General features: G+C 37.5%; 2 protein-coding genes and 1 pseudogene across 2 annotated transcripts; 2 read left to right on the plus strand and 1 right to left on the minus strand.

The window, feature by feature from the left end:
• Window positions 1-9,332: 9,332 nt before the first annotated feature.
• LOC130849158 (solute carrier family 22 member 10-like) lies at window positions 9,333-56,908 on the plus strand. Its single transcript, XM_057727821.1, has 10 exons — window positions 9,333-9,752; window positions 10,551-10,654; window positions 41,721-41,875; window positions 41,978-42,146; window positions 43,406-43,529; window positions 44,007-44,122; window positions 52,958-53,172; window positions 54,732-54,840; window positions 55,327-55,530; window positions 56,834-56,908. Exons 1-10 carry the CDS (start codon window positions 9,333-9,335, stop codon window positions 56,892-56,894), a joined length of 1,677 nt encoding a protein of 558 aa, XP_057583804.1. The 3' UTR covers window positions 56,895-56,908.
• A 12,711-nt stretch (window positions 56,909-69,619) lies between these two features.
• Window positions 69,620-70,393, minus strand: LOC130849322 (ras-related protein Rab-18-like). Its single transcript, XM_057728125.1, has one exon. It carries the CDS (start codon window positions 70,391-70,393, stop codon window positions 69,773-69,775), a length of 621 nt encoding a protein of 206 aa, XP_057584108.1. The 3' UTR covers window positions 69,620-69,772.
• Window positions 70,394-75,836: 5,443 nt separating this feature from the next.
• On the plus strand, window positions 75,837-97,023 carry LOC130848780 (solute carrier family 22 member 10-like; annotated as a pseudogene).
• Window positions 97,024-113,900: the final 16,877 nt, after the last annotated feature.

The raw sequence follows: 113,900 nt of genomic DNA on the forward strand, positions 1-113,900 counted from the left end.
CCCTTGGTATGGTAATTTCGGATTTTTTGTGGTTCCTTATATATTTTAGATTTATTTATTCTATTTATGTGAAAAATATCCTGGGCATTTTGATAGAAATTGCATTAAATCTGTAGATTGCTTTAGGTAGTGATGGCCATTTTAATAATAATGATTCTTCCAAACCAAAAGCATGGGGTATCTGTCCATTTCTTTGAATCATCTTAATTTCCTTTATCAAGGCTTTCTAATTTTCAGCATACAGGTTTTTCAATACCTTGGTTTAGTTTATACTGGGTATTTTATTAGTTTCTTGATGCAATTCTAAACATGTGTTTCATTTACATTTTCTTTCTGATATTTCATTAAAAATGTATAGAAATGCAACAGATTTCTGCATATTAATCTTGTGTCCTACAACCTTGCCTAATTAATTTATTACTTCTAATAGTTTTTTGGTGGAGACTAAGAGTTCTCTATATAGAGTACCATGTCATCTGCAAATAGTGATAGTTTTAACTCTTCCCCTCCTATTTGTATACATTTTATTACTTTTTTCCTCTGATTGCTGTGGATAGGAATTTCAGTGCTATGTCAAATATAATTGGTGAGAGTGGTCATCCTTGTCTTCTTCCAGAATTTAACAGGAAGTCTTCCAATATTTCACCATTGAGTATTATGTTGGCTGTAAGTGAGTTTGTCTTAAGTGGCCTTTATTATGTTGAGATATGTTCCCTGTATAGTGACTTTGATGAAAGTTTTTATAATGAATGGCTATTGGATTTTGTCAAATGCTTTATCTCTGTCTGTTGAGGTAATTTTGTGTGTTTTGTCTTTCTTTTGTCTATGTAGTGTATCACATTAATTGATTTGTGTATGTTGAACAATCCTTGTGATCTTGGAATAAATCCAACTAGATCATGGTGAATGATCCTTTCAATGTACTGTTGGATTTTGTTTGGTAATATTTTGTCAAGGATTCTTTTTTTTTTTTGTAATTTTTTTTTGGGGGTACACTAGGTTCAATCATCTGTTTTTATACACATATCCCCATATTCCCTCCCTCCCTCAACTCCCCCCCACCCTCCCTTGAGTCCCCCCCACCCTGCCCATCCCTGTCCTCTAAGGCATCTTCCATCCTCGAGTTGGACTCCCTTTGTTATAAAACAACTTCCCACTGGCTATCTATTTAACAGTTGGTAGTATATATATGTCTGTGCTACTCTCTCGCTTCATCTCAGCTTCCCTTTCACCCCCCACCCCCCAAATCTTGAGTTCTCCAGTCCATTCTCTGTATCTGCGTCCTTGTTCTTGTCTTGTCACTGAGTTCATCAGTACCATTTTCAGAATCCTTATATGTGAGTTAGCATACAATATTTGTCTTTCTCTTTCTGACTTACTTCACTCTGTATGACAGACTCTAGGTCTATCCACTTCATTACATATAGCTCCATCTCATCCCTTTTTATAGCTGAGTAATATTCCATTGTATATATATGCCACATCTTCTTTATTAGGATTCTTGAATCTGTATTCATCAAAGATATTGGCATATAATTTTCTTCTTCTGATTTTTGTGTGAGGGTAATGACAGCCTTGCCAAATGAAGTTGAGAGTGTTCCCTCCTCTTCATTTTTGGCAAAACTTTGGGAAGAATAGGTTTAATTTCTTCTTTATAAATTTGTATGTTCCCCAGTGAAGTTGACCCATCCTGGAGTTTTGTTTGCAGGGAGTTTCTTAAATTACAGGTTCTGTTTCACTTTTAGTGATTGGTCTGTTCAAATTGTCTGTTTCTTCTTGACTCAGTCTTGGAAGGTAGTGTATTTCTAGGAATTTGTTCATTTCTTCTAGGTTATCCAATGGCATATAATTGTTCATAGTATTCACTTCTGTTTTTTGTATTTCTGTGGTAACAGTTGTTATTTCACCTCTTTTTCTTTTCTTATTTTACTTGAGTCCTCTCTCTTTTATTCCTGCTGAGCTTCAATAGAGATTTGTCAATTTTCCTTATCTATTCAAGAAAGCAGCTCTTGGTTCTGTTGATCTTTACCTTTTAAAAATCTCTGTTGTATTTATTTCCTCACTTATCTTTATCATTTCCTTCCTTGTGCTGACATTGGCCTTTATTGTTCTTTTTCTGATTATTTTAGGCAGTAGGTTAAGTTCTTTGCTTGAGATTTTTCTTGTTCCTTGATGAAGGCCTGTATCACTATAAACTTCCATTTTAGATCTAATTTTTCTGCATCCCATAGATTTTGTGAAGTTGTGTTTTCATTTCATTTTTCTCAAGGTATTTTGTGATTTCCTTTTTGATTTGATCATCAACTCATTGGGGTTTTGGTAGCATATTGTTTTACCTTCACATGTTTATTCTTTTTCATTTTTCTTTCTGTAATTTATTTCTAGTTTCATAGAATTGTGGTCAGAAAATGTGCTTGATATAATTTCTATTCTTTTAAATTTGTTGAGGCTAGTTTGTTGACCTAGTACGCAGTCTGTTCTAGTGAATGTTGCATCCACACTAGAAAAGATGTGGGTTTTTGTGTGTGTTTTTTATATATAGTGCCCTTTAGATATCAAGTAGTCCAACTGGTGTATTGTGTCATTTAGGACCTCTGTTGCTTTATTGATTTTCTGTATGGAAATTGTGTCCATTGATGTCAGTGTGATTTAAAATATCTGACAATTAATATTATTGTCAGTTTCACCCTTTATGTCTGTAAGTATTTGCTTTATACATTAGGTGCTCCTATACTGGTTGTGTGTATGCTAATGAGTGCAATATCCTCTTTTGTATTAATCTCTTTATAATTATTTATGCCATTCTTTGTCTTTATTTATGGCCATGGTTTTTTGTTTTTGTTTTTTTTTCCTCAGATCTTTATTGGAGTAAATAACTTTACACTCTTGTGCCAGTTTCTGCTGTACAACAAACTGAATCAGCTGTATTTATACGTATATCCCCATATCCTTTCCCTCTTGAGCCTGCATCCCACCCTCCTTATCCCACCCCTCTAGGTCATCACCAAGCATCGAGTTGATCTCCATGTGTTATGCAGCAGCGTCCCACTAGCCACCTATTTTACATTTGGTAGTGTATATATGTCAATGCTATTTTCTCACTTCATCCCAGCTTCCCCTTCCCCCACCTCCATGTCCTCAAGTCTATTCTTTACATCTGGGTCTTTATTCTTGCCCTGTATGGCCACGCTTTTCAGTTTATTTTGTCTGATGCAAATATTGTTACCACTGATCTCTTGTCATTCCATTTGCATAAAATATATTTTTCCATCCCCCTCACTTTCAGTCTGTTTGCTTCTTTTATCCTGGCTATGAGTGTCTTGTAGGCAACATCTTTAGAGTTCTTATTTTTAATCCAACCAACCACAATATGTCTTTCAATCTGAGCGTTTAGTTTGTTGACATTTAAAGTAGTTCTTGGTAGTTCTTATGTATTTTTTGCCATCTTAACCCTTGTTTTCCAGCTGTTTTTGTAGTTCCTTGTTTATTTCTTCTTTTTGTTTTTCCTTTTGGAGTTTGATGATTTACTTTCGTAGTATGTTTGGATTTCTTTTTAGTTTTTGTGAATCCTTTGCATATTTTTGGTTTGTGGTTACCATGAAGTTTATATACGTTGACCCATAATTATATTTTCTTTCCTTAAACTGAGAATCATTTAAGTTCAAAAACATTCAAAAAGGCCTACATTTTTATACTCCCCTCCCCCACTTTTTGTGGCTGTAATGTCTTATTTATATCTTCATACTTATCCTTTTACTGTTTATTGTATTTATAATTGTCTTTACAATTCCTTTGATATGTTTTAATCTACATACTGGCTTATTTTACTGATCTTCAATCCTTCCTATATATTTGCCTTTCCCATTGTGATTTTCTCTCTCCTATAGATTTTTATTTCTTTTCTCTTTAGAGAAGACCCCTCAATATTTCATTTAGGGTAGGCTTATTATTGTTGAATTCTTTTTGTTTGCCTGAGAAATTCTTTACCTCTCTTTATGTTTAAATGATAATCTTGCTTGATAGAGTATCCTAGGTTGCAGGTTTTTTCCTTTTAGCACTTTGTATATAGCATGCCACTCCCTTCTGACCTACAAAGTTTATGCAGGGAAATCAGCTCATAGCCTTATGTGGGTTCCTTATAATTGAGTCTTTGTTTTCCTCTGGCTGTTTTTAGGATCCTATGTTTATCTTTTGTTTTTGCCATTATAATTCTGTCTTGCCATGCATCTGATTGAGTTCATCTTGCTTGGGACTCTTTGTGCTTCCTCTACCTGGTTAACTGTTTCTTTCTTTAGGATTGGAGTGTTTTTAATACCTTCATCTTCAAATACATTTTCAATACCCTTATCTCTTTCTTCTTCTGGAACCCCTATTAAGCGTAGGTTGGCATGTTTTACATTTTCCCATAGATCTAAGTTGTTGCTGTCATTTCTGTTTGCTTTTCTGATTGAGTTCCATTTGTCTGCTTTCCAGATTACTTATTCATTCTTCTCTGTCATATAGTCATCTAGTCACTGCTTCCAGATTGCTTTTGATATCATAGTTAAATTATCTGGGGGTGTTTTTGTTGTTGTTGTTCATCGTTATAGTTTCTAGTTCCTTGTTACATTGATCTGTATTTCTAGCAATAATGCTTCTGAATTCCTTCAGCATTCTTATTACCTCCTGTTTGAACTCAGCTTCCAGTAGACTGGTGGGGTCTGTTTCATTACTTACTCTTCCAGGTGATTTCTCTTGTTCTTTTAGTCAAGAGTAATTCCTCTGCTTTTTCATTTTACTTAACTTTCTCTACCCTATGAAGTTAAGAGAAACAGTGATCTATTGGGGTTTGAAGAGGTGTTTATAAGTTGGAGCATCCCCATGGAGACTTAGTGTGTCCAGTGTCTTTGGTGTGAGGGCTGGTTTTGATAGGGGTGCCAACCATGTCTTTCCTCAGGTGGACTCATCCTTATCACCTTAACATGTTGTGTGATTGGGTTTGCTGTATCTAAAGCCTGTTCAGGGTGTGATGTGGGAATTTCTTTCTGCTCCATGTCTGTGGTCACTTTTGGAGTAGAAGTTCTGAGGGTCAGGTTCCATCAAGTTTCATTACCCTTAAGTGCATGCCCTGCCTAAGTTGAGGGGAGTGTGGAAGCAGTTGAGGCCCATGTCTCACAGATAATGAAAGCATTGCCTGCGTAAGTGTTTGCAGCTCTGCTCAGATGCAACCGAACTTTGCATGCTTTTCCCTGATGTGTTTACACTAGGTCTACTGCAAGGCTGTGGTGTGGAGTGTTCAGGCAGGCCTGGCATTTACTAGGTTGTGGCTTGGGATCAGGGTATTGTGGCTGCAGGAATTGAAGTGGCTGCACTGCCATCTTATGTATGGGCTGCCCAGGGCCTCCTTGGTGGCCCAGTGGTTAAGATTCTGCAATTCCATTGCAGGAGGCACCAGCTTGATCCCTGATTGGGAACTAAGATTCTGCCTGCTGTGTGGTGAACCCCCTGCCCCCCGCCCCAAAAGATATATAGGCTGTCTCCTCGGCATTTTTTCCCAGGACTTTTGTCCCCCAAACCCATATCTAAGCCTTGGTGTGGAATTAGTGGGGACGGAGTTCACCTCATTTGGATTGGGGAATACAACAAGGCAGTTGCTGCCAGTGCGTCTTACTCTTTCCAGATTGTTGGCAAGCCAGCAGGTGTGCTTTCCTAGCAAGTAGTGTCAAGGCTTATCAAGCCAATCTATCTGTCCTGATGGTTCTCCCAGCAAACAAGTGGGCTTGGATCTTCCACACAGGACCCAGGATGGGGATTCCCAGTCTGTGGCTCAGCCTGCTAGCTCCCAGGGTGGGAGTCCTCACTTGAAGTACTACTCTTACCTTCAGATCCCTCTCAAGGGTGAGGTTTCTAAACTTTTGACTTTTTTTCATCCTATCTGGTAACAGGGAAATCTTTCTTGCAGCTTTGGTTGTATAAGAGTTCTTCTGACAGTTTCCACTTAGTATTCTGTGAAAATTGTTCCACATGTGGATGTATTTTTGATGTGTTTATGGGGGTATGTGCGCTGCATGTCCTCTTCCCTGCCATCTTGATCCCTCCTCTCTATATAACAATTTTTAAATGACAGAAGTTAAAAAATGGAAAACAGATTAGTAGTTGCCAAAGATAGGAAAGGGAGTGATAGGAGCAAGGGGGGAGGTTGTATATTTATGACAGTACAACAAAATGGATACCTGTGGAGAGGGAACTCTTTGATATCTTTTTTTATATAACGATTGCAATTTATTTAATTTTGAATATATTCCAGGTGCCTTACATATATTATCTTTTATCATTCCAACAACACTGTAAGGTGGTTATTTTTATCTCTGTTTTATAGATAAGAAAACTTTAGTGAGAAAAGTTAATTAACTTATTTAAATATACAGAGCCAGCAAGACACAGGGTTAGGAAAAATCCAGTGCTATTGGACTCCATAGTCCATGTCCTTTTTCTTTCTTTGTGTATCTAAAATGACTTTTTTAATGATTCAATGTAATGTTCTCAGTTGGTACAATTAACACAATGCAAAGCATACATAATAAATGTAGAAATCCCTTTCACATCACTTCCCACATGCAAATATCCAATCCTAATAGCTTTCCTGGTGGGGACCAGTTTCCAGATTTGTGAATACATTTCCAAATACATCTGACTATGCATTGTTGTATATGATGTTTTTAAATGTAATATTATATTTTTTAAAAAATCATTCAATATCAGTGTACTCATATTTTTTAAAGCTCTTTATTAGAGTAGAATAGCTTTAACTGTTGTGCCAGTTTCTGCTGTACAACAAAGTGAATCAGCTGTATTTATACATATATCCCCACATCCCCTCCCTCCTGTGGCTCCTTCCCAACCCCCCTGTCCCACCCCTCTAAGTCATCACCCAGCACCGAATTGGTCTCCATGCATTATGCAGCAGCTTGCCACTAGCTCTCTATTTTACATTTGGTGGTGTATATATGTCAATGCTACTCTCTCACTTCACCCCAGTTTCCCCTTTGCCCCCCACCCCATGTCCTCAAGTCTGTTCTCTACATCTGCATCTTTATTTTTGCCCTGTTACTTGGTACATCAGTACCATTTTTTAAGATTCCATATATATGAGTTAGCATATGGTATTTGTTTTTCTCTTTCTGGCTTATTTCGCTCTGTATGACAGACTCTAGGTTCATCCACCTCACTGCAAATAACTCAATTGTATTCCTTTTTATGGCTGAATAATATTCCATTGTATATATGCACCACATCTTCTTTATCCATTCATCTGTTGGTGGGCATTTATGTTGCTTCCATGTCCTGGCTATCATAAATAGTGCTGCAATGAACATTGAGGTGCATATTTCTTTTTGGATTACGGTTGTCTCAGGGTATATGCCCAGTAGTGTGATTGTTGGGTCACATGGTAGCTCTAGTTTTATTTTTTAAGGAAGTTACATACTGTTTTCCATAGTGGTTGTACCAATTTACATTCTCACCAACAGTGCAAGAGGTTTCCCTTTTCTCTGTACCCTCTCCAGCATTTATTGTTTCTAGATTTTTTGATGATGGCCATTCTGACTGGTGTGAGGTGATACCTTATTGTGGCTTTGACTTGCTTTTCTCTAATGATTAGTGATGTTGAGCATCTTTTCATATATTTGTTGGCCATCTGTGTGTCTTCTTCGGAGAAATGTCTGTTTAAGTCTTCCACCCATTTTTGGATTGGGTTATATGCTTTTTTGATATAAACTGCATGAGCTGCTTGTACATTTTGGAGATAAATCCTTTGTCAGCTGCTTCATTGGCAAATATTTTCTCCCATTCTGAGGATTGTCTTCTTGTGTTGTTTATGGTTTCTTTTATTGTGCTAAAGCTTTTAAGTTTCATTAGGTCCCATTTGTTTATTTTTGTTTTTATTTCCATTATTCTAGGAGGTGTGTCAAAAAGGATCTTGCTTTGATTTATGTCATGGAGTGTTCTGCCTATGTTTTCCTCCAAGAGTTTTATAGTTTCTGGCCTTACATTTAGGTCTTTAATCCATTTTTTGTTTATTTTTGTGTATGGTGTTAGGAAGTGTTCTAATTTTATTCTTTGACATGTAGCTGTCCAATTTTCCTAGCAGCACTTATTGAAGAGGCTATCCTCTTTGATATCTTGACTGTGGTGGTTGGCACAGGAAGTTATACAGGTGATTAAACTGTATGGTGCAAAGTACACACACATAAACACAGGTACAAGTAAAATTGACTGGGGAAATATGAATAAGATCAGTAGTTTGTATCACTACCAATAAATTAGTAGTAATATCATACTGTAATTATGCAAATATTACTATTGGGGGAAACTGGGTGCAGTGCAGGCAGTTTCTTGTTATATATTTCTTGCTACTGCATGTAAGTCTACAGTAATATCAATAAACATTTCAATTAAAAATATCCACAACTAGAATGTTATAGCACATAAATTATAAGTATAAAAAACTGGGAATGGTTATATTAATATGAGAAAATATATTCTTGAATTCAAGGAGCATAACTAGAGATAAAGGGGCCAAGTTCCTAATCATAAAATGATCAATTCATCAGGATGCTGAACAATAGTGGGTACAAGTTTCTTAATATATTCTGTAAATGAATAAATAAACCTTAGAAAATATACCCTTATGTGAGCTTACCACTGTCCTTCTCCTGTGTCTTTATTTGAAGGAATTTAAAATTATTGTGAGGTTTTGGTGTGATTGAAACTGATGAAGCATGTCAGTTACAAAAGGCAGTTTTTGTACCACATTGCACTTTGCTTTAGAAAAACCAAAGGATTGTACTTTGTTAATTATTTTAATCTAAATTCAGCATAAATAAGTAAAACGCTTGCTTTCTTCTCTTTCCATAGGAAAATAATAAAGTAGTTCACTTCTGTGTGTCTCAAATACCATTTTCTGGAAATGAATGAAGGCCCCATAGCAGGCTTATTTTAGCTTGTTTAGAGACCATGTACATGGCAAAGTCCAATGTGGAGTTTACAGAATCATTGAGCAGAAACACATTCAGAGAGTAAACCTTTAAACACATTTAATGATCGGCAGATGCAAGTATCTTTGGTAAATAATTTTCTTTGTGAGTTGCTAAAAAAGCAATCTCTCCTGATTCCAGAAAGACTGGGGAAACTGCTTCCACTGCTCTGTGCGGTATTGAGGTGATAGGACACATTGTTGAGAAACTGGTGTGATATCACATAGATTTAATGTGAATTAATGAAAGGAAATATTTTCCCCCTTTGAAGTTATTGCTAAAGTCATTCTGAGTCTTCTTGAGGATCACCTGTTCACAATGGCCTTTGAGGAGCTCCTGGATGAAGTTGGTGGCCTGGGGAAATTTCAGATCCTTCAGATGGTTTTAATTCTTCCTTCTCTCATGATAGTAATGTGCCAGACACTGTTGGAAAACTTCACTGCAGCCATTCCTGGTCATCGCTGCTGGGTCCCCATCCTTGATAATGATACTATACCTGATAAAGACACTGTCTCTGATAATGACACTGGAACCCTCAGCCCTGATGTCCTCCTGAGAATCTCCATCCCATTGGATTCAAACTTGAAGCCAGAGCAATGTCGTCGCTTCCTCCTCCCCCAGTGGCATCTTCTCCACCTGAATGGGACCTTCCCCAACATGACTGACTTGGACACGGAGCCCTGTGTGGATGGCTGGGTGTTTGACCGAAGCTCCTTCCCCTCCACCATCGTGACTGAGGTAAAGGCCCCATTACCTCTTGTGAGTACATGGTTATGGTGTTTACAATAGCATAGAGTAAACACGTTTCAACTCTCTATTTAATGAGTAGATAGTGTAGATGATGCTCTTTAATTTTTTAGGAAAAGTGATTGCTTATCTATTTCATTTCCGAGCACTTACATTAGAATTGAATACAGTGAAATCAACAAGCTAGACATGAATTTTACTATCACAAAGCTTTAAATTTAATGTGATGATTGATGATAAGATAAGGTAATTGATACAAATTGTGGAAAATTATTCTTGGTCATTTGCTCTCAGCCTACTTGCAATTTTCAAATATTTCTTTTTATTTGTTTGTTTGTTTTTAAAGAACTTTTATTGAGATATAATTAACATACAATAAACTGCATTTATTTAAAGTGTACAATTTGATATTTTTTTCTTAATTAAAAAATATCATGTCTTGGCTACTTGTCAGAGAAACAAATCTAAGCACATTTCACTCTAGGGGTGAAATACGGAAATCAGTGTTGAAACAAATTTCAGTGTTTTCAATGTGCGACAAATATTGAGGACCACTGAGGTATTCAGTGTTATCTGAATATAAAGATTGACTCCAAAATAACCTAAGAGAATTGCTTGAGGAATTCTAAAAAAGGCATGTTTGCTCAAAATATGGATGATGTAGATCAGTAAATGTAGTAAAGAGAATCCAGAAGGCATGCAGTTCTCTGAGGGCTTTTCAAGTGCGTGAACATTGGAGGATTATAAGATGCTGTGAAGCTCCTCTGTGCTGGTTTCCTTCTCTTGCAGTGGGACCTTGTATGTGATTATCAATCACAGAAACTATTGGTTCAATTCTTGTTCATGGCTGGAATGCTGGTGGGGGGCCTCATATATGGCCATCTCTCGGACAAGTGAGTATCCCCAGATCACTGATGCCTTTCCCTTGTGGTGTTTTCACTGTTTATGATTAATTGTTTCATAAAGAAGTCTTCATTGAGTTCCAATATACAATTTATACTGTTGTGAGTTGCCTTGGTTCCCAGGGAGCTATAGATGGAAAATGTAGAATTAGACTCATTGTGATGAATGACATTTTGTTGTCACAGAGCTCTCTGTACTGGACACAGAAATGACCTCTTCTTGAGATCGGGGGACATTGCAGAACAGCATTTAGAGGCAAGTTGCCATAAACTTCATTTATAAAAGTGAGAAGTGTTTCCCAATGGGAAGTGAAAGGAAGGTGCTTTGAGACAAGAGTTTAGCTTTTTTGAGGAAAGTGCAATGCAGTCCTTTGCCATGCTTCTGTATTGAGTCCCTCATAGATTCAGTGAGCTAAATGTTTGTGGGTTCCTACATCGGTTTACCTCTCTGTGGTTTACTTCTCTGTAATTAGTATTCATTTATATAAAAGCTGGTGCCTTGCTTTTTGTACTGAATTTGAGTTAAGACATTGTGGTTATAATCAGGACATTTAATTTTGTAAGTAAAAAGGCCTCATCACAGATAATCCTTGAGATCATATAAGGCAATTAATCTATAGACCTCTGGTGGTATAATCTGTGGTGTGAGAAGTTTGGGTAATTCTGTGCCTGGTAGTGGTCATTCCAAAGTAAGAGGACAACCATGGGAGCTATACACACAAGTCTCCAGTAGAAGTGGGAGGCTTAAATTATCCCTTGTCATCTGTAAGCCTAACATCATTTAATCTTACAGTTGAAAATTGTGCACTCTGAATATATCACCTCAATATAATTCACAAAGATTTCAGGGTCAGAGTGCTCATACTGACTTGTACTCTGACTGAGTCTTTTATGATGATTCACAACTAAATGCTGATTGATCTCTTTAGATGGGCTTCGGGTGATAGATGTATGTGGCTGTGTGTAGAAGTGGGTTATGACAGGTGATGACAGTGGACACTTAGGGAAAGAAGAGGGAACCTTATATGTAAGCTAAACTAAAAATAGGGAAAATCTTCTGAACACTGTGATGAAAACAAAACAAAACAAACAAAACATGTCAAACCAAAAAACTTCACATAGCAAAGGAAATGATCAACAAAATGAACAGGAAACCTGCAGAATGAGAGGACATCTTTGTAAGCCATATAGCTGGTAAAGAGTTACTATCCAAAATATACAAGGAAGTACTACAACCAGTAGCCAAAACCCCCAAATAACCTGATTTTTAAAATAGGCAAAGGAACTCAAAAGGTATTTCTCAAAAGAAAACATAGAAATAGTGAACAGATATGAAAACATGCATAACATCACCAATAATCAGAGAAATACGAATGAAAACAGCAAAATGTATCCTTATGCCAGTTCAGATGGCTACTCTATCCAAAACACCATTGTCAAGACCGGTGTCAAGGGGCTTTGTACTTATGTTTTTTTTTTTCCAGGAGGTTTACTGCTTTGGGTAATGTGTAAGTTTAATCCATTTTGAGTGAATTTTTTGAATTTTGTGTATAGGAGTCAAATTTCATTCTTCTGCATGTGATTACCCAGGTTTCTCAACATCATTATCGAAGAGACTGTTATTGGCTTCCTTATCACATATGGTATCTGATGATTTAATTTCTGGGATCATGATTCTTTTCTATTGCTTTATGGGTCTATTTTTATGCCAGTACCATACTGTTTTTATTACTCTAACTTTGTAGCATGGTTTGAAATCGAAACTGTGATGCTTCTAGCTTGGACGTTCTTTGTTAGGATTCCTTTGGCTATTTGGGGTCATTGGTGATTTCACATAAATTTTAGGATAGCTTTTCCTATTTCTGTGAAAAATTGTCATTAGAATTTTGAAAGAGATTGCACTGAATCTATAGATGGCTTTGGGTAGTATGGACATTTTAAAAATATTAATTTTTCTGATCCGTGGACATAGATTATATTTCTGTTTATCTACGAGTTCTTCAAGCTTTTTCACCAAAGTCTTGTTGTTTTCAGTGTCCACATCTTTTATCTGCTTAATCATTTTATTGTTTTTTATACTGAAGTAAATGGGACTGTTTCTTTTTTCACCTTTTTCAGATATTTCATTTTTGGTATGTAGAAATGCATTCAACTTCTCTATGTTGTTTTTGTATCCTACAAAGTTACTGAATTTGTAGATTTGTTCAAACAAATTTTTTGGTTAGGTCTTGAGGTTTTTCTATGTAAAAGTTCGTATCATCCATAACCAAAGAGAATATAATTCCTCCATTCCAGTATGAATTAATTTTTCTTCTTTTTCTTCCTGGATAGCTCTGACTAGGAATTCCAGGATTATGTTAATTGGAGTGGTGTGAGTAGGCACCTTCCCCTCCCCCTCGATCATAGAGCAATCTTTCAAAGTGTCACTGTCACTGCTTGTTTGATGTTATCTGAAGACCTGTTGTATATCACCTTTATTATGTTGAAATATGTTCTTTCTATACCTAATTGATTGAGGATATATACTTTTATTACAAATATGAAGACACTAATAACACACTCTTGAACAAACATTGCATCAAAAAGGAAATTGAAAGAGCATTTTAAAAATATCTGAGACAAACAAAAACAAAATCACAACATACCATAATTTATTAGATGCAGCCAGGTAGTAGTAAAAGGGAAGTTTATAGTAACAGATGTCTATGTTAAAAAGAAATAAAGATCTTAAATAAACAATCTAACCTTATATGTCAAGGAAGTAGAAAAAGAGAACAAACTAAGCCCAAAGTGGCTAGAAGGAAGTGAACGATCAAGATTACAGCAGAATGTGTGTGTGTGTGTGTATGTATGTATTACTTTGCTGTACACCTGAAGCATTGTAATTCAACTGCACTGATATTTTTAAGTTCTGTATTGGAGTATAATTGCTTTTCACTGCTGTGCCAATTTCTGCTGTACAACAAACTGAATCAGCTGTATTTATACATATATTCCCATATCTCCTTCCTTCTGTGACTCCTTCCCACCTTTCCTATCCCACCTTCTAAGTCATCACCAATCATTGAGTTGATCTCCCTGTGTTATGCAGCAGCTTCCCACTAGCTATTTTACATTTGGTAGTGTATATATGTCAATGCTATTCTCACTTCAATTGTTAAGAATTGTATTTCGGAAAAGATAAGTGAAGGCCTAAGGAGAACATAAATAAAAATAACAAGATTACAGCAGAATGAAATCAAAGAGAGAATAGAAAAACAATAGAAAAATTAAGAAAACTAAAAAGTTATTTTTTAATGAAAGTAATCAAAATCAACAAACCCTTAGATAGACTTTTAAAAAAGTCATGAAACCTCAAATAAAATCAGGAATGAAAGAGGAGATTTTACAATCAACAGAAGACACTGCAATAAACAATTACCTGTTAAAGTAGTGTATACTGTAGAAGATATGCATAAATTGCTAGAAACACACAGCATACCAAACAGAGTCAAGAAAAAGTAGAGAGCTTGAGCAGACAAAACATGTAAGGTAACTGAATTGGTAATCAAAGATCTCCCAAGAAAGAAAAGCACAAGCCCAGATGGGTTCATGTAGCCATTCTACCAAAGATTAAAAGTAGAATCAATACCAATCCTTCTTAAACTCTTCCAAAATATAGAAGAGAAAATATTTTCAAAATCTTTTTTTGAGACTAGCATCATATTAATACCATAGCAATGATAACACAAGGAAAGAAAACTACAGACCAATATCACGATGAACACTGATACAAAAATCTTCATTAAAATACTAGTACACCAAGTTCAACAATACATTACAAGCACCATACACCATAAACAAGTGGTGTTTATCCCAGGGATTCAAGAATTGTTCAAAATAGGCAAATTGTTCAACATGATACACGGTATTAACAGAATGAAAGATAAAAACTATAGGATCATAACAATGGATGCTGAAAATGTTGAAAATATTTAACATTCACACATGATAAAAATTCTCAACAAAGTAGATATAGAAAAAATTAACATCAAATCAATAAAGACCACATATGGAAAGCCCACAGCTAACATATTCAAAGGTGAAATACTGAAATGTTTTCCTCTAAGATCCACTGCTGGCAGTCATAGCTAGTGTAATTAGGCAATAAACATAAATAACAGGTATGCAAATTGAAAAGGAAAAAGTAAAATTATTTCTATTTGTTGATGAATTGATCATAGATGCAGAAAACCCTAAAGATTACACACAAAAAAGAGTTAGAACTAATACATGAATTCAGCAAAGATTTAGGATACAAAGAAATGTACAAAAATCATTGGCATTTCTGTATGCAAACAATAAATTATTCAAAATGATATGAAGAAAACATCCTATTTACGATAACAACAAAGAGAAAACTTAGGAATAAAGTTAACTTAGGAGGCAAAATACTTGAACACTAATAATTTAAAATATCGTTGAAGGAAATTAAAGAGGACAGAGATAAATGAAAAGATCCTTTGTTTATGAAATGGATGAGTTAATACTGTCAAAATGTTCATACTGCCTAAATAGGTCTGCAAATTAAGTGCAATCTTTTAAATTCTTATCGGCATTCTTTACAAAACTAGAAAAATAAAATTATTTTTAGGATATAACCTAAAAGCCCAGGCTACAAAATCAAAAATAGAGAAGCGCAGTTACATCAAGTTAAAAACTTCTGCACAGCAATGAAACCAATCAACAGAGTCAAAAGGCAACCTATGAAATGGGAGAAAATATCTGCCAAATATGCATCTGAAAAGGGCTGAAAATAAAAATGTGTAAGAAGAAAACCAATATTTAATGACTCAATAGCAGAAAAATCAAATAATTCAATTTGAAAAGGGAGCAAAAAACATATACAGAAATGTCAAAAGAATACAAAAGACCAACATAGTATTAGAAGGTGCTCATTAATCATCAGGGAAATGCAAATTAAAACCACAATGAGATGTCACCTAACACCTTTTAGAAATGGTATAATCAAACAGAAAAGCGATAAGAGTTTGCAAGTCTGTGGAGAAAAGGGAGCTATTGTACAACCTTATTGTGAATGTAAATTGGTACCCCATTATGGAAAACAGTGTGAAGTTTCCACAAGAAGTTAAGAAGATTCAACAATTCCATTTCTGGGTATGTATCCAAAGGAAAAGAAATAACTATTGCAAAGACATATCTGCCACCCCACACTCTATGTATAGAAACAACCTAAATGTTGTCGATGAATAGATAAGGAAATGAATTTTTAAAAGTGTGGCAGGAACATTCAATGGAATACTATTCTCTCTTTAAGTAGAATGAAAGCCTGTCATTTGCAAGAACATGCACGAATTATTACATTACAACAATGTCAGACACAAGACAAATACTACATGACTTACTTATAGGTGGAATCTGAAATACTTAAATCAGAGTGGTATAATGTAGTGAGGTGGTTGCCAAGATTTTGGGGCAGAAAGAAAAGCGAGGAGATTTTGGTCAAAGTGTGCAAAGTTTCACTCTTGCAGAATGAATAATTCCTGGTGATGTAATGTCTATCATGATTAATATAGTTAACAATATTGTCTTGTATGCTCAAAATTTGCAAGAGGTGAGATCATAATTGTGCTCACACACAAAACAAAGATCGGAAAAATGGTGGATATTTTAATAAGTTTGGTTGTGGTGAGCATTGTACAATATACATAAATCATCAAATTGAACAGTTAGATATATACAAATTTATCTGTGAATTATACCTCAATGAAGCAGAAAAAGTTAAAATACATAAAAAATGGAAGAAAAATATGAAATTTAAAAAACTAACCTTACATGTTAAGGACATGGAAAAATAAGAGAAATGTAACTTCAAAGACAGAAAAAGTAAGGAAATGAAAAGTAGAGGGAAGATGAATAGAAAATAGATACAATAGATTCAATGCAATAAGTAATAGTTTCTTTGAAAATTTCTACAAAGCTGATTATCTTTGCCAAGAGTACCAACAGAGAGGAGAAAGATGAGGATAGAGGAGAGGAGAAGATAGGGGAGGAGGGAGGGAGGGCGATAGAGTGACACTTAGGAGTAAAAGCAAGAGACAGAGACAGAGACAGAGACAGAGAGAAGTATCTAGAATGAGAAATAAAAGTGGGGACATTAATAATACCATTAAATAATTTTTTAGAAGTGTTAGAATACTATGGCAAGTATATGTCAACTAATTGGGTACCTAGATGAAATGGAAAAATTCTTAGACGCACTTATGTTACCTTGAGTCAAGAAGAAACGGGTAATCTTAACAGAAGTAAACCAAGGAGAGGTTGAATTAATTAAAAAAAATAATTTATCTGTCAAGAAAAAAAGATCCAGGACCAATAGCTTTACTGGTGAATTCCACAAAACACTTGAAGTATTAACCCCAATATTTCTTGAACTCTTCCATAAAACAGAAGAGGAGGAAAACTTCCTAGTTCATTCTATGAGACCAGTGTTGTTATGATATCAAAGCCAGATCATCACAAGGAAGGGAAAGTATTCCCTACAAATATAGATCCAAAAATATTCAACAAAATACTAAAAGACTGAATCCAAATGCTTATTAAAAAGGATTATGCGTCATAAAATAGGGTTTATTTCAGGAATGCAAATCTAGTTCATCATAAAAAAATCATCCAATGTAATACTACTTTAATAGAAGGAAAGAAAAACCCATATAATGTCGAGAGATGGAGAGGAGGCATTTTGTAAAAGCAAACACTTTTCATGATAAAAATAATATAGGAATAACATGGAACTTACTGAACATGTTAAAGGGTACTTAAGAAAAAAAACTACAGCTAACATCACACTCAGTGCTGAAAGAATAAAATCTTTCACATTAAGATGAAGAGCAAGAAAAGATGTCTGCTTTCACTGCTGCTATTCAACATTATACTGGAGAATCTAATTAGAGCAACTAGGTCAGAAAGAGAACAAAATTTGCCTAAACTGAAAAGGAAGAAACAAGAACCTTCCTATATTTGCAGATGACATGATTCTATGCATATAGAAGATATCAAAGAATGCACAAGAAACCCATTAGTACAAGTAATGAATTCAACAATGCTATAGGTTACAAGATAAAGACTTAAAAATCAGTCATTTTTCTATATACCTGAAGCCAATAATTTGAAAAGAAAATGAAGAAAATTATTACTCTTACACCATCTTCTAAAAGAATAAAATGCTTTGAAATAAATGGAGCCTAGGTCTTGAACGAATTACCCGTTGAAAGCTGTGAAGCCTCGTTGAAAGAAATTAGAGGAGCTACACAAACGGAAGTCATACTAAGTTAACAAGGTAAGAAGAGTTAGTGTTATCAATAAACTCAACAGTGTTTAATGCAAACTACAGTTTAATTGAAATCCCTATCAAAACACCCATGTTGTTTTCTTTCTAGAAACAGAAAAGCCAAACCTGAAATTCAGTTGAATTTGGAACTGGAAACAACCAAACAATGGTGTAAAAGAAAAATAAGTTAATAGGACCCATATGTCTTAGTTTCAGTAAGAAAAATTTTTAATAATCAAATATTATGCTACTGGCATAAGATAGACATAAAAACAACGTAATAGACTGAGAGCCCAGAAATAAATCCATACATTTATAGCCAACTGATTTTTGACAATGTTGCCAAGACCATTCAATGTAGAAAGATCAGTCTCTTCAGCGAATACTGTTGAACAAATAAGTATCCACATATAATAGAATACAGTTTACATCTACCTAACACTTTACACACATTTACCTCATAACAGAATAATGACCTATATGTAAGAGTTAAAATTTTCAAACTCTTAAAAGAAAACATAGAAAGAAACTATAACCTTGTATTCAGCAATGGATTCTTAGACAACAAAAGCACACACAACAAAAGAAAAATAGGTAAGTTGTTCGTCAAAATTAAAAACTTTTTTGCATCAAGGAATATTATCAGGAAATTGAAAGGACAAATTCAAGTGGGTGAAAATATTGGCAAATCATATATCTGTTAAACGTTTAGATCCAGAATATACAAATAACTCAACAATAAAATGAAAAGCCAATTAAAAATTAGCAAAGGATTTGAATAGATATATTTACAAAAAAGATAAAGAAATAGTAATAAGCCCACGAAAAGAAGCTCAACATCATCACTTATTAGGGAAATGCAAATCAAAACCCTATGAGAAACCAGTTCACACATACTAGGATGACCATAATAAAAAAAATGAAAATGTGAAATCAGAGAGAGATCTAGGTGGTGGAGCAAGAGGATGTGGAGCTTGCCTCCTTGCCAATCAATATATATTTAAGGAAATATATTTACATGTAGAACAATTCTCAGTGAAAACTACCTGGAAATTGGAAGGACTGTTCTATAACTAAGGCTGTGAGACATGTAATTACACATTTAATCAGGTAGGATGAGAAGAAAGTGACTGAGTCAGAACATGTGCTCCTGTGAGGGGATTCAGAGAAAAAGGGAGGTTGCATGGGCACACATTTCCACTGGGAACTGGGTGAGTCTAGGTCCTGGGCATTTCAGTTCTGGGGTGCTGTATGGAGGAGACAAGCCCTCTTGGCTGTTTGGAGAGTCTCTAGGACAGATAGAGGCTGGAGAATCCTGGACTCCACTTGTGAGGAGTGCATGCTTGCCACCAGACAGGGAGGATGGAGGTCTGCTCTAGTTGCTGCTGGGTTAATCATGATACCTCACTGTGTACCACAACCAGAGCAGAAGAAATGCCTAGGCCCTGATTACTCCATGTTATCTAGGGTGACCAGTATCTGGAAAAAGGGTTGACTTTGTGAGGCAGAGGCCTACCAGTAATGGGGGCAGACACCAGGTAGAGAAGTAACAGCCATGGTTGGTAATTGCTCAAGTGGAGCCCCAGATGCAGCCCTGTCTTCTGATGGCAGCTGCTCCACAACAGCTCACACCTCCCCCAAACATGCAGAGAGACCACATGTATCTCAGCTGCCCTGCAGAGCAGTTCCACCAATGGCTAGGAGCAATGTAACCTGGGGGAAGGGATCAGCTGTAAACCCAAATGGGCCTTGCCCTGGGTACAGAGCAAAGAGAGGATTGCTCTAGTGGCTGCCAGGTTTCCTGCCACTGCCTCACTGTGCACCCCAGCCTAAGCCAAGTGAATGCTCTTGTTCTGCTCACTTCATGCCACAGTATGGCACTGGAAATGTATTGCACCATTGGGTAAAAGACACAACTGTGAGCTGCATTTGAGTGGAGCTGCAGAGGTGTACATAGGCATAGCATTGGACCTCTGTAGGCACATAAGCCCCACTTCCTTTACCAATCTCCTCCTCTGGGGCAAAGGTCCCAGTGTAGGGGGAAGGGAAAACACACAATTAAAAGGAACATAGCCAGCATGAGCCCAATCCTTTCAAGGCTTCTGATCCAGCAACTTAGGATCAGGCCAAACTCCTAACAAGGCAGTGAGGGCCACTGAGCATAGAGAAAGTCCTGCCTCACACTCTGAGTAGGCTCTAGCTCTTCTACCCACAGCCCCACCCTCACTAATGTGAATGCTGCCAGTTCACCCTTAGGAAAGATGTGACTGGCATCTACACCAAATTCAGCCCTCCTACCAAATGCACTGGACACATGCAGTCTTCATAGAGATGCTTCCACATAAGAACACCCTTTCAAGACTGCAATAAGTAACTGTTTCACTAAAATTCATAAAGGGATAGAAAGCTAAATAAAATGAAAAGGCAGAGGAACAACTCTCAATTGAAAGAGCAAGAGATAACCCCTAAGTAAAAATAATGTCAGAAATAAACAATTTACCAGATAAAGAATTTAAAATATTGGTAATAAAAATGTTAACTGAATTAGGAAAGAATTTCTCTAAAGACTGATTATTTAAACAAGGAACTAGAAAATACAAGAAAGAATTAATAAGAAATAAATAATTCAATATTTAAAATAAAAAAAACTAGAAGAAATGAATAGCAGACCAAGTGATACAGAAAAATGCATAAGTTATCTGGAAGTTAGAATAATGGAAATCACCCTTTCAGAAGAGCAGAAAGAAAGACAAAAAATGAAAACAATCTACAAGATCTCTGGAATAATATTGAGTATATTAGTATCAACATTATAGAGGTTCCAGAGAGAGAGAGAGAGAGAAATAGATCAAAAATGTATTTGAAGAAATTGTTTAAAATCTTGCCAAACCTGAAGGAAACAAATATCAAGGTACAAGAAGCACAGAGGGTACCAAATAAAATAAACTCAAAGAGACTCACACCAAGAGACATAATTTTTTTAAGCTCTTTATTGGAATATATTTGTTTTACACACTTGTACCAGCTTATGAGGTACACCAAAGTGAATCAGCTGTATTTATACACATATCCCCATATCTCCTCCCTCCTGTGACTCCCCCACACCCTCCCCATCCCGGCCCTCCAAGGCATCACCCATCATTGACTTGATCTCCCTTTGTTATACAGCATCTTCCCACTAGCTATCTATTTTACCATAGGTAGTATATATATGTCTATGCTACTCTCTCACTTTGTCCCAGCTTCCCCTTCACCCCCCGACCCCCCAACCCTGTGTCCCCCAGAGACATCATAATTAAAATGGCAAATTTAATTTTTTTTAATTTTTATTTATTTATTAATTTTTTGGCTGTGTTGGGTCTTCATTGCTGTGCAGGGGCTTTCTCTAGTTGTGGTGAGTGGAGGTGAATCTTTGCTGTAGTGCTTGGGCTTCTCAGTGCAGTGGCTTCACTCTTGAAGCACGGGCTCTAAGCATACAGGCTTCAGTAGTTGTGGCATGCAGGATCAGTAGTTGTGTTTTTAGAGCTCTAGAGCACACACTAAGTAGTTGTGGCACACAGGCTTAGTTGCTCTGTGGCATGTGGGATCCTCACAGACCAGGAATCAAACCCATGTCCCCTGCACTGGCAGGCAGATTCTTAACCACTGTTCCACCAGGGGAGTCCCAAAATGGCAAATTTAAAGAAAATGTTAAAGGCAACAAGAGAAAAACAAAGAGTCACATATAAGGGAATCTCTATAAGTCTATCAGCTGACTACTCTGCAGAAAGTTTGAAGGCCAACAGGGACTGACATGACGTATTCAAAGTGATGAAATGGAAAACCTGCAGCCCAGGATACTCTACTAAGCAAGAGTACCATTTAGGATAGAGGGAGAAATAATGGACTTCACAGACATGCAGAAACTGAATGAATTGATCAATACTAAACATACCCCACAAAAAAATGTTGAAGAGTCTTCTCCAAATGGAAAAGAAGTAGAATCTAAGGGAAACGGAGAATATGAATAAGAAAGGCAAATATATAAGAAGGATTTAAGATAATTTAAATATGCCAGTATGTAGATAAAAATACCCCCCCAAAATTGTAAAAACAACTATAACTACACTAAACAGTTAAGGGGTCACATGAAGTTATACCATATGACATCAAAAACACAAAATGTGAGAGAGGGAAAAATTTAGATCTCTTAGAATGTGTTTGAAATTAATAAGAACCACTTTAAAACAAGTAGATATAATTATGGGTCAATGTATATGAGTCCCACTGTAAACACAAATCAGAAACCTACAATAGATATACAGAAACCAAAAAGGGAGGAACCCAAGCATACTACTAAAGAAAATCTTCAAATCATAGTGGTGTAACAAAAAGATGATTAAGCGAACACAAAAGATCTACCAAAACGACCAGAAAACAAGTAATAAAACGTCAAAAGTACATAGCTGTCAAAGGTTACTTTAAATGCCACTGGACTAAATGCTCCAACCAAAAGACATAGGATGGCTGATTAGAAAAAATAAAAAGACCCTTCAGTATGTTTTCTACAAGATACAGTTCAGGATGAGTCTGAAAGTGAAGAGTTGGAAAAACGTATTTCATGTAAACAGAAATGACAAGAAAACAGGGGCAGCAGTACTCATATACAAAATAGACTTTACAACAAAGTCTATATATAACAAAAGACAAAGAAGTACTTTATATAATGATAAAGGGATACAAGAACATGATTTTATACTAGTTAACACATATGCACCCAAAGCAGGAGTATCTAAATATATAAAGCAAATCCTAACAGACATAAAGGGAGAAATTAAGAATAATACAATAGTAGTAGGAGACTTTAACATCCCACTGACATCAATGAACATCTAGATCATCCAGAGAGAAAATCAGTAAGGGAATAATGATCTTAAATGATACAATACACCAGTCAGATTTAATTGATATCTGGAGGACATTACATCCAAAATGAAGAAGAGGAAGAGGAAGAGGAAGTGGAAGAAGCAGAAGAAGCAGAAGAAGCAGAAGCAGGAGGAGGAGGAGGAGGAGGAGGAGGAGGAGGAGGAGGAGGAGGAGGAGGAGAAGGACAAGAAGAAAACACATTCTCTTCAAGTGGCACATGCAACGTTCCCCAGGAAAGATCACACACTTGGCCACAAAACAAGCCTCAACAAATTTGAGAGGACAGAAATTATATCGAGCAATTGTTCTGACCACAACAGTGTGAATATAGATATCAAATGCAGAAAGAAAAATGGAAAAGGAACAAACACATGAAGACTAAACAACATCCTACTAAAAAACCAACGTGTTGTTGATGAAACCAAAGAGAAAATTAGAATATGCCTTGAGACAAATGAAAAGGGATACACAACATTCCAAAATATGTGAGGTGCAGCAAAAGCAGCTCTAAGAAGGAAGTTTATAATGAAACAGGCCTTCACCAAGAAACAAGAAAAATCTTGAATAAACAACCTATCCTCCAGCCACATATAATTCAAGAAAGAAAAACAAATAAAATCCACATTCAGCAGAAGGAATGAAGTAATACATTTCAGAAAGAAAATAAATAAGATATAGGTTAAAAAACAATAGAAAATGTCAATGGAACCAAGAACTGTGTTTTTTTTTTTTTTTTGAAAAGATAAACAAAATTGATAAAATCTTGGCCAGGCTCACCAGGAATAAAAGAGAAAAGACCCAAATAAGCAAAGTAAAAATGAAGCAGGAGAAATAACAATAGATACCACAGAGAAACAAAAAATCATAAGAGAATTCTTTGACCAGTCATATGTCAAACAATTGGACAACCTAGAGGAAATGAATAAATTTCTAGAAACATGCAGTCTGCCCAGACTAAGTCAAGAAGAAACAGGCAAAAATTGGAACAGACAGATCACTAGAAATGAAATAGAACCTGTAATTTTAAAAAATCCCTGCAAACAAAACTTCAGGACTGAATATCTTCAGAGGAGAATTCTCCCAAACATTTAGAGAGGATTTAGCATCTATCCTTCTCAAACTATCCCTAAAAATTGCTGAGGAAGGAACCCTTCTGAACTCATTCTACAAGGCTGGCATCACCCTGATATGAAAACCAGAAAAAGATGTCACAAATGAAAAATTACAGGCCAATATCACTGATGAACCTAGTTGCAAAAATTCTTAACAAAATATTATCAAACTGAATCCAAAAATACATTAAAAGGACTACACACCACAATCAAGTGGGATTTATCCCAAGGATGCAAGGATTTTTTAATATCCATCAATCAAGCAATGTGATATACCACATTAACAAACTGAAGAATAAGAACCATATGATCATCTCAATAGATGGAAAAAAAGCTTTTGACAAAAGTCAACATCCATTAATGAGAAAAAGCTCTCCAGAAAGAGGGCATAGAGGAAACATACTTCAACAAAACAAACACCATATATGACAAACTCACAGGTAACATCATTCTCAGTGAAAACTGAAAGCATTTCCTCTAAAATCAGGAACAAAATAAGGAAGCTCACTCACTCTTGCCACTTTTGTCCAATGTAGTATTGAAAGTCTTGGCCACAGCAATCATACAATAAAAGGAAATTAAAGAATCCAAATTTGATGAAAGAATTAAAACTGTCACCATTTGCAGACGTCATACTATTCATAAAAATTCCTCAGATGCCACCAGAAAACTACTACAGCTCACCAATGAATTTGGTAATATACAGAAATCTTTTGCATTTCTATACACTAAAAACTATCAAAAAGAGAAATTAAGTAAACAATCCTATTTCCAATTTTTTCAAGAAGTATAAATACCTAGGAACAGACTTACTGAAGGAGGTAAAACACCTTTCTCAAAAAACTATAAGACACTGATGAAAGAGATTGAAGAGGACACAAACAGATGGAAGGACCCACCATATTGATGATTTGGAAGAATAAGTATTGTTAAAATGAACATACTACCCATGGCATTCTACAGAGTCTGTGCAATCCCTATTAAGTTACCAATGGCATTTTTCACGGAATGATAACAAATAATTTTAAAATTTGTATCAAAACACAAAAGACCCTCAATAGCTAAAATGAACTTGAGAAAGAAGAATAGAGTTGTAGGAATCATGGTCTCTGACTTCAGACTATATTACAAAGCTACAGTAATCAAAACAGTATGATACTGGCACATTAAACAGAAACACAGATCAATAGAACAGAATGGAGAGCTCAGAAATAAACCTACACACTTATGGTCAATTAATTAATGACAAAGCAGGAAAGAGCATACAATGAATAATACAGTCTCTTCAATAAATTTTACTGAGATTAGAAGAGTGTCTAAAAACATATATAATAAAAACCAAAAAACTAAAATGGGTTAAAGACCTAAATGTGCAACCAGAAACCATAAAACTTCCAGAAGTACAGAAAGGCAGAACAATCTTTGACATAAAGTGTAGGAATTTTTTTTTTTTGGTCTGTCTCCTAAAGCAAAGGAAATAAAAGCAAAAATAAACAATTAGGACTTAATTAAACTTAAAAGCATTTGTATAGCAAAGGAAACCATTGACCAAACAAAATGACAACCTGTTGAATGGGAGAAAATATTAGCAAGTGATATAACTGGTAAGGGGTTAATATCCAAATGTATGAACAGCTCGTACAAGTCAACATCAAACAAACAAAAAACCCAACAAAAACGGGCAGAGCTGAATGGGTGTTATTCCAAAGTAGACTTTCATTATTGCTAAAAGGCACATGAAAACTTCTCAACAGCATTAATCATTAGGGAAATGCCAATTAAAACCACAGCAAGATATCATGTCATCCATGTCAGATGGCTATCATTAGCAAGAACACAAATAACAAATGTTTGTGAGAATGTGGAGAAAAGAGAACCCATGTAAACTCTTAGTGGGAGTGTAAACTGGTGTACCCAGTGTAGAAAACAGTATGGAGTTTTCTCAAAACATTAAAAATGTAGCTACCATGTGACCCAGCAATTCCACTCCTGGGTATATATCAAGAAAAAACACAAAAACGCTTATTCAAAAAGGTCTGTGCACCCCAATATTCATAGCAGCAGTATTTCTAATAGCCTTTACATGGGAGCAAATCATGTAACCATCAACAGATGAATGGATAAAGAATATGTGTTATATATGTACACTGGAATATTACTCAGCCCTAATGAGAATGAAATTCTGCCTTTTGCATCGATATGGATGGACCTAGAGAATATTATGCTTAGTGAAATGTCAGACAGAGAAAGAAAAATACTCTACAACATCATTTGTATGTAGAATCCAAAAAGTAATACAAATGAATGAATATGCAAAACAGAAACAGACTCACAGATATATAAAACAAAATAGTATTTACCAAAAGGGAAAGGGAAGTGGGGAGGGTGAAATTATGAGTGTGGGATTAACACATAAAACTACTGTGCATAGAAGAGACAAGCAACATGGATATATTTTATAGCACAGGGAATTATACCCATTATCTTAAAGTAACTTATCATGGAGTATAAGCTACAAAAACACTGAATCACTGTGCTGTATGTCAGAAACTAATATAATATTGTAAGTCAACTGTACATCAACAAAAAACTAGAAATAGCAAGTGTTAGTGAGCATGTGGAGAAACTGAAATTTTTGTTTCAGTTTCCACCACTGTTAATGGTGGAATGTAGAGTGGTGAAGCCACTGTGGAAAACAGCTTGGCAGAGCCTTAAATACTTAAACATAGAATTGCCATATGAACCAGCAATCCCATTCCTATGTATACACTCTAAAAACAGGGACTTAGATAGTTGTACATCAGTGTTCTTTACAACATTGCTTACAATAGCTAAAGGTCACAATCTAAGTATTCATCAACAGATTAATGGATAGATAAAATATGGTATATATACACAATAGGATATTATTCATCCAGAAAAATCAATGAAGTTCTGGTATATGGTACAACATGAGAGGACCTGGAAAAAATTATGCTAAATGAAATAAGCCAGGCACAAAAGGACAATTGTTGTGCGTATCCACTTATATGAAATATCAAGATTAGGCAAATTAATGAAGAGAGAAAGTAGATTAGAGCTCTTAGAGGGATAAGAGGGCAGGGGGGATGGAAGTTATTGGTTAATTGTAATGGAATTTCTGCTGTGTTGATGAAAATGTTTTAGAAAAAGATAATTGTGATGGTTGCACAATATGATGAATGTAATTAACCACAGAATTGTATATCTAAAAAAGATTAAAATGGCAGGTACCATATTGTATCTATCTTTAAGTAGTAAAAACTTCCAAATATAATTCCAACTATTGTTATGAACTCTGTATCTAATTCTTTCAACTTTGTCTCATGTATTCAAACTTTTATTGAATAAAAAAACAGTTGACATTTTCAGCATTATTATTTCTGGAAAGGAATTTTGTTTTGAAATATGTTTTATTCAATGATAATATGAAGACTCCAGCCACCGTATTATTACTATTTGAATTGTATATCTTTTTCTGTCAACTTACTTTCAACCTATACTATTTTAGGTACTATAGTGGACGACTGCTCAAAAAGGGTGAAGTAGCTGAGCTGTGGCAGATGGGAGGGAGTAAGAAACACATGGAGGGTCGGCATCACAGCTCAGCGTTCCAGGACTGAGATGTCAATTCACAGCTGAACAGAGGGTCTGGGAGTGGGATTGTGGGAACTGGAGAGCTGGTTCAAGGTGAGAAAAACTGTTGCCAGTAAGGTGATGGACTGAGAGGACAGGAGGGAAGAGGTCCGCGGAGAGGAGTGACTGCCCCTGAGAAATGCCCAGCCATGATGGCAGCTGGATGCTGCAGGCTCATGGGCAGGGGAGGAGGAGCAATGGGCATAGCCTCTCTCTCTCTTTTGGCACCTGCAGCAGGCAGTGGAGGGACCCCTGTGGGCCACCTAAGGTGCTCAGGGATACAGGGACCCTTAGACCCTCGGGCAGGTCTAGCTTAAAACCCCTTGGAATGCTGGCAACAGGGAGGCTGCCAAGAACAAATAAGCCTGGAGAAAGGCCCAACTCTGAGACATTCTGTTTACACCTGAGCCACTGGCGCCTCTCTGCAACAGGCACCTCCAAGCCCAACTGAAATGGCAGAGCACCACTGCTCACTCACTCCCAGAGGAAGGAGCCACTATTGTACCCTCTCCCTCCCCACACACCAATGCCTACAGACGAAAAATAAAGGAAGCTCTGTGGGTCGCAGAATAATACAAAAAAACCCAAGGTGAGTAGAAGGAAACTTACAGCTGAGACTCTAAGGAAACAGAAATGTTAGTATCAATTCTATTGAACTAGTTCATTCTGGGATCAGTTCCAGTTTTTTTCTTTATTAATTATGATCTTAGTCCTAAGGGATCTATAAGTTTTATAACACATATTTTTTATTCTATTTTTTATTTTATTTTTATTTCTAGCCTTTTTATATCCTTCTATTTCTAGCTAAGTTTTTGGTAGTACAGACTATATATCTCTCCTACCTTCCTTTCATCTCTATCCTTTATACATTTTTATTCCCTTCTTTTTATTTACATATTACCAGGCTCATTACGATTTTCTGTTCCCCTGCCTTCCATCCATTTTTAGTTTATTTTATCTTAACATACTTATAAGCAACATTATCGATCTGCTCAGACTCCTTGCTCTATTCTCCAGATGACACACTGCCTTGGTATTTAATATTAGGTTTTTGTCTTTATCTTAGTTCTTAGTACAATTGTCTAATTTCATTCTGAGACTCTCCATTCTGTCTGGTGCTATTCTAGCTCCTTTTTATATTTGATCCTAGCTTTCAATATCTCCCTGGATTTGTGTTTGTAAGTATAAGGTGTTATTTGTTTGTTTGTTTGTGCTTTTGTTTCTGTTTTGTTCTGTTTTGGTTTTCAATTTCTGTTGGTTTTCTCTTTGAATATCTGATAGCATACTGGGGTTCTTCTGTCAGGTCTTTCCAGAGCCTTATGTCCTAATGGATTCAGTAATTGTGTGTCTTATACATGTATGTGTTTCCTAGACTTAGTATTTGTTTAACCTAACACTCAGACATTAGTCTGGGGCTTGGACAGTCTTCTATAAACCCCTATATCACCAGGACAAGCAACCTCAGAAGTTTGGACTACCATGAGGAAACAAAGAAACACCACACAGGCAAAGGTGTAGGGAAAAAAACCTGTGAGACAAATTAATGAAGAGGAAATAGGAAAAATGCCTGAAAAAGAATTCAGAGTAATGATAGTAAAAATGATACAAAATCTCGATAACAAAATAGAGAAAGTACAAGAAACAGTTCATAAGAACTCAGAAAAACAAACAGCAATGGATAACAAAATAACTGAAATTAAAAATACTCTAGATAGTATAACCAGCAGAATGTCTGAGGCAGAAGAACGAATAAGTGAGTTGGAAGAGAGAATGGGGGAAATAACTGTCACAGAGCAGGAAAAAGAAAAAAGAATAAAAAGAATGGAAGACAGTCTCAGAGACTTCAGTGATAACATTAAGCGTACCAACATTCGAATTATAGGCATCCCAGAAAAAGAAGAAAACAAGAAAGGGTCTGAGAAAATATTTGAAGAGGTTATAGTGGAAAACTTCCCCAACATGGGAAAGGAAATAATTCACCAAGTCCAAGAAGCACAGAGAGTCCCATACAGAATAAACCCAAGGAGAAATACATCAAGACACATATTAATCAAACTAATGACAATTAAACACAAAGAAAAAATATGAAAAGCAGCAAGAGAAAAGCAACAAACAACATATAAGGGAAAATCCATAAGGATAACAGCTGACCTCTCTACAGAAAGTCTGCAGGCCAGAAGGGAATGGCAGGATATACTGAAAGTCCTGAAAGAGAGAAACCTACAGCCAAGAATACTCTACCCAGCAAAAATCTCATTCAGATTTGATGGAGAAATGAAAAGCTTCACAGACAACCAAAAGTTAAGAGAGTTCAGCACCACCAAACCAGCCTTACAACAATTGCTAAAGGAACTTCTCTAAGTAGGAAACACAAGAAAAGGAAAACACCTACAAAAAAAACCCCAAAACAATTAAGAAAATGCGAATTGGAACACACATGACAATAACTGCCTTAAATGTAAATGGTTTAAATGCTCCAAGCAGGAGATATAGACTGGCTGAATGGATACAAAAACAAAACACTTCTATATGCTGCCTACAAGAAACCCACTTCAGACCAAGGGATACATATAGGCGGAAAGTAAGGGGATGGAAAATGATATTCCATGCAAATGGAAGTCAAAAGAATGCTGGAGTAGCAATACTCATATCAGACAAATTAGACTTGAAAGTAAAGACTATTAAAAGAGACAAGGAAGGACACTACATAATGATCAAGGGATCCATCTAAGAAGAACATATCACAAGGGTAAATATCTATGCCCCCACCATAGGAGCACGTCAATACATAAGGAAAATGCTAACAGCCATAAAAGGGGAAATTGACAGTAACACAGTAATAGTAGGAGATTTGAACACACCACTTACATCAATGGACAGATCATCCAAACAGAAAATAAATAAAGACTCACAAGCTTTAAATGACACATTAGACTTTCTTGACTTAATTGATATTTATAGGACATTCCATCCAAAAATGAGAGAATACACTTTCTTCTCAAGTGCACATGGAATATTTTCCAGGATAGATCACATCTTGGGTCACAAATCAAACCTCAGCAATTTCAAGAAAATTGAAATCATATCAAGCATCTTCTCAGATCACAACTCATGAGATTAGATATCACTTACAGGAAAAAACTGCAAAAAATACAAACACATGGAGGCCAAACAATTCACTATTAAACAACCAAGAAATCATTAAAGAAATTGAAGAGGAAATCAAAAAATATCTAGAAACAAATGACAATGAAGACACAACAACCCAAAAGCTATGGGATGCAGCAAAAGCAGTTCTAAGAGGGAAGTTTATAGCAATACAGTCCTACCTTAAGAAACAAGAAAAATACTAAATAAATAACCTAACCTTACACCTTAAACAATTAGAAAAGGAACAAAGAAACCCCAAAATGAGCAGAAGGAAAGACATCATAAAGATCAGAGCAGAAATAAATGGAAAAAAAAAAGAGGAAAGAAGCAGTAGCAAAAATTATTGAAACTAAAAGCTGGTTCTTTGAGAAGATAAACAAAATTGATAAACCATTAGCCAGACTCATCAAGAAAAAAAGGGAGAAGATGCAAATCAACAGAATTAGAAATGAAAAAGGAGAAGTAACAACAGACACCTCAGAAATACAAAACATCATGAGAGACTACTACAAGCAACTATATGCCAATCAATTGGATAACCTGGAAGAAATGGATACATTCTTAGAAAAATACAATCTTCCAAGACTGAACCAGGAAGAAATAGAAACTAGGAACAGACCAATCACAAGTATGGAAATTGAGGCAGTGATTAAACATCTCCCAACACACAAAAGCCCAGGGCCAGATGGATTCACAGGCAAATTCTATCAAACATTTAGAGAAGGGCTAACACCTATCTTCTCAAACTCTTCCAAAATATAGCAGAAGGAGGAACACTCCCAAACTCATTCTATGAGGCCACCATCAACCTGATACCAGGACCAGGCAAAGATGTCACAAAGAAAGAAAATTACAGACCAATATCACTGATGAATATACGTGCAAAAATCCTCCATTAAATACTAGCTAATGGAATCCAACAGCACATTAAAAAAATCATCCACCATGATCAAGTGGGGTTTATCCCTGGGATGCAAGGATTCATCAATATACACAAATCAATGTGATACATCATATCAACAAATTGAAGGATAAAAACCATTTGATGATCTCAATAGATGCAGAAAAAGCTTTTGACAAAATTCAAAAACCATTTATGATAAAAGCTCTCTAGAATATGGGCATAGAAGGAAATTACCTCAATATAATCAAAGCCATATATGAGAAACTGACAACCAACATCCTTCTAAATGGGGAAAACTGAAAGAATTCCCTCTTAGAACAGGAAAAAGACAAGGGTGTCCACTCTCACCATTCTTTTTTTTTTTTTTTTTTTGGGGGGGTACATCATGTTCAATCATCTGTTTTTATACACATATCCCCGTATTCCCTCCCTTCCGTGACTCCCCCCCCAAGTACCCCCACCCTCCCTGCCCCAGTCCTCTAAGGCATCTTCCATCCTCGAGTTGGACTCCCTTTGTTATACAACAACTTCCCACTGACTATTTTACAGTTGGTAGTATATATATGTCTGTGCTACTCTCTCGCTTCGTCTGAGCTTCCCCTTCACCCCCCGCCCCCTCCCATACCTCGAGTTCTCCAGTCCATTCTCGGTATCTGCATCCTTATTCTTGTCACTGAGTTCATCTACCATTTTTAGATTCCGTATATGTGAGTTAGCATACAATATTTGTCCTTCTCTTTCTGACTTACTTCACTCTGTATGACAGATTGTAGTTCTATCCACCTCATTACATATAGCTCCATCTCATCCCTTTTTATAGCTGAGTAATATTCCATTGTATATATATGCCACATCTTCTGTATCCATTCATTTGTTGATGGGCATTTAGGTTGCTTCCATGTCCTGGCTATTGTAAATAGTGCTGGAATAAACATTATGGTACAAGTTTCTTTTGGGATTATGGTTTTCTTTGGGTATATGCCCAGAAGTGGGATGACTGGATCATATGGTAGTTCTATTTGTAGTTTTTTAAGGAACCTCCAAATAGTTTTTTCATAGTGGCTGTACCAACTTACAGTCCCACCAACAGTGCAGGAGAGTTCCCTTTTCTCCACACCCTCTCCAACATTTGTGGTTTTCAGACTTTCTGATGATGGCCATTCCGATTGGTGTGAGGTGATACCTCATTGTGGCTTTGATTTGCATTTCTCTGATGATGAGTGATGTTGAGCATCTTTTCATGTGTCTGTTGGCCATCTGTATGTCTTCTTTGGAGAAATGTCTATTTAGGTCTTCTGCCCATTTGTGGATTGGGTTATTTGCTTTTTTGGTGCTAAGCTTCATGAGCTGTTTGTATATTTTGGAGGTTAATCCTTTGAATGTTGTTTCATAGACAATTATTTTTTCCCATTCTGAGGGTTGCCTTTTAGTCTTGTTTATGGTTTCTTTTGCTGTGCAAAAGCTTTTAAGTTTCATGAGGTCCCATTCGTTTATTCTTGATTTGATATCCATGATTCTAGGAGGTGGGTCCAAAAGGATGTTGCTTTGAAGGATGTCCTAGAGTGTTCTGCCTATGTTTTCCTCTAGGAGTTTTATAGTGTCTGGCCTTACATGTAGGTCTTTAATCCATTTGGAGTTTATTTTTGTGTATGGTGTTAGGAGGTGTTCTAATTTCATTCTTTTACATGTTGCTGTCCAATTTTCCCAGCACCACTTATTGAAGAGGCTGTCTTTTTTCCATTGTATACTCGTGCCTCCTTTGTCAAAGATAAGGTGCCCATATGTGTTTGGGCTTACTTCTGAGTTCTCTATTCTATTCCATTGATTGTTCTTTCTATTTTTGTGCCAGTACCATACTGTCTTGATCACTATGGCCTTGTAGTATAGTTTGAAGTCAGGAAGCCTGATTCCACCAACTCCATTTTTCCTTCTCAAGATTGCTTTGGCTATTCGGGGTCTTTTGCGTTTCCATACAAATCGTAAGATTGCTTGCTCTAGTTCTGTGAAAAATGCCATTGGTAATTTGATCGGGATTGCATTGAATCTGTAAATTGCTTTGGGTAGTACAGACATTTTCACGATGTTGATTCTTCCAATCCAGGAACATGGTATGTCCCTCCATCTGTTTGTGTCGTCTTTGATTTCTTTCATCAATGTCTTAAAGTTTTCTGCATACAGATCTTTTGCCTCCTTAGGCAGGTTTATTCCTAGGTATTTTATTCTTTTGGTTGCAATGGTGAATGGGAGAGTTTCCTTAATTTCTCTTTCTGCTCTTCCGTTGTTAGTGTATAGGAATGCAAGAGATTTCTGTGCATTAATTTTGTATCCTGATACTTTACTAAACTCATCAATTAGTGCTAGCAGTTTTCTGGTAGAGTCTTTCAGGTTTTCTATATATAATATCATGTCATCTGCAAAGAGTGACAATTTTACTTCTTTTCAAATTTGGATTCCTTTGATTTCTTTTTCTTCTCTGATTGCTGTGGCTAAAACTTCCAAAACTATGTTGAATAATAGTGGTGAGAGTGGACACCCTTGTCTTGTTCCTGTTCTTAGAGGGAATTCTTCCAGTTTTTTCCCATTAAGAACGATGTTGGCTTTTGGTTTTTCATATATGGCTTTTATTATGTTGAGGTAATTTCCTTCTATGCCCATTTTCTGGAGAGCTTTTATCATAAATGGGTGTTGAACTTTGTCAAAAGCTTTTTCTGCATCTATTGAAATGATCATATGGTTTTTATCCTTCAATTTGTTGATATGATGTATCACGTTGATTGATTTGTGTATATTGAAGAATCCTTGCATCCCAGGGATAAACCCCACTTGATCATGGTGTATGATTTTTTTAATGTGCTGTTGGAGTCTGTTCGCTAGTATTTTGTTGAGGATTTTTGCATCTATATTCATCAGTGATATTGGTCTGTAGTTTTCTTTTTTTGTGACATCTTTGCCTGGTTTTGGTATCAGGGTGATGGTGGCCTCATAGAATGAGTTTGGGAGTGTTCCACCTTCTGCAATATTTTGGAAGAGTTTGAGAAGGATAGGTGTTAACTCTTCTCGAAATGTTTGATAGAATTCGCCCGTGAACCCATCTGGTCCTGGGCTTTTGTGTGTTGGGTGATTTTTAATCACTGCCTCAATTTCCGTACTTGTGATTGGTCTGTTCATGGTTTCTATTTCTTCCTGGTTCAGTCTTGGAAGATTGTATTTTTCTAAGAATGTATCCATTTCTTCCAGGTTATCCAATTGATTGGCATATAGTTGCTTGTAGTAGTCTCTCATGATTTTTTGTATTTCTGAGGTGTCCGTTGTTACTTCTCCTTTTTCATTTCTAATTCTGTTGATTTGCATCTTCACCCTTTTTTTCTTGATGAGTCTGGCTAATGGTTTATCAATTTTGTTAATCTTCTCAAAGAACCAGCTTTTAGTTTTATTTATTTTTCTTATGGTTTCTGTCCTTTCTTTTTCATTTATTTCTGCTCTGATCTTTATGATTTCTTTCCTTCTGCTCACATTGAGGTTTCTTTGTTCTTCTTTCTCTAGTTGTTTGAGGTGTAAGGTTAGGTTGTTTATTCGATCATTTTCTTGTTTCTTAAGGTAGGACTGTATTGCTATAAACTTCCCTCTTAGAACTGCTTTTGCCGCATCCCATAGGTTTTGGGTTGTTGTGTTTTCGTTGTCATTTGTTTCTAGATATTTTTTGATTTCCTCTTTGATTTCTTTAGTGATTCCTTGGTTGTTTAAGAGTGAATTGTTTGGCCTCCATGTGTTTGTATTTTTTGCAGTTTTTTTCCTGTAATTGATATCTAGTCTCATGGCGTGGTCTGAGAAGATGCTTGATATGATTTCAATTTTCTTGAAATTGCTGAGGTTTGATTTGTGACCCAAGATGCGATCTATCCTGGAAAATGTTCCGTGTGCATTTGAGAAGAAAGTGTAGTCTGTCGTTTTTGGATGGAATGTCCTATAAATATCAATGAAGTCGAGATGGTCTAATGTGTCATTTAAAGCTTGTGTGTCTTTGTTTATTTTTTGTTTGGATGATCTGTCCATTGATGTAAGTGGGGTGTTCAAGTCTCCCACTATTATTGTGTTACTTTTGATGTCCCCTTTTATAGCTGTTAGCATTTGCCTTATGTATTGAGGTGCTCCTATATTGGGGGCATAGATATTTACCATTGTGATATGTTCTTCTTGGATGGATCCCTTGATCATTATGTAGTGTCCTTCCTTGTCTCTTTTAATATTCTTTACTTTCAAGTCTAATTTGTCTGATATGAGTATTGCTACTCCAGCTTTCTTTTGACTTCCATGTGCATGGAATCTCTTTTTCCATCCCTTTCCTTTCAGTCTATATGTATCCCTTGGTCTGAAGTGGGTTTCTTGTAGGCAGCATATAGAAGAGTCTTGTTTTTGGATCCATTCAGCCACTCTGTGTCTTTTGGTTGGAGCATTTAATCCATTGACATTTAAAGTGATTATTGACATGTGTGTTCCAATTCCCATTTTCTTAATTGTTTTGTGTTTGTATTTGTAGGTGTTTTCCTTTTCTTGTGTTTCCTACTTAGAGAAGTTCCTTTAGCACTTGTTGTAAGGCTGGTTTGGTGGTGCTGAATTCTCTTAACTTTTGCTTGTCTGGAAAGCTTTTGATTTCTCCCTGAAATCTGAATGAGATTCTTGCTGGGTAGAGGATTCTTGGCTGTAGGTTTCTCTCTTTCAGGACTTTCAGTATATCCTGCCATTCCCTTCTGGCCTGCAGAGTTTCTGTAGAAAGGTCAGCTGTTATCCTGATGGGTTTTCCCTTACATGTTGTTTGTTGCTTTTCTCTTGATGCTTTTCATATTTTTTCTTTGTGTTTAATTGTCATTAGTTTGATTAATATGTGTCTTGATGTATTTCTCCTTGGGTTTATTCTGTATGGGACTCTCTGTGCTTCTTGGACTTGGTTAATTATTTCCTTTCCCATGTTGGGGAAGTTTTCCACTATAACCTTTTCAAATATTTTCTCAGACCCTTTCTTGTTTTCTTCTTCTTCTGGGATGCCTATAATTCGAATGTTGGTACGTTTAAGGTTATCACTGAGGTCTCGGAAACTGTCTTCTAATCTTTTTATTCTTTTTTCTTTTTCCTGCTCTGTGGCAGTTATTTCCCCCATTCTATCTTCCAACTCACTTATTCGTTCTTCTGCCTCAGTCATTCTGCTGGTTATAGCATCTAGAGTATTTTTAATTTCAGTTATTTTGTTATCCATTGCTGTTTGTTTTTCTGAGTTCTTATGAACTGTTTCTTGTACTTTCTCTATTTTGTTATCGAGATTTTGTATCATTTTTACTATCATTACTCTAAATCTTTTTCGGCATTTTTCCTATTTCCTCTTCATTTATTTGGTCTTGTGGGTTTTTTTCCTGCTCCTTTGCCTGCATGGTGTTTCTTTGTTTCCTCATGGTTGTCCAAACTTTTGGGGTTACTTGTCCTGGTGATAGAGGTGTTTATAGAAGACTGTCCAAGCCTCAGACTAATGTGCAAGTATTGGATTAAACGAATATTAAATCTAGGAAACACATACATATATAAGACACACAATTACTGAATCCGTTAGGACATAAGGCTCTAGAAAGACCTGACAGAACCCCAGTGTGCTATCAGATATTCAAAGAGAAACCCAGCAGAAATTGACAACTGAAACAGAACAAATCAGAGACAAAAGCAAAAGCAAACAAACAACAAATAACACCCTACACCTACAAACATCAATCCAGGGAGATTTTGTAAGCTAGGATCAAATATAGAAAAGAGCTGGAGTACCACCAGAGAGAATGGAGATTCTCAGAATGTAATTAGACAACTGTACTAAGAACTAAGATAAAGACAAAAGCCTAATATTAAATACCAAGGCAGTGCGTCATCTGGAGAATAGAGCAAGGAGTCTGAGCAGACCGATAGTGTTGCTTATAAGTATGTTAAGATAAAATAAGTTTAAAAAGGCTGGAAGAAATGGGAACAGAAGAGCGTAATGTGGTTGGAAATATGCAAATAAAAAGAAAGGAATAGAAATGTATTAAAGATAGGGATGAAAGGAAAGTATGAGAGATATTTTGTCCGTACTACCAAAAACTTAGCTAGATATAAAAGTATATATAAAGGTAAAAAAAAAAAAAAAAGAATAAAAAATATCATTAAAAAATTATGTTATAAAACTTATAGATCCCTTAGGGCTCAGATCATATTTAATAAATCAAAAAATAAAAAAAAAATAAAAAAAATAAAAGAATAAAAATATCATTAAAAAATTATGTTATAAAACTTGTAGATCGCTTAGGGCTCAGATCGTATTTAATAAATCAAAAAATAAAAAAAAAATAAAAAAATAAAAGAATAAAAAATATCATTAAAAAATTATGTTATAAAACTTGTAGATCCCTTAGGGCTAAGATCGTATTTAATAAATCCAAAAAAAAAAAAAAAAATCCAGAACTGATCCCAGAATGGACCAGTTCAATAGGTATTGATACTACTCTTTCTGTTTCCTTAGCGTCTCAGCTGTAAGTGTCCTTCTCCTTGCCTTGGGTTTTTTTTGCATTATTCTGTGACCAGCAGAGGTTCCTTTATTGTTCGTTTGTAAGCCTCGGTGTGTGGGGAGGGAGAGGGTACAATAGTGGCTCCTTCTCCTGGGAGTGAGTGAGCAGTGGCGCACTGTTGTTTCAGTCGGGCTTGGAGGTGCCTGTTGCAGAGGGCGCTGGTGGCTCAGGCGTAAACAGAAAGTCTTAGAGTTGGGCCTCTCTCGGGGTTTTATTCTTATTGATGCTGTTGTTTTTTGTTTTTTTTTTTTCCTCTCGGCAGCCTCCCTGCTGCTGGCATTGCAAGGGGTTTTAATCTAGCCCCGCCCGAGTGCCTGAGGCTGCTTGTTATCCCTGAGCACCTTAGGTGGCCCGCAGGGCGTCTCTCCACTGCCTGTTGCAGAGGTGCCGAAAGAGAGGGAGAGGCTATGCGCGCGGCTCCTCCCCCCTGCCCGTGAGCCCGCAGTCTCCAGCCGCCATCATGGCCGGGCAGCTCTCAGGGACGGGCACCCCTCTCCGCGGACCTCCTCCCTCCTGTGCTCTCGGTCCGTCACCCTACCAGCAACAATGTTTCTCACCCTGAACCAGCTCTCCGGTTCCCACGCTCCCGCTCCTGGACCCTCCGTTCAGCCGCGGATCAATGTCTCGGTCCGGGAACGTTGAGCTGCGCTGTGGACCCTCCGTATGTTTCTCACTCCCTCCCGTCTGCCACAGCTCCGCCGCTTCACCCTCTTTGAGCCGTCGTAGATGCCTCCCTAACGGCTATGTCGGGCTCCCCGCAGCCCTTTCTGGTGTCCGAGGCCGTCTGCTGGTGTTCAGCTGGTTCTCTGTGGGAATGACTGCATCCTTCCATGCATTCCCAATGCATCTGTGGAGAGGGATGCACTCCATGTCTCTCTACTTCGCCGCCATCTTTATTAACCCTCTCTCACCATTCTTATTCAACATAGTTTTGGAAAATTTAGCCACAACAATCAGAGAAGAAAAAGAAATAAAATGAATCCAAATTGGAAAAGAAGAAATAAAATTTTCACTCTTTGCAGATGACATGATATTATATATAGAAAACCCTAAAGATTCTACCAGAAAACTGCTAGCACTAATTGATGAATTTAGTAAAGCAGCAGGATACAAAATTAATGCACAGAAATCTCTTGCATTCCTATACACTAACAATGGAAGAGCAGAAAGAGAAATTAAGGAAACTCTTCCATTTACCATAGCAAAAAAAGAATAAAATACCTAGGAATAAACCTGCCTAAAGAGTCAAAAGATCTGTATGCAGAAAACTTTAAGACACTGATGAAAGAAATCAAAGACGACACAAACAGGTGGAGGGACATACCATGTTCCTGGATTGGAAGAATCAACATTGTGAAAATGACTATACTATCCAAAGCAATTTACAGATTCAATGCAATCCCGATCAAATTACCAATGGCATTTTTCACAGAACTAGAGCAAGAAATCTTATGATTTGTGTGGAAACACAAAAGACCCCGAATAGCCAAAGCAATCTTGAGAAGGAAAAATGGAGTTGGTGGAATCAGGCTTCCTGACTTCAAACTATACTACAAGGCTATAGTGATCAAGACAGTATGGTACTGGCACAAAAATAGAAAGGAAGATCAATGGAATAGAATAGAGAACTCAGAGGTAAGCCCAAGCACATACGGGCATCTTATCTTTGACAACGGAGCAAGAATACACAATGGAAAAAAACAGCCTCTTCAATAAGTGATGCTGGGAAAATTGGACAGCTACATGCAAAAGAATGAAATTAGAACATTTCCTAACACCATCCACAACAATAAACTCCAAATGGAGTAAAGACCTACATGTAAGGCCAGACACTATAAAACTCCTAGAGGAAAACAGGCAGAACAAGCTATGACATCCATCAAAGCACGATCCCTTTGGACCCACCTCCTAGAATCATGGAAATAAAATCAAGAATAAACAAATGGGACCTCATGAAATTTAAAAGCTTTTGCACAGCGAAAGAAACCATAAACAAGACTAAAAGGCAACCCTCGGAATGGGAAAAAATAGTTGCCTATGAAACAACGGACAAAGGAATAACCTCCAAAATATACAAGCAGCTCATGAAGCTTAATACCAAAAAGGCAATAAACCAATCCACAAATGGGCAGAAGACCTAAATAGACATTGCTCTAAAGAAGACATACAGATGGCCAACAAACACATGAAAAGATGCTCAACATCACTAATCATCAGAGAAATGCAAGTCAAAGCCACAATGAGGTATCACCTCACATGGGTCAGAATGGCCATCATCAGAAAATCTGGAAACAACAAATGTTGGAGAGGGTGTGGAGAAAAGGGAACTCTCCTGCACTGTTGGTGGGAATATAAGTTGGTACCGCCACTATGGAAAACAGTTTGGAGGTTCCTTAAAAAACTAAAAATATAGCTACCATAAGTACTATAGTGGGCAGCAAGAAATTTTCTCTTTTTTTAACCCATTGTGTTATCTCTGTTTCATAGATGTAGCAATTATTTCCTGTGATTGTTTCTACCATTTCATTTTTTTTGTTTTCTGTGTCATATTCTTGATGATGATAATGTTTGTGATTATTTGATGTTTTGTATTTTCCTATGATTCACATTTTCTGCCTTTTGTGGGGATTATTTGAATTTTTGAAGAATTCAGTTTCAAGTATTGCAGAGGAATTCCCAAACCCAAAATGTGTGTATTAGCTTTTATTCCTGGGCATATATGTTAGCACATCTTGTTTAGTGCAAGTTGTATCCATTAAGTTTCCCTTTTCTTGACACCCGTGGAACACAGAATTCCCTTTTTCTTATTTGTCCTTCACCTTATTTCACTTCATTCTCTATCTTACATAATTTTTTCCTCTGAGAAATTTACATAATATCCTCTGTCTGGGTTATAATGCTCTTATATTCTGTTCTAAGAAACACATTGCTATAAATCCCGATTCATCAAAGAGTGACTTACATAAATCATCAACCACTTTGATGCAATGTCCCACTGATCTTTTGCATCTGTTTAGCCTTAACCTGTCTGGTCCTAGAACCCGAATATACTTTCAGGTCTCTTGTGTTATTGACACTATATAGACTGTCTACTGTGCTAAATACACATGCTATCCCATGAATGCTTACGCTATATTCCAGTTTGCAACATCACAGTTTCTTTTATGTGGTATCACTTGGTGTCACAGGCCTCTTGGTGATTGGATGGTGAAGTTTTGTTATTGTCAGTCTGTATCATACACAATGAGTGTTAATTTGAGGAGATTTCCGTTGTTGACTTAACTCTTGTTTTTTTTAGGCTTTCAGGTACCAAGAATCACTTGCTAGAACACTCTTTAAATTTCAAAGTATACTTTTGTTTTCTTAATATTTTACCAAAAATTATCATTACTCCCGTAATTTAAGTTCAGTCTCTGTTTCTTAGGTTTGGGCGAAAGTTGATTCTGAGGTGGTGTTTCCTGCAACTTGCCATCTCTGGGACCTGTGCAGCCTTTGCTCCCGCCTTCCTCATTTACTGCTCACTACGCTTTTGGTCAGGTTGTTCTGCTGTGGTTGTCATAGTAAATACCTGTATGCTCAGTAAGTCAACAATTTTGGCCTTCTCCATTTTCCAAGCCTTGAGTTTGATCTTGCAATTTCACCTTTATGTGACATTAATATCCCAATTTTACTTTCTTTCAGTGGTAGAGTGGACAAGGTCTCAGTCAAAAGCCCTGGTATTAACATTGATATGCTGTGCCTTTAGTATTGGACAGATAATGCTGGGAGGACTGGCTTTTGTCTTTCGAGAATGGCGTACCCTGCAGCTGGTGGTGTCTGTACCTTTCTTTGTCTTTTTCCTCTCCTCAAGGTATGAACCTTCTCTCTCACTCTGTCTTATGAGAATCTCAGATGAAAATGCATATCATCCCTGGATATATTTGATTTCTTTAATTCCCTGGACGCTTTCTTATTGTTTGGACTTAAAACCCGTCTGTCATCTGTTCACTCTGTGCAATTTGAGATTTGAGAGGCAGAACAGGAATAACAATAACCTTCTTGAAGGGAGTTGTAGGTGATTTCTACCATCCTTCTTTATAAGTCTTACACAGTATAGTGGTCACAGAGTTACTCTAATATTATTTTCCTTAGTATACAATAAATATTTTAAAAAGAACCACTTTAACTTTTTTGGCTTTGGAATGAAGGCAGTAAAGACTCAGTGATTGTCTATGTTGTAGATGAAATTGGAAAAAGGAAAAGGCGGCAAATTTATTTATATAGCTAATCGACAAAATAGCAGCACAATTTCTCCATTAGTGAAAGTGGCATGCAGATAGGGTGATTTCCATTATGTCTTCAGCACTCCGTCTTCCCTCAAATAATTTAAAGAAACATTTCTTTAGGGGTATTTCTAACCCTACACTTAAAATCAGTCTAGGGAGAATCAGCTTTAGTGATCACAGAGGGATGACTATAGATTTAATACAGCGAGATGAGTTCAGAGATAGAGGACCATGGAATCCATGTAAGATTCACCTGCTAAGTAATTCTATCCTTATTAACAATGCTACAAGGAAGCTGTCACTATGGTTCTCTTTTTATTGATGAGAAAACTGAAGCAGAAGTAAACAAGCGACTCACTTGTGTAGTTAGGTACCAACATTGCCATAGTGGCAGGGATTCTTGCAATCTTTGTTGGGCTTTAAAGTTATATAATTTGGGTGCTTCTTTTTAAAATATATATATATATATATATATATTATAAATATATACTATATGCACAGAGTTGTTAAATCCCATGCCAAGCTTTGGAAGGGAATTATACATATTGGGGACTCTCAAGCTTAAGCCTCATAAGTTTCTTGGAAAATCTGCTGATTAACCAGAGAGGAAATTTGACTCCAAAGTCTGTATTAGATTGCATGTAGTACACCTTTCAGGTGCAATGCATGCACTGGTCATTCTTATATTTTCCTTGTATTTGTGTGGTTGAATATGAGTTTCTATTGCCAACACAAGAAACAAAGTGGTAAATATAGACAGAAGGCAAAAAGCATCTGTTGCCAATAACCATGTGACATATAAGCAAGAGAGAGCTGACTGCATTGTGTGCCCTTCTTTCATCAGGTGGCTGGTGGAGTCTGCTCGGTGGCTGATTATAACCAATAAACCAGATGAGGGCTTAAAGGAACTTAAAACTGTTGCACACATAAATGGAAGAACATATGTTAAAGAAACCCTGAACATGGAGGTAAGAATGAAAGGGAAGGTGGTTATTGGAGGGAAGGGTTGGAGGGAAGACATGAACAGACACCTGCCTTCTCCTTATTGGGATAGACAAACTGTTTTTCTAACAAGGGCAGAAAGTTGAGAATACAAGCTGAGTTCTCTCATCTTTCATGTCTAGCTCATAGAAAAGAAGCTTTGCCAACTGTGCAACTACTGCTTCCTTTGGTTCACTTCCTGATCTGAATCTATAACCCATGTGTTCTCGTGGATGCCCTGCCCTCCTCGATGGCCTCATTTTCAAAATAGCATTGTTTCTGTCTCATTTCCTGGAGTCCCCCTTAACTCCCTACATCATCCTTTCATACCACATTCACACCTGTGATTGCATGTATAATATTTTATACAATAAAAAGCATCTCTCTTGTTGTATTGGGTGCCAGCACTCATCAGCATTCCTGGCAATATGCTGGCAAATGACACGTGCCTGTTGTCATTGAAGGGTTTGAGAGCTACCATGCAGGAGGAGCTGGAGGCAGCACAGACCAAAACTACTGTGTTTGACTTGTTCCGCACACCCAACCTGCGTAAAAGGATCTGTCTCCTGCTCATTGTGAGGTATGTGAGAGGGAGGTAGTGATTTGAAGATAAAAGATGAGGAAATCACATTATATAAGACTCACTTGGAACTGATTATATGATGAAGAGTTAGTTAGGTCATATAGTAGTCAGTCTCTTCAGTGGAGATTGATGTTGAATACGTCTGTCACAGTGTAGATTTTGGCACTGAATTTTCTTTATTTTTTCTTTAAATTTTAATTGAAGCAAATGTTGCAAAAAGAAACATGAAGACATGTTGGATGCATACAAATCACTGAATACATTGATATGCTGAAATGTAACCAACCTCCAGATCAAAATAGGAAAACTCTAATTCCTCAAGAGTTCCCCTCAACTATCCCATACAACATTAGCCACCACTACCACCACCACCACCTCACTCTGTTTTATCCTCACTGCCCCCTCCAGTGCAAGATGAAGCTTAACTTTTCTGATCTCCCTCAACACAGAGGATCGTTGCCTGATCTTGACCTTCACATAATGTAATGATAAAAGTGTTCTGTGACAACCCCCTTTCCCCAGGCTCATTTATGAAGATTCACTCATTCTGTTGCATGCAACAGTAGGTTGTTCTCCTCCCTAGTGCTTTAGTTTCCAGTCAATGATTACATTACAATTTCTTTATGTGCTTCAATGTTGGTGGACTTTTGTTTGTTTCCAATTTGGTTATAGACTATTTGTGTGTGTTTGCACAAGGACTTCTGTAGTAAATCTTGTTCTTTATCTTTTTTTTTAAACTGGGATATAATTGGTTTACAATGTTGTGTTAGTTTCCACTTTACAGTGAAGAGGAGTTTCCTGTGCTATACAGCAGGATCTCATTAGTTATCTATTTTATACATATTGGTGTGTATATGTCAATCCCAATTTCCAAATTCATCCCATCCCAACATTCCTCCTTGGTGTCCATAACATTTGTTCTCTACATCTGTGTCTCTATTTCTGCCTTGCAAACAGGATCATCTGTACCACTTTTCTAGATTCCACATATACGCATTAATATATGATATTTTTCTCTTTCTGGCTTACTTCACTCTGTATGACAGTCTCTAGGTCCATCCACATCTCTCAATTTACCCAGTTTTGTTCCTTTTTATGACTGGTAATTTTCTGTTATTCCTTTGTATATATGTACTGCATCTTTATCCATTCATCTGTTGATGGGCAGTAAGTTGCTTTCATGTCCTGGCTATTGTGAATAGTGCTGCAATGAACATTGTTGTAGATGTATCTTTTTGAATTATGGTGTTCTCAGGGTATATGCCCAGTAGGGGGATTGCTGGGTCATATAGTAGTTCTATTTTTAGTTTTTTAAGGAACCTCCATACTGTTCTCCATGGTGGCTGTATCAGATCAAATTCCCACCAACACTGCAAGAGGACTCCCTTTTCTCCACACACTCTCCATCATTTACTGTTTGTAGATTTTTTGATGATGGCCATTCTGACAAGTGTGAAGTGACACCTCATTGTATTTTTGATTTGCATTTCTCTAATAATTAGTGATGTTGAGCATTTTTCACGTGCTTCTTGGCAATCTGTATATCTCCTTTGAAGAAATGTCTATTTAGGCCTTAGGCCCATTTTTCGATTGGGTTGTTCGTATTTTAAATTGAGCTACATGAGCCGTCTGTATATTTTGGAGATTAATCCTTTGTCCATTGAATAGTTGGCAAATATTGTCTCCCATTCTGAGGATTGTCTTTTCATGTTGTCCATGGTTTCCTTTGCTGGGCAGAAGATTTTGTTTCATTAGGTCACATTTGCTTATTTTTGTTTTTATTTCCAGTACTCTAGGAAGCAGATCAAAAAACATCTTGCTGTGATTTATGTCAAAGAGTATTTTTCCTATTTTTTCCTCTAAGAGTTTTATAGTGTTTGGTGTTACATTTAGGTCTTTAATTCATTTTGAGTTTATTTCTGTATATGGTGTTAGGGAGTGTTTTAATTTCATTCTTTCACATGTAGGTATCCAGTTTTCCCAGAACCACTTATTGAAGAGACTGTCTTTTCTCCATTGTATATCCTTGCCTACTTTGTCTTAGATTAGTTGACCATTAGGTGTGTGGGTTTATCTCTGGGCTTTCTATCCTGTTCCATTGATCTATATTTCTGTCTTTGTGCCTATACCATATTGTCTTAAATACTGTAGCTGTGTAGTAGAGTCTGAAGTCAGGGAGACTGATTCTTCAGCTCCATTTTTCTTTCTCTAGATTGCTTTTGCTATTCGGAGTCTTTTGTGTCTCCATACAAATTTTAAGATCTTTTGTTCTAGTTCTGTGAAAAATGCCATTTGTAGTTTGATAGGGATTGCACTGAATTGGTAAGTTGCTTTGATAGTATAGTCATTTTCACAATGTTGATTCTTCCAATCCAAGAACATGGCATATCTCTCCACCTGTTTGTGTCATCTTTGATTTCTTTCATCAGTGTTTTACAGTTTTCTGAGTACAGGTCTTTCACCTCCTTAGCTAAGTTTATTCCTAGGTATTTTATTCTTTTTGTTGCAATGGTAAATGGGATTGTTTCCTTAATTTCTCTTTCTGATCTTTCATTGTTAGTGCAGAGGAGTGCAAGAGATTTCTGTGCATTAACTTTGTACCCTGAAACTTTACCCAATTCATTGATTAGCTCTAGTAGTTTTCTGGTAGCTTCTTTAGGATTTTCTATGTATAGTATCATGTCCTTGCAGCCAGTGACAGTTTTACTTCTTTTCCAATTTGGATTCCTTTTATTTCTTTTTCTTCTCTGATTGCCATGGCTAGGACTTCCAAAGCTATGTTGAATAATAGTAGTGAGAGTAGACATCCTTGTCTTGTTCCTGATCTTAGAGGAAATGCTTTTGCTTTTTCACCATTGAGAATGGTGTATGCTGTGGGTTTGTCACATATGGCCTTTATTATGTTGAGGTAGGTTCCCTCTATGACCACTTTCTGGAGAGTTTTTTTTTTTTAATCATAAATGGGTGTTGAATCTTGTCAAAAGCTTTTTATGCATCTACTGAGATGATCATATGTTTTTTAATTATTCTTTAGTTTGTTAATATGGTATATCACATTCATTGATTTGCATATAGAAGAATCCTTGCATCCCTGGGAGATATCCCACTTGGTTATGGTGTGTGAACATTTTAATGTGTTGTTGAATTCAGTTTGCTAGTGTTATGTTGAGGATTTTTGTGTCTATACTCATCACTGATATTGGTCTGTAATTTTCTTTTTTTGTAGTATCTTTGTCTGGTTTTGGTATCAGGGTGATGATGGCTTCATAGAATGAGTTTGAGAGTGTTCCTTCCTGTGCAATATTCTGGAAGAGTTTGAGAAGGATTGGTGTTAGCTCTTCTCTAAGTGTTTGATAGAATTCACTTGTGAAGCCATTTGGTCCTGGACTTTTGTTTGGTGTAAGATTTTTAATCACAGTTTCAATTTCATTACCTGTGATTTGTCTGTTCATATTTTCTATTTCTTCCTGATTCAATCTCAGCAAGTTATACCTTCCTAAGAACTTGTCCACTTCTTCCATGTTGTCCATTTTATTGGCATATTGTTGCTTGTAGTAGTCTCTTATGATCCTTCATATTTTTGCAGTGTCCATTGTAACTTCTCTTTTTTTCATTTCTAATTTTATCAATTTGAGTCCTCTCCATCTTTTTCTTGATAAGTCTGGCTGGAGGTTATCAATTTTTGTTTATCTTCTTAAAGAACCAGCTTTCAGTTTCATTGATCTTTGCTATTGTTTTCTACATTTCTATTTCATTTATTTCTGCTCTCATCTTTATGATTTCTTTCCTTCTACTAACTTTGGGGTTTTTTGGTTTTTCTTTCTCCAGTTCCTTTAGGTGTAAGGTTAGATTGTTTATCTGAGATTTTTCTTGTTTCTTGAATTATGATTATATTGCTATAAACTTCCTTCTTATAACTGCTTTGCTGTAACCCATAGGTTTTGGGTCATTGTGTTTTCATTGTCATTTGTCTCTAGGTACTTTTTAAATTTCCTCTTTGATTTCTTTAGTGATCTCTTGGATATTTAGTAGCATATTGTTTAGCCTTCATGTGTTTGTGGGGGATTTTATCCATTTTTTCCTGTAATTGACTTCTAATCTCATAGCACTGTGGTTGGAAAAAATGCTTGATATGATATGATGCTTGATATGATTTCAATTTTCTTAAATTGAGTCACAAATAACAAGGCTTGACTTGTGACACAAGATGTGATCTATCTTGGAGAGTGTTCCATGTGCACTTGAGAAGAAAGTATATTCTTCTGCTTTCAGGTGGAATGTCCTATGAATATCAATTAAATCTATCTGGCTTATTGTGTCATTTGAAGCTTGTGTTTCCTTAGCTATTTTCTGCCTGGATGATCTGTCCATTGGTGCAAGTGGGATGTTTAAGTCCCCCACTATTATTGTGTTACTGCTGATTTCCCTTTTTATAGCTGTCAGCATTTGCGTTATGTATTGAGGTGCTCTTATGTTGGGTGCATAAATATTTATAATTGTTGTGTTTTATTCTTAGATTGATCCCTTGATCATTATGTAGTGCCTTTCGTTATCTCTTGTAATAGTCTTTATTTTAAAGTCTATTTTATCTGATATGAGTATTGCCCCTCCAGCTTTCTTTTGACTTCCATTTGCATGGAATATCTTTTTCCATCTCCTCACTTTCAGTCTGTACGTGTCCCTAGATCTGAAGTGGGTCTCTTGTGGACAGCATATATATGAGTCTTATTTTTGTATCAATTCAGCCAGTTTGTGTCTTTTGGTTGGAGCATTTAGCCCATTCATACTTAGGGTAATTATCAGTACATATGTTCCTATTATCATTTTCTTAATTGTTTTGGGTTTGTTTTTGTCAATCTTTTTCTTCTCTTGTGTTTCCCACTTAGAGAAGTTCCTTTAGCATTTGTTGTAAAACTGGTTTGGTGATGTTGAATTCTCATGGCTTTTGCTTTCCTGTAAAGCTTTTGATTTCTCCATGGAATGTGAATGAGATCCTTGCTGGGTAGAGTAATCTTGGTTGTAGTTTTTTCTCTTTCATCACTTTAAATATATCCTGCCACTCCCTTCTGGCCTGCAAACGTTCTGCTGCAAAATCAGCTGATAACTTTATGAGGATTCCTTTGTATGTTATTTGTTGCTTTTCCCTTGCTGCTTTTAACATTTTTTCCTTTGTGTGTAATTTTTGATAGTTTGATTCACATTTTTCTTGGTGTTTTTCTGCTTGGATATATTCTGTTTTGGATTCTCTGTGTTTCTTGGACTTGATTGACTTTCCTTTCCCATGTTAGGGAAGTTTTTGACTATGATCTCTTCAAGTATTTTTTTAGCCCCTTTCTTTTTCTCTTCTTCTTCTGGGATTCCTGTAATTTTAACGTCACTGCACTTAATGTTGTCCCAGAAGTCTCTGAGACTGCCCTCAATTCTTTTCATTTTTTTTTTCTTTATTCTGCTCCATGGCAGTTATTTCCACCATTCTATCTTTCAGATCACATATGCATTCTTCTGCATCAGTTATTACATTATTGAGTCCTTCTAGAGTCTTTTTAATTTTAGTTATTGTCTTGTTCATTGCCTTTTTTTTTTTAGCTCTCCTAGGTCCTTGTTAAATATTTCTTATATTTCTCCATTCTTTTTCTGAGATTTTGGACTATCTTTACTATCACTACATTACTGTGAATACTTTTTCAGGTAGACTGCCTATTTTCTCTTCATTTATTCGGTCTTGTGGGTTTTTACCTTGCTCCTTCATTTCAACATATTTCTTTGTCTTCTCATTTTGTTTACCATACTGAGTTTGAGGTGTCTTCACAGGCTGCAACATCATAGTACCTCTTGTTTATGGTGTCTGCTCACAGTGAGGTTGGTCCAGTGGCTTGTGTAGGCTTCCTTATGGGAGGGACTGGTGCCTGTGTTCTGGTTGGTGGAGCTGGATCTCGTCCTTCTTATGGGCAGAGGCCCATCCCTTGGTGTGTTTTGCGGTGTCTGTGAGCTTAGTAAGACTTTAGGCAGCTGTCTACTAATGGGTGGGTTTCTGTTCCTGTCTTGCTAGTTGTTTGGTGTGAGGTGTCCAGCACTGGTGCTTGCTGGCTGTTGGGTGGAGCTTGGTCTTGGTGTTGAGATGGAGTCTCTGGGAGAACACTCACCAATTAATATTCCCTGGGGCCAGGAGTTCTCTGGTGGTCCAACAGTCTAGCCTTGGCTCTCCCACCTCAGAGGTTGAGGCCCAAATTCTGTCCAGAGCACCAAGACCCTGCAAGCCACGTGACAGGAAAGAAAAAAAAAAGCAAAAGAACAGACAAAAACAAAGAAACACGTGAATGTGCACACACATACAAAGAGAAGACAGAAAAGAAGAGAACAACGAAACAAAGGAACCCAAAAATGAAAACAAACACTATAAACTAACAAAAACAAAAAACCAAAAACAAAGTAAAAGCAGAAAGCAAACTTCAGGTAGGTCTCTGGACCTGCTGTGGGCCCTGTGTAGCCAGCTTAGACTCTAATCTGGCCCCACTCCTGCATGTACTTGCCCCCAAAGTCCACAGTTGCCCCCAAAGTCCACAGCCTCAATTATGGGAGCGTTCTTTGTGTACTCAGATATTCCACAGATGCAGGATTTACCAAACTGATTGTGGGGATTTAATCCACTGCTTCTGTGGCTACCTGGAGAGATTTCCCTTTCTCTTCTTTGGTCTCACTGCTTCTGGAATTCAGCTTTGGTTTTGGCCCCGCTTCTGCATGGGGGCCACACTCAGTTGTCTGTTCCCTGCCTAGGCAAGAGGGGGCAGAAGCAGTGGCTGATCAGGGCTCACATGCTTACTCAGGCTGGGGTGAGGGGGGAAAAAGGCAGTCACAATTGGAATGTGCAGGGAATGCCTGTGGTGGTAGAGGCCAGGAGGAAGCTGCAGCAGCCTGGGGCACTCTGTGTGCTCTCCCAGGGAAGGTGGCCCTGGATTGCAGGACCTGGATTGCAGTGGCAGGCTGCATAGGCCCCAAGAAACTGTGGGCAGTGACCTGTGCTTGCTCACAGGACCATTGGTGGCAGCAGCAGCCACAGCAGTAGCCATTGCACCTGCTTCTGGGGTCTAAGACAGCAGGCTCACCTTGAACCCACCCCTGTAGCTCCTGTAAACAATGCCCTGCTGTCTGTGAGCCCACAGAGAAAGATTAGCTCCTATGGTGGGCCCACCCCTCTCCTAGTGCACCCTGCAACAATGGTCGCTTGCCTGCCTGGCAGGCCCAGGTTTCTTCCCAGAATCCCTGGGCCATGGTGCGCTAGGCCCCTCAGGCTGTCTTCAAGCAGCCAATCCCAATCCTCTCCCTGGGGTCTGAGCTCTAAAGCTGGGCCTCAGCACCCAGCACCCACCCGCCCCAGCAGGCAGGCAAGTGTCTCAGGTTTCAGAGTGCTGGTCAACATCGGTCCTCTTTACGGGATTCTCTCCACTTTGCTCTCTGCACCCCTGTTGCTGTACTCTCCTCTGAGGTTCTGAAGCTCTCCCCATCCCGGCCAGTGAGGGGGCTTCCTAGTGTGTGGAAACTTTTCCTTCCCCATAGCTCCCCCAAACAGGCACAGGTCCCACCCCAATTCCTTTGTCTATTTTTACCTTTTTTCTTTTGCCCTACCAAATTATGTGGAGATTTTCTTGGCTTTTTGGAAGTCTGAGGTCTTCTGCCAAGGTATAGTGGGTGTTCTGTAGGAGCTGTTCCACATGTAGATGTATTTTTGATATATCTGTGGGGAGGAAGATGATCTCCACATCTTACTCCTCTGCCATCTTCCCCAAACTCCCCATTATCTACTTTGGTAGAGTCAGGAGGAGAAATTTTAAATGTAAGTTTGAATTTTTGAAGACTTAACAGTTAGTCATGAAAAGCATACAGGACAATACAGACCCACTGCCAAATTTAAGAAAGCAACTATTGAAGTTTTCAACTCAATTCTTCCTAGACATATATATAATAGTAGACTGCTTCTGCATTTAAGTGCATTGTGCTTCTTCACCTTTTCCATATCCACTAGGACACAGATTTACATTCCTGAATCCTGGACAATCAGAGTGGAGGGGAAAAGTAGAGATAATGGTCAAGAGAGGACTTTCTTGTAACTCTGTGATCTGTGATGGTTTCTTCTGTTGTAATGTCTACATCTAGCTCTCTCTGAGTGTAGTAGATCATTAAAGTGGAGTCCTTTCCCCTAGATGCTTTCTGGATAAGATGTAGATCTTGAGTAGAAATATTTGATTCCATTTCTGATGGTACAGTTGATGCATATTTGCTTTCCTGAATTCTTACATTTCACTTAGCCCTAAGAAACCTGATATGAACTTTAAACTTCCCAGAATTGTGTTAGACACCAGGACACTGTGCTCCCAAGTCAAGTAGATGCAGGTAGTCTTTTTGCAGTTTCATCACTAGTTGAGAAAAGAGAAATGCTTTACTCTATGGGGGTTGGGGAAGAAGAGGGGGGACACCCAGCATACTAAAAACCCTCAAAAAGAAATTCTTTCCCTCAACTCCAAGTTTTAATCCTTTTCTACCCAAATTCTATATCCATCCAATCTGGTGATCAAAACAGGTGTGCTCTCCTGTCACTGCCAACTCTATTCTTAGGGACTCAAAAAAAAGAAAGGACAGAAGAAGTATGGTTTTTATTTATTGCCATGTAATTATTTGTGGTAATTTTGTCATCTAAAATTGAAGAGTTTTACAAATCAGACTCAGCCCTTATTCTTTAACACTGACTATTGGCTTCCTGGGTCAATATAATGATCGACCGCAGCACCTGGTGTCTAAATCTTACAGCTTGTGTCTTTCCTCCTCTCTTCACTACAGATTGGCAAATGCAATACCACTTTATGGCATCTTTATCAATCTACAGTACTTTGGGAGCAATATTTTCCTGTTCCAGGTAATCTTTGGAGCTCTCACAGCCTCTGCCCGGTGTCTTGCACTTTTAGCTCTGAATTACATGGGCCGTCGACCAATCCAGATGCTTTTCATGTTCCTGGTGGGACTTTCCATTTTGGCCAACACGTTGGTCCCCCAAGGTGAGAGAAGACTGGACTTTGGGAAAAGGAAGTGTCTTTTCCCAACCTTCATGGATTTTATTTTCCCATCATTTAGGGCCCCACATGTCTGACACCAGGAGTAAAAAGAAATCCCAATTACGGTTTAACTATTTCCCTAAACTAATCTGAGGGTTTATACAAAAATCTGCTACTGAGTTGTTGGGAAAAGAACCAAAGGTCAGCAAGTGGAAGCTCAGGCATATGTTCATCTTCTTCACATGGTGGAAGTGTCTGTATAGTAGTACCACTTATTCTGGACAGTTGCCTTAGGACCGCACTTGTTCAGTTGTCCTTTGTCCATTCACAATTTGAGTTACAAGCACGGAGGGGTGGGGCCTTGTAATTATACCCCAGGTGAGGACACAGTATGGTCATTCCCTCTGTTTGGGCTCTTCATTACCAGCTTTGATGACTAGTCTACCTCTATGTGCATCTCTACATATCCACATGTGAGTGTGGTGTTTATTTACCTTGACTTCAGCTCATTCTTATGGGCATCTTCTAGAAGTGAAAAAATAATCCATCTTATTCCAGTGGTCAAGGAGTGTACAGTAGGAACAAGGGTTTAAGCAGCTTAGAGTCCTGTCCATTCCCTGTTAGATTACTTGGTACGTTAACAGAATATGTACTGAGTAGGAGAACCTTAATGTGTACGATGCTTCACCATCTCCCAATGCAGGAATATGCTTCTCAGCATTAGAGGTGGGTGCACTCTGCTCCTCAGAATATCATTAATGATGCAGGCATACTTAAAAAAGAGCTCTTTCCAATATTATAACACTATAACTAGATTTGTTTTTATACTGTGCTGAAAACTAATTCTCCAAAACATTTTTGGTGACCCAAATTTTGAAATTTTTTTAAATAGAAGTATCCATTCTTATTTCTTTATGTCTAAGATTGATCTAGACCTAGCTTCTCTTCAACCTGTCTGCTAAGAGATTACTCCTGTCCTTCTATTACTCTCTTGTGCCATACTTATCCCATGGCAATGCTGTATCTACATCAGGTTGACTGACTCATTTAGGTTTTTCTGGAAGTATCCCAGCTTTATCAATGAAAATCCCACATTGCTAAAACCTCCTAATTCCCAAGAAAAGCAGGATGACTGGTCACTTTAAATTCTGCACTTTGTGACGTCCTCAAGGTTAGAGCTGAGTCTTAGACTCAGTGATTGTCCACAGGACAACCCTACTTTCTTCAATCTCGATGTTGCAAGTATTCGACAAAATAAGTAAAAACAAAATTCTGCCAGACTCACCTTTTCTTCTTCTTCTTCTCTGGCAAAGCTCAGCTATGCAGAGAGATTTGCTGCAGTTAATCCATTAATCCAGATAATGTTATGTACCTTTTACCACCCATGTGGATAATTTTACATTTCTCACTTTTTCAACCACTCCATGATCCCTGACACTGTAAAATTTTCTATAATGTACTTCAAACATAAAAATGACCTGTAGAATTTTTTCCTGACTAAATTTCGTGCATGCTGATTCCCTCAACTCAGATTTCTACATCACTGGTCTTCCCCTATCCAGAAATGCAGACCCTGCGTGTGACTTTGGCAAGTGTGGGAATGAGCTTTGTTGCCGCCTCTCAAACAAGTTATTCTGTCCACTATGCTGAACTCCTCCCCACTGTCGTCAGGTATGTGAGTTTATGAGAACTTTGCCAGGGCCTCTAATAGGACTTTCTCAGCTAATTGATGCTTTTTGTGGGAATAAACATTAATAAGAAATGTTCATTATAAAACAATTATTTGTATAATAGTACTAGTGATAATACACTAACAGCATTTATAGCCAAAGTTTATTGGAAAAGCTGACTTGGTGCCATGTACTGTGCTGGGCAGCACTTCAATGCATCCTCTCATTAACCTTTTGGACCACTTGTCAGGATAGGTGCAGTGTTAACATGCTGTTTAAAATGATGACAATCAGTCTTAACACACTTTGACCCTGACAAAGACAGCTAGAAAATCATACAGCAAAGCGCAAAAGGCAGTGTTTTTAATCAGTCCAATGTATTTGATAATTGTGTTTTATGGCTTTCATAATCACATCAAAATACTGGATCATAAGTTCCATGTGTGGCATGTTACTGAATTATTATGTATTGTTGTTTATCCACCAGGGCAAAAGCTTTGGGATTCGATACAATGGCTATGAGGGCTGGGGCAGCACTGGCTCCCCTCTTGATGACCCTAGTGGTGTATGTACCCACCTTGCCCTGGATCATCTATGGAGTCTTCCCCATCATTGCTAGTTCTGCTGTTCTTTTCCAACTGGAAACCAGAAATCTGCCTCTGCCTGACACGATCCAGGATGTGGAAAATAAGTGAGTAAACCTTCTAGCCATCCACCGGCAGAGACTGAGTGCTTCGGGTGTGTGAGTGAGAAAGGCAAAACACCCAGTGGGTCACTTAGATCACTGGGAAGGCCAAGCCTTGCCTGGGATACTTCCATCTTGGGCCATTGCCTTTGTGAGTGGCAAGGTCATTTCCACCCACTGTGAATTCCAGTCTAGACTACAGAGATCCCCTCTGCCCTGTTCTCACTGGTAATTTTAGTGCTGAAGAGATGATAATTAGCTCTGTTGTGAGGGCACATCCTACCTTCCCACAAGACAGAAACACATTCCTGATGGTATTTCATGCTCCTCAGATCCATAAGAGCCTGGAATATGAAGGGAAAAGAAATGTGAAGGAATAATATTAGGAAGATCACATAGAATTAAACAGTCTCTTTAACAGGTTAATAAAGAGATAAATCTTACTTATGTGTCTATAAGATTCAGGCAGTTTTACTGCCACAAGTAATGGGAAAATTGAGGATAGGGAAAAAAAGAAACTGATAAAGTATTTTAAAACAAGAAAAATGTTATATTAGTGATCTAAGGCTTCCATAATGATGTTTCAGAAACTGAGTGACTTAAACAGCAGAAATGTATTGTCTCACAGTTATATAGGCTGGAAGTCTGAGCCTGAGTTGTTGGCTGGCCTGGGCCCCTCGAAGGCTCTAGAGAAGGGTCTGTTCCAGGTCTTTCCTGGTTTCTGGTACCTCCTTGGCTTGTGGTAGCATAACTCTAATTTTCACTTGTCACTCTTGCTGGCATGCCTCTATGTCCAAACTTTCCCCTTGTTAAATGACACCAGTCAAATTGGATTAGGGGCCCACCCTATTCCACTATAACCTCATCATCATTAATTATATCTGTAATAACAGTTTCCAAATATGGCAGTCTCACATTCTGAGGTACTGAGAGTTAAGATTTCCACATACAAATTTTTGGAGGGACTCCTATAGCAAATCCCATGTAGCAAATGGAGGGTTCCCTTCAGATCTTCAATCCACCTCTAGACTTTCCAAAGGTGTCATTCGCCAGATATCTAAAGACATCAACTGACAATTGCAGCTTTCAAACTGCTTTCTTGGATCTGCAGAGTCGGCATTGCTTTTCCAACATGAGTATCAATTCCTCAAAGATTTTACTGGGTTGTAAAAAGCTGATGGTTAGAGGATCAGTTTGTACTTGTGCAAGGAGGGCACCCATACTTATGTTTATTTTTTTCTGATTTTTCATTATTTGTTTTTATTTGCTATTTGGATGGTTGAGCAGTTGTTTTGTTTTGTTTTTCCAGCAAACATTTCTCAAGAAAAGTAAATGAAAAAGATTCCTACATAAAAGTGACAAAATTTTAAGGAGAATTTATGAGCCGACTGGCGAGGAAAAGAAAAATAGGAAGAAAAAATGGCAGTTTTCCTTTATATCTACAGACTAGTAAGAAAATATATAAAGTAGCAAGAAAATATACTGGAAAATTGAATCATTTATAATTAGTGATTGTTTATAATCATTTGTAATTAGTGATGTTGAGAATCTTTTCATGCATCTGTTGTCCATTTGATGATTTCTTTGAAAAAATGTCGGTTTTACACCCCTGCCCAGTGTTTAGTTCAATTTTTTTGTTGTTATAGAGTTGTATGAGTTTTGGTGTATTTTGGATATTAACTCCTTATCTGATGTGTGGTTTTCAAATATTTTCTCCCATTCCAGAAGGTTGCCCTTTCATTTCGTTGATTGTTTCAGACCAATTTCCTTTGGGGTATAGATGCAAAAATTCTCATTAAAATACTAACAAACTAAATATTCCAACATATAAAATGATTAAAAACACAAGCAAGTGCTATTAATGCCAGGAATACAAATTTAGTTTAATTAATATAATTAAATGATATAGCATAATAAGTTAGTTGAAAATCACACAATTATGTCAATAGAGAAACACATTTGTCAATATTCAAAACCTCCATGGTAAAAATACTCAATAGGACTTCCCTGGTGGTGCACTGGTTAAGAATCTGCCTGCCAAAGCAGGCAACACGGGTTCAATCCCTGGTCCAGGAAGGTCCCACATGCTATGGAGCAACTAACCCCGTGTGCCACAGCTACTGAGCCTGCTCTCTAGAGCTTAGGAGATACAACTACTGAAGCCTGTGCTCCCAGAGCCCATGCTCCGCAACAAGAGAAGCCACTGCAATGAAAAGCTAGTGCATGGCAACAAAGAGTAATCCCTGCTAGCTGCAACTAGAGAAAGCCTGTGAGCAGCAACAAAGACCCAAGGCAGCCAAAAATAATAAATACAGAAATACATAAATAAATAAATAATTTAAAAAATGCTCAATAAAGACATAGTAGAAGTGGACTTCACCCTGGTAAAGAGCATCTATGATTTTTCATTTTGTTGATTATTTCCTTTGCTGTGTAGAAGCTTTTGAATTTGATGTAGTCTTACTTTTCTTGTTTTGCTTATGTTGCCTGTGATTTTGATGTCATATCTACAAAATCATTGCCAAGACCAATGTCAAAAAAAGATTTCCCCTAATTTCTTTGAGATGTTTTACGGATCCAATTGTGTTTATGTCTTGCTTAAAAGGAATATTATTTGGCCTTAAAATAGAAGTAAATCCTGTCATTTGGGACAACATGGACTAGCATACAGTCATTATGATAAATGAAATAAGCCAGTTACAGAAAGACCAATACTGCAGGATTCCACTTTTATGAAGTTTCTAAAATATTCATATTTGTAGAAACAGAGAGTAGAATGGATGGTAGTGGTCAGGGGCTGGGGGAAAGGGAAGTGCGAAATAGTGTCTCAATGGTATAAAGTTTCTAGGTGAATAAGTCTATAGAAAATAATGTATTGTGCATTTAAAATATGTTAAAGAATGGATCTTATGTTGTGTTCATTAAAAAAAAGACTACAAAAGAATATAAGAGAATTTTTTGAGGTGGTCAATGTGGTTAGTACCTTAGTGTAGTGATGGTATCATAGGTGTATGCATATCTATAAACTCAATAAAATATATACACTAAATGTGTGCAGTATTTGTATTTCAAATATACTTCAATAAAGCTATAAAAGAGCATATATGAATAGCATACAGAAATCATCCTCCTCAATGGTGACAGGCTGATTTCTTCAACATAAATTCATGAACAATATAATGATGTTAACTATCACCATGTATATTCAACAATGTGTACTCCAAGTTCTATTGATGGTAACTATACAAGAAAAATAAGTAAAAGACATCCGTTTTGGAAAAGAAGAAAGAAAACTATCTTTATTTGCAGATAACAAATTTTGTATGTAGAAAATCCCAAGGATCCACTAAATATCATTAGAAGCAATAAATGAGTTTACCAACTTTTCAGGTTACAAACTAAATTGCTAAATCAATTTTAATTCTCTAGACTAGCAATAAACAACCCAAAATTGAATCTAAAATAAAATCAATTTATAATAGTATCACAGAGAATAAAATACGTAGAACAATTTAATAGAAGGAGTGAAAGATCTTTTCACTCTAAACCACACAATGGTGTTTTGAGAAAATAAAGTAGATCTAAATAAAGGGAAACACTTCTCCTGTTCTTGTATCAGGAGGCTTAATATTGTCAGTAAAGCAATACTTCTAAAATTAATCTACGGATTGAACACAGTTTCCATCCACATGGTCAGTGGCTATTTTTTTTTCTTTTGGCAGAAATTGACAAGCTGTCATTAATATGGAAAACAAGAATCCAGATTGCCAAAACAGTATTGAAAAAGAAGAATAAGCTTAGAGGACCTTCATTTCTCACTTTCAAAGTTTACTGTGTAGCTATAGTACAGTGTAGTTCAGGTATAAGAATAGACTTATTTCCATGATTCTAGGAGGTGGGTCCAAAAGGATCTTGCTTTGGTGGATGTCATAGAGTGTTCTGCCTATGTTTTCCTCTAGGAGTTTTATAGTGTCTGGCCTTACATTTAGGTCTTTAATCCATTTGGAGTTTATTTTTGTGTATGGTGTTAGGAAGTGTTCTAATTTCATTCTTTTACATGTTGCTGTCCAATATTCCCAACACCACTTATTGAAGAGGCTGTCTTTTTTCCATTGTATACTCGTGCCTCCTTTGTCAAAGATAAGGTGCCCATATGTGTTTGGGCTTACTTCTGAGTTCTCTATTCTATTCCATTGATCTTCCTTTCTATTTTTGTGCCAGTACCATACTGTCTTGATCACTATGGCCTTGTAGTATAGTTTGAAGTCAGGAAGCCTGATTCCACCAACTCCATTTTTCCTTCTCAAGATTGCTTTGGCTATTCGGGGTCTTTTGCATTTCCATACAAATCGTAAGATTTCTTGCTCTAGTTCTGTGAAAAATGCCATTGGTAATTTGATCGGGATTGCATTGAATCTGTAAATTGCTTTGGGTAGTACAGACATTTTCACGATGTTGATTCTTCCAATCCAGGTCCACCTCCTAGAATCATGGAAATAAAATCAAGAATAAACAAATGGGACCTCATGAAACTTAAAAGATTTTGCACAGGGAAAGAAACCATAAACAAGACTAAAAGGCAACCCTCAGAATGGGAAAAAATAATTGCCTATGAAACAACGGACAAAGGATTAACCTCCAAAATATACAAGCAGCTCATGAAGCTTAATACCAAAAAAGCAAATAAGCCAATCCACAAATGGGCAGAAGACCTAAATAGACATTGCTCCAAAGAAGACATACAGATGGCCAACAAACACATGAAAAGATGCTCAACATCACTCATCATCAGAGACATGCAAATCAAAGCCACAATGAGGTATCACCTCACACCAATCAGAATGGCCATCATCACAAAATCTGGAAACCACAAATGTTGGAGAGGGTGTGGAGAAAAGGGAACTCTCCTGCACTGTTGGTGGGACTGTAAGTTGGTACAGCCACTATGGAAAACAATTTGGAGGTTCCTTAAAAAACTACAAATAGAACTACCATATGATCCAGTCATCCCACTCCTGGGCATATACCCAAAGAAACCCATAATCCCAAAAGAAACATGTACCATAATGTTTATTGCAGCACTATTTACAATAGCCAGGACATGGAAGCAACCTAAATGCCCATCAACAAATGAATGGATACAGAAGATGTGGCATATATATACAATGGAATATTACTCAGCTATAAAAAGGGATGAGATGGAGCTATATGTCATGAGGTGGATAGAACTACAATCTGTCATACAGAGTGAAGTAAGTCAGAAAAAGAAGGACAAATATTGTATACTAACTCACATATACGGAATCTAAAAATGGTACTGATGAACTCAGTGACAGGAACAAGGATGCAGATACCGAGAATGGACTGGAGAACTCGAGGTATGGGAGGGGGTGGGGGGTGAAGGGGAAACTGAGACGAAGCGAGAGAGTAGCACAGACGTATATATACTACCAACTGTGAAATAGATAGTCAGTGGAAGTTGTTGTATAACAAAGGGAGTCCAAATCGAGGATGGAAGATGCCTTGGAGGTCTGGGGCGGGGAGGGTGGGGGGGACTCGAGGGGGGGGAAGTCAAGGAAGGGAGGGAATACGGGGATATGTGTATAAAAACAGATGATTGAACTTGCTGTACCCCCCCAAAAAAAACAGTTAATTTTTATAAAATGAAATTTCAGTAAGGTAGAATGTAGTTATAATAATAAATATTTCTATTTTAGTGTAAACAACAACAACAAAAAAAGAATAGACTTAGAGACAAAGGAATAAAATTGAGAACGCAGAAATAAACCCTAAAGTTACAGTCATTTGGTTTTTAACAAAGGGGACAAAAACAAAAAACAAAAAACAAAAAACAACTTCAGTGGGAAAAAGGAAGTCTTTAAGAAATGATGCTTAATCAAAACTACAATGAGGTATCACTTCACACTGGTCAGAATGTCTACCATCAAAAAGTCTACAAATACTGAGTGCTAGATAGTGCATGGAGAAAAGGGAAACCTCCTACACTGCTAGTGGGAATCTAAATTGGTGCAACCACTTTGGATTACAGTATAAAAGTTCACTTATTAAAAAACTAAAAATAGAATTACCACATATCCCAGCAATTCCACTCCAGGGCATATATCCAGAAAATATGGAACACTAATTCAAAAAGATACATGCATCCCAACTTTCATAGCAGCACCATTTAGTATAGCCAAGAAATGGAAGCAACCTAAATGCCCATCGACAGATGAATTGATAAAGAAGATGTAATATATATATACATTGGAAATTTACTCTTCCATAAAAAAAGAAACAATGCCATTTCCAGCAACATGGATGAACCTAGAGATTATCATACTAACTGAAATAAGTCACACAGAGAAAAACAAATATCATACGACATCACTCATATGTGGAATCAAAAAAGGATAGCAACGAACTCATTTACAAGCAGAAACAGACTCACAGACACAAAAAATAAACTGATGGTTACTAAAGGGGGAAGGGCAGAGGGATAAATTAGGGGTTAACAGATATACACTACTGTATATAAAATAAAGAACAAGGACCTACTGTGTAGCACAGGTAGATATGTTCAATATCTTGTAATAACCTATAATGGAGAAGATACTTGGAATATATATATATGCACACACATGTATATATGTTACTGAATCACTTTGCTATAGTATCACAACATTGAAATTATCACAACATTGTGAGTCAACTACACTTCAATTTTTATAAAAAGAGATGATGCTTGGACAAATACACACATACAAAATGTTTTTTGGGCTTCCAACTTTTGCTATGAACAAACAAACAAAATTCATAATGAATCACAGACAAATATCACAGCTAAAAGTATAAATTCTCAGAAAAAACACAGGAGTAAATATTCATGATTTTCATTAGACAATGATTTCTCAAGTGTGATGCAAAAGAACAAATAATAAAAAGATGGATATTAGAAAGATGTCAGAACAGGAGGTCCCAGCTCTCCTCTTCCACAGAAACACCAATTTAACAATTGTCCATGGGTGAAAATTCCTTTATGAGATACCTGTAATCCAGATGAGAGGTTACAGAACCCTGGTGGAGCACAGAAATGAGAAAAGACCCATTGAAAAGGATAAATAGAAAAATTTCACTTTCCTCCTGTCACTCTCCTCCCAACAAAGCACAAAGTAGCACTGAGAAAAATCCCCATGTCCCACAAGTTCTCACATGAGATAAAAACTGTCTGTGGATCTTGGCTTCAGGCTATGTGTGAGGACCTCACCAGGCAGCACCCAGGGTCTCTGAAACTGACCTGCCCAGAGTCCTGGCCAAGGCGCTTTGTGTAGAGCTTTCCCTGCCTAAGCCAGCCTGTAGAGACTGGAAAGGGTGATGACTTCATCACATGGGCAGACAGAAGTGCAAGACTGAGAGAATCATGAAGACTTGTGGAATATGATACCACCAAAGAAACAAAATGCAGCTCCAGTAATTCACCCTAAAGAAATGATACCTATGAACTACCTGACAAAGAATTCAAAGTACTCACTTCATAGAAGTTCAGGGAACTCTTTAAGTTGCAGTGAGATGATGCTAAGCAGCAACATGAAAGCATAAGAAAGTGGAAATCTCACTGGTGAAGGTGAAGGGAAATATATACACAAATAATAACGTAACAGTGTAATGGTGGTACATAAATCACCTTCAGCCCTGACATAAAAATTAAATACGTAAGTATTAACAACTATGACCATATTTGTTTTATAAAATCATAATAAGAAGATGTAAATTCTAACACCAATAACATATGCTCTGTGTACGTGAAGTAAATTTGTAGAGCTTTTGTAGGAGATTGAAGTTAGTTGTTATAAGCTTCGAATAGACTGTTACAACTTTAAAAGTTTTCATGGAAGTATATAGAAACCATAAAGGAAAAACTGACAGTGGATACAAAAAGATAAAGGGAAAATAATCACAGTATATTACCAGGCACACAAAAGACATTTTCATTGATTTCCCACAAAGCTTAGCTGTTCACTTTGATTCCATTAAAACTCTTCGATATTACAAGGAAGTAAAACTAGGGATCGTATCCATGTTTGCTTAGTGGAGACCGACAGTGACTGGACCACATGAGAAACTTCTGTAAGGCAAGGCTGGGCTGAAAACTGAGGTCTCCTCAAAGAGACTCCCTAGAAAGATGCGCCAGGAAGATGCGGCCCTAATCCCTGAAGACAAGTCCTAAGAAGTGAATGGAATCAGAACCTTTCCATTTTTTTATGGATGCAGGAAATACAGGACATTGGCAAAAGAATACTGTAGCATAAGATAAGCTTTATCTAAGAATCACCAGGCCCCTAAATACAATTGGCAGTGATGTATTCCAATTTAAACAGAAAATAAAATAAACTTCTGATGAACCCACTTTCTCCATCAGCTACTGCCCTATTCTCTGATCTCATTGATAGGAAAAAATATCCTTCTCCTTTTCTTGCCTCCCATTTATATTTTTACCCAATCCTATGAGACATTCAACTCCACCAAATTTCTTAAGTTCTATTTTTTCACATCCAAATGTTTATTTGTTGTCGTTGATATATTCCTCTTCCTAGGAATATTTTTTTTTAATTTGGCTACCAAACTCTACTTTATTTTTGCCTTAGTAATTCATTGCAGGCTGCTCTGTCTCATTCTCTAGTGCTGGCTCTTCCAACACTGGAGTGTTGTAGGGCTCAGGTCCTGCATATTTTCTCTTCTCTCTATATACTCACTCTCTTCATCTCTTTACGAATGGCTTCTAAATTTATATCTCCAGCACAGCCTCTCCTATAAAAGCTACGTTTTCAAACTTGTTCCACCTTCAAATGACCTTCAACATTTGGCAGACCCTAACTACCTGCACTATTATTTCCCAAGTCTAAGTAGGTCTCAGTTCTCATGAGGGCTATTGTACCCTACCCCATTGCTAGACATAAATCTTCAACCAAGTCTTTTAATATTTATCCTGTGATGTCAGATCTCTGCTGAAATATCTCTTATGGCTTCCAACTCATCGAGAATGAAAGTCAACACTCATATTCAAGTCCATGCTAGATTTAGTCCACTCTGTCTCTTTACCTCTCTTATGTTATCTAACTTTGTTATAGCCACACTGGCTTCCTTTATCTTCCAAAAGCTACGGGGCATACTCCCACTGCCAGTTTTTCCCCACAAAATACTTACTGCAAAAATTCTTTTAGTTCTTTCAGCTCTCTAGTCAAATGTTACCACATTTGAGATAACTTCTCTATGCATTCTCCTTAAATGTTAATATATCCTTGCCCTGCTTCATTTTCTTCACGCTGATTAGCACTCCCAACCATATACTTGCATATTCTCTACTTCCTCACTACTCAAATAGAAGTCCATGGAGATGAAATCGTCTGTTTTGTTCTGTGTTGCATCGTCATCACCTTGAAGAATTCTTGGAACGTATTAAGAGTTTGGGGAACATATTAAACAATGGTGGGATATTGAATAAAATGTAGTTACTAAGTAACTAAGAAGGTAGTGAGTGTTCCGGGGCTGACTTGGCTGGGGGAGGGGTGGAAGAACTGGAAAAACGTGACTTAACCTCACTCATTTTTTTTTTACCTCACTCATTCTTTAAGGCTGATTCTTATGACTCTAGGGTGGCAGTTACCTGGGATGTCACAAGATCACTGAGTAATGAAATTCTTTGAATATCACAAACGTTTCTCTAGAAACAATCAATCCTAAGGTGGGAACTGTAATTAAGTCTGCTCTGAAGATATATAACCTGCTCATGTAAGACCCCTTCTCAGGTCTCTCCACCCCTTTCTGGTGTCTGTGCAAGAAGCTATTGTACTTTCTTCTTAATAAACTGTTACTCTGTAACTTAAACCTGAGCGGAGTCTTATTGTTGCTCCTGAAGAGAAATTCTTTTCCTTGGGAGATCACGAATCCACTCCCTAGATGGATTTCACGGTATCAGTAGTTAGTAGTAAGGTAGTAACACTAGAAAATACAAAGACATACATGTGTCACTCCAGAATAATATTCCTTCTTACCATTTTATTAATAATCACCTTCTAGATCTTTAGTCATTTCCATTCCTATCATTTGCTTCTTGTTTACAGTTCTTTTATTAGAAAAATTTACACATGGTCAAAGGTACAAATCCTAAGTTCAAAATTCAGTGTATTTGGATCAATTCATGTACCAGTGTCAACTACAATCCTATCAAGGGCAGATTAATTCCATAACCCAGAAAGTTCTTTTGTGTACCTCTCAGTCAGAATTGTCCCCTAGCCCTCACTTCTCTCCTACTGTATATTTCACTAGGTATTCATTTTGCTTATTCCAGAACATCACATAAATATAATTACAGATTAATATTTTGTATTTGGCTTTTGCTCAGCATATTGTACATGAAATTAATGCATGTTATTGTTCATATCAGTATTTCATTCCTTTTTATTGCTGTGTAGTATTACATGGTATGGATTTGAAAATATTCACAAATCATATATCTCAAAAGGGTTAGTATCAAAAATACATAGGGAACTGCTACAACTCAATAGCAAAAACACCCAAATAACTCAATTTAAAAATGAGCAAAGAACCCGGATAGACATTTCTCCAAAGAAGGCATACAAGTGGCCAGCAGATGTATGGACAGTTGCTCAACATCACTAATAATCAGGGAAATACAAATCAAAACTACAATGGGGCATCACCTCACACCTCTTAGAATGGCTATGATGAACCAAAATTTATGTTTTAGGGAGGGCAAGAAAACTTAAGCATAACATATTCCCTGCCATTTGGGCTCTCCTTAATGGGCAATGTGCATTGGCACCACATATTAACCGGACCTCCTCAAAGGTGGGAATGCCTGCTCAACCGTAACAGGTCATGGTGACCTGCTGCTTGCTTGGTACATGCAGAACTGGATTATGTATCCTTGGTAAACTTGATGTGTAATGTCAGTGTGTCATTTTGATGTAAGATTATTTGTCTCAACGATGTATATGACCATACCTTTGACTTCTAACAAATGGGAACAGTGCTTAGAGTTTTCTGAATGGCTATTTCTTGGGTTATAATCCTCTAGTTGGCTGGAATAAAATTTTTATTTCTCCTTCTGATTGACTATTGGTTAATTTTCACTGACAGCTATCATCAAGAAGACAAGAGATAATAAGCGTGGGTAAGTATGTGAAGTAACGGGAACACTTGTTCACTGCTGGTGCCAATATAAATTGGTACAGCCACTTGGGAATACAGTGTGGAATTTCCACAAAAGTTTTTAAAAACACCACCTTATGATCCCACTTCTGGGCGTATATCCAAAGGGAATGAAAATAGGATAATGAAACGATATCTGCACTGCCATTTTTATTGCAGCATTATTTACAATAACCAAGATATGGAAGTAACATGTGTGTACAAATAGATGAATGGATAAAGATGTGGTGTATGCATAAAGAATGGCATATTATTCAGCCATGAGGAAAATGGAAATGCTACTGCTTGTGATAACACAGATGGACCTTGTGGGCATTGTGCTAAGTGAGATGAGTCAGACAGAGAATGACAGATACTGAATGTAACTTAGATGTCAAATCTTAAAAAGTGAAACTCGTGGAAACAGAGAGTAGGGTGATGATTATTAGGGGCTAGGGGATGGGGGGATTTGGGAAATGTTTAATGATACAAACATTTGGAGTTCTGGAGATGTAATGAACAGCTAGTGATTATAGTCAGAAATATTATATTGTAAATTTCAAACTTTGAAATTCAAGTTCTTAATTGTTCTCAGCACAAAAAAGAAATGATAATTTCGTGACATGAATAAAGTGTTAGCTAACACTATGGTTGTAATCATATTGCAATAAACAAATGTATCAAATCAACATGTTGTATACATTAACCTTACAGAATTTTAAATGACAATTATATCTCAATGAAAATTAAACAAAAACTTGAAACAATCCTGATGGCCTTCCCCAGAAGATTGGTTAAACTAACCTTTGTATATACATTTCATATACTCAGCAATAAAAACAAATATGGTATAGATACACATAGCAAATTGGATGGATATATGTATATTTTTGCTTAGTGAAAAAAGCCAATCTCAAAATATTACATACCAAATTATTTGCTTTTTAAAATTAAAACTTTTCAGCTTATTGAGATAAGATTTGTATAAAAATTTTGTAAGGTGTACAACATAATGACATATGTATATATATATACACACACATATATATATACATGTATATATGTGTTGTGAAATGATTACCACAATAAAGTTAGTTAACACATCTATCACCTCACAATTTCTTTGGTGAGCACTTTAAAAATCTAATTTCCTAGCCACTTTCAAATATACAACAAAACATTGCTGACTCTAGTCAGCATACTATACATTACATTCCCAGAACTTACTAAAAGTATAAGTGGAAGTTTGTGCCCTCTGAAGGCATCACTCATTTGTGCTACCCCTGAAACCACTAATCTGTTCTCTGTTTCTATGAGTTCGGGTTTTTTAGATTCCACACGTGAGAAAGATTATATAATGTTTGTCTTTCTCTGTATGACTTATTTCACTTAGCATAATGCCCTCAAGGAGTCATCCATGGTGCTGCAAATGGCAGCATTTCCTTTTTTCACATAGCTGAATAATATCTCCATATTCTTTATTTATTATATCTTTATCTATTATGTTTCATATATTTCATATATATTATATTTCATAGATATATAGATATAAAATCTGTGGCATATACGTATTGCTAAAATCACCCATTGGTGGATACTTAGGCTATTTCCGTGTCTTGGGTATTTTAAATAATACTGTAGTGAACATGGTAGTGCAGATATCTTTTTAAGAGACAGATTTTATTATTTTGGTTAGGTACCCAGAGTTAGGATTGCTAGAGCATATGGTGGCTATATTTTTATTACTCAGAACACTTTCCATACTGTTTTCTGTCGTTGATGTTCCAGAAATCGACATGTGTTTCCTTTCCTTCACATCCTCACCAGCAGTTAATATCTCTTGTCTTTTATATGATAACTGTTCTAACAGGTGTGAGGTAATCTCATCGTAGTTTTTTTTTTTTTTTTTTTTTTTTACTGTGGAAAAGATTTATTAGTCTGTACAAGTTGGTTTTGATAAACTACTGGCTACTTGTTACATTAAATTACCAAGATTTTCATTGCAACAGTATTTTCCCACATACATCAAAATCTGGAAGCAATATATGCCTTTCTCAAATTATAATTTAGTGTTTTCTCCCCCAACCCTCAAAACATGGAAATAGGTTTCTGAGTATCAACTAGCCGTTTATGGAAGTCATAAGATACAGATATTCATTAATGTTACACAAGCTACAACTGAGGCACCTGGACAACTACTACCAACATTTACCGGAACAGGTGTGTTGTTTTTAAAAGTGGTAAGTACTACATGAGTTACATAAACACACTACCTCTGTCCTTCTGGAACCAAAATGGGGGGAAACCTTACTGCCATTCTGTCAAACACCACATACCCCGAAATGCTGCACAGAGGGTCGTGAATCCCATGTACATATCACAGAATCAAAACTCCAGTTAAGCAATTGAGCTACACTTGAAGTAAATTAAAGTAAGACCAAACTTCTTTAATATATCAATGCTATTTTAGAAGCAGCATCAGAACAGAGATTTAATTATAAATTGTCCTGGGCTACATCCTGTAAAGAGAATTCTGCTTCGACCTAAAGGAGAATCCGTCAACAAACATCCTAGGAAAGCTGCGGCGCATGCTCTCTGTCATTCCTGAAGGGAAATCGCCAGCTTTGATGATACCTGTGTATCTCCCAGTGGTCCTTAGGAGTTCTACATAGCAATTAATTCAGTAATTGATAAGTATTTAAGCAAAAGGGAGACTGAAAATAGACCTTGTATCAACATATAGTAGATAGGTGGATTTTTTAAAAAATCACGATGAATGTAAATCATAAAATCAAATGTACTTATAAAGGTACACCTATTTCATGTTACATAAAAAACTGCGGACTGCAAACTGCATGCTTACCGTAACGCTGTAATTGGAAAAGTCAATGAGCAGGATTTCTTGCAAATATTTACTGCCATGATACAAAACAAATATGTGCAAACTGCAAGGACCCTAAAATAGCAGTTAAAGAGTTTATATACAGAAAGATGACACTATCTGATCAAATATGCAAGAGATGGAATTTCCCAGAGTCTATAACACAGAACAGTAACCACCACAGGCTCCTCCTCCTTGGCCTTCTTCCCTGTGTGTCAGTTTGACTCCTTTATTCTGGTTCTCACTTTCCCACAGTCCCCGCGTCTGAATGATCTTTTCAACAAGTTCCTCAAAAGCATACTGTACACCATCACAGGTTTTTGCACTTGCCTCTATAAACAACATAGAATGCTTTTGTGCAAACTTCAGGCCTTCATTTCTGTCAACTTCACGATTTTCCTTATCAATTTTATTTCCAACTAGCATGTTTACTATATCATTTCTTGTGCAGTATGTTTCCAACTCATTTAACCAATTATCCAGTTTAACAAAGGTGTCTCTTCTCGTGACATCATAAACTAATATAACACCCTGTGCACCTCTATAATAGCTGGGAGTTAATGTTCTGAACCTTTCCTGACCAGCAGTGTCCCATATTGCAAGTTTAGCCTTATTTCCATCCACTGAAATTGTTTTCACCTTAAAGTCAACACCTATTGTTGCTGCAAGTTCTGGGTCAAAAGTGTCATCTGTGAACCTCAAGAGCAGACTGGACTTGCCCACGCCGCTCTCACCGATGATGAGAATTTTCAGGGTGGTCAGCACGTCCTCGTCCATCCTGACCCTGCTCGGCTCCGCGCGCAGCTGGCCGCCCCGCTCCACCTCTCAGCCCTTCCCCAGGCGGAGCTGCCGCGCATGCGCCTCTCATCGTAGTTTTGATTTACATTTTGCTAATGACTAATGATGTTGAATCCTTGTCATGTATCTGTTGGTCCTTTGAATATCTTCTTTGGAGCAATGTATACTCAGTTCATTGCCGATTTCTAAATCAGATTGTTAGATTTTGTTTTCCTTTTGTTTTGTTTGAGTTGTTATTGCTCTCGAATTTTATGTTTCTTATATATTTTGGGTATTAATCTCTTATCATATGTATATATAATGTTTTCTAATATTCCATAGATTTGTCTTTTCATTTATTCACCATTCCTTTAATGAGCTTTTAAATTTGTAGTCCCACTTGTTTCTTTTGCTTATGTTGCTTATGTTTTGGTGTCATATTAATAAAATCATGCCAAGACCAATGTTGAGATGTTTTCCTTCTCTGTTTTCTTCTAGAAGTTTTACATTTTCAGGTCTTATGTTCAAGTTCCTCACCCGTTTTGAGGTGTGTGTGTGTGTGTTGTGTGTGTGTGTGTGTGAGAATGGTGTGAGATACAGTTTCCCTTCATTCTTTTGCAGTTTCAAACACCACTTACTGAAGAGACTACTTTGTCAAATATCAGATGATTTTATATATGAAGGGTTTATTTCTGGGCTCCCAATTCTATTCTATTGATGTACGTGTCTGATTTTATGCCAGTACCATACTGCTTAATCACTATGGCTTTTTAGTATAGCTTGAATGAAGAACTGTGATGTCTCCAGTTTGTTATTCTTTCTTAGGATTACTTTGTCTATTTGGAGTCTTTTGTGGTTCCATTTGAGTCTTAGGGTTGTATTTACATTTCTGTCAAAAATGCTATTAGAATGTGACAGAAGTTGCACTGACTCTATAGATGCCTTTGTTTAGTATGGACATTTAGCAATATTAATTCTTCCAATCCATGAAGTATACCCTTTCATTTATAGGTGTCTTCTTCATTTTCTTTCACCACTTCCTTATAGCTTTGAGTGTACATGTCTTTCAATTCCTTGGTTAAAGTTATCCCTACATTATTTATTCTGATTGATGCTATTGTTAATGGGTTTATTTTCTTTATTTCCTTTTCAGATGTACAGAAACACATCTGATATCTGTGTGTTGATTTTGTATCATGCAACTTCACTAAATTTGTTCATTAGATCCAACACGTTTTTGTTGAGTCTTTAGGATTTTCTATATATAAGAGCATAACCTTTGTAAATACAATACTTTAATAGTTTCCTTTCTGATTTGGATGCTTTTTGTTTATTTCTTTTTTTCTTTGATGGATCTTTATGTCTTCCAGTACTTTGCTGATTAGGTCTGGTGAGAGGAGGCACACTGTTCTTGATCTTCGAAGAAAATCTTTCAACTTTTCACCATTGAATTTAATGTTAGCATTGGACTTGTATATAGACTTTAATATGTTTAGGTATGTTCCCTCTATACCTAATTTGTTGAAAGACATGAAAGAGTGTTGAATTTTATCAAAACTTTTCCTGCATCTATTGAGAGGATCATATGATATTTATCTTTTATTCCACTATGTGATGTGTCACATTTATTTTTTGCTTATGTTGGACCATTCATGTATCCAAGAGATGACTTCCAATTGATGATATGTTTTCCTGTTCTATACCTTTATTTCTGCTCATATATTCATTATTTTCTTTTTTCTGCTTTGTGCTTAGTTTAACTTTTTCTAGTATCTTGTAATGTAGAGTGAGGGTTTTTTTTTTTTTTGCATGAAATCTTTCTTTTTTTCCAAAATGTAGGTGTTCAGTATCAGCTTCTCTTTCAGAACTGCTTTTCTCATTTTATTTCTGTTAATATTTGCTTTATATATTAATATTCAGGTGCTACAAAATTTGATGCATAAATATTTAGTTATTATTGCTTCTTGGTGGATTGCCCTCTTAATCATTATATAATTATATAATCGTCTTCCTTGTCTCTTTTGACCATTTTTAGCTTAAAATTTATTTTCTTAGTGTAAGTTAGCTACTCCTGCTTTCTTTTGTTTAAGATTTGCTCGAACTATTTTTCCCATCCTTTCACTCTAGGTGTATGTGTGTACTTAAGCTAAAGTGACTCTCTAGTAGACAAAGTATTACTGGATCCTGTTTTTTTTTTTTAACTTAAATCCATTTATCCATTATATACCTTTTGATTGGAAAATTTGATCCATTATGATTAAAGCAATTATTGATAGGTGAGGAGTTACTATTGTCATTTTGTTAATTGCTTCTGACTGTTTAGTAGATTTTTTTCTTTCTTATTCTCTTGCTTTCTTCATTTGTGATTTGATGACTTTTGGTAGTAGTATGCAGTGAATCTTTTTCACAATCTTTTGCTTGCATACTACAGATTTTTCCTTTGTAGTTAACATGTGGCTTACATAAAGCATATTTATATCATCCTATTTTATGTTGATATAACAATGTCAGTGCATATAGAAACTATACTCTTACTGCTCCCTTCTCACATTTTACATTATTGATTTACAATTTATATCTTCCTTATATTGTGTATCCAACAGAAAATTATTATAGTTATCATTATTTTTAATACAATTGTTTTTTAAGTTTTGAGTATAGTTGTAAGTGAATGATATACCACTCAGACAGTATTAGGTAATCTGACTATGACTATATTTTTACCATTAATCATAAGTTTTATATAGTCATATGCTTTTTTCATGCTATTTTCCTCTTATTTCTACTCAAAGACCACTCTTTAACATTTCTTGTAAAGCAGAATCAGTGATGTTGAACTCTCTCACCTTTTATTGTTCTGGAAAGTTGTTATTGCCTTCGTTCCTGAAGGCAAGTTTTGTTGTGTATAGTATACTTGGTTAAATTCTGATCCTGTATCCAATATTTTGTATAAATCTTCGCACTCTCTCTGGCTTACAAAGTTTTAGTTCATAAATCTGGTCATAGTATTAGGGAGGCTCCCTTGTATGTGAAAGTCACTTCTCTCTTGCTGCTTTCAAAATTTTTTCTTTTTGTTTGACTTTTGACAATTTAATAATAATGTGTCTCAGTGTAGCTATTTTCAGGTTTAAACTATTTGCCATCTGGGAATCATGAATCTGATTATCTCTCCACAATTGGGAAGTTTTCAGTCATTATTGGTTTAAATTGATTTCTGTTATTCTATCTTCTTGGATTCCCATAATCCATATATTATTTTCTTTGTGGTGTCCCATAAGTCCTGTAGACTCTCTTCACTCTTTTTCATTATTTTTTGTTTATTCTCCTTGGACTGGTTCATTTTAAATGGCCCATCTTCCAGTTCACTGATTCTTTCTTCTGCAATGTTGAGTCTCCTGTGCAAGCTCTCTATTAAATTCTTTAGTTCAGTCATTGTATTCTTCACCTCTAGGATTTCTGTTTCTTTTTGTTTTTGGGTGTCTTCTATTTCTTTGTTGAACAGAAGTTCAACATCTTGTTCATGTGCTATTTTCCTAATTTCGTTTTACTGAGTATATGTGTGCTGCTGTAGTTCGCTGAACTTTTAAAAGAGGATTATTTTTAATTCTTTATTAGACAGCTCATAGATCTCCATTTCTTTATGGTTACTTTTTGGAGCTATAATTCCTTTGGTGGTATAATGTTTATGTGATTCTTTCTGATCTTTGGTTCCTTGTATTGGTGTCTGTACCATGAGAAAGCAGACCCCTCGTCTAGATTTACAGTTTTGTTGTGTCAGGTTGGTTGGCTCAGCTTGGGGGTACTGAACAGGTCACCTGATAAGTTCCTGGGCATATGGGGCCTGCTATACAGCCTTCTAGTTGGGTGCAGTCACTGCCTGTTCTCTGAGGTGGTTGTAGGGGTATTGCTGGCTGAATTCCACCTTCAAAGAGGTTGCTATATGCGCTCACTATTGGGCAAGGTTGCTCCATAATTAAGTGAGGCTGCTAGCTGGGCTCTGCCATCACCTCTGGTTGTGTGAGGTCACAGCCTGTGTTCCTTGTCAGGGTGGTTTCACTAGTTGGAACCTGATTTGGCAGGGCCAGAGGCTGGGATCCTTGTTGTCTGGGGTCTTTGGCTATGCACCCAAACTGGATGGTGTTGCTGGTTGGCTGCTGTGTTCAAAGTAGCCACAGGAATTTTTTAGTATCTTGGCTTTGGTGGTGAGTGCACTAAGCTACACATATGATAAAACTAAATAGTACAAAATACACTCATGCAATGCAGGTAAACTGTGTCAGTAAACTTAAATAAGATTAGTACATTTTATCAGTATCAATAAGCTCATGGTGTTATTTTACTCTAACTCTGCAAGTGTTGCAGAAACTGGGTGAAATGTACAAAGTTTCTCCTTATATTACTTTTTTTTTTACTACTACATGAATAATCTCAATCAATATTTTATTGAAACACACAAAGAATTCGAAAGTTATAGCATGCAAACCTGGAATGGCTATATTCATAAGAGAAAATATATACTTGATAACACCTGAAACTAACACAACATTGTTAAGCAACTATTCTCCAATAAAAATTTTTAAAAATGAAATAAAATATATACTTGAAATACAACAGCATTACCAGAGATAAATGAGAAAATTCATAATGAAAAAAATCATAATGATAAAATTATGAGTTCATAATGATAAAATTATGAATTCATCAGGATTCTGACTCTAGCACATAAAGATCCTCAAATATATTCTGTAAGTATATAAGTGAACCTGGGAAAATAAATGCTGTGTGAGTTTACCACTGCCTTTATCCTCCATCTTTATTTCAAGGAATCTAAAATTATTGTGAGGTCCTTGTGTTATTTAAAGTAAAGCAAAATATTGTTACCACAAGGTTGTAATTGCACCAGATTCCTCTTTGCTTTAATTAAAAACAAAGGATTATATTTTGTTACTTACTGTAAAGTCAGAATAAACCAGAAAAACGCTTGCTTTCTGCTCTTTCCACAGAAAAATTGTAAAGCAGTTCATTTCTATGTCTCTTAATTTCCACCTTCTGAAAATGACTGAAGACTGTGTACCAAGCTTATTTTAGATTATTTAGAGATCATGTACATGCCAAAGTCCAATGTTGACTTTACAGAATCATCCTGAGGATAGCACATTGAGAGAGTAAACCTTTAAACAGATTTACTGTTCATCAGATAGAAGCATCTTTGGTAAATAATTTTCTCTATGACTTTACTAAAAATTAACACGTCCTGATTCCAAAAAGACTGGGGAAACTGCTTCTACTGCTCTGTAGCAGTAATGAGGTGATGAGACCCACTAATAAGAACCTTTTGTGATTAATAGATTTAGTGTCTATTCATGAAAGAAAACTTTTTTTCTCTCCTTGAACTCATCTCCATAACAACATTGTGCCTCCACTTGAGGATCACCTGTTCACAATGGCCTTTGAGGAGCTCCTGGATAAAGTTGGTGGCCTTGGGAAATTCCAGATCCTTCACATGGTTTTAGGTCTTTCCTCTATCATAATAACATCATGTCAACTACTGTTGGAGAACTTCATTGCAGCCATTCCTGGTCATCATTGTTGGGTCTCCATCCTTGATAATGACACTGTCTCTGATAATGGCACTGGGATCCTCAGCCCTGATGTTCTCCTGAGAATCTCCACCCCATTGGATTCAAACTTGAAGCCAGAGAAATGTCATCGCTTTCTCCTCCCACAGTGGCAGCTCCTTCACCTGAACAGGACCATCCCCAACATGACTGACCTGGACACGGAGCCCTGTGTGGATGGCTGGATGTATGACCGAAGCTCTTTCTCTTCCACCATTGTGACTGAGGTAAAGGCCCCATTTACCTCCTGTGAATGCATGGTCTGGGTGTTTAGAATAACACAAAATAGACACTGTTCAAATCTTCAGTTTCTCTTTAGACAGGGTATACAAATTCTCTTTCATTTTTCCAACAAATAGTGACTGTTTATCTTTTGAATTGCCAAGAACTTACATTGCAACTGAGTACAGTGAAATCAACCATCTAGACGTAAATGATACAATCGTAAAGCTTTAAATTTAGTGTGAAGAATGATGATTAGATGAGTAAGTGCATGATATCATGTTTGAAAAATTATTCTTGGTCATGTGTTCTTGACCTTGCTCTCAACTGAAAATATTTGTATTAATTTAAGAATATCCCATGCCTTGCTACTTGTCAGAGAAATAGATAAGACTGTATTTCACTCTAGGTGTAAAATCCAGGCATAAATATTAAACAAACAAACAGACCAAAAAAAAAAAAGATTTAGAGTTATGCAGTGTTAAGTGAGTATGAAGGTTGGCCCTGGTATAACCTAGAAGATTTAGTTGAGGATTTGCAGAGAAAGCCGTGCTTAATCTTAACTTGAAAGATTCAGATGAGTAAATGTAGTAAAAGGAAGACAGATAGTGTGCACACTGAGGGCTATTGGAGTGAATATTGAGGGATATAAGATGCTGTGAAGCTCCCTCTGTCCTGGTTTCTTTCTCTTCCAGTGGGACCTAGTATGTGATTATCAGTCACAGAAATGTTTGGTTCAATTTCTATTCATGGCTGAAATGCTGGGGTGGGGGGGCCTCATATATGGCCATCTCTCAGACAGGTGAGTCTCCAGATCACTGCTGCCCTACTTCTGTGGTGTTTCACAGTTTATGGTTAATTCTTTCATAAAGAAATCTTTATTGAGTTTTCCCAATATACAATTTATACTGTTGTGGGTTGCCTTGGTTCCCAGGGACTTATAGACATGTAGAATTAGACTCGTGATGAATGCCATTTAGTTGCCACAGAGCTCTCTGGACTGGACTCAGAAATCACATCTCCACAAGATCTCAAATTTTAAGAAGATTGAAATCATTCCAAGTATCTTTTCAGGCCACAGTGGAGTGAAACAAAAATTGATACTTATAGAAAGTGAGAAAATTAACAAATTTGTAGACACTAACAAAGTCTTGAAAAACCATTGGGTCAAAGAGGAAATCAAAAGAGAATTTTAAAACTGCAGGAGGAAAACAAAAACAAAAACACAACATACCATCATTTAGGAGAGAAAGCAAAGGTAGCACTATCCCAGGAATGCAAGCATGGTTCAAAATATGCAAATCATTAAACATCACACACCATGTTAACAGAATGAAAGATAAAAACTACATGATCATGTCAACGGATGCTGAAAAAATGGACAATATTCAACATCCATGCATGATAAAACTTCTCAACAAAATAAATATAGAAGAAACTTGCCTCAAGACAATAAAAGCCATATATGAAAAGTCCACAGCTAAAATTCAATGGTGAAAAGCTGAAAGCTTTCCCTCTAACATACAGTATAAGATAAGGATGCCCACTCTTGTCACTTCTATTCAACACAGTTCTGGCAGTCCTAGGTAGAACAATTAGGCAAGAAAAAGGAATAATGAATGTACATGCAAATTGGAAAGGAAGGAGTAAAATTACCTCTGTTTGCTGATGACATGATGATATACGCAGAAAACTCTGAAGACAACAAAAAAGAAAGAGCTAGAACTAATAAATGAATTCAGTAATGTTTTAGGATCTAAATCAACATACAAAAATCAGTTGCCAGGGACTTCCTACGTGGCGCAGTGGGTAAGAATCCGCCTGCCAATGCAGGGGACATGGGTTCCATCCCTGCCCCAGGAAGATACCACATGCCACGGAGCAACTAAGCCTGTTCGCCACCACTACTGAGCCCATGTGCCGCAACTACTGAAGCCCATGTGCCTAGAGCCCATGCTCTGCAACGAGAGGCCATCGCAATGAGAAGCCTGCGCACCACAATGGAGAGTAGCTCCCGCTTGCTGCAACTAGAGAAAGCCCATGTGCAGCAACAAAGACCCAACACAGCCAATAAAATAAATGAAGCAAGCAAGCAAGCAAGCAAGCAAGAAAGAAAATAAATTTTAAAAAAAACTTAAAAAAAAACCAGTTGCCAGGGCGGAGTCAAGATGGTGGTGTGGGAAGACGTGCAGTTTGTGTCTCCCCACATCTAGGTCAGTTGTCAGAGGCTTGTGGGGGACCTGAGGCCCAAAGAGATCAGAGGAACCCCTGAGCGACCTGGTAGGACATTGGGGAGGTCACAGGGGTGGAGAAGTGGTAGCCGGACAGGACCAGTGCCACTGGGGGGTGGCTGAGTGAGGGGGTAGGCTCCTGCCTGGAGAGACATTCAAGGTCTAGGGGAATTGGGGCAGTACATCTGGGTTTCTCCTGCCTGGTTGGCCTGGAGGCCTGCTGGGCTCCCCAGCGGGGTCCTCCACCCTGCAAGGCCCCTTCCAGCTGCCTGGGTCCTAGGGGTGTAGGAGGGAGGGAGGAGGGGTGAAGAGGTGGAGAGGTGGATTGGTGGGGAGGGTCTTTGATATCGCAGGACCCAGGTGGTGAGAGGGCATTTCCCCTGCCCACTGGCCCATGAAGCCTGCTGGGCCCCCAGGCCTGGTCTCCAACTCTCCAGGGCCCCTTCTGAGATGCATTGGTCCTGGGAGTGTAGGAGGGAGGCCAGGGAAGAGGAGGAGAGGCAGACTAGTAGTGGCACATTCTGGAATCAGAGGACCAGGGGAGGTGTGGAGGGCCTTCCCCTGCCCACTTGGGCCCGGGGGACCTGCTGGGCTCCTGAGACTGGCCCCTTGTTCTCTGGAGCTCTCTCCAGCTGCGTGGGTCCTATAGGCATGGGAAGGAGGAGAGGGGAAGAGGAAGAGAGGCTGACAGTGGTACCAGAGGATCAGGGGAGATGCCATGGAAAATCTCCCTAACGTCTTGGCACTGGGAAGCCAGTTGGGCTCCCAGGCCTGGTCTTCAGTGCTCCAAGGGCCCCTCTAGGCTGCTTTGGTCCTAGTGGGTGTAGGAGGAAAGCAGGGAGAAGAGGAGAGGCAGGTAGGGGAAGGGGCCCTCTGGGATTGGAGGATCAAAGGTGAGGAAGGCATTTCCCCTGCCCACTAGCCCTGGGAAGACTGCTGGGCTCACAGACCTGGTCCTTCACACTCCAGGGCCCTCTCCAGGCTCTTGGGACCTAGGCAAATGGCAGGGGTAGGGGGAAGAAGAGAGGTGGACAGGGTCCCTCTGAGATTGGGAAATCTGGGGAAGTGCTGCAGGTGTTTCCCTAGCCCACTTAGAACCGGGAAGACTGTTGGGGGTCCAGGTTTGGTCTTCTACTTTCCAGGGCCCCTCTAGCCGTGAGGGTCCCAGGGGAATAGGAAGGAGGGGGCAGGGAAGAAGAGTGGTCAAGGGAGAGGGACCCTCTGAGATCAGAGGACTGGAGGAAGTGTGTATCCTTTCTCCCACCAACTTGGGCCCAGGGAGCCTGCTGGGTATCTGGCCCTGGTTCTTTGCCCTCAGGACCAGAGGCATTCCTGGGCCCCTCTGCCTGTTGGGCCTAAGCTGCGTTCCCCATAGCCCCCAGGGCCTTTTCTATGAGTAAGACCCCACCCACTGCCTAAACTCCATTCCTGACTAAGCCTTACCTCTACAGCCAAGGACTTTTCTGGCTTTTCTTTTTCATTTTTCTTTCCTACTTTTTTTTTTTTTCTCGCACCTCTTCACTTTGGCTATTGTAGTTCTTCTACCTTCCAGTTGTTGCTTTATCTATTTTTTTAAGAACTTTTATTGAGATACAGCTAACAAACAGTAAACAGCATATATTCAGAGTGTACAATTTGGTATCCCAATCTTCCAATTCATTTCCCCCTAACCCTCCCCACTTTCTCCACCTGGTGTCCATATGTTTGTTCTCTACAACTGTGTCTCTATTTCTGCCTTGCAAACTGGTTGATTTGTACCAATTTTCTATAGTCCACATATATGTGTTAATATATGATATTTGGGAGAGAAAAGATGGCGGCGAAGTAGAGAGATGTGGAGTGCATCCCTCTCCACAGATGCATTGGGAATGCACGGAAGGATGCAGTAATTCCCACAGAGAACCAGCTGAACACCAGCAGACGGCCTTGGACACCAGAAAGGGCTGCGGGGAGCCCGACATAGCCGGTAGGGAGGCATCTACGACGGCTCAAAGAGGGTGAAGCAGCGGAGCTGTGGCAGACGGGAGGGAGTGAGAAACATAAGGAGGGTACGCAGGGCAGCTCAGCGTTCCCGGACCGAGACATCGATCCGTGGCTGAACGGAGGGTCCAGGAGCAGGAGCGTGGGAACCAGAGAGCTGGTTCAGGGTGAGAAACATTGTTGCCGGTAGGGTGACAGACAGAGAGGACAGGAGGGAGGAGGGCGGCAGAGAGGAGTGCCCGTCCCTGAGAGGTGCCCGGCCATGATGGCGGCTGGAGGCTGCAGGCTCACGGGCGGGGGGGAGGAGCCGCGGCCATAGCCTCTCCCTCTCTTTCGGCATCTCTGCAACAGGCAGTGGAGAGACACCCTGTGGGCCACCTAAGGCCCTCAGGGATAACGAGCACCCTCAGGCACTCTGGTGGCGCTAGATTAAAACCGCTTGCAACGCCAGCAGCAGGGAGGCTGCCGAGAGAAAAAAAAAAAAAAAAGCATCAAAAAGAAAAAACCCCAAGAGAGGCCCAACTCTAAGACTTTTTGTTTACGCCTGAGCCACCAGCACCCTCTGCAGCAGGCACCTCCAAGCCTGACTGAAGCAACAGTGCGCCACTGCTCGCTCACTCCCAGGAGAAGGAGCCACTATTGTACCCTCTCCCTCCCCACATACCCACGCTTACAGACAAACAATAAAGGAACCACTGCTGGTCACAGAATAACGCAAAAAAAAAAAAAAAAACCCAAGGCAAGGAGAAGGACACTTACAGCTGAGACTCTAAGGAAACAGAAATAGTAGTATCAATACCTATTGAACTGGTCCATTCTGGGATCAGTTCTGGATTTTTTTTTTTTCCTTCTCTCTCTCTCTCTTTTTTTTTTTTTTTTTTTTTTGATTTATTAAATACGATCTGAGCCCTAAGGGATCTACAAGTTTTATAGCATAATTTTTTAATGATATTTTTTATTCTTTTTTTTTTTGCCTTTTTATATACTTCTATATCTAGCTAAGTTTTTGGTAGTACGGACAAAATATCTCTCATACTTTCCTTTCATCCCTATCTTTAATACATTTCTATTCCTTTCTTTTTATTTACATATTTCCAACCACATTATGCTCTTCTGTTCCCCTTTCTTCCAGCCTTTTTAAGTTTATTTTATCTTAACATACTTATAAGTAACACTATCCATCTGCTCAGACTCCTTGCTCTATTCTCCAGATGACGCACTGCCTTGGTATTTAATATTAGGCTTTTGTCTTTATCTTAGTTCTTAGTACAGTTGTCTAATTACATTCTGAGAATCTCCATTCTCTCTAGTGGTACTCCAGCTCTTTTCTATATTTGATCCTAGCTTACAAAATCTCCCTGGATTGATGTTTGTATGTGTAGGGTGTTATTTGTTGTTTGTTTGCTTTTGCTTTAGTCTCTGATTTGTTCTGTTTCAGTTGTCAATTTCTGCTGGGTTTCTCTTTGAATATCTGATAGCACACTGGGGTTCTGTCAAGTCTTTCCAGAGCCTTATGTCCTAACGGATTCAGTAATTGTGTGTCTTATACATGTATGTGTTTCCTAGACTTAATATTCATTAATCCAATACTTGGACATTAGTCTGAGGCTTGGACAGTCTTCTATAAACACCTCTATCGCCAGGACAAGTAACCCCAAAAGTTTGGACAACCATGAGGAAACAAAGAAACACCATGCAGGCAAAGGAGCAGGAAAAAAACCCACAAGACCAAATAAATGAGGAGGAAATAGGAAAAATGCCTGAAAAAGAATTTAGAGTAATGATAGTAAAAATGATACAAAATCTCGATAACAAATTAGAGAAAGTACAAGAAACAGTTCATAAGAACTCAGAAAAACAAACAGCAATGGATAACAAAATAACTGAAATTAAAAATACTCTAGATGCTATAACCAGCAGAATGACTGAGGCAGAAGAATGAATAAGTGAGTTGGAAGAGAGAATGGGGGAAATAACTGCCACAGAGTAGGAAAAAAAAAAAAGAATAAAAAGATTAGAAGACAGTCTCCGAGACCTCAGTGATAACCTTAAACGTACCAACATTCGAATTATAGGCATCCGAGAAGAAGAAGAAAACAGGAAAGGGTCTGAGAAAATATTGGAGGAGGTTATAGTGGAAAACTTCCCCAACATGGGAAAGGAAATAATTAACCAAGTCCAAGAAGCACAGAGAGTCCCATACAGAATAAACCCAAGGAAAAATACACCAAGACACATATTAATCAAACTAAGGACAATTAAACACAAAGAAAAAATATGAAAAGCAGCAAGAGAAAAGCAACAAACAACATATAAGGGAAAACCCATCAGGATAACAGCTGACCTTTCTACAGAAACTCTGCTGGCCAGAAGGGAATGGTAGGATATACTGAAAGTCCTGAAAGAGAGAAACCTACAGCCAAGAATCCTCTACCCAGCAAGAATCTCATTCAGATTTCAGGGAGAAATCAAAAGCTTTCCAGACAAGCAAAAGTTAAGAGAATTCAGCACCACCAAACCAGCCTTACAACAAGTGCTAAAAGAACTTCTCTAAGTAGGAAACACAAGAAAAGGAAAACACCTACAAATACAAACCCAAAACAATCAAGAAAATGGGAATTGGAACACACATGTCAATAACCACTTTAAATGTAAATGGATTAAATGCTCCAACCAAAAGACACAGACTGGCTGAATGGATACAAAAACAAGACCCTTCTATATGCTGCCTACAAGAAACCCACTTCAGACCAAGGGATACATATAGACTGAAAGGAAAGGGATGGGAAAAGAGATTCCATGCAAATGGAAGTCAGAAGAAAGCTGGAGTAGCAATACTCATATCAGACAAATTAGACTTGAAAGTAAAGACTATTAAAAGAGACAAGGAAGGACACTACATAATGATCAAGGGATCCATCCAAGAAGAACATATCACAATGGTAAATATCTATGCCCCCAATATAGGAGCACCTCAATACATAAGGCAAATGCTAACAGCTATAAAAGGGGACATCGACAGTAACACAATTATAGTGGGAGACTTGAACACCCCACTTACATCAATGGACAGATCATCCAAACAGAAAATAAATAAAGACACACAAGCTTTAAATGACACATTAGACCATCTCGACTTCATTGATATTTATAGGACATTCCATCCAAAAACGACAGACTACACTTTCTTCTCAAGTGCACATGGAACATTTTCCAGGATAGATCACATCTTGGGTCACAAATCAAACCTCAGCAAATTCAAGAAAATTGAAATCATATCAAGCATCTTCTCAGATCACAACACCATGAGACTAGATATCAATTACAGGAAAAAAGCTGCAAAAATACAAACACATGGAGGCTAAACAATTCACTATTAAACAACCAAGGAATCACTACAGAAATCAAAGAGGAAATCAGAAAATATCTAGAAACAAATGACAACGAAAACACAACAACCCAAAACCTATGGGATGCACCAAAAGCAGTTCTAAGAGGGAAGTTTATAGCAATACAGTCCTACCTTAAGAAAAAAGAAAATGATCGAATAAACAACCTAACTTTACACCTAAAACAACTAGAGAAAGAAGAACAAAGAAACCCCAAAGTGAGCAGAAGGAAAGAAATCATAAAGATCAGAGCAGAAATAAATGAAAAAGAAAGGAAAGAAACCATAAGAGAAATAAATAAAACTAAAAGCTGGTTCTTTGAGAAGATTAACAAAATTGATAAACCATTAGCCAGACTCATCAAGAAAAAAAGGGAGAAGATGCAAATCAACAGAATTAGAAATGAAAAAGGAGAAGTCACAACGGACACCTCAGAAATACAAAAGATCATGAGAGACTACTACAAGCAACTATATGCCAATCAATTGGATAACCTGGAAGAAATGGATACATTCTTAGAAAAATACAATCTTCCAAGACTGAACCAGGAAGAAATAGAAACCACGAACAGACCAATCACAAGTACAGAAATTGAGGCAGTGATTAAAAATCTCCCAACACACAAAAGCCCAGGACCAGATGGGTTCAAGGGTGAATTCTATCAAACATTTCGAGAAGAGTTAACACCTATCCTTCTCAAACCCTTCCAAAATACTGCAGAAGGCGGAGCACTCCCAAACTCATTCTAGGAGGCTACCATCACCCTGATAGCAAAACCAGGCAAAGATGTCACAAAAAAAGAAAACTACAGACCAATATCACTGATGAATATAGATGCAAAAATCCTCAACAAAATACTAGCTAACAGACTGCAACAGCACATTAAAAAAATCACCCACCATGATCAAGTGGGGTTTATCCCTGGGTTGCAAGGATTCTTCAATATACACAAATCAATCAATGTGATACATCATATCAACAAATTGAAGGATAAAAACCATATGATCATTTCAATAGATGCAGGAAAAGCTTTTGACAAAATTCAACATCCATTTATGATAAAAGCTCTCCAGAAAATGGGCATAGAAGGAAATTACCTCAACATAATCAAAGCCATATATGAAAAACCAAAAGCCAACATTGTTCTCAATGGGGAAAAACTGGAAGAATTCCCTCTAAGAACAGGAACAAGACAAGGGTGTCCACTCTCACCACCATTATTCAACATAGTTTTGGAAGTTTTAGCCACAGCAATCAGAGAAGAAAAAGAAATCAAAGGAATCCAAATTGGAAAAGAAGAAGTAAAATTGTCACTCTTTGCAGATGACATGATATTATATATAGAAAACCCGAAAGACTCTACCAGAAAACTGCTAGCACTCATTGATGAGTTTAGTAAAGTAGCAGGATACAAAATTAATGCACAGAAATCTCTTGCATTCCTATACACTAACAACGGAAGAGCAGAAAGAGAAATTAAGGAAACTCTCCCATTCACCATTGCAACCAAAAGAATAAAATACCTAGGAATAAACCTGCCTAAGGAGGCAAAAGATCTGTATGCAGAAAACTTTAAGACATTGATGAAAGAAATCAAAGATGACACAAACAGATGGAGGAACATAGAATGGTCCTGGATTGGAAGAATCAACATCGTGAAAATGTCTGTACTACCCAAAGCAATTTACAGATCAATGTAATCCCGATCAAATTACCAATGGCATTTTTCACAGAACTAGAGCAAGAAATCTTACGATTTGTATGGAAACACAAAAGACCCCGAATAGCCAAAGCAATCTTGAGAAGGAAAAATGGAGTTGGTGGAATCAGGCTTCCTGACTTCAAACTATACTACAAGGCCATAGTGATCAAGACAGTATGGTACTGGCACAAAAATAGAAAGGACGATCAATGGAATAGAATAGAGAACTCAGAAGTAAGCCCAAACACATATGGGCACCTTATCTTTGACAAAGGAGGCACGAGTATACAATGGAAAAAAGACAGCCTCTTCAATAAGTGGTGCTGGGAAAATTGGACAGCAACATGTAAAAGAATGAAATTAGAACACTTCCTAACACCATACACAAAAATAAACTCCAAATGGATTAAAGACCTAAATGTAAGGCCAGACACTATAAAACTCCTAGAGGAAAACATAGGCAGAACACTCTATGACATACATCAAAGCAAGATCCTTTTGGACCCACCTCCTAGAATCAGGGAAATAAAATCAAGAATAAATGAATGGGACCTCATGAAACTTAAAAGCTTTTGCACAGCAAAAGAAACCATAAACAAGACTAAAAGGCAACCCTCAGAATGGGAAAAAATAATTGCCTATGAAACAACGGACAAAGGATTAACCTCCAAAATATACAAGCAGCTCATGCAGCTTCATACCAAAGAAGCAAATAACCCAATCCACAAATGGGCAGAAGACCTAAATAGACATTTCTCCAAAGAAGACATACAGATGGCCAACAAACACATGAAAAGATGCTCAACATCACTCATCATCAGAGAAATGCAAGTCAAAGCCACAATGAGGTATCACCTCACACCAATCAGAATGGCCATCATCACAAAGTCTGAAAACCACAAATGTTGGAGAGGGTGTGGAGAAAAGGGAACTCTCCTGCACTGTTGGTGGGACTGTAAGTTGGTACAGCCACTATGGAAAACAATTTGGAGGTTCCTTAAAAAACTACAAATAGAACTACCATATGATCCAGTCATCCCACTCCTGGGCATATACCCAAAGAAAACCATAATCCCAAAAGAAACGTGTACCATAATGTTTATTGCAGCACTATTTACAATAGCCAGGACATGGAAGCAACCTAAATGCCCATCAACAAATGAATGGATACAGAAGATGTGGCATATATATACAATGGAATATTACTCAGCTATAAAAAGGGATGAGATGGAGCTATATGTAATGAGGTGGATAGAACTACAATCTGTCATACAGAGTGAAGTAAGTCAGAAAGAGAAGGACAAATATTGTATGCTAACTCACATATATGGAATCTTAAAATGGTTCTGATGAACTCAGTGACCACAACAAGGATGCAGATACAGAGAATGGACTGGAGAACTCGAGATATGGGAGGGGGCGGTGGGTGAAGGGGAAACTGAGACGAAGCAAGAGAGTAGCACAGACATATATATACTACCAACTGTAAAATAGTCAGTGGGAAGTTGTTGTATAACAAAGGGAGTCCAACTCGAGGGTGGAAGATGCCTTAGAGGACTGGGGCATGGAGGGTGGGGGGGACTCGAGGGGGGGGAAGTCAAGGAAGGGAGGGAATACGGGGATATGTGTATAAAAACAGATGATTGAACCTGGTGTACCCCCAAAAAAATAAAAAAAATATATACGATATTTGTTTTTCTCTTTCTGACTTATTTCACTCTGTATGACAGTCTCTAGGTCCATCCATATCTCTACAAATGTCCCAGTTTGTCTACTAACTTTGGGTATTGTTTGCTCTTCTTTCTCTAGTTTCTTTAGATGTAAGGTTAGATTGTTTATTTGGGATTTTTCTTGTTTCTTGAGGTAGGATTGTATTGCCATAAACTTCCCTCTTAGAGCTGCCTTTGCTGCATCCCATAGGTTTTGAATCATGGTGTTTTGACTGCCATTTGTCTCTAGGTATTTTTTGATTTCCTCTTCGATTTCTTCAGTGATTACTTGGTTATTTAGTAGCATAATGTTAAGCCTCCATGTGTTTGTGTTTTTTACAGTTTTTTCCAGTAACTGATTTCTAATCTCATAGCGTTGTGGCTGCAAAAGATGCTTGATATGATTTCAATTTTCTTGAATTTACCAAGGCTTGATTTATGACCCAAAATGTGATCTATCCAGGAGAATGTTCCTTGTACACTTGAGAAGAACATGTAATCTGCTGTTTTTGAATGTAATATCCTATAGATATCTTTTAAATCAAGCTGATTTATTGTGTCATTTAAAGCTAGTGTTTCCTTATTAATCTTCTGTGTGGATGATCACTCCATTGGTGTAAGTAGGGTGTTAAACTCCGGCCCTATGATTGTGTTACTATTGATTTCCTCTTTCATAGTTGTTAGCATTTGCCTTATGTATTGAGGTGCTCTTATATTGGGTGCATATATATTTATAACTGTTATCTCCTCTTCTTGGATGGATCCCTTGATCTTTATGTAATGTCCTTTCTTGTCTCTTGTAACACTTTTTATTTTAAAGTCTATTTTATCTGATATGAGTATTGCTACTTCAGCTTTCCTTTGATTTCCATTTACACGGAATAACTTTTTCCATACCCTCACTTTCGGTCTGTATGTGTTCCTAGGTCTGAGGTGGGTCTCTTGTAGACAGCATAAAGATGGGTCTTGTTTTTTTATCCATTCAGCCAGTCTGTATCTTTTGGTTGATGCATTTAGTCCATTTGCATTCAAGGTAATTATCGATAGGCATGTTCATATTACCATTTTCTTAATTGTTTCATTTTTGTTTTTGTAGGTCCTTTTCTTCTCTTATGTTTCCCACTTAGTGAAGTTCCTTTAGCATTTGGTGTAGGGCTGGTTTGGTGGTGCTGAATTCTCTTAGCTGCTGCTTGTTTGTAAAGCTTTTCATTTCCCCATCGAATCTGAATAGATCCTTGCTGGGTAGAGTATTCTTGGTTGTAGGTTCTTCCCTTTCATCACTTGAAATATATCGTGCCACTCCCTTCTGGCTTGCAGAGTTTCTGCTGAGAAATCAGCTGTTAACCTTATGGGAGTTCCCTTGTATGTTATTTGTCATTTTTCCCTTGTTGCTTTTAATACCTTTTCTCTATCTTTAATTTTTGTCAGTTTGACTACTATACGTCTTGGCATGTTTCTCCTTGGGTTCATCCTGCCTGGACTCTCTGCACTTCCTGGACTTGGGTAGCTATTTCCTTTTCCATGTTAGGGAAGTTTGCAACTATAATCGCTTCCAATATTTCTTCGGGTCCTTTCTCTCTCTCGTCTCCTTCTGGGACCCCTATAATGTGAATGTTGGTGCATTTAACATTGTTCCAGAGGTCTCTTAGTCTGTCTTCAGTTCTTTTCATTCTTTTTTCTTTATTCTTTTCTGCATCAGTGATTATCACCATTCTGTCTTCCAGGTCACTTAATCACCCTTCTGCCTCAGTTAATCTGCTATTGGTTCCTTCTAGTGTATTTTTCATTTCAGTTATTGTGTTGCATATCAATGTTTGTTTGCTCCTTAATTCTTTTAGATCTTTGGTAAACTTTTTGATTTTTGCCTCCAGTCGTTTTTCAAAGTCCTGAATCATCTTCACCATCATTATTCTGAATTCTTTTTCTGTAAGGGTGCCTATCTCCTCTTCATTTAGTTGTTTTTCTGGGATTTTATCCTGTCCCTTCATCTGGTACAAAGTCCTCTGCTTTTTCATTTTCTCTATCTTTCTGTGGCTGTGGTTTTCAGTTCCACAAGACAAAATACTGCTGATACTTTTGTCTTCCCTCTTGTGGAGGAAGCCATCTAGGAGGTTCCTGGGTGCCTCCTGATGGGAGGGACTGATAGTGGGTAGGACTGGGTGGGCAGTGCTCAGTAAGACTAATCCAATTTGGTGAGTGGAGCTCAGTGACACTTTAATCTCCTTGTCTGCCAATGGGTGGGGCTGTGTTCCCACCTTCTTGGCTGTTTGGCCTGAGGCTAACTAGCACTGGAGCTTACAGGCTCTTTGGTGGGGCTAATGGTGGGCTCTGGGAGAGCTCACACCAATGACCACTTCCCAGAATCCCTGCTGCCAGTGCCCCCATCTCCTTGGTGAGCCACAGCTGCCCCCCTACCTCTGCAGGCAACCCTCGAACACCAGCAGGTAGGTCTGGCTCAGTCTCCTATGGGGTCACTGCTCCTTCTTCCTGGGTCCTGGTGAGCACACTTTTTTGTGTGCCCTCCAAGAGTGGAGTTTCTGTTTCCCCCAGTCCTGTGGAGGTGCTGCAATCAAATCCAGCTGGCTTTCAAAGTCTGATTCTCTGGGGATTCCTTCCCCCATTGCTGGACTCCCAGGTTGGGAAACCTGACGTGGGGCTCAGAACCCTCACTTTAGTGGATGGACTTCTGCAGTATAATTGTTCCCCGGCTTGTGAGTCACCCACCCAGCACTTATGGGATTTGATTTTAATGCGATTGCTCGCCTCCTACAATCTCATTGTGGCTTCTGCTTTGCCTCTGGATGTGGGGTGTCTTTTTTGGTGAGTTCCAGTGTCTTTCTGTTGATGATTGTTCAGCAGTTAGTTGTAATTCAGTAGCTCTTGCAAAAGGGAGTGAGCCCATATCCTCCTACTCCACCATCTTGATCTTCCTCCCAATGATGATCTTTAGAAGAGAATAATACTCGTTGGGTACTCTCAAGCATAAGCCTCATAAGCTTCTTGGAGAATCTGCTGAGTAAACAGGAAATTTGACTCCAAAGCCTGTATTAGTTTGCATGTACTACAGCTTACAAGTGAACTGCATGGAGCTATCTTCCTCATATTTTCCTAGTATTTGTATGAAAGACTATGATTTCTATTCCTAACTCAAGTGATATGGTGGATTGCGGATGGAATGCAAAACAAATTTATTATTAATAATCAAATCACAAATAAGCAAGAGAGATTTGACTGCACTTGTGTCCTCTTCCTTCTTCAGGTGGCTGGTGGAGTCTGCTCGGTGGCTGATTATCAACAATAAACCAGATGAGGGCTTAAAGGAACTTAAAAACATTCCACATAGAAATGGAATAGAGAATACTGAAGCAACCCTGAACATGGAGGTGGGCAAGAACAGGAAGGTGGTTACTGGGTTGGAGGGAAGACATAAACTGACACCTGCCTTCTCCTTATTGAGATAGACAAACTGCTTTTCTAACAAGGGCAACTGGTTGAGAATGCAAGCTCAGTTTCCTCGTCTTTCATGGCCATCTGATAGAAAAGAAGCATCACCTGTTGTAAAACTGCTGCTTTTAGTTTACTTCCTCTTCTGAATCTATAGCCTGTGTACTCTCCTGTATGCCCTGACCCCTCTGTGACCACATTTTCAAAAGAGCATTGTTGTTGTCTAATTTTCTGGAATCTCCTTTAACACCTTAGATCCTTCTTTGTATCACATTCATACCTGCTATTGCTTGTATTGTATACTATTGTTATACTAGAAAGAAAGGGAACACATCATTCTGGTCCTATTGGGTGCCAGTGCTCACCACAAACCCTGGCACTATGTTGGCAAATGACACATGTCTGTTGTTGAAGGTTTTGAGAGCTACCAAACAGGAGGAGATGGAGGCAGCACAAACCAAAACTACTGTGTTTGACTTGTTCCACACATCCAACCTGCATAAAGGGATCTGTCTTCTGCTCTTTGTGAGGTGGGCTTCACATAGTTCATGCCAATGTTCAAAGAGTGGAGATATGAATCTATTTATTTCAAAGGTTACAACAGTGTCATGAGAGGAAGGGGCTTATTTGGAGAAAAAATGATAAGGAAAACACACCAATTAATTGCTACATTTGGAGATAGTCAAAGGGTTAAAAAAAAGACTCATGTAGAACTGACTGTACGATGAAGAGTTAATGATGTCATATCTCACTACCAGTCTCTTCACCAGAAATTGATAATGAGAATTTTCTCTCAGTGTAGAATTTGGTATTTAATTTTCTACATTTTTCTTTCCATTTTAATTGCAGTTAATCTTGCAAACAGTAACTTGAAAATATCATGAATATATACAGATTAATGAATGTCAGTATGCAAACATGTAACCAGCATCCAAAACAAGAAAAATCCTAATTCCTCAGAATTACATTATACAATGATGACCGTCACCACCGCCACCACTGCCACTCTCATTTCCTCCTCACTGCCCATTCCTGTGCAAAAAACTTAAAATAGTTGTGATCCATCACCCTCAGAGGAGTGTTGCCTGATCTTGACCTTCACATGATGTAAATGATAGAATGGTTCTGTGACAGTCTCCTTTCCTTATGCTCATGCATGAAGATTCACCCACTCTATTGCATATAACAGTAGTTTGTTCTCCTCCCTGGTGTTTTAGTTTCAATTCGACGAATACACCTCAATTTATGTATGTGCTTCTATGTTAGTGGACATCCTATGGAGTATGGCTTCATAATTTCTCCCTCTTCATCATCATCTCTCTCTCTATCTCTCTGATTAGCAAACTTGATGTGTTTCTCTGCTTCCTGTTCATTTATCTCTTGTCCCATTCTTGTATATTATCTCTTGGGGAGATATGAACACTTACTTTGGTAGAGTCAGGAGGATAAATTTTAAATATAATTCTGAATTGTTGAAGACTTACTAAAAAATAACATACAGGAAAATATAGACGCACTGCCAAACCTAAGAATGTAACCATTGAATTCTATATTTTAACTCTTCCTGCGCATATACTAGTGGACTGCTGCTTCACTGCATTGCACTGTGCATTTTCACCTTTTGCATGTCCACTATGACATAGACTTATGTTTCTGAATCCTAGACAACTAGAGTGGAAAGAAAAGGAGAGGAATTTTGTGCTTGCAATTGCTATGATCTGTGATGGTTTCTTCTGCCATAATATCTAAATCTAGCTCTCGCTGGGTGCAGTAGACACATAAAGGGGACTCCTTTCCCGTAGATGCTTTCTGGGTAAATTGTACATCCCCAGCGGGAACCCTTGATTTCATTTCCTATGGTACAGTTGTGCATTTTTTTTTGATGAATTTTTTACACTTTCTCTTAGCTGTAAGAAATCAGATATGAAATATAAATTTCCCAGAATTGTGTTAGACCCCAGGACACGCTGCTCCCAGGTCAAAGAGACATAGGTAGTCTCTTTGCAACTTTAATCACTAGTTAGAAGAGGGAAATTCTACACAGTATTTGGGTTGTAGAGCAGAGCAAGGACTCAGAGGATACTGACAACCCTCAAAAATAAAGCCTTCCCCTAATTTAAATGTTTTAAGCCTTTTCTGTTCAAATTCTCTATACCATACAGTATGGTGATTGAGTCAGATTAGGTTTTCCTCTCATTGCCAACTATGCGTTTAGGGACTCAGACAAAAGAATGACAGAAAGAATATCGTTTTTGTGTACAGCCATGTAATTTTTAAGGTATCTTTATCACCTTAAGATGAAGTATTATACAAATCAGACTAGGTCTTTATTCTGTAACATTGACCATTGGCTGCCTGGGTGATATAATCAACTGCAGCCCCTAAGCTTTAACTCTTATGGTTTGTGTCTTTCCTCTTTTGTACACTATAGATTTGGAAGCACAATACCCTTTTACGGCATCATCATCAATCTACAGCACTTTGGGAGCAATATTTTCCTGTTGCAGGTAATCTTTGGAGCTCTCATGGCCTCAGCCCAGTGTCCTGCACTTTTAGCACTGAATCACATGGGCCGTTGACCAAGCCAGATGCTTATCATGTTCCTGGTGGGACTTTCCATTTTGGCCAACACGTTTGTACCCCAAGGTGAGAGAAGACTGCATTTTGGGAAAAGGAAGTGTCTTTTTCCATCCTTCAGGGATTTTATTGGCCCCACTTTTCTGAAGCCAGGAGCAAAGAAAGGTCCCAATTAAGAGCTAAGTATTCCCCCAAACCAATCTGATGGTTTATGAGAAATTCTGCTACTAAGTTGTTGGGAAAAGAGCCAAAGGTCTGTAAGGGGCAGCTCAGATATATATTTATCTTCTTCACACCCTAGAAGTATCCAGAAACTGGTACCATTTAATCCTCACCCTTCCTCTAGGACAGTCCTTGTTCACTTGCCTTTTGTCCATTCACACTTCTAATAACAAGCATAGAGGGGTGAGGCCTTGCAATTATACCCCAAGTGAGGACACAGTATGGTCACTCCCTCTTTTTAGGCTCTTCATTACCAGCTTTGATGCTAGTCTACTTTGCCATCTTTATGTATCCACATGTGTGTGTGGTGATACATTACCATGACTCAGCTTTTGCTTACAGGAATCTTCCAGAAAACAAACAAACAAAATCCTGCTTTTTGTAGTGGTAGGGTGTATAGCAGGATGAAGAATTTAAGCATTTTAAAATTCATGTCCATTATTTGTTAGATTGCTTTATATGTTAATAGAATGATAATATGTAATGAGTAGGAGAAACTTAGTGGGCACTATGCTTCAACATCTCCCAGTACCAGAATACACTTCACAGCATTAGAGATTGGTAGACTCTGCTCCTCAAAATACCATTAATGATGCAGGCTTACTACAGTACTATAGAGTTCTTTCTAAAATATAAGGCTATAATTAGACTTCTTTGTATATTGTGCAGAAAACTGATTCTCTAAAAATTTTCAGTTGTTCCTAAATTCTGACCTTTTTTTCCAAATGGAACTCTCTGTCGTTGTGTCATTATGTCTAACTTTGATGTAGATCTGGCTTCTCTCCAGCCTGTCCATTAACAGAGTAGTCCTGTCCTTCTATTACTCTCTCATACCACATACACCCCATGGCAATGCTGTATCTACACCAGGTCAACTGACTCATTAGTGTTTACCTGGCACTTTCCTGATTTTACCAATGAAATTCCTACATTGCTAAAATATTATAATTCCCAGGAAAATCCGGATGACTGGTCACTTTACATCCTGCATTTTAATTGCAAAGTCATCAAGGCTAGAGCTGAGTCTTAGACTCAGTAATTGTCCACATGACAGTCCGGCCTTCTATAATAAGGATATAGCAGGTACTGCACAGAGTAAGTGAAAGCAAATTTCTGCCACACTCACCTTTTCTTCTTCTTTGGTAAATCTCAGCTATGCAGAGATTTGCTGTAATTAATCCAGATAATTTTATGTACTTTTTACCACCTATGTTGAAAATTTTACATTTCTTAGTTTATCAAGCACTCCATGTACACTTTTCTGCAACTGTACAATTTGCTACAATATGTTTAAAAAAATACAGATATGCCTTAGATTTTTTCTTGTCCTGACTAAATTTGGTGGATGCTGATTCCTTCAGCCCAGATTTCTTAACCTCACTGGTCTTCCCCTCTCCAGAAATGCAGACTCTGCGTGTGACTTTGGCAAGTGTGGGAATCAGCTTTGTTGCCGCCTCTATCACCAGTGTTAATGTCCACACTATTGAACTCATCCCCAGTCTCCTCAGGTATAAGAGTTTATGGGTACTCTGCCAGGGCCCAGAGTAGGACTTTCTTTGCTAACTGATGCTTACTGCAGGAATTAGCACAATAAGATCTATTAACTATAATAAACCATTTGTAATTGTAATAGTAGTAACATATTAATACAACTTATAGCCAAAGTGTATTGAAAAAGCTGATTTGGCACCATGTACTGTGCTGAGAAGTACTTCAATGCATCCTCTCATCAAATTTTTGGACCACTTGTCAGGGTAGGTGTAGTGTGTACCACTCTGTTTAAAGAGATGAAAATGGATCTTAATACACTTTGACCCAGACAAAGACAGCTAAAGAAATCACGGAGCAAATCACACAAACAAGTCTTTGTCATCAATTCCATTTGTTTGGCAAATATGTTTTATTACCTTCCATAATGAAGTCAAAATAATATGTCACAATTTCATGTGTGGGTTTTTACCAAATTATCAATATTATGTGTTGCTTTTTACCCCTCAGGAAAAAAGGTTTGGGATTAGATACAATGGCCAGTAGGTGTGGGGCAGCACTGGCTCCCCTACTGATGACCCTAGTGGTGTACCTACCCACTCTGCCCTGGATCATCTATGGAGTCCTTCCCATCATTGTTAGTCTTGTTGTCATTTTCCAGCCTGAAACCAGAAATCTGCCTCTGCCTGACAAAATGCAGGATGTGGAAAATAAGTGAGTAAACCTTCTAGCCATTCTCTGGGAGGGACTGTGTGCTTTGAATCTGTGGGTAAGAAAGACAAAACATCGAGTGGGTCCCTCAGATCACTGGGAAGGCTGAGACTTGCCTGGAATACTTCCACCTTGGGCCATTGCCTTCATGAGTGGCAAGGTCATTTCTCCCCACTGTGAGCTCCAGTCTAGACTGCAGAGATCCCCTCTGCCCTGTTCTCACTGCTAGTTTTGGTGCTGAAGAAATGGTAATTAGCTCTGTTGTGAGGGCACAACTTACCTGCCCCCATGACTGTATTTCATGATTGTCAGATCCATAAGACCTTGGGATATGAAGGGGAAACAAATGAAATGGTCAGTGAAGGCATAATGTTAGGAAGTTCTCATAAAGTTAAAGATTATCTTTGAAAGATAATAAAGAAATAAATCTTATGTATATGCCTGTAAGAGTCATACAATTTTGCTATCACAAGTAAAGGAAAGATTGAGAAGAGGGAAAATAAGAAAATGGTAAAAGCTTTTTAAAATAAGAAAAATGATATATCATTTTCCCAGGGTGTTCATAATAAAGTTTCACAAACTGAGAAACTTAAACAACAGAAATTTATTGTGTCACAGTTCTGGAGGCTCAAGTTATTTGCAGGGCTGTGCTCCCTCTGAAGGCCTTAGGGAAGGGTCTGTTCCAGGTCTCTCCTGGCTTCTGGTGGTTCCTTGGCTTGTGGCAGCATAACTCCAATCTTCACATGGCATCTCGCTGGAATGCCTCTGTGTCCACAGAGCCCCTTTTTATAAGGACACCATCATATTGGATAAGGGGCCCATCTTACTCCAGTTTGACCTCATCATAGTTAATTATCTCAGCAACAACCCTGTTTCCAAATATGATAATCTCACATTCTGATATACTGAGAGTTAAGACTACAGCATTTGTATTTGGGGAGGACATAATTCAACCCATGATGGGTAGTTCCCGTAAGATTTTCAATCCACCTCTTGGCTTTCCAAAAATGTCATAGGCCAGAGATCTAAAGAGACCATGTGAGAGTAGCAACCTTTAAACTGCTTTCTTGGGTCTGCACAGGCAGCAGAGCCTTTTGCAGCATGAGTGTCAATCCCCCATGGGTTTTATTGGATCATAAAAGCTGATGATTATAGGATCAGTTTATATTTGTGCATGTAGGGAACCCAAGCTTATTTTTATTTTTTCTGTATTTTAATGTGTATGTTAATTATCTGAATGGTTGTTTGATTGGCTGTTTCTGTTTTGTTTTCCCAGCAAAAATTTCTCAAGAAAAATAAATGAAAAAGATTCCTATATAAAAGTGACAAAACTGTAAGTGGATTTCATGAACTGACTGGTGAGGTAAAGAATAATAAGAAGGAAGAAAACTGGAGTTTTCCTTTATAGCTGCAAGCTAGCAAGAAAAACATACAGGGAAAATAAATCTCATTTACGGTTATGCCACTGTTTGCAATTAAATATAGAGCACAAGGAACATGTACTTCCATGCACAATCCAATTTAGGAGAAGAATTGGAAAAGCTTCATATTTATCAATTCTCAATGGACAAATGATTCAGAAACAAAGGGGCACCATGGAATTAGGATGTAGATGGAGTAGTAGGAATAGATGGTGGAGGAGTAGATGGTGAACTCTAAATAAATTTATAAAAATTAGAACAACATAGCATATGTAACCAGAAAACAAAAGAAATCCAGGAAGAGTTATCTATTACCTATCTATCTATATTTAATACATGATACATTTGTCATGATAAAACACTAGCAAATAGAAAGATTATGTCCTCTTTGGAAATTCATTCATTGAAAGGATAAAAGTGGTGACCTTTAAATGGTGGAATCATAAGTGAGTATTACTTTTTCTTTGCAATTTTTCTCTTCATATTTTCAACAGTTAGCATATATAATGTAAAATATTGTAAACATTTCAAAATTGAAGTGCAAGTAACAAGATAAACAATTCTCAAAATGTGTATACATTCAAAGAACCACTATAAAATAAAAATTGTATTCCCAGTATCTTGGCTAATTAATTATGAAAAGCTTTTCAAATATGAGTAATTTAAGACAAACCCAGTGTGAAACAGAAGCTTGTGTTTTCAAATGACATATGTAAAGCTACTAATAAATCTCATTGTGGGTGACGGCACACAGCAATGGGCCTTCATAAATGTGAAAACATGCTATAATAAAAAAATCAAATGTTATAAAGCTGCTAAAATAGTTAACATTATATTAAGAATTTTATTCAATTTTTAGTTCAGCAAACACTTGTTAAGCATGTTTAGCTTACAGAGGACTTGGCTTGTTCCTATGGATACAGAGATTTAATGAGACCAAAAACATAAAATCAGAATTATCAGTTAGTCCATAAATGCGGTTTGAGTATCACATTGTGATTCTCTGCAAGTCTATGTGATTTTAACATGGGGGCTCAAATCTCTATAAGTTGGCAGGATTTCAGAATTATTTTGGATGCGTATACCTCAAAATTTCTCCCTGTGGATATACTATGTTCTTGGCTTGGAAAAATCAATATTATGAAAATGACTATACAACCCAAAGCAATCTACAGATTTAATGCAATCCTTATCAAATTACCAATGGTATTTTTTACATAGAACAAAAGAAATCTTAAAATTTGTATGGAGACAAAAAAGACCCTGAATAGCCAAAGCAATCTTAAGGGAAAAAAAAAATGGAGATGGAGGAATCAGGTTTCCTGACTTCACACTATACCACAAAGCTACAGTAATTAAGGCAGTATGGTCCTGGCATAAAAACAGAAATATAGATCAACACAACAGGATAGAAAGCCCAGAGATAAACCTATGCAACTACGGTCACCGAATCTATAACAAAGGAGGCAAGAATATACAATGGAGAAAAGACCATCTCTTCAATAAGTGGTGCTGGGAAATCTGGACAGCTACATGTAGAAGAATGAAACTAGAACACTTCCTAACACCATACACAGAAATAAACTCAAAATGGATTAAGATATAAATGTAAGACCAGACACTACAAAACTCAGAGGAAAACATACAAAGAACACTCTGACATAAATCACAGCAAGATTTTTTTGACCCACCTTCTAGAGTAATGGAAATAAAAACAAAAATAAAATGGGCAGAAGACCTAAATAGACATTTCTCCAAAGACAACATAAAGATGGCTAACAAACACATGAAAAGATGCTCAACATCACTAATTATTAGAGAAATGCAAATCAAAACTACAAAAAGGTATCACCTCCCACCAGTCAGAATGGCCATCATCAAAACATCTACAAACAAGAAATGCTGGAGAGAGTGTGGAGAAAAGAGAACCCTCTTGCAGTGTTGGTGGGAATGTAAACTGATACAGCCACTATGGAGAGCAGTGTGGAGGTTCTTTAAAAACCTAAGAATAGAATTACCATATGACCCAGACCCATCAATCCCACTCCTAGGCATATATCCTGAGAAAACCATAACTCAAAAAGACACATGCACCCCAATATTCACATTCAGCACTATTTACAATAGTCAGGTCATGAAAGTAACCTGAATGCCCATTGACAGATGAATGGATAAAGAAGATATGGTACACATATACAATGGAATATTAGCCACAAAAAAGGAATGAAATTGGGTCATTTGTAGAGATGTGGTTGGACCTAGAGACGCTTACTTCATACAGAGTGAAGTACGCCAGAAGGAGAAAAACAAATATTGTATATTAACACATACATGTGGAATCTAGAAAAATGGTATAGATGAACCTGTTTGCATGGCAGAAATAGAGACACAGACGTAGAGAATAAACATACGGACACCAAGGGGGGATGGTGGGGGAGGGATGAATTCAGAGATAGGGATTGACATATATACACTAATATGTATAAAATAGGTAACTCAGGACTTCCCTGGTGGCCCAGTGGTTAAGAATCTGCCTTCCAATGCAGAGGACCCAGGTATGATCCCTGTCAGAGAACTAAGAATCCACGTGCCATAGGGCAACTAAGCCAGTGCACCACAATGAAGAGACCACACACCACAACAAAGACTAAATAAATAAATAAATAAATAAATAAATAAATAAATAAACCTTAAAATAGATAACTAATGAGAACCTATTGTTTAGCACAGGGAACTCCAGTTTGCTGTACAGTAGAAACTAACACAACACTGTAAATCAAATACACCCCAATTAAAAAAACACATATGTGACTCTGTCTTTGACTTCTAAGAAATGGAACAGGCCTCAGAAATTTTCTGGAAGGATTTCTCCCAGATTATAATGCACAGCTTGGCTCAACTACAATCCTTTATTTCTCCCTTTTGATTGACTATTGATTAATTTTCATCTGCAGCTATAATCAAGAAGACAAGAGATAATAATTATTGGTGAGTATGTGGAGGAAAGGAAACACTTGTACACCATTGACACCATTGTAAATTGGTGCAGCCACTATGGAAAACAGTATGGAGGTTTAAAAAAAATTTTATTTAAAAATACCATATAATCCAGCAATCGTACTTCTTGTCATATATCCAAAGGGAATGAAAACAGGATAGTGAAATATTACCTGCACTCCTATGCTTATTGAATCGCTATTTACAATAGCCAAAATATGGAAGCAACCCAAGTGTCCATCCATAGATGAAAGGACAAAGATGTGGTATACATGTAAACAATGGAATATAATTCAGCCATGAGAAAAATGGAAGTGCTACTATTTGTGACAGCATGGATGAACCTTGAGAGCACTTTTATAAGTGAGATTAAGTCAGACAGAGATTGATGGATTCTGTATGTAACTTAGATGTCAAATCTAAAAAGGAAACTAGTGGAAACAGAGAGTAGAATGGTGGTTTTCAGGGGGTTGGGGAAATGTGGAAATGTTCAAGGTGCAAACTTGCAACTAGTAGATAAATAAAGTCTGGAGATGTAAGCACAGCTGGTGATTATAGTCAATAATACTACTTTGTAAATTTCAATCTTGGTTAGTCTAGAACTTAGTTGTTCTCAACACAAAAAAGAAATAATAATTTTGTGACATGAATAAATTTTTAGCTAACACTATGTTGGTATCATATTGCAACATGCAAATGTATCAAATCAAGTTAACCTTATACAATTTATATGTCAATTATATCTCAATAAGAAAAAACAAACAAAAACTGAAAACAATCCTGGAAAACAAAATCAAAACCCCACAAAACAAACCTGCAGTCTGAGAAATTACTTCACATTGAAGGAGACTGAAGAGAGATAACTAAATTCAATGGGGAAGAAAAGATGACAGTGAAGTAAAAGGATGTGGAGTCATCTATCTCCACAGATGCATCAGGAACACATCAAAAGATGCAATAATTCCCACAGAAAACTGGCTGAACACTAGAAGAAGACCTTGTACACCAGAAAGGACTGCAAAAATCCTGACATACCTGGGTAAGCCAGAGGGGAAGAAAAAAAAAAAAAAGATACAGGAGGAGAAGAAAGGAAAGGGACGAGTCCTACAACCTGGGCTGGGGGGAGCTGAAACAGAGGAGAGATTGCTAAATCCAGGAAAACCCCCCTTATCTGACAGGGAAATCCCCTCTCCAGTGGGGAATTTGATTGGATCAGAAGGGAGGCATTTGGGACAGTCCAAAGTGGGTGAAGTGGCCAATCTGTGGCAGATGGGAAAGAGTGAGAAACACATAGAAGGTCTGTACCACAGCCCTGTATATCTCAGACTGAGACATGGGTTCACAGCAGTACAGGGGGTCTGGGAGCTGGAATGTGGGAACTGGAGAACTGGTTCAGGGTGAGAAACATTGTTGGCTGTGGGGAGATGCACTGAGGGGACAGGAGGGAAGATATCCTCAGCAGGGAATGCCTAGAGTGGAAAGCTGGGCTGCCATAGTTGGGGGTGCTACTGCTGAGTCACAAGCAGTGGGGAGGAGCCACTGTTGTAGCCTCTCTTTCACCACCTGCAATGAACAAAGGGAGGTCCCCTCCGGGCCTGGCAGTCACAGTTGACAAGTGATAGAAAAAGCCTCCCTGGGGCCAGGGGGCTGGCCTGTTGTCCCTGCTGCCAAGAGCCAGAAGAAGTCTGCAGAGCAGGCCATCTCTGTAGACATTCCACTTATACCAGAGCCCATCAGCTTCCCTCTGCAATTGGCACTGCCACTGCCAGGGCTCCTGTGATCCAAGCAGGGTGTTATTGCTGACTCACATTCAGGGAAAGGAGCCACTATTGTACCCTCTCTCTCCTCACACACCAGCACCAACAGATGAACAATAAAGGAAGCTCTGCTGGTCGCAGAGTAATACAAAACCCCCTGAGGGCTGACACTCAGGCACCTTGCAATGGGCACCAGTAAAGAACCACACTAAGGCCAGAATTCCTATACCCATGACTGCCAGCATCCCTGCACATTTGGTGTCATCTCTGGGGCTCCAGCAATCCAAGCAGGGTGCTACTGTTGAGTCACATGCTTGGAGAGGAGCCACTATCAAGGCTTCTCTCTCTGTACACACCTGCATCTGCAGATGAACAATAAAGGAAACCATCCCTGAGGCAGACCCAAAGAGATCCAAGGCAGCCTCAGGACGAGACCACATGCAGAAACAGGGACAAAACCAAAGCTGAACACCAGGGACAAGGGGAATAAAGAAGAGGTTCTATAATTTTTCCATCAGATATACAAGCTGCAGACTAAATCCCCATGATCAGCTAAGTAGACTCCATGTCCTTGAAATATCTGAGTAGACAATGAATGTTCCAACAAATGAAAAATGTCTAGCTCTGGCAGCTGTGAACTTTGAGAACAAGCACATATAGGAATTGGGCAAGATCATAGCCTAAGTGGACTCATAGGACCCACAGTAGGTCCAGAGTCTATCCCAGAGGCAGAGGAGGGCCTCTGGGAGTAGCCTGAGGCTCAAGGCATGTACAAGAATGCTTAAGCTGAGACCACAAGGAAAGAGAATTATTGTTATTAATCCTATTGTTCTGATCCATTCTGTTGTCAGTTCTGGGTTTTTTTTAAAAAAAATATGATCTTAGTCTTAAGGGAGCTTCATGTTTTATAACAAATTTTTATTGTATTTTTTATTTTAATCTTTATTTTTAATTATTTTAATAAATTTCTATTTCTAGCTAGCTTTTCTGTAGTGCTGAGTTTATCTCCCCTATCTTTTCTTCTTTATCTTCAATATATTTCTATTTTATTTTTTCTCTTTCTTTTTATATTTCCAGTTGCTCTTCTGCTGGAAGAACAGTTATATTTCTATGCTTTTCTGCTGCTCTGAGTTTTATCCCATTTTATTTTATTTTATTTTATTTTATTTTATCTTATTATCCTTTTAATCAGTATTATTGGTCTGCTCTGTTTCCTTGCTTTATTCTTCAGATGATACACTGTGTTGGTTTTTGTTATTAGGTTTTGTCTTTTTATTAGTTCTAATTATAATTTTTTCATTTCTTTTTGGGAATCTTCAGTCTATCTGGTTCTTCTCTTGATGTTTGTTATATTTGCCCTTTATTTCTATTTGCTCCCTGTTATATTTCATCCTTGTTTTTACAATTCCTGGTTTGTTTGTTTTTTCCACACTTGTCAGTTTGTTTCATTTCTTTGCATCAGTGTTTAATTGGCTCTCTGCTTAGGTTATGGGTTTCTTTTTTATTCGTTTTGTTTTTTTATCTTATTCTATTTTATTTTTGGTTTGAGATTTTTGTTGGTTTTCTCTTTATTTGATTATGCTCTGGGGTTCTTCTCTCAGGTTGTTCTAGTGCTTTATGTTCTACTGGTTTCTGTTTCTCTGCTTCTTGTGAGTGTGCCTGTTTCCTTGATTCAGTATTTGTTTGTTTTCATTAGCCTTTTACCATTAGCCTGAGGCTTAGATAGTCTTTTATCCTCCCCATTATTGCCAGGATGAGTGACCTGTGGAGTCTGGATTCCTCTACCAGAAGTCAAATCTGAGGCACTGGGGAGGAAGCACTGAGTCCAGGATGCTAGACCATGAGAGAGTCCTTAGCCACAGGGAAGACAAACTGCAGAGAACTCTCATGGAGTTCTCTGTCAGTGTCTAAGACCTGGCTTTGCCTGACTGCCTGCAACTGCCAGTGCTGCACACCTCACACCAAACTACAAAAAAGACAGGAACACAAACACATCCTTCAGCACACAGACTACCTAAAGCCATGTAAAGCTCACAGATACCCTAAAATACACCACCTGACGTGGCCCTGCTCATTAGAGGGAAAAGACACATCCACACACCTGAAAGCAGGCACTAGACCCTCCCACAAGGAAGCCAACTCAAGATACTGGACAAACACCACCACAAGGGGCAAAGAACAGAAACAAGAGAAATTTCAACTAGGAGGCACAGGGAAAGGAGACAGCAAATCCTATAAATTAAATGAAACGAGAAAACAAAGAAACACCTTGCAGGCAAAGGAGCAAGACAAAAACCCACTAGAACAAGTAAATGAAGAGAAAATAGGAAAAGTGCCTGAAAAAGAATTCAGACTAATGACAGTAAAGATGATCCAAAATCTTGACAACAAAATAGAGAAAATACAAGAAACAGTTCAGAAGGATTCAGAAGAACTAAAGAGCAAACAAACAGTAATGGACAACAAAATCACCGAAATTAAAAATACTCTAGATGGTATAAACAGCAGAATAGCTGAGGCAAAAGAATGAAAAAGTGAGTTGGAAGATAGAATGGTAGAAATAACTGCCACAAAACGGGAAAAAAAATAAAAAGAATGGAAGAGAGTCTAAGAGACCTCAGGAGCAACATTAAGTGCACCAACATTCGAATCACAGACATCCCAGAAGAAGAAGAAAACAAGAAAGTGTCTGAGAAAATATTAAGAGGTTATTACAGATAACTTCCAGAACTTGGGAAAGGAAACAGTCGATCAATTACAAGAAGCTCAAAGAGTCACATACAGAATAAACCTAAGGAGAAATACACTGAGGCACATATTAAACAAACTAACAATAATTAAACACAAAGGAAAAATATTAAAAGCCGCAAGAGAAAAGCAACAAATAACACATAAGGGAAAACCCATAAGGATAACAGCTGATCTTTCTGCAGAAAATATGCAGGTCAAATGAAAGTGGCAGGATATACTTCAGGTCTTGAAAGAGAAAAAACTACAGCCAAGAATACTCTACCCAGCAAAAATCTCATTCATATTCAATGGAAAAATCAAAAGCTCTCCAGACAAGCAAAAGTTAAGAGAATTCAGCACCACCAAACCAGCGTTACAACAATTGCTAAAGGAACTTCTCGTGACAAGAAACACAAGAAAAGGAAAAGACCCACAAAAAACAAAGCCAAAACAATTAAGAAAATGGTAATAGGAACATATATGTCAATAACTATCTTAAATGTAAATGGATTAAATGCTTCAACCAAAAGACACAGACTGGATGAATGGATATAAAAACAAGACCCTTGAAAATGCTGTTTACAAGAAACCCACTTCTAACCTAGGGACACATACAGACTGAAAGTAAGGGAATGGAAATAGATATTCCATGCAAATGGAAGTCAAAAGAGAGCTGGAGTAGCAATACTCATATCAGACAAATTAGACTTTAAAGTAAACACTACTACAAGAGACAAGGAAGGACACTACATAATGATCAAGGGATCCATCCAAGAAGAACATATCACAATGGTAAATATCTATGCACCCAACATAGGAGCACCTCAATATATAAGGCAAATGCTAACAGCCATAAAAGGGGAAATTGACAGTGACACAGTAATAGTAGGAGACTTGAACACCCTACATACATAAATGGACAGATCATCCAAAGAGAAAATAAATAAGGACACACAAGCTTTAAATGACATAATAGATCATCTTGACTTCACAGATATTTATAGGACATTCCATCCAAAAACTACAGTGTACACTTTCTTCTCAAGTGCACATGGGACATTCCCCAGGATAGATCACATCTTGGGTCACAAATCAAGCCTTGGTAAATTCAAGAATATTGCATTCATATCAAGCATCTTCTTTGACCAAATGCTATGAGACTACATATCAATTACAGGAAAAAAAATGTAAAAAATACAAACACATGGAGGCCAAACAATACACTATTAAAAAACCATGAAATAATGGAAGAAATCAAAGAGGAAATAAAAAAATACCTAGAAACAAATGACAATGTAAACATGATGACCCAAAACCTATGGCACACAGCAAAAGCAGTTCTAAGAGGGAAGTTTATAGCCACACAATCCTACCTCAAGAAACAAGAAAAATCTCGAATAAACAACCTAAGCTTACACCTAAAACAATTAGAGAAAGAGGAACAAAAAACCCCAAAGTGAGCAGAAGGAAAGAAGTCATAAAGATCAGATCAGAAGTAAATGAGAAATAAATGAAGGAAATGGTAACAAAGAACAATATAACTAAAAGTTTGTTGTTTGAGAAGATAAACAAAATTGACAAATCAATTATCCCAGACTCCTCAGTCAAAAAAAGGAAGAAGGAGCAAATCAACAGAAATAGAAATGAGAAAGGAAAAGTAACAACCGACACTGCAGATACAAAAGATGAAGTGAGAGGATTGCAAGCAACTATATGCCAATAAATTGCATAACATGGAAGAAATGGATAAATTCTTATAAAAGTACAATCTTCCAAAACTGAATCAAGAAGAAAGAGAAAATATTAACAGACCAATCACAAGCACTGAAATTGAGACTGTGATTAAAAATCTCTCAACAAACACAAACCCAGAGCCAGATGGCTTCAGAGGTGAATTCTATCAAACATTTAGAGAAGGGTTAACGTCTATCCTTCTCAAACTCTTCCACAATATAGCAGAAGGAGGAAAAACCCAAATGCATTCTACGAGGCCACCATCACCCTGGTACCAAAACCAGGCAAAGATGTTACAAAAAAAGAAAATTACAGACCAATATCACTGATGAATATAGATGCATAAATCCTCAACAAAATACTATGAAACAGAATCCAACACACATCAAAATTATCATACATCATGATCAAGTGGGGTTTATCCCTGGAATGCAATGATTCTTCAATATATGCAAATCAATCAATGTGATACATCATATTAACAAACTGAAGGGTAAAAACCATATGATCATCTCAATAGATGCAGAAAAAGCTTTTGACAAAATTCAACATCCATTTATGATAGAAACCCTCCAGAAAGTGGGTATAGATGGAAATTACCTCAACATAATAAAAGCCATATATGAGAAACCAACAGCCAATATCATTCTCAATGGTAAAAAACTGAAACCATTCCTTCTTAAAACAGGAACAAGATAAGGGTGCCCACTGTCACCACTATTATTCAACATACTTTGGAAGTTTTAGCTAAGCAATCGGAGAAGAAAATGAAATAAAAGGAATCCAAATTGGAAAAGAAGAAGTAAAATTGTCACTGTTTGCATATGACATGATATTATAGATAGAAAATCCAAAAGAATCTACCAGAAAGCTGCTAGCAATGATCTATAAATTCAGTAAGGTAGCAGGATACAAAATTAATGCACAGAAATCTCTTGCATTCCTATAAACTAACAATGAAAGTGCAGAAAAAGAAATTAAGGAAACTCTCCCATTCACCATTGCCACTGAAAGAATAAAATCCCTAGGAATAAACTTGCCTGAGGAGGCAAAAGATCTGTATGCAGAAAAGTATAAGGCACCTATGAAAGAAATCAAAGATGGTACAGATGGAGGGACATACCATGTTCTTGGAATGGAAGAATCAACACTGTAAAATGACTATACTATGCAAAACAATTTACAGATGCAGCACAATCCCTATCAAATTACCAATGGCATTTTTCACAGGACTAGAACAAGAAATCTTATGATTTGTATGCAATTGCAAAAAAAACCCGAATAGGCAATGCAATCATGAGAAGGAAAGATGGAGCTGGTGGAATCAGGCTCCCTGAGTTCAAAGTGTACTACAAGACTACAGTGATCAAGACGATATGATAGTGCCACAAAAACAGAAATATAGATGAATGGTACAGAATAGAAAGCCCAGATAAAACCCATGCACATATGGGTATCTTATCTTTGACAAAGGAAGCAAGAATATACAATGGAAAAAAGACAGCCTCTTCAATAAGTGGTGCTGGGAAAATTGGACAGCTGCACTTAAAAGAATGAAATTAGAATATTTCCTAAGAACACACACAAAAATAAACTCAAAATGAATTAAAGACCTAAATGTAAGTCTAGGCAGTATAAAACTCTTAGAGGAAAACATAGGCAGAACATGCTATGACATACATCAAAGCAAGATCCTTTTGGACCCACATCCTATAATAATGGAAATAAAATCAAATATGTACAAATAGGACCTAATGAAACTTAAAAGCTTTTGCACAGCAAAACAAACCATAAACAAGACAAGACAACAACCCTCAGAATGGGAGAAATAGTTGCCAGTAAAGCAACTGACAAAGGATTAATCTCCAAAACAATAAGCAGCTCATGCAGCTCAATATCAAAAAGCAAATAACTCAATCCAACAATGGGTGGAAGACCTAAAGAGATATTTCTCCAAAGAAGACATGCAAATGGCTAACATACACATGAAAAGATGCTCAACATCACTAATAATTACAGAAATGCAAGTCAAAGCCACAATGAGATATCATGTCACACTGGTTAGAATGGTCATCATCAAAAAATCCAGAAACAATAAATGCTGGAGAGGGTGCAATGAAAAGGGAACCCTCCTGCACCATTGGTGGGAATGTAAATTGGTACAGCCACTATGGAAAACAGTATGTAACTCCCTTAAAAAACTAAAAGTAGAACTACCATATGACCCAGCAATCCAACTCCTGGATGTATACCCTGAAAAAAACATATTCCAAAAAGAAACATGCACCACAATGTTCGTTGCAGCACTATGTACAATAACCAAGGCATGGAAGCACCCTAAATACCCATCAAGAGATGAATGGATAAAGAAGATGTGGCACATATATACAATGGAATATTACTCTGCCATAAAAAGGAATGAAATTGAGTTACTTGTAGTGAGGTGGATGGACGTAGAGTCTGTCATACAGAGTGAGTTAGAAAGATAAAAAAAAAAATACCGTATGCTAACACACATATATGGAATTAAAAAAAATGGTACTGATGAACCCAGTGACAGAGCAAGAATAAAGATGCAGATGTAGAGAATGGACTTGAGGACATGAGGTGGGGGGAGATGGGGAAGCTGGGACGAAGTGAGAGAGTATCATTGACATATATACACTTCCAAATGTAAAATAGAGAGCTAGTGGGAAGCTGCTGCATAACACAGGGAGGTCAACTTGATGATGAGTAATGACTTAGAGGGCTGGAGTAGGTAGGGTGGGAAGGAGTGTGGGAGGGAGGGAATATGGTTATATATGTATAAGTACAGCTGATTCACTTTGTTGTACAGTAAAAACTGGCACAACAGTGTAAAGCAATTTTACTCCAATACAGAGCTTAAAAAAATACAAAAAGAAACAAACAAATAAAAAACAATGATGGCCGTCCCCAGAAGTTTGGTGAAACTAACTTTTGGATACACATTTTGTGTACTCACCAATAAAAAGAAAACAAAATATAGATAAACATAGCAACTTGGATGGATATCCCTATAATCTTGCTTAGTGAAAAAAGCCAATCCCAAAAGATTACATATAAAATTATTTCTTTTTAAAATTATAATTTCTCAGCTTGAGATAAGATTTATATAAAAATCATGTAAGTTTAAATGTAAAACCTAATGATTATATATATATAATATATATTTGTTGTGAAATCATTACCACAATAATGTTAGTTAACACATCCATCACCTCACATAGTTAAATATTTTTGTTGTTGCTTAGCACTTTAAATATCTAATTTCTTATGAACTTTCAAATTTACAAAACATATTGCTAACTCTAGTCAACATGCTGTACATTACATTCCCAGAACTTATTAAATGTATAACTGGAAGTTTGTGCCCTTTGAACACATTACTCAATTCTGCCGCCCCTGGTAACCAACCTGACAATCTCGTCTCTCTTTCTGTGAGTTCAAACTTTTTCAATTCCACATATATGGAAGGTTATACCACGTTTATCTTTCTCTTTATGACTTATTTCACTTAGCATAATGCCCTCAATGGGTCATCCATGTTGTTGCAAATGCCAGGATTTCTTTATTTTCACATGGCTGAATAATATCCTCCCTATTTTTTATGTATTATATCTGTGTCTATTATATTTCATCTATATACATCTCATAAATGGCATATACATATATTTTAAAAAATATATGTATTCTCACCGATTGGTGCATACTTAAGTTGTTTCCGTATATTGGTTATTATAAATAATGCTATAATAAACATCATAGTGCAGATATCTCTTTAAAATAGAGATGTTATTCTTTTGGTTAGATACCTGAAAGTAAGATTGCTGGATTATATCATGCTTATAATTTTAATATTTGGAGGACACTCCATACTATTTTCTTAGTTGATGTTTGAATTTACATCGCCATGGGTTGTCCACATGATTTCCTTACCTCCACATCCTCACCGACATTTATCATCTCTTGTCTTTTTTGTGATAACTGTTCCAACATGTGTGAGGTAGTATCTCATAGAATATTTGATTTACACTTCCCTGATGACTAGTGATGTTGATATCCTTGTCATCCATCCATTGACCTTTCGAATACCCTCTTTGGAAAAATGGCTGTTCAGCCCCTCTGCCCATTTTTTAAAATTAATTAATTAATTAATTAATCAGTTTTATTGGCTGTGTTGGGTCTTTGTTGCTGTTCGTGGGCTTTCTTTAGTTGTGGTGAGTGGGGGCTACTCTTCGTTGTGGTGCACGGCTCCTCATTGCCATGGTTTCTCTTGTTGCGGAGCATGGGCTTTAGGAATATGGGCTTCAGTAGTTGCAGCACATGGGCTCAATAGTTGTGGCTCACGGGCTCTAAAGCACAGGATCAATAGTTGTGGCACATGAGCTTAGTTGCTCTGTGGCATGTGGGATCTTCCTGTAGCAGGGATCGAACCCATATCCCCTGCATTGGCAGGCAGATTCTTAACCACTGTGACACCTAGGAAGCCCCCCCTGCCCATTTTTAAATCAGATCATCAGGGTTTCCTTTTTTAATTTGAAATATAGTTTGTGTACAATATGGTGTTAATTTCAGATGTACAGCACGATTTAGGGTTTTGGGTTTTTTTTAGATTTTTTTTTCCATTATAGGTTATTACAATACTTTGGGTATAATTCCATGAACTATGCAGTAAATCCTTTTTGCTTATCTATTTTATGTATAGTAGTTTGCATCTGTTAATCTCTCCCCCTTCTTCTCAAACCATAAGTTTGTTTTCTATGTCTGTCAGTCTGTTTCTGCTTTGTATATATGTTTGTTTTATTTTTTAGATTCTACATATGAGTGCTATCATATAGTATTTTTCTTTTGCTGTCTAACTTGTTTCACTAAGCATGATATACTCTAGGACCATCCATGTTGCAACAAATGGCAATATTTCATTCTTTTTCACAACTGAGTAATATTCTCTCTCTCTCTCTGCTTATATATATATATATATATATTATCTTCTTAATCCACTCATATGTTGATGGGGACATGGGTTGCTTCCATTGTTTTGGCTATTGTAGAGAATGCTGCTACAAACATTAGGGCTCTTGTGTCTTTTCCAATTTTAGTTTTGTGTTTTGGGGAGATGCATACTCAGGAGTGTAATTGCTGGTAATATGGTTACTTTTTTGTTTTTTGAGGAATTACATACTGTTTCCCATAGTGCCTGTACCAAATTACATTCCCAACAACAGTGTATAAGGGTTCCCTTTTTGCCACATCTTCGCCGTTTGCTATTTGTGGTCTTTTTGATGATAGCCATTCTGACATTTGTGAGGTAATGCCTCGTTGTGGTTTTGATTTGCATTTCCCTCATCATTAGCATCATTGAGCATCATTTCATTTGCTTGTTAGTCATCTATTTGTCTTTTTTGAGAAAACATGTATACAGGTATTCCACCCACTAAAAAATTTTATTGGAGTATAGTTGATTTACGACATTGTGTTAATCTATGCTGTAAAGAAAAGTGAATCACCTATACATGTATATATCCATTATTTTTTTTATTCTTTTCCCACAAAGGTCATTACAGTGTATGGAGTAGAGTTCTTCTTATACAGTAGGTCCTTTCTAGTTACCTATTTCATATGTACTAGTGTGTATATGTCATCCCAATCTCCCAAATTTTCCATCTCCCTGCATTCCTTTTTGTTTGGATTTTATTTTAAAGATCTTTATTGGAATATAATTGTTTTACACTGTTGTGCCAGTTTTTGCTGTACAACAAAGTGAATCAGCTGTATTTATACATATATCTCCATATCTACTCCCTGCTGAGAATCCTTCCCACCTTCCCTATTACAGCCCTCTAAGTCATCACCCATCATCAAGCTGACCTCCCTGTGTTATGCAGCAGATTCCCACTAGCTCTATTTTACATTTGTGAGTGTATATATGTCAGTGCTACTCTCTCACATTGTCCTGGCTTCCCTTTCACCCCACTTCCCCCACTCCCGCCCATTGTTCTCAAGTCCATTCTCTATATCTGCATCTTTATTCTTACCTTGTCACTGGGTTCATCAGTACCATCTTTTTTTCTTTTTAGATTCTATATATATGAGATAGCCTATGGTATTTGTTTTTCTCTTTCCAGCTTACTTCACTCTGTATGACACACTAGGTCCATCCACCTCACTACAAATAACTCCATTTCATTCCTTTTTATGGTGGAGTAATATTCCATTGTATATATGTACCACATCTTCATTATCCTTTCACCTGTTGGTGGGCATTTAGGTTGCTTCCATGTCTTGGCTATTGTAAATAGTGCTGCAACGAACATTGTGGTGCATGTTTCTTTTTGGTTTTGGATTTCTCAGGATATATGCCCAGGAATGGGATTGCTGGGTCATATGCTAGTTCTAGTCTTAGTTTTTTATGGAAACTGCATACTGTTTTCCATAGTGCTATTACAATTTACATTCCTACCAACAGTGAAGCAGGGTTCCCTTTCCTCTGCACCCTCTCTAGCATTTATCATTTCTAGATTTTTTGATGATGGCCATTCTGACTGGCATGAGGTGATACCTCATTGTGGCTTTGACTTGCATTTCTGTAATTATTGGTGATGTTGAGCATCTTTTCATGTGTTTGTTAGCCTTCTGCATGTCTTCTTTGGAGAACAGTCTACTTAGGTCTTCTGCCCATTTTTGGATTTGGTTATTTGCTATTGTGATATTAAGCTGAAAGAGCTGCTTGTATATTTTGGAGGTTAGTTCTTTGTGCATTGCTGCATTGGCAACTATTTTTTCCCATTCTGAGGATTGCTCTCTTGTCTTGTTTATGGTTTCTTTTGCTGTGCAAAAGCTTTTAAGTTTCATGAGGACCCCCATTTGTTTGTTCTTGATTTTATTTCCATGATTCTAGGAGGTGGGTCAAAAAGGATCTTGCTTTGATGTATGTCATAGAGTGTTCTGCCTATGTTTTCCTTCAAGAATTTTAGAGTGTCTGGCCTTACATTTAGGTCTTTAATCCATTTTGAGTTTATTTTTGTGTATGGTGTTAGGAAGTGTTCTAATTTCATTCTTTTACATGTAGCTGTCCAATTTTCCCAGCACCACTTATTGAAGAGGATGTCTTTTCTCCACTGTATATTCTTGCCTCCTTTGTCAAAGATAAGGTGCCCATATGTGCTTGAGCTTACCTCTCAGTTCTGTATTCTGTTCCATTGATCTTCCTTTCTATTTTTGTGCCAGTACCATACTGTCTTGATCACTTTGACCTTGTAGTATAGTTTGAAGTCAGGAAACCTGATCCCACCAACTTCATTTTTCCTTCCCAAGATTGCTGTGTTTATTCAGGGTTTTTGTGTTTCCATACAAATCGAAAGATTTCTTATTCAAGTTCTGTGAAATTTGCTATTGGTAATTTAATAGGGATTGCATTGAATCTGTAAATTGCTTTGGGTAGCACAGTCATTTTCACAATGTTGATTATTTGAATCCAAGAAGATGTTATGTCCCTCCATCTGTTTGTGTTGTCTTTGATTTCTTTCATCAGTGTCAAAAGTTTTCTGCATACAG

Source organism: Hippopotamus amphibius, chromosome 3 (genome assembly GCF_030028045.1).
Source record: "Hippopotamus amphibius kiboko isolate mHipAmp2 chromosome 3, mHipAmp2.hap2, whole genome shotgun sequence".
Classification (NCBI taxonomy): domain Eukaryota; kingdom Metazoa; phylum Chordata; class Mammalia; order Artiodactyla; family Hippopotamidae; genus Hippopotamus; species Hippopotamus amphibius.

What these genes read in the sequence shown, in the direction of transcription:
- LOC130849158 (XM_057727821.1), top strand. Translation starts at nt 9,333, where the DNA reads ATGGCCTTTGAGGAGCTCCTGGATGAAGTTGGTGGCCTGGGGAAATTT. An exon ending in AGTAAATACCTGTATGCTCA is followed by an intron (nt 41,876 to 41,977) that starts GTAAGTCAACAA and finishes ACTTTCTTTCAG; the next exon opens with TGGTAGAGTGGACAAGGTCT. An exon ending in CTCCTCCCCACTGTCGTCAG is followed by an intron (nt 54,841 to 55,326) that starts GTATGTGAGTTT and finishes TTTATCCACCAG; the next exon opens with GGCAAAAGCTTTGGGATTCG.
- LOC130849322 (XM_057728125.1), bottom strand. Translation starts at nt 70,393, where the DNA reads ATGGACGAGGACGTGCTGACCACCCTGAAAATTCTCATCATCGGTGAG.